This window comes from Felis catus, chromosome C1 (assembly GCF_018350175.1).
Source record: "Felis catus isolate Fca126 chromosome C1, F.catus_Fca126_mat1.0, whole genome shotgun sequence".
Classification (NCBI taxonomy): Eukaryota; Metazoa; Chordata; class Mammalia; order Carnivora; family Felidae; genus Felis; species Felis catus.
The window spans coordinates 109,264,314-109,408,492 of record NC_058375.1 but is presented as its reverse complement, the minus strand read 5'-3'; the positions used below and the strand labels follow the sequence as shown (position 1 = coordinate 109,408,492).

Below are 144,179 nucleotides of genomic sequence, written 5' to 3'. Positions count from 1 at the left end.
CTAAATAACCCAGAAAACCACCAGAAGACTAGCAGAACAGAGTCTCTGGAGCCAAGCGCAGACAAGACCCCCTACGGAAGAGGGTAGACAGGGCAGAGAGGCGGTGCATGCTCCACCGACTGGCGGGAGGGGGTGGGGGGAGGGTGGCCTGCCGGCCAAGCAGAGCCCCAGTCTGGCTTGCAAAAGAAGAGGGGCCAGACAGAGTGTGTTCCGACAGCAAGCGGGACTTAGCAACTGGGAGGTCATAAGTTAACAGCTCTGCTCAGAAAGCGGGAAGGCTAGAGGACAAAGGGAGGGAGAGTTGCTGAGCCCCGGGAGGACAGAGCTCAGTTTGGCAGGGAACAAGTTGCTCGCCAGCGCCATCTCCCTGGCCCATGCCCCAGCCAAAATCCCAAAGGGAACCAGTTCCTGCCAGGGAACTTCCTTGCTCCGCGCAAACACCCAACACTGTGCTTCTGCGGAGCCACCCTCTGGCAGCGGGTCTGAATCCCTCCCGCTGCCACAGGGCCCCTCCTGAAGTGGATCACCTAAGGAGAAACAAGCTAAGACTGCCCCTCCTGCCCCCGTGCTCCTTGCCTACCCACCCCAGCTAATACGCCAGATCCCCAGCACCACAAGCCTGGCAGTGTGCAGGTAGCCCAGACGGGCCATGCCACCCCACAGTGAATCCCGCCCTAGGAGAGGGGAAGAGAAGGCACACACCAGTCTGACTGTGGCCCCACCGTCCAACTCCAGTTATACACGACAACACAGCGGAAGTGCCCTTCAGGTCCGCACCACTCCAGGGACTACCCAAAATGACCAAGCGGAAGAATTCCCCTCAGAAGAATCTCCAGGAAATAACAACAGCTAATGAGCTGATCAAAAAGGATTTAAATAATATAACAGAAAGTGAATTTAGAATAATAGTCATAAAATTAATCACTGGGCTTGAAAACAGTATAGAGGACAGCAGAGAATCTATTGCTACAGAGATCAAGGGACTAAGGAACAGTCAGGAGGAGCTGAAGAATGCTTTAAATGAGATGCAAAACAAAATGGAAACCACGACGGCTTGGATTGAAGAGGGAGAGGAGAGAATAGGTGAACTAGAAGATAAAGTTATGGAAAAAGAGGAAGCTGAGAAAAAGAGAGATAAAAAAAATCCAGGAGTATGAGGGGAAAATTAGAGAACTAAGTGATACACTAAAAAGAAATAATAAACGCATAATTGGTATCCCAGAGGAGGAAGAGAGAGGGAAAGGTCCTGAAGGTATACTTGAAGAAGTAGTAACTGAGAACTTCCCTGAACTGGGGAAGGAAGAAGGCATTGAAATCCAAGAGGCACAGAGAACTGCCTTCAGACATAACTTGAATCGATCTTCTGCACAACATATCGTAGTGAAACTGGCGAAATACAAGGATAAAGAGAAAATTCTGAAAGCAGCAAGGGATAAACGTGCCCTAACATACATAGAGAGACCTATAAGATTCGTGACTGATCCCTCTTTTGAAACTTGGCAGACCAGAAAGGATTGGCACGAGATCTTCAATGTGTTGAACAGCAAAAATATGCAGCCGAGAATCGTTTATCCAGCAAGTCTGTCATTTAGAATAGAAGGAGAGATAAAGGTTTTCCCAAACAAACAAAAACTGAAGGAATTCGTCACCACTAAACCAGCTCTACAAGAGATCCTAAGGGGGATCCTGTGAGACAAGGTAACAGAGACATCGCTACAAGCATAAAACATACAGACATCACAATGACTCTAAACCCGTATCTTTCTATAATAACACTGAATGCAAATGGATTAAATGTGCCAACCAAAAGACACAAGGTATCAGAATGGATAAAAAAAAAAAAACAAGACCCATCGATTTGCTGTCTACAAGAGACTTATTTTAGACCTGAGGACACCTTTAGATTGAGAGTGAGGGGATGGAGAACTATTTATCATGCTACTGGAAGCCAAAAGAAAGCTGGAGTAGCCATACTTATATCAGACAAACTAGACTTTAAATTAAAGGCGGTAACAAGAGATGAAGAAGGGCATTATATAATAATTACAGGGTCTATCCATTAGAAAGAGATAACAATTATAAATGTCTATGCACCAAATACCGGAGCCCCCAAATATATAAAACAATTACACATAAAGATAAGCAACCTTATTGATAAGAATGTGGTAATTGCAGGGGACTTTAACACTCCACACACAGAAATGGATAGATCATCTAGACACACGGTCAATAAAGAAACAAGGGCCCTGAATGAGACATTGGATCAGATGGACTTGACAGATACATTTAGAACTCTACATCCCAAAGCAACAGAATATACTTTCTTCTCAAGTGCACATGGAACATTCCCCAAGATAGATCACATACTGGGTCACAAAACAGCCCTTCATAAGTACACAAGAATTGAGATCATACCATGCATACTTTCAGACCATAATGCTATGAAGCTTGAAATCAACCACAGGAAAAGTCTGGAAAACCCCCAAAGCAGGGAGGTTGAAGAACACCCTACTAACGAATGAGTGGGTCAACCAGGCAATTAGAGAAGAAATTAAAAAATATATGCAAACAAACGAAAATGAAAATACAACAATCCAAACGCTTTGGGATGCAGCGAAAGCAGTCCTGAGAGAAAAGGACATTGCAATCCAGGCCTATCTCAAAAAACAAGAAAAATCCCAAATACAAAATCTAACAGCACACCTCAAGGAAATAGAAGCAGAACAGCAAAGACAGCCTACACCCAGCAGAAGAGAAATAATAAAGATCAGAGCAGAAATAAACAATATAGAATCTAAAAAAATGGTAGAGCAGATCAACAAAACCAAGAGTTGGTTTTTTGAAAAAATAAACAAAATTGACAAACCTCTAGCCAGGCTTCTCAAAAAGAAAAGGGAGATGACCCAAATAGATAAAATCATGAATGAAAATGGAATTATTACAACCAATCCCTCAGAGATACAAACAATTATCAGGGAATACTATGAAAAATTATATGCCAACAAACCGGACAACCTGGAAGAAATGGACAAATTACTAAACACCCACACACTTCCAAAACTCAATCAGGAGGAAATAGAAAGCTTGAAGACACCCATAACCAGTAAAGAAATTGAATCGATTATCAAAAATCTCCCAGCAAATAAGAGTCCAGGACCAGATGGTTTCCCAGGGGAGTTCTTCCAGACGTTTAAAGCAGAGATAATACTTATCCTTCTCAAGCTATTCCAAGAAACAGAAAGGTAAGGAAAATTTCCAGAATCCTTCTATGAAGCCAGTATTACTTTGATTCCTAAACCAGAGACCCATTAAAAAAAGAGAACTACAGGCCAATATCCCTGATGAATATGGATGCAAAAATTCTCAATAAGATACTATCAAATCGAATTCAACAGCATATAAAAAGAAATATTCACCATGATCAAGTGGGATTCATTCCTGGGCTGCAGGACTGGTTCAAAATTCACAAATCAATCAACGTGATACATCACATTAACAAACAAAAAGAGAAGAACCATATGATCCTGGCAATCGATGCAGAAAAGACCTTTGACAAAATTCAGCACCCTTTCTTAATAAAAACCCTTGAGAAAGTCGGGATAGAAGGAACATACTTAAACATCATAAAAGCCATTTATAAAAAGCCCACAGCTAACATCATCCTCAATTGGGAAAAACTGAGAGCTTTTTCCCTGAGATCAGGAACACGACAGGGATGCCCACTCTCACCACTGTTGTTTAACATAGTGTTGGAAGTTCTAGCATCAGCAATCAGACAACAAAAGGAAATCAAAGGCATCAAAATTGGCAAAGATGAAGTCAAGCTTTCGCTTTTTGCAGATGACATGATATTATACATGGAAAATCCGATAGACTCCACCAAAAGTCTGCTAGAACTGATACAGGAATTCAGCAAAGTTGCAGGATACAAAATCAAGGTACAGAAATCAGTTGCATTCTTATACACTAACAATGAAGCAACAGAAAGACAAATAAAGAAACTGATCCCATTCACAATTGCACCAAGAAGCACAAAATACCTTGGAATAAATCTAACCAAAGATGTAAAAGATCTGTATGCTGAAAACTATAGAAAGCTTATGAAGGTAATTGAAGAAGATATAAAGAAATGGAAAAACATTCCCTTCTCATGGATTGGAAGAATAAATATTGTCAAAATGTCAATACTACCCAAAGCTATCTACACATTCAATGCAATCCCAATCAAAATTGCACCAGCATTCTTCTCAAAACTAGAACAAGCAATCCTAAAATTCATATGGAACCACAAAAGGCCCCGAATAGCCAAAGGAATTTTGAAGAAGGAGACCAAAGCAGGAGGCATCACAATCCCAGACTTTAGCCTCTTCTACAAAGCTGTCATCATCAAGACAGCATGGTATTGGCACAAAAACAGACACACAGACCAATGGAATAGAATAGAAACCCCAGAACTAGACCCACAAACGTATGGCCAACTCATCTTTGACAAAGCAGGAAAGAACATCCAATGGGAAAAAGACAGTCTCTTTAACAAATGGTGCTGGGAGAACTGGACAGCAACACGCAGAAGGTTGAAACTAGACCACTTTCTCACACCATTCACAGAAATAAACTCAAAATGGATCAAGGACCTGAATGTGAGACAGGAAACCATCCAAACCCTAGAGGAGAAAGCAGGAAAAGACCTCTCTGACCTCAGCCATAGCAATCTCTTATTCAACACATCCCCAAAGGCAAGGGAATTAAAAGCAAAAATGAACTACTGGGACCTTATGAAGATAAAAAGCTTCTGCACAGCAAAGGAAACAACCAACAAAACTAAAAGGCAACCAACGGAATGGGAAAAGATATTTGCAAATGACATATCGGACAAAGGGCTAGTATCCAAAATCTATAAAGAGCTCACCAAACTCCACACCTGAAAAACAAATAACCCAGTGAAGAAATGGGCAGAAAACATGAATAGACACTTCTCTAAAGACGACATCTGGATGGCCAACTGGCACACGAAAAGATGCTCAACATCGCTACTTATCAGGGAAATACAAATTAAAACCACACTCAGATATCACCTCACGCCAGTCAGAGTGGCCAAAATGAACAAATCGGGAGACTGTAGATGCTGGAGAGGATGTGGAGAAACGGAAACCCTCTTGCACTGTTGGTGGGAATGCAAATTGGTGCAGCCACTCTGGAAAACAGTGTGGAGGTTCCTCAAAAAATTAAAAATAGACCTACCCTATGACCCAGCAATAGCACTGCTAGGAATTTACCCAAGGGATACAGGAGTACTGATGCATGGAGGCACTTGTACCCCAATGTTTATAGCAGCATTCTCAACAATAGCCAAATATGAAAAGAGCCTAATTGTCCATCAACTGATGAATGGATAAAGAAATTGTGGTTTATATACACAGTGGAGTACTACAGGGCAATGAGAAAGAATGAAATATGGCCTTTTGTAGCAACGTGGATGGAACTGGAGAGTGTGATGCTAAGTGAAATAAGCCATACAGAGAAAGACAGATACCATATGTGTTCACTCTTATGTGAATCCTGAGAAACTTAACAGAAACTCACGGGGGAGGGGAAGGAAAAAAAACAAGAGGTTAGATTGGAAGAGAGCCAAAGCATAAGAGACTCTTAAAAACTGAGAACAAACTGAGGATTGATGGAGGTGGGAGGGAGGGGAGGGTGGTTGATGGGTATTGAAGAGGGCACCTTTTGGGATGAGCACTGGGTGTTGTACGGAAACCAATTTGACAATAAACTTCATATATTGAAAAAAAAGAAATAAACATTAAAAAATAATACATAAATAATATATAAATAAATAAATAAATAAATAAATAAATAAATAAAATATCTATGCTACCCAAAGCAATCTACACATTTAATGCAGTCCCTATCAAAATCCAACAGCTTTTTTCACAGAGCCAGAACAATTGTAAAATTTGTATGAACCCACAAGAGAACCCGATAGTCAAAGCAATTTTGAAAAAGAAAAGCGAAGTTGGAGGCATCACAATTCCAGACGTCAAGTTATATTACAAAATGGTAGTAATCAAAACAGTATGGCACTGGCACAAAAATTGCCACAGAGATTAATGGAACAGAGTAGGAAACCCAGAAATAAACCCACAACTCTATGGTCAATTAATATTTGGCAGGCAGGAAAGAATATCCAATGGGAAACAGACAGTCTCTTCAACAAATGGTGTTGGGACAACTGGTCCGTTACATGCAAAAGAATGAAACTGGACCACTTTCTTACACCATACCCAAAAATAAATTCAAAATGGATTAAAGACCTAAATGTGAGATCTGAAGCCATAAAAATCCTAGAAGAGAGCACAGAGAGTAAGATCTCTGGCATCATCAGGTAACGACATTTCTTCTAGATATGTCTCCTGAGGCAAGGGCTACAAAAGCAAAAATAAACTATTAATATTTTATCAAAATAAAAGGCTTCTTCACAGTGAATGAAACAATCAACAAAACTAAAAGGCAACCTATGGAATGTGAAAGGATATTTGTAAATTACATATCCAATAAAGGGTTAACATCTAAAATAAATAACTTACAAAATTCAACTTCCCCCCCCCAAAAAAAAATTCCAGGAAACAATATATTTTGGCAAGGATGCAGAGAAACATGAACCCTCTTAAACCATTGGTTGGAACCTAAACTGGTGCAGCCACTCCGGAAAAACACTATGGATGTTCCTCAAAAAGTAAAAATAGAACAATCCTATGATCCAGTAATTACACTACTGTTGGGATATCTACCCAAAAAAATACAAAAACACTAATTTAAGGGATTATATGCACTCCTCTGTTTATAGCAGCATTATTTACAATAGCCAAATTATGGAATCAGCCAAAGTGTCGAAAGATGGATGAATGGATAAGGAAGAAGTGGTATAAATATATACCACCATATATATAATATATGTGGAATATTATTTAGCCATAAAAAAATGAAATATTGCCATTTGCAATGACATGGATGGAGCTAGAGAGCATACTACGAAGCAAAACAAATCAGTCAGGGAAAGACATATACCATATAATTTCATTCACATATGGAATTTAAGAAACAAAACAAATGAGTGGGGAAAGAAAAAAAGAGAGAGAGAAACCAAGAAACAGATCATTAACTGCTTTTCAGAGGGGAGGTGGGTGGAGGGGGATAGGTTAAATAGGTAATGGGGATTAAGGGAAGCACTTGTGATAAGAACTGGGTGTTGTTTGGAAGTTCAAATCACTATATTGTATACCTGAAACTAATATAATATTGTAACTAAATGGATTTAAATAAAAACTAAAAACAAAACAAAGTAAAATAAAATAAAACACAACAAAATAAAAGTTAATTTAATTTAATTTAATTTAATTTAATTTAATTTAAAAAATGACAGCATCGAATACTGGAGAGAACAGAGAAACTGGATCACTTGTGTATTATTGGTGGGATCATGCAACCACTAAAAAATGTAGTTTGATGGCTTCTTAAAAAAAAAAAACTGCAAAACTACCATATAACCAAGCAATTATATTGTTGGACACATATCCCAGAGAAATGAAATGTTATATTTCCATAAAAAAGTGATGCATAAATGTTCATAGTGGCTTTATTTTTAGTAGCCAAACTCTGGAAGTAGCATAGATGTGTTTAAACATGTCAATATTCACACAAACTGTGGTACACACATTAAATGGAATACTACTCATCAATTAAAAGATACTGTAAACAGCATGGAAAAACATGGATTAATATCCAATGAACTGTGCTGAGTGAAAAAAATACCCCAAAGGATACACAATGTGTGATTTAGATTATATACTTTTGAAATGACAAGCTCTTAGAAAACAGAATAAATTAGTGATTGTCATGGCTTACGGATGGGGACAAAGGTAGGTGTGTATATAAAAATGCAAGAGGAGGGACCATTGCAGCGTAGAAAACCTTCTATCTTGACTGTGATAATGGATACACAAACATACATAGGTGGTAAAATTAAAGGACTTAATACACACATACACAAAAATACGTACACACATACACATGTACAGCAAAACTGGGAAATCTGAATATATCAGTGAATTATATCAAGGTAAATATCTTGGTTGTGATATCATACTATACTTCTGCAAAATTTTGCCTTTGGGGAAATCTAGGCATAATTTATAAGGAATCTCTCTGCATTGTTTCTTAAAACTGCAAGTGAATATGCAATTATCCTATTTTAAAAAGGCATAGTAATAGTTTTCCTTCGCGTTAATCAGTTGTTTTTTGTCACAGTGGTTCTGGTAGTGTTTGACGTATTCTGCCTTCTAGTTTTGTACGGCAATTCAGTTCAAATCAAATTTCAAAATTTTAACAAAAGAGCCCCAATAAAGCAGTATTCTTTATAGATACAGACACAATATTTCTTTAAAAAATTTAGAAAACCAGCAGCATATAAACACTTTTTTAAAAACTTCTTTTAATGTTTATTTATTTTTGAGAGACATAGAGCATGAGCAGAGGAGGGGCAGAGAGCAAAGGAGACACAGAATCTGAAGGAGGCCAAGCTCCAAGCTGTCAGCATAGAGCCCGACATGGGGCTCAAAGTCACAGAAGTGAGATCATGGCCTGAGCTGAAGTTGCATACTTAACCAACTGAGCCACCCACGTGCCCAGCAGCATGTAAACACTTTTATGTGACATGACCAAGTGGAATTTTTCCTAGGAATGCATGGCTGATTTATCATCCAAAATCAATTTAATGTTATACACAATGTAAATAAAAACAAACTTTTTAAAAAGAACCATCTCACTAGACACAGAAAAATTATGACAACATCCAAATATTTTCATTTTCATGATAAAAATCTAGAAAATAAGAAAACTTTCTCAAATTGATAAGGGGCATCTGCAAAAACCTGACACTCAGCACTATATTTAATAGTAAAATTCTGAATAAGTTGTATCTAGGATAAGGGAGAATATAAAGAGTTTTGCTTTTGACTCCTTTATTTAACATTGTACTGTGGACTTTAGCCAAGAGAAAAAACAAAAATAAAAACATTCAGATTGAAAAGGAGAAAGTAACAATATGGCTTGATATTATAGATACAACATCTATAGTAATTCAATGAAAAACATGTTAGAACTAATAAATGATTTCAGGAGGATCACAGTACAAAATCAATACATAAAAACAATGAAAACTAAAAATTAAGATATTTCGCTTTGAGATAGCATAAAAAAGAATAAAAACATGTAAGAATAAACTTCACAAAAGAGTGCCAGATTTTTTCACAGGGTTAAACTACAAAATACTGTTGAAAGATATTAAAGATCTAAATAAATGGAAAGATGTTCCATTCCCATGGATCTGAGGTTTAATATTGTTACCATAGTAGTAATCTCAAAATTGATCTACAGATTCAGCGCACACCTACTGAAATCTCATCTGCCTTTTGTTTTGTTTTGTTTTGCACATGTTAACAAACAGATCCTAAAATTCATAAGTAAATGCAAAGGACCCAGAATAGCCAAAATAATCTTGAATGGGAAGAAAAAATTACAGGACTAAAATTCATATTTCAAAGCTTACCGCAAAGCTACAGAACTCAAGACAATGCAGTACTAGCAGAGGGATAGACATACATCAGTGAAATAGGTTTGAAAGTTCAGAAGTAAACTTTCATATTTATGCTCAAATGATTAATTAAATTTATTTATTTAAATTCAAGTTAGTTAACATACAGTGTAATATTGCTTGCAGGAGTAGAATTCATCTACTTACAGTGATTCATCACTTACATGTAACACACAGTACTCATCCCAACAAGTTTCCTCCTAAATGTCCATCACCCATTTAGCACATCCCTCCACTGTACACCCCTCCACTAACTTCAGTTTGTTTTCTGTATCTGAGAGCCTCAGATGGTTCAGGGTGCCTGGGTGGCTCAGTCAGTTAAGCGTCCAACTCTTGGTTTCAGTTCAGGTCATGATCTCATGGTACATGAGTTCAAGCTCCACTTCGGGCTCTGTGCTGACAGTGTGGAACCTGCTTGGGATTCTTTCTCTCTCTCTCTCTCTCTCTCTACCTCACCCCTGCTCTCTCCCTCTCTCTCAAAATAAATAGACTTTAAAATTAAAAAAAAAAGAGTCTCTTATGGTTGCATCCCTCTCTGTTTTTATCTTATTTTCCCTTGACATTAAAATTCACTGGGAGAAAAAAAAAAACAGTCTTTTCAACAAATGATTCTGGGACAACTGGGTATTTATATGCATTCAAAGTAAAACCCTATCTCACATCATACACAAAATTTAACTCAAAACCAGACATGATGGAGAGATGGAATACTATAAAAATCTTAAGAGAAAATATACAGTAAATCTTCCTTCCCTGGATTAGACAATAGTTTGACATCACTGGTGATGACACCAAAATATATAAATGACAAGAAATTTTAAGTAAATTGTACTTCATCAAAATTTAGACTTTATGTTTCACCATCAAGAAAATGAAACAATCCAGTGAATACAAAAAAAAATCTGTTGGTAAATTATATATTTGATAAGGATCTTAGATCCAGAATATATATTTAAGTAATTCTTTAATGTCAATAATAAAAAGACAACCTGACTAAAATATGAGCAAAGTATCTAAACACTCATTTTTCTAAAAAATATATGCAAATTGTCCTTAAACACATGAAAATATGCTCAACATTATTAATTCTTAGTGAAATTCACATCAAAATCGCAATGAAATATTATTTCACATCTACTAGATGCCTTATTAAAATAGAAGACTGATCACAATTGTTGTCAAGGATGTAGAGAAATCAGAAGTCTGATACATTCTGGGGAAAATTGTATAATGGTGCAGCCCCTTGGAAAGCAGTTCGGCAGTCTTCCAAAAGTTAAATATAGATTAACTACATTACCCAGAAATTTCTCTCCTGGGTATATACTAAAGAAATTAAAACATATGTTCACACTAAAGCTTGTATGTGAATATTCATCATAGCAGTATTCACAGTAGACAAAAATTGGAAATAACTCAAATGTACATCAAATGAAGAAATGGTAAACAGTGTGGTATATCCACACAGTTAGAAATTATTTGACAATGAAAAAAATAAAATGTTCAGACATGCTATAACATGGATGAATTTTGAAAACATTATACTGAGTGAAAGAATCAAGACACAAAATATAGCATAGTACAGGGCTCCATTTATCTGAAATGCCCAGTAGGCAAATCTATGGAGTTGGAAAGTAGATTAGAGTTTGCCTAGGCTGGACATTGGATGGAGAGCAGTGACTGGTGAGGCACAGGGTTTCTTTTGGAGGGGATAAAAATGTTCCAAAATTTTATTTTGGTGATTTCACAACTCTGTGAATATAGTGTAAAAAAATCATTAACGTGAATTTTATGGTATATGGATTATATTTTATCAAATCTGTTAAAAAAAAAAACACAAAACACCTGGTCACCGTCATTATTTTCCATGAAAACAGCAGTGCTATCCAAGTCATTTACACTGCCAAATAAAAGAAATAGCTGTAATGTCCTAACATTTATGTACTATTGCTCATTTTGTTCTTGACTCAGAAAAGTCCTTCAGGCTATACCATAAAATTTACAAAGTACCCTTTGGCTATTATTTCTGTGGATAAAACTTCAGGGAACAGCTATATTGAAAAGTTTAAATTCTTCTTAAAGTCCCTGATGTCTCTTGACTCACTGTTCTGTGACCTCTGTGCACTCCCACTTTTGACAGCTTGGAGACATGAGCTGTTAAACCATCCTCCTCTGCTTGTCTCCTGGCCACTCTTGCTTCTCCTCCATGTGGGGGTCTTGCCTGATGCTTAACAAAGAGTCCTATGCTGAGGACTGCTTGGAACTATTGCCTTTTTTGGCAAGAACACTCCATGATATATTTCTGATCTAGAACCAAGAGGTATACATTTCTTTTCATGTCATATTTCTTCTTAACTATTATTGTGCCTCCTTGTAATCCTTTTATTTGCTTATCAGATTTTCTTTGTTGTTTGTTTTAGTATTAGCTCAAACTTCAATTCCTTCCTGAATACTTCAGACTGCAATGCACTCTTAATTCTCTGTATTCTAATTACATCCATTTTGTATTCCTTTTATTTAGCATGGACCACAAATTGCCTGGCACTTTGTTAGCTCTGCTGAGTATATTATGTGCCAAGCACCATCCAGCATATTTAACCATTTGAATTAATTTTTGTTTTCATTGTCACTAGGCAAACCATTCTATGAAATTTCATTATTTCTATTATTCTGTATATATTAAAATGTCCCCCAAAATCCATTACACAAAAGTTAGAGCTTGATAAATTCTAGCAAAGTACTTAAGTTATCAGTTATTTTCTCTTTTTCCCTTTTGATTGAAGTATTAAAACCTATTAAATGTGGTTAAAAAATGTTATTTACTCACTGCCACATCTCAGTGAATACCAATAATTTTTCTTTGTATGTGTTTAATTAAAAGACTTTTTTCTGAGCAGTTTTAGGTTGAACAAAAAATAAGTAGAAATTACAGAGTTTCCATATATCCTGTCATCACAAAACACAATTTCCATTATTAACATGTTTCATTAGTGTGGTACATTTGTACAATCAACAAGCCACTATAGATACATCATCATTAAGTAAAGTCCATAGTTTACATTAGGGTTCACTCTTTGTCTTGCTCATTCTATAGGATTTAACAAATGAATGATTATATGTATGCACCATTACAGTATCACACAGAATAGTTTCACTGCACTGTCACCTAATCTCCACCTATTCATCCCTCCCTCCCTCTCCCAAACCCTAGTTTTGCCTTTTCAAAAATCTCATATATTTGGAACCATGAATCAGTAAGCTATCTTTTAAATTAGCTTCTTTCACTCCTTGCATTTAAGGTTCTCCATGCCTTTCTGGCTTGATAGCTTATTTCTTTGTATCATTGAGTAATATCCCTACAGCTTGTTTATCACTTTACCTATTGAAGGGTATCTTGATTGATTCCAAGCTTTGGCAATGAATAGAGACCCTATAAACATTTGTGTTTTCTGTAGACCTTAGGGTTTTTTTGTTTTTGTTTTTCCATGTAAGTGGGCAAATTCCAGGAAGTTCAATGTCTGGATCATATGGTAAGAGTATCTTTAGGTTTCTAGAAACCTGACAAAGAGTTTTCCAAAGTGTCTATGCCATTTTGCATTCCCATCAGTAATGAATGAAAGTTACTGTTGCCCCACTGCCTTGTTGGGATTTGGACTTACGGTATTTTGGATTCTAGCCATTCTAATAAGTGTGTAGTAATATGAAATTATCATTTTAATATGTAATTTTCTGACGACATATGATGTTGAGCATCTCTCTATGTGCTTATTTGCCATGCGGTCATCTTCTTAGGTGAAGTGTCTGTCCAGATAATTCACCCATTTTGTAACTGGGCTGTCTGTTTTATTATTGAGTTTTAGGAGTTGTTTGCAAATTTGGGGTACCAGTCCTTTACCAGATATATATTTCATAAATATTTTCTCCCAGTTACTGATTTGTCTTTTCATCCTCTTAACAATCTCTTTCACAGATCAGGAGATTTTTAGTTTTATTTATTTATTTATTTATTTATTTATTTATTTATTTATTTTTAATTTTCAAGAGTTTATTTGAGGAAACATTGATTCAAATATGGCAGCACCAAACTGAAAATGGTAGAATACATCTCTAGGAGAAAGCTAGGAGAAAGAACTTCATAGAGAATCAACAAAGCAAGGAAATTATTTGTTCACACTAGCTTAAGTGGTTGACTTACTCGGAAAATAGCTCTAATGTCTTGGTAGCCTACATAAGCAAATTGAAACCTAAGCCAGGATCAATTCCTGTATGCACTTATATCTCAGGAAAAAAAAATGCAAACAGCCAACTAGTTTTTAATTTTAACTGAGAGTAATTTATCATTTTTTTTCTTTCATGGATTTGGTTTTATATCTAAAAAGTCATCACCAACCTGAAGATCACCTAGATTTTATCTCCTATGTTAGGAGTTTTATATTTGTGTGTTTAGGTATTTAGATATTTAGATCTATGATCCATGATCCATTCTGCATTTCTTTTTGTGAAAATTAAAAACTCTATGTCTATATTCTTTTTTCTTTCTTTTTCTTTTTTTTTTCCTTCATAGGAATGCACCTTTCCTTGAAAACATTTTTTTCTCCATTGAATTGCCTTTATTCCTTTGTCAAAAATCAGTTGACTATTTTTGTGTGGGTCTATTTCTGGACTCTCTTTTCTGTTCTATTTATCTATGGTCTACTCTTTGGTAAATACCACACAGTCTTGATTGTTATTGGGTATTGTCAGTCCTCTGGCTATTATCCTTCAGTATTAAGTTGGCTATACGGAGTGTTTTGCCTCTCCATAAATTTGCCCATACCCACAAAAAACTTGCTGAAATTTTGATTGAGATATCATTGAACCTATAGATCAAGATGGGAAGAATATACATCTTGACAATATGGAATCTTCCTAACCATGGACATGGACAATCTCTGCATTTACTCATGTTTTTATTTCTTTCATCAGAGCTTTGTAGTTTTCCTCATATAAAACTTCTACACATGTTGTATAGTTATACCTAAGTATGTCTCGTTTTTTTGGTGCTAACATATGGAATTGTATTTTTTAATTTTTAATTTCAAACTCCAATTATTTACTGCTGACATGTAAGAAAGCAGTTGACTTTTGCATATTAATGTGGTATTCTATAATCCTGTATAAACATTTATTAATTCCAGACAATTTTTGTTGAGTTTTTGATTTTCTACATAGACAATAATGTCATCTGGGAACAAGTAGTTTTATTTTTCTCCTTTCAATCTGTATTGAGAAGAGAAAAATATTTGTTCTCTTTTATTTCCTTTTGTTATTGTATTAGCTATGACTTCCAGTACAATGCTGAACAGGAGTGGTAAGAAGGAACATCTTTGCTTTGTTCCTAATTTTAAGTGAAAAGCATCCAGTTTCTCATCATTAAGTATAATGCTAGCTATATATATATATATATATATATATAATTTTTATTATATATTACATATATATATGATTATATATAATATATAAAATAAAGTGAAACAAGTTTTCCTATACTCCTAGTTTTCTTTTTTTTAAGTTTATTTATTTTGGAGAGATAGAGACAGAGTGTGACGGGGGGAAAGATGGACAGAGAGGGAGACACAGAATCTGAAGCAGGCTCCAGGCTCTCAACTGTCTGCACAGAGCCTGATGTGGGGCTTGAAACCATGAACTGCAAAATCATGACCTGAGCTGAAGTCAGACGCTTAACCGACTGAGCCATCCAGGCACCCTTATATTTCTAGTTTTCCAGTAAATTAATTTGGTTTTCTTTGTCAGCAAGGAAGCTACTTTCTTTTTTAATTTTTTTAATGTTTATTTTATTTTTGAGAGACAGAGCACAAGCAGGGGAGGGGCAGAGAGAAAGGGAGACACAGAATCCAAAGGAGGCTCTAGGCTCTGAGCTGTCAGTACAGAGCTGGATGAGGGGCTTGAACTCACAAACCATGAGATCATGACCTGAGTGGAAGTCAGCACTTAACCAACTGAGCCACCCAGGCGCCCCAGCAAGAAAGCTATTCTAAGAACTCTACTCTTTGTGATTCTTTGTGTATATATCAAAATGCCTCCCAAATTCCATTATTACACAGAATTTATGGCTTATTAATATTCTAGTGAATTATTTAAGTTATAAGTTTATTTTCTAGTTTTCATTTTCTTTTATTGTCCTGGATTAAAGTACTGAAAAAAGCTGTTTTATTAAATATGGTAGATGTGTTCTTTTTTTTTACTCACTGCCACATCTAAATGAATTCCAGTTATTTTTTTTGTTTGTATTTTTCTTCATCTGAAGTCTCTAAGTTAGAAAGTGTGTTCTAAAGAACACTAATACTTTGAGATGTGTAACCAAAGAGGACTGAATAAGTACCCCTGTTCTTCTTGGAAATACCTACTGTATACTAATACTAAAGGTTCTGAGAAACCTTACAAGAAAGAATCCTGAATAATTCTACCAAATATACTTGATTGTGAAACTTCGCTTTTCACTTACTCATAATCCACATATTTAGTGAACCACAAAATATACCTTGAGGAATGCTTCTAGTGGCTCTGTTCAGGTCATGAAATAAATAAGGCACACATTTTTTTTTCTTTCTCTACTAGATATGATGCTTCAGGCACATATGAAAGATCAATACATCCTGCACAGCCAATATTTTTTTCTGAATTTATTGGCTTATTTATTTCTGAGACAAAGTGAAGGTCTTTTCAGCTGTGATGTAGGTGAATAGTGAATATTGAATTTGGTAGAATCACTTTATGATCACGTTTAAAACACACTGGGTCCAGTCTACGGTCTTCATGAGAAGCAGCCATGCAGAGACACTGAACAACCATGTCACTGAAACTGATCCCTGCTCATCTCTGGTTCGCAGTGGCTTCTTCTGTAATAGGACCAGACAACTTCCAACATCATCAAGCTCTAGAACTTGATGGACATGTCTGCATCTTCATTTAGATTTGTTACACCAGTCCTGTCCCCACTTTGTGCTTCTTCAGTAGGTGTGTGCTCTAAGGCTGGAACTCCTGGCTTCCCATCATCCAGGGTAGAGTGGCAGGAAATGTCATGGGGAAACAAAAGGATCTGATTTGAAGTGTCACATCAGCTTCTTCAAAAAGATTTAAAAGGAAAACTACACATTTTTCAGGTTAACATCTTTTTTCCTTTTGACTCTATAAAAACACAAGGTCCCTTATAACCTACTACTCTCAGTGGAATTTGTATTTAGATTAAAGAATGGCTTAAGAGTTCTTTAATGCACTGAGGTTATCATTGAAGTATTTATGGCAAATTATAATATAAAGTAACAGCCTCACTCTGTGGCTGGTTAGCTTAGTTATAGGGTCATAAAATGATAAAGTATAAAATTGGAGGGGAACTTGGAGGTCATTGGCCTGACTCAAAGCAAAGCGGGAATCCTCCAAGCTTTCCTGAGGAAAATTATTCACTCTCTGTATTAACTAAACCAGTGAGGGCAGAGTCTCAGTCGCTGGGAAACTAGTTCCAATCTGGGGCAGCCCACTCTATTGCTTGCATAGCAGTGCTGCTTCCCCAAAGCCCTGACACTAACTTACAATGATGGAGCTCACTTGAAATTTCTTACTACTGGCCTTTTTGCCACAAAGGTTAGTTGGCGATTAGCTATCTCCAATAGCAACTGAATATGTACTTCAAATTCTGGACAAAGAGTCACCTGCTAACCTCAGGCACAGGCTTACTCCTAATCTGGGGCTTGTTATTTCAGCAACAATTGCCGATTTTCAACATTCTTTCATGTGCTCTACCACATTAGGCCTTCCAAAGACTCCTGAGGAAGAAGTTAGAGCATTACTGATGTTCATCAAGAGAAAAGAAGTCTCAGGGGAGTTAGGTGATGGATCCTAAACCACCAACCGGACTCCAACCGGATCCAACCGGATCCAACTGGACTCCAAATCTCAGGTCTTCATAATCTCACTGAAGGGTCTCAGTGGTGTTGCATCTACCATTGGTGTTCAAACACTAGTGTGTATTGGGTTGTCTGGAATACTTATTGTAGGTGTAGATTCCCAAAGATGCTACCTCAGTGGCTCTGGAACATGTGTTTTCCACAGTCTCTCAGTCAAGACTGTGGCTGTGTGTCTAGGTCAGGAGATTAGACTATGATCACAGACCTTTCACTTCGCATCAGCCTTTCTGGCAACAGTAGTGAGTATGAAGTACAGACCTCTATGCCTGCTATGAGGAATATATCCCACAGAACCCCTAACAGAGGTTGTTCAACAATGCTGCCTATTTGAGCTTCCCAAGTAATCTCTAAAATATCAAAATATTCCCAACCTGATTCCCATTTTACCCTACTCAGGATTGCAAGGAATATTAAGGTCTTTGTGATCCAATCAATCATTTATTCATTTAGTTATGTTTTATTACTACAAATCATGGAACTAGCTATTTTATGTTTCTATTTGTAGTACTCTGGACACTGTTAAACTCTTTTGAATAAGCCACAGCTGTAAACCATGAGCTATTTATCCTATAAATATTTATTGAGGGGCTCCCTACCATGTAGTCAACACAATGCAGGTTTAGAATACAAAATACAACAAAATAGGCATGTTTTTGCACTCTTGCAGAAACCTAATTTTAGGCTCCATTGTTTTTTTTATTTTTTTACATTTATTTATTTTTGAGAGATAGAGTGAGACAGAGCATGATCAGGGGAGGGGCAGAGAGAGAAGGAGACACAGAATCTGAAGCAGCCTCCAGGCTCTGAGCAAGCAGTCAGCACAGAGCATGATGCAGTACTTGAACCCATGAACCATGAGATCATGACCTAAGCTGAAGTCAGAGGCTCAACTGACTGAGCCACCCAGGCACCCCTAGGTTCCATTGTTTTAATTGAGATGTTATTCTTATTACAGAGAAAGCAACTGATCGCAAAGTATGTTATCTATTATTTGAGATAGAATATCTGCTAATGATTGTTTGGAGTCATCTGGCATTATAAAGTCAGACTTTGTAATAAAATGATGAAAAACAAACATGCATATGCAAAGAGACAGATGAGGTGAAACCATGTGACTGTGGGAGGTGCTGGAGGCTGACCAGACATTTGACAATAAGTGTGACACTACACTAGTGTGGCCTGAGAGCAGAGACCAGGTGTCATGGTCAGGAACAACTTCAAGAGCAGAGCACGTAACCCATGGTCTCTATGTCTAGTCTCTTAGGGGGCTAGAGCAGGGAGGATAATGAGTCATGTTAAGGATGTTTTAAGAATGGATAGATGAATGCATGGACAGACGATGGGTTAGAGTCTAATATCCATTAAAGCAGAGATTGTGAAGGATTTTGTGGGTTTTTTTATTTAGAACATCAAATTTGTCTCTTAAATGGTAAAGAAAGGGAAAAAAACAAATTATTCTGTTTAATTCTTATCATAAAAGAAACAAAGGACCCAGTAACGAATGTAAAAGTGAGACCTTATGAGAAGGAGACGGTGTTACCTTAGAACTGGAATATCCATCCCAGTTTCGTCTTGGTCTGCTATGCCCACCCACTCTCAAAGTGCCAGGAACTGCCTTCTATGAGCCCCATTTCTGGTGACAGACTAAGACCACTTACCCTGTCTCACTTCTATCTATCTGCAAAATCATATATTTATTCCATTCTCTATCTTTCCTGGATTCGGAGATCATCATTGTAAACAATACATAAATAAAATAAATACATAAACATCATAAACATGTTTTACTGAAACTTCACTCTCTTATCTTTCTCTGCATCAATCACACCCACCCCACAAAACTCCAACCCTAGTCACTTCAGTGTCTGCTGTTGTCACTTTTACAAATATGTTACTAAGCATCATTTGAGAAAAACAAAAAACTCCATACATGGTGCCCAACCTAAAATCGTGAGAACAGACCTCCTATATTTCCATAAAAAAGCCCTCTTCCCCAATGTTCTACAGAGACTTCAAATTTCTATAGCCCCCTCTTCATCTCACCTCCTCTCCCAGCAGATATCCTTCACTATAGAGACAGACTCCACTCACAGGGAGTTTTCCAAACTTCCAACACCCAACACAGATGTGTGTAAATGAGTCTCAACCTGCCCCATCTTAGGAGAAGAGGCCTCCACTGAACCCCCATCCTTTCTGTCTACCTTTAGGGACAGATTTTTTATCCTTCCTTTCCCCTCCTTCTGACTTTTTCCCATCAGCATGTTAACCTAACTCACCTTATGTTAAAAGAAAAAATCTACCTCAGTCACACATCCTTTTGGTCCTTTCCCAAACTCTTGGGATTGTTCACACTCACTGTGTGCCCTTAACTTCCTTCCAATCACCTCTGAACACAGACCATCCAGCTCAGGCTGCTTATCATCAGGGTCACACTGACTTCTTCCCTTCCAGGTCAGATGGACTCCTCTGGGCTCTATGCTAGGAGGTTTTCAGCATCAACCAGCACCACTATCCATGCCCTTCTTGATACTACACCAGCTCATTTCTCTACACACACATTCTACCTGCTTCACAGCTTCTGCATAGAACCTTGTTGCTTAATGTGAGTATTCCTGTGGGGCCTTAGGATTTTGTTTTTCTTATTATCACCTTTTCTCTGGGAGAGCTCATTTGAAGAGTAATGATGGCTTCAATTTATATAGTGATAACTCAAAAATCTACAATTTCAGTACGGATTTTTCTTGTACAGTTCAGTCATGTATATCCAACTGTTCACTGGATTCTCAACCTGGATATCCACAGGTACTTTAAATATTGATTGTAAACATGGGATAGTACTGGAATATTGTGTAGTCAATGTTAAATAAAACATTGGTTAGTTTGTGGACTCATTTTATTTCTCTGTTTAACATTTGCAAAAACAACTTTTCTGGAGTAGATTGACATATTCTGTTAAAAACTTACAGTGACCCATTTTGCTTGCACTGTTGCATCACAAAGGATGTGACCAGGGGCCATGACCTGCTGATGTGTATGTATATTTACATACGGACAAACCATTCATTAGATACAAGGTAGAAATATCAAACCAAAAACTTTGCCTTTTTTAGGTCGAATACCCAATTCCCAAAGTTAGTTACAGTGGGTCTCGTTTTTATTACAGGATATATTCGGATTGCTGTATTCTTCATTTGATGTAACAGAATGCTATTAATCTAAATATTTGTAAATAAAGTACTTATATCCATATTTTAAAAAATAATCAGCAGACTCAACATAGCATTGATCATCTCTTCTCACTGCCCACAGAACAAAACACATCAGAATACGATGCACTCCTCCTCCAGATCTCTCTCTCTCTCTCTCTCTCTCTCTCTCTCTCTCTCCAAAAGACCCTACTATCTAGCAGTTTCCCATCATCTCTGCCCCTGCCTATCCCCACATCCAAATAAATGCAACTATTATTATTATACTTCTTAATGTTCTATAGGCTTTTGAACAGTTTTCTTCATACTCATGTCCTTTTGAGAAGAGGCAAAGGGAGCAGCCTGAATATGGGCTTCTTCAAATGTGCTGATGAATATTTTGACCTGGAAAACCAATAGGAGTCATACAGTTTAGAGTTACAAGGTGCATTAGTCTATATATGCTATGCTATGCTATGCTACGTTAATAAATAAAAGCCAAAATTCAATTGGTTTAACAGATCCAATGATGGATGATTTGTGTCTCACTCAAGAAAAATCCAAGGGAGTTGGGTGGTAGTCTTATATTTTGTACCTCTGCCACCTGAAACAGGGAACCCAGGGTTCTTGGGTTCCTGGGAATCACAGAAAAGGAAGAGAGGCCTAGAGTATCATATGGGATATGGTTAAGGTCCAGACTTGGAAGTGGTTTACATCATGTAAAGCTACAACCCACTGCCCACAACAGTCCTGTGGTCACAATCAATTACAACAGAGGCTGGGAAATTAATTTGGTTGCACAACAGTCTCGATCACAGTAAGGAATATGTTTTGTTTAAAATGCCATGTTAATTAGAAAGAAGCCTAAGTTGAACAAATCCTAAGCAAAAAAAGTTTTCAGCATTAATTAAATTTGATCATCTTTAGTAAGATAAAAATGCAGTCCTGTTTCTTTGACAAAGGTTTAGAAAGAAATGAGACAGAGACTGATGAGCCTTACTTCTGCTGCAGCAATCTCTGGAATATGGTATCCGAGGGTGCTAGTCTTCTGATCATCAGGAGCTGGAAGGAGAAGCATACAGAAGCCTGATTGGCTGGGAGTTTTGACAGCTAACATGGAATTGGAAGATAATTTAACCTCTTCTGGGTTCTCCTGTGGCACTCACCACTAAAAGCTGGTGCTTAGTACAATCATGTCTAAGATCGTCCACTAATGATTGCAACCACGCTGAAGAGCAAATCTCAGGCCTCACGAAAGTCTTACAATGGGAGCAGGACTAACAGGAAAGTTCAGTGGGCAGGTGGTGCCACTGTTACCTGCTTTGTCCAGAAGTCTGATAAACCAGCCACTCTTCTTTCTGCAAGAGCTTGGGATTAAGCAATCTGTTAAACCAGGAAAGGTTATCCATTTACGTCAGAAAGAAGTTTTGATATGTTGCTTTCAGCTGGCATCTGCCAAACTTTCTCCATAACCCACCCACAATTTAGGACTGCCTCCTCCACTGATGTTCAAATCACCATCCTCTGAATTACTAAAGTGGACTCTTAATTGGATTTTCAGCTCCCCTGGTCCACTAGACCTGTTCTAGGCAGTAGAGTCACTTCCAGCCTCACCTTCAATTCGTTCTCCATACTGGAGCCAAAAGCATGGTTTGCCTAAATAAAAAATCTAAATGTCATGGTCATCTTTAAAACGCTTCCAGCTGCTCGTGCAGTATGACCTGAGTTCCATGGCTTGCATGACCAGGTCCTTCTCACCTCTCCACTTTCACCCTTCCCTCCTCTCCCCATGCTGTATATAGATTGGCATTCTTTTTTTTTAATTTTTTTAACGTTTATTCAGTTTTTTTTTTAATTTTTTTTTCAACGTTTATTTTTGGGACAGAGAGAGACAGAGCATGAACAGGGGAGGGGCAGAGAGAGAGGGAGACACAGAATCAGAAACAGGCTCCAGGCTCTGAGCCATCAGCCCAGAGCCTGACGCGGGGCTCGAACTCACGGACCGCGAGATCGTGACCTGGCTGAAGTCCGACGCTTAACCGACTGCGCCACCCAGGCGCCCCCCGTTTATTCAGTTTTTGATAGAAACACAGCATGAGTGGGAAAGGGGCAGAGAGAGGGAGACACAGAATCCGAAGCAGGCTCCAGGCTCTGAGCTGTCAGCACAGAGCCTGATGCAGGGCTCAAACTCACGGACTGTGAGATCATGACTTGAACTGAAGTCAGACGCTTAACTGACTGAGCCAGTTACAGGTGCCGCTACAGATTGGCATTCTTTACCTTCCTTGGAAGTGGCAACATTTTTCTAATTCCTGATCCTTAATATACCCTTTCCCCTCTGTCTGAAATGTTCTTCCATCCACCACCACCTAACTCTTGCCAAGCATTCAAGTCCCAGCTTAAGCCTTTCCACAGCCACCCTGCTTCTGTCCACCAAGTTGGAGAGATTAAGGTCACCTCTCGGCAACTTCCACCACCCTGCAATTGCTACTCCATGTTTATTGCCTCCTTAGACAAAACTATTTAATTCATCATTCTATAATCAGAGCATAGGACAGCAGAAGAGGTACCAAATAAGCAATTACCAAATTAAGAACTTCCACTCTACCCCTTTCCATCTGGCTAATTCCTACTTGTCATTCTGACTTCAGGTGTCACCCCACTTCTTGAAGTCTACTGTGACTCTAGTTTGGACATGGCACACAGTGATTCCCTCCATCAGGGTCTCCATCTCACTGTGGCATAATTGTCTGTCCCCACCATTTGAAGAAAGGACAGAGATGGTGCTTACTTGACACAGTATCTCCAGTTACCATTACAATCCCCAGTACAGAGTTAGCACCAGTGAGATCTACCAGATGCAAGAATGAATCCAGAATAGCTTGCTATCTAAGCTGGAATTTTGACATAGTCTGACAGGCAGACAAATAATGGTTGAGATAACTTTCATAAATTATCTTAATTAACAAGAGGTACCCAGTTTTGTTGACCTCTCTGGGAAGTATCTGCCCTCCATGTGTGCATGGAGGTGCATTGGAAAGATCTTCCAGGGAGAGACTAGGTCATTCTCTAAAACCTCTCTGGATCTGCTTCAATGGTCAGACAGGCTCTCAGGCAAAGTCCAGAGTCCTACCACTCCAACCTAACCATTATCAAGGGGCCCTTCACAGTGACTGTAAGGTCATTTTGTTTCCTGATACCCAGAGACCAAGTCAGACCCATGAGTCTTATTATAGTAATATCAGTGCAAAGTGAACAAGATCAATCCTAGTAAAACAAATAAAGTCCTTTAAAGAATATGGGTTTTGTCAGTATGTGGTCACGATGCATTCATATTTTTTTTATCAACATTCACTGAATATGTGATGAGTGCCAAGGGAGAGATTAAATGCTGCACATGCATGAACACTGCATTCCTTATAATTGTTTGAGTGGCAGATTCCTTATAATTGTTTTCAAAGATGAAGAAACTGAAGCTGGGAAGAGTTAAATAAATGGCATGGGGTGCCAGGCCCCATGTTCATGTAACACAAAGCTTATGTTCTATTCTCCAAAATCCTCTCATGGACAGGATCAGTTATTTGTCAACCATCACAAAGAAGACTGCCCACAAGAACTATTTCCCTGCCTTGGCCAGGCTCACTCTTCCTCACTTTTCCCTTCACTCATGCTTCGTGAAGCCCCAGGAGTCTCCTGGAGGAGTCTTCATGTGTGCTCATGTGTCATTCACCCCCGAAGCACCACAGCCTCCTGCCCAGAGCTGCTCTCAGTGTGCTGGGGTAAAGGTTTCTCCCTCCGTCAGCAGGGTCTGAGTCTCACTGCCTGGGGACTAATGTCTTCTGAATTTAGTCCAGACACCCTGCATTGCATAAGACCCAAATACAGTTCCACAGGGAACATGGGCAGGTGATGTCTACGTTACTGTATTTCAGTCCCATGACCTGTCTCTCCCTGTGGCACTAGAGCAGCCTCCCTGTGCCTTGACCTTTTCTTCCTTCTCCTAGAAATCCCTCAGTCATTGTGAAAATAGATTCTTATTGGTTTATCTATGTCATCCTTTTAGGATTTAGCTTGGGATATGGCTACATAAATATCTTCTTACTACACTTGAGGGTCCCAAGTATGAACATACAGAAACAGAAATAGCTGTTTGAACTAGACACTATAAAGGACAATAAACTAAACAGTTCTCCCTGGTCTGTGTGTGCTTTAACTCAGCTCCTATACCCTTCACTCTATTCCCTGAGGGGAGGGGAGGTTAAACTGTGGAAAACTCAAGCTCCAGAATCCTGTTATGGCAGTGTAGTGGTGGTGACATTCTTCCTTCTCATCCAGGAGCTCATGGGCATTCCTGTGTGATTCCCTCTGTGCCTACAGAGTGCTCTGCTATAGCACTGCTCTGGGAGACACTTATGGGGTGGCCATCTCCCATAGTCAATGAGAATGAACTTCTATCATTTATGGGTGTTTCATATGTCCCCTGTGCAGTGGACTCACCTAGGAGTATTGCTGTGACATTTCTGGTTTTATGAGAAGGCAGGCAGATAGCTCTCAGCCCTTCTTCTGAAGCCCACTTGAAGGACTGTAGCTTCTGTGCCAGCTGCTTTGGAGGGAGAATGCATGAGAACTACCTGTGGGAATGTGTGGGGCAAAATGGAGAGAATGTCCTAGGAGGAAGAGAAGAGAGAGTAACCTTGAGACCCAAGTGAAGATAAGTCTGTGGGCAAAGATATCCCAGCTGCAAGATTGAGAAAAAAAAATGCCAGGAAAGGACAGCATGGCCTGGGATCAGGGGAAGTTGTATCTGGGCTGGAGGCACCTTTGAGGGGAGAGGGATATACATCACAGCAGCTTTTCTGCTTCTGTACCTTGGTCTGGTCCTATTTTGTTATGGCTTTATCTCCACCAGCATGTAGACTGATGTGGGACAGTGTGCCTTGATAAGCTCGGCCCCTCTGCTTGCTAGGTGGTGCTGTCATGGGGATTGCTACTGGTGAGTCAGTGATGCAAATGTCTGTGTAAGGCTTGTGGCATTTGGAGACACACACACACACACACACACACACACACACACACACACACTGCATTATTTCACAGCATTGATGAGTCCCTGAAATAAATCATCTAAGTTATGTAGCTTGATTTGTGTTGGAGATCTTTAATGATTTTACAATTGCCATCCAAGAAACCCATAAAGTGGCCCTGAAGCATTTATAGTGTTTGTTTGAATATTTAATAGGAGCTTCTGGAAAACTGTTTTATCATGCACTACTTAGATTTGTAGGTGGATTGCTGTTTTATTTGGAGAATGATATACTTGCTAATCTTGCTATACAAAAAATGCTTTTATAGAGAGGTGAAGTTATGTTTCCTAGGATGTTCCAGGGTAGGGATCATTATTTAAATATTGTAGGTTGGGAATTCAAACTGATAGAAACACAATCTAGTATTAAGACCCTTCCACTCTTCCTAGCCATCAGGGTGTCTACAAAGGTTGACCCTTGGTTGATCCAGGTTGGCCCTGGAAGTGCAGGATCCTTCACATCACAGGCACTAATGAGTCAAGGGAGGTCCTCTCTTGTGAAGTGCTCTCCCTAGAGTGTGGCAAGGAGCAAGGTCAACCTGGAAAGAAATCAAAATGAGACAAGATATAGGGAGTTGGGACTGGGAAAGAAGAATCTGTGGTTTCTCTGTTACTTTGTTGCTCCATTTCTTTACAACAGAAAAGACAATTCATAGGGTCAATATCAAGATGGAGGCATAGAAGGAGAAGGCAGGAAGGCAGGCTCATGGGCCTGGCTTTTTTGGGGGAAAATTCCAAGTGTGTATTGTCTAAAATGTGCTTGTATCTAGGTTGTTATGTGTAGATTTGTGTCCTCTCATCCTCAGGAATCTGGCAGGGGTAGTGGCAGCCATGGGAAAAAATGTTGTGGAGATCTGGAGAATTCTAGCCATTTGTCTTTACTAGATCATGACTAACATTTAGTGTTCTTGGCAAGTAAAATGGTTTATACTAAGAAAGGAACTCTGAAATATCAGGGTTTGTAAAAAGACAAGAATATATCAGGTTTTGCCCATCATGTATCTGTGACACTCATGTTGTTTTTTATGTGACAGACTTTGTAGACAAATAAATGCCTGAGGAGCATGGCTGGAGTGAAGCTGCAGTGTGGTCCTGGGGCTTGTAGGGGACAGCGGTGATGCCTCTTGGCCCAACACACAAGTAAGGAAGGGCAGTGATTGTGTGGGACAGAAGTAGCCCTGAGGGAAGAATGGCTGGGAACTGGGAGAGTCCACTGGGGGCTCTGCTGGATCCTGGAGGACCCAATGTGGGTGCTCAGGATGAGTAGACAGCTTCAGGCTGAGAGCAAAGAGCCCTGACTGCCAGCAATGAAGCAGATGGCTCTTTGGAGGAATTATTATCCTGATACCTACTGGGTGGGAAATCCAGTCCTCAGATTCTTGCATAGAGATTCTTGCAGCCAGGAAGCTTCTCCTGCCCAAACAACTTTTCCTAGATGTTTTCCTAGGACACCTGCTGTTCATTATTCTGTCTTCACTCAACAGTGCCACCTGCCTATGCCATGCCAGGCATGTTCTAAACCTGGAGACACGGCAGTGACCAAGTGAGACCCAGATCCTGTCTTCACCAACTCCCCAGGCTAGGGCAAGTCACATTAGCAAGACATGAGGAATTGAGTGTACAAACATGAAATGTTAGGGGGCGTCCAGCTGGCTCAGTCGGTGGAGCATGTGACTCTTGATCTTGGGGTTTGAGTTCGAGCACCACATTGGATGGAAAGATTACTTAAAAATAAAGTATTTTTAAAAACAAGTAAACAAACATGAAATGTTAGGTCAGATTCACTCTGAAACAATGTGACAAGGTTCACAGTAGACTTTTCAGCCTTGGAGATTAAACAGTTGCTAACAAAAGCAATTTACTTAACATTCTTCTAAGAGAATAGAGACGGTGTGGGGCTGAATTTGACTGGCTTCATTTCAGAACTCATTTCAGTATTAAGAAGGGAAAGGTGATTATTCCTATCCTGTGTGTCCTAGTGACATTGGGAGGAGATGGACAGCTGTTCTATAAACTAACAAATGAATACATTTTACAGTAAAATGAGTATATACACATTACATAAATAGAATTATCTATATGTATTTTTAATCCTAATATATGGTATGATCCTTTAGAATCCAACCATGTCTAACTGATCTTTAAAACCACAATATACTGCACGACATATCATAGTGAAACTGGCAAAATACAAGGATAAAGAGAAAATTCTGAAAGCAGCAAGGGGTAAACGTGCCCTCACATATAAAGGGAGACCTATAAGACTCGTGACTGATCTCTCTTTTGAAACTTGGCAGGCCAGAAAGAATTGGCACGAGATTTTCAGGGTGCTAGACAGAAAATATATGCAGCCAAGAATCCTTTATCCAACAAGTCTGTCATTTAGAATAGAAGGAGAGATAAAGGTCTTCCCAAACAAACAAAAACTGAAGGAATTTGTCACCACTAAACCAGCCCTACAAGAGATCCTAAGGGGGACCCTGTGAGACAAAGTCCCAGAGACATCACTACAAGCATAAAACCTACAGACATCACAATGACTCTAAACGCGTATCTTTCTATAATAACACTGAAGGTAAATGGTTTAAATGTGCCAACCAAAAGACATAGGGTATCAGAATGGATAAAAAAACAAGACCCATCTATTTGCTGTCTACAAGAGACTCATTTTAGACCTGAGGACACCTTTAGATTGAGAGTGAGGGGATGGAGAAATATTTATCATGCGACTGGAAGCCAAAAGAAAGCTGGAGTAGCCATACTTATATCAGACAAACTAGACTTTCAATTAAAGACTGTAACAAGAGATGAAGAAGGACATTGTATAATAGTTACAGGGTCTATCCATCAGGAAGAGCTAACATTATAAATGTCTATGCACCGAATACCGGAGCCCCCAAATATATAAAACAATTACTCATAAACATAAGCAACCTTATTGATAAGAATGTGGTAATTGCAGGGGATTTTAACACCCCACTTACAGAAATGGAAGGATCATCTAGACACATGGTCAATAAAGAAACAAGGGCCCTGAATGAGACATTGGATCAGATGGACTTGACAGATATATTTAGAACTCTACATCCCAAAGCAACAGAATATACTTTCTTCTCAAGTGCCCATGGAACATTCTCCAAGATAGATCATATACTGGGTCACAAAACAGCCCTTCATAAGTTTACAAGGATGGAAATTATACCATGCATACTTTCAGACCACAATGCTATGAAGCTTGAAATCAACCACAGAAAAAAGTCTGGGAAACCTCCAAAAGCATGCAGGTTAAAGAACACCCTACTAACGAATGAGTGGGTCAACCAGGCAATTAGAGAAGAAATTAAAAGATATATGGAAACAAACGAAAATGAAAATACAACAATCCAAACGCTTTGGGACGCAGCGAAGGCAGTCCTGAGAGGAAAATACATTGCAATCCAGGCCTATCTCAAAAAACAAGAAAAATCCCAAATACAAAATCTAACAGCACACCTAAAGGAACTAGAAGCAGAACAGCAAAGGCAGCCTAAACCCAGCAGAAGAAGAGAAATAATAAAGACCAGAGCAGAAATAAACAATATAGAATCTAAAAAAAACTGTAGAGCAGATCAACGAAACCAAGAGTTGGTTTTTTGAAAAAATAAACAAAATTGACAAACCTCTAGCCAGGCTTCTCAAAAAGAAAAGGGAGATGACCCAAATAGATAAAATCATGAATGAAAATGGAATTATTACAACCAATCCCTCAGAGATACAAACAATTATCAGGGAATACTATGAAAAATTATATGCCAACAAACTGGACAACCTGGAAGAAATGGACAAATTCCTGAACACCCACACTCTTCCAAAACTCAATCAGGAGGAAATAGAAAGCCTGAACAGACCCATAACCAGCGAAGAAATTGAATCAGTTATCAAAAATCTCCCAACAAATAAGAGTCCAGGACCAGATGGCTTCCCAGGGGAGTTCTACCAGACATTTAAAGCAGAGATAATACCTATCCTCTCAAGCTATTCCAAGAAATAGAAAGGGAAGGAAAACTTCCAGACTCATTCTATGAAGCCAGTATTACTTTGATTCCTAAACCAGACAGAGACCCAGTAAAAAAAGAGAACTACAGGCCAATATCCCTGATGAATATGGATGCAAAAATTCTCAATAAGATACTATCAAATCGAATTCAACAGCATATAAAAAGAATTATTCTCCATGATCAAGTGGGATTCATTCCTGGGATGCAGGGCTGGTTCAACATTTGCAAATCATTCAACGTGATACATCACATTAACAAAAAAAAGAGAAGAACCATATGATCCTGTCAATCGATGCAGAAAAGGCCTTTGACAAAATCCAGCACCCTTTCTTAATAAAAACTCTTGAGAAAGTCGGGATAGAAAGAACATACTTAAAGATCATAAAAGCCATTTATGAAAAGCCCACAGCTAACATCATCCTCAATGGGGAAAAACTGAGAGCTTTTTCCCTGAGATCAGGAACACGACAGGGATGCCCACTCTCACCACTGTTGTTTAATATAGTGCTGGAAGTTCTAGCATCAGCAGTCAGACAACAAAAGGAAATCAAAGGCAGCAAAATTGGCAAAGATGAAGTCAAGCTTTCGCTTTTTGCAGATGACATGAAATTATACATGGAAAATCCGATAGACTCCACCAAAAGTCTGCTAGAACTGATACAGGAATTCAGCAAAGTTGCAGGATACAAAATCAATGTACAGAAATCAGTTGTATTCTTATACACTAACAATGAAGCAACAGAAAGACAAAGAAAGAAACTGATCCCATTCACAATTGCACCAAGAAGCATAAAATACCTTGGAATAAATCTAACCAAAGATGTAAAAGATCTGTATGCTGAAAACTATAGAAAGCTTATGAAGGAAATTGAAGAGATTTAAAGAAATGGAAAGACATTCCGTGCTCATGGATTGGAAAAATAAATATTGTCAAAATGTCAATACTACCCAAAGCTATCGACACATTCAATGCAATCCCAATCAAAATTGCACCAGCATTCTTCTCAAAACTAGAACAAGCAATCCTAAATTCATATGGAACCACAAAAGGCCCCGAATAGCCAAAGGAATTTTGAAGAAGGAGACCAAAGCAGGAGGCATCACAATCCCAGACTTTAGCCTCTACTACAAAGCTGTCATCATCAAGACAGCATGGTATTGGCACAAAAACAGACACATAGACCAATGGAATAGAAGAGAAACCCCAGAACTAGACCCACAAACGTATGGCCAACTCATCTTTGACAAAGCAGGAAAGAACATCCAATGGAAAAAAGACAGCGTCTTTAACAAATGGTGCTGGGAGAACTGGACAGCAACATGCAGAAGGTTGAAACTAGACCACTTTCTCACACCATTCACAAAAATAAACTCAAAATGGATAAAGGACCTAAATGTGAGACAGGAAACCATCAAAACCTTAGAGGAGAAAGCAGGAAAAGACCTCTCTGACCTCAGCCGTAGCAATCTCTTACTCGACACATCCCCAAAGGCAAGGGAATTAAAAGCAAAAGTGAATTACTGGCACCTTATGAAGATAAAAAGCTTCTGCACAGCAAAGGAAACAACCAACAAAACTAAAAGGCAACCAACGGAATGGGAAAAGATATTCGCAAATGACATATCGGACAAAGGGCTAGTATCCAAAATCTATAAAGAGCTCACCAAACTCCACACCCGAAAAACAAATAACCCAGTGAAGAAATGGGCAGAAAACATGAATAGACACTTCTCTAAAGAAGACATCCGGATGGCCAACAGGCACATGAAAAGATGTTCAACGTCACTCCTTATCAGGGAAATACAAATCAAAACCACACTCAGGTATCACCTCACGCAGTCAGAGTGGCCAAAATGAACAATCAGGAGACTATAGATCCTGGAGAGGATGTGGAGAAACAGGAACCCTCTTGCACTGTTGGTGGGAATGCAAATTGGTGCAGCCACTCTGGAAAGCAGTGTGGAGGTTCCTCAGAAAATTAAAAATAGACCTACCCTATGACCCAGCAATAGCACTGCTAGGAATTTATCCAAGGGATACAGGAGTACTGATGCATAGGGCCACTTGTACCCCAATGTTCATAGCAGCACTCTCAACAATAGCCAAATTATGGAAAGAGCCTAAATGTCCATCAACTGATGAATGGATAAAGAAATTGTGGTTTATATACACAATGGAGTACTACGTGGCAATGAGAAAAAATGAAATAGGGCCTTTTGTAGCAACGTGGATGGAACTGGAGAGTGTGATGCTAAGTGAAATAAGCCATACAGAGAAAGACAGATACCATATCGTTTCACTCTTATGTGGATCCTGAGAAACTTAACAGGAACCCATGGGGGAGGGGAAGGAAAAAAAAAAAGAGGTTAGAGGGGGAGAGAGCCAAAGCATAAGAGACTGTTAAAAACTGAGAACAAACTGAGGGTTGATGGGGGGTGGGAGGGAGGAGAGGGTGGGTGATGGGTATTGAAGAGGGCACCTTTTGGGATGAGCACTGGGTGTTGTATGGAAACCAATTTGTCAATAAATTTCATATGTAAAAAAAATAAATAAATATAAATAAAAATAAAAGCACAACTCTTATGAAAAAAAAATAAAAAAAAATAAAACCACAATATAGGGGTGCCTGGGTGGCTCAGTCGGTTGAGCATCTGACTCTTGGTTTCAGCTCGGGTCATGATCTCACGGTTTTGTGGGTTTGAGCCCTGCATTGGGCTCTGCGCTGACAGTGCAGAACCTGCTTGGGATTCTCTGTCTCCCTCTTTCTCTGCCCCTCCCCCACTCATACTGTCTCTCTCTCTCTTATTATTAAAATAAATAAATAAACTTAAAAAACACAATATACATGCTGTCAAAGGTCCTTTATATAGTTTTTTTTGTAAGAGATGAATATATGAATAATGTAACTCACATATGAGTAAGGCATGCATCTTCAGCTCTGGCATGTAATTAAAGCACTCCCTGTAGCATCTTAAAATCTGTGAACCCTCAGTAGCTTTCTGTCTTATCCTCCTTCTGCTTCCAACCTCTCCCTCCCAGTAAGTCCCTGGGCTGTTACATGCTTCCAAATGTTCCAAGGGCCAGGGCTGTCATACCACTCCATTCAGGGAGACTTACTGTCCAGCAGTGACCTGTGCTCTGCACACATGGGGGAAAATCCCTCAGCACTCACCATGCTACAAGGCACAGACAGTACCAGGAAACCTCTGCTGGTCAATGGAGACCACTGCCACTGGGAGAGTGGGACACTCCATTGACCCTCGTGTCCCACAATCACCACAATGCTGGAGCCTGTGCAGGCTGGAGTAGGAGCTCCAGCTCAGGTAGTGTGAAGAGGCCTTCAACACAGCTGGACCTGACGTTCACCTTTTGTGGCCACACCATCACGTAGCCTCTCCCAGTCCCAAGGGCCCCAGGAAGGACAATATCCAATCACACCTAGTTTTGATGTTCAAGTACTATTGCTCATAGTGTCACCACTCTTTAAATCACTTGGAGCCACTGCTTCTAGGAGCAGCCTATCCCTGGGACACAGATGATCATGAGCCCCTAGACCCCAGAGTCAGACTGACTGTTGGTTCTTTTTGATCCTGGACCAGCTTGGCAATCAGCTTGCCTTTTCATCTCGTTCAAACCTTGAGAATTTTATTTCAGGGTACTTGTTCATCTCCATCCACCTGGAATTCGTGATCCCAGGCCATCAGGCTCTCCCCAACAGGTGTCGGTTGCTTTGAATCTCAGGCAAAAGCGTGAGATGTCTTATCCATTCCTTTCCCTAAAGCCTTGGGCTCTGAGCATTCGTCCACCCTCCCAAGCAAGCTGACAGTTTGGCACAGGAATAGGAATAGTTTCTTAACAGAGAATAATTCAATAAGGCCCTTACTCAGTAGATTTCCCCACTATTTTAAAATTAGAATTGTTTATTTTATTTATTAATGTATTTGTCTACCACTTTCCTCAAGAATCTTTATCATATTCTTTAAAAAGGCAATGGGAATAAAAATAGTTATTTTTTCTGATTCCAGAGGCTAGGGAGGTATTGGGACTAGAACAGACATGAGGTAGTCTGACCCCCACACTCACTAGTGTATCTCATTGCACTTCTGGTAGCATAATGGATACCACCACCTGCAGCCAGTGGAGGGCAGTTCAGAGAATGGCCACCCAGCCATTCCTGTTAATTTATCTGGATGTATCAGGTGATTTTAATGCCAGTGAATATGACCAGATTTACAGCCTGGAGCCTGGAGGTGAGGACAGCAGCCTTGGGCATTTTATTGAATACCCCCTTGGCATCCATTCAGAAATCCTCAACAACTCCCAGTGGATGAGCATGACAAGAGTGTATGTGGAAGTGCTTCATAAACTGTAGAGTACTAAACAAATGTGAACGGCAGTTAACAGTAATTATTACTGATAATACCCAGGAGAGGTCAGAGCTCTCTCATCAACAGTCTGGCTTTCTGGAAAGCAGTGGATTTAAGACACACACACAGCTGCACACTTAGTCCTTTGGAGACTCTCAGGCCTGGTTCCCCAGTACCATTGTCAGTGTTTCTCAGGTATGTTATGTACACTTTCCCTTGTCAGTTTCCCAAGGATGTTCATGCTCACCCCCATCACCTTACCTGTTAACATTTGCCAGGTGCTCTCTCTGGCTGAACTTGCTTTCAGAGCTCTTTGTAGATGAACTTTCACACCTCACCAGATCCTCTGAAGTGGAGCCATTATTACCTAATCTCTGTTCTTCAGATGAAGAAACTGGAGAGGTGAAGCACTTTGTTCAACGTTAAAAGGGAGAATGCAAGTACAAGGCAAATACAAGTCCTGGCACACAGGAAGAGCAGGAGGAGCTGGACTCATGGTCAGAAGAGGAACTGTCACCTACCTGTGAGCTCTAAGGACTTTTAACCTGTCCTGACCAGGAGAAACCACTGCTTCAGTCTCCTGCCTTTTGATTTGTGCCATTTTCTACACACACACACACATACACACACACACACACACACACACACACACAGTGATATTGTGCTTTTTAATAAGAAATATATATTTAGTTTTCATCCTCTTTCTGGTTTTCCTAAAACCCTTGAAATTTCCTAAGGTTTGAGAGCAACAAAGGTGTCCTTTGTTATGTTAATAGTGACTCTTGGAACCCAACAGGGCTGGTTGCCAGGGAGCCAACCCTGTGATTAAAAGGTTGAAACTGTCAGTCCCACCCCTGACCTCAGGAGAGGAGAGTGGGGCTGAGGTTCAGTTCAGTGACCCAGAGCCAATAATTTAATCAATGGTACCTGTGTAATGAAGACTCTGTAAAACCCCAAATGGGCTGGGTTCAGAGAGCTTCTGCATTGGTGAACATGTGTTGGTGCTCAGGGAAGCAGCACCTGAACACCATGGAAGCTTGGTGCCCTTCCCCCAAACCTCACTCTATGCATCTACCATATGGCTATTCCTGAGTTATGTCCTTGTATGATCATCTGGTGATCTAGTAAAACATTCTGAGTTCTGTGAGCCTTTCTAGCAATACTTAAACCAAGGAGAGGTATGATGGGAACTTTTGCTCTGTAGTCTGTGTGTCAGAAACACAGGTAACAATGGGGGTTTATGTCTATCATCTGAATTGGGGGGAGGGCAGTCTCGTGGGACTAAGCTCTCAATCTGTGGAATCTGATGCTATCTCTGGGTAAATAGTGTCAAAACTGAGTTGAATTTTAGGAAACAAAGCTAGTATCCTGACAATTGCTGGAATGTGTGGGGAAATTCCCCCTCCAACACATTGGAATTGAGTCTAGGAACCCAAAATACACACACACACACACACACACACACACACACACACACACTACCTCAGCATTCCCTGCCCAGGCCTAAATGCCCCTCCTCTGTGCTTCCCAGACCTTCTGCTTCTCCTGCAGAGCATATAAGGATGCAATCAAGATTGTAAGACCCTGAGAACATGCGCATTCTTTCCTGTGCATTTCTGTAAATACATACTGTTATGCCCAGAATTCGTGATCCCCAAAGACCACTAGGGAGCCGAGTCCGATGCAAAAGCAAAGAGCCTTTATTCGAGCTAGCTCGAGCTCAATGCCCTACCTGCACCGATGCAGCGGTGAGATACCAGGGAAAGAGAGCGAGTTTCAAAAGGACAAAGGTTTTATTGAGGCCTGGGGGCAGTTGGTGAGGTAATGGCTATGGCCTCAGCCGATTGGCTGGGGAAGGGTCCTGGGGAAGGGTCCGAGTCCTGTTAGGCAGGTGAGGGAGGGTTTACTCAAGGGGAGGAGGTGTGGTCAAGGTGAAGGACACAGAACAAGATGGAGTCGGCTGGCATAGGCCCGCCCTTTCAATACCCCACACAAGGATCTTCTTATAGGAGATGACTGTATGATTTTTAACTTGAATTATCTGATGCTTGGGAAAAGAGTAAGGGGTATACAATTTGAATTTTGCATATTTATTCATTGATTAACCTCATGAACATTGAGTCATTGAGCACTGAATGTGTTCTATGTACACTTTCTTCTTGCAAAGTGGTGGTATTCTTTGATATGACCAGCTACAACTGGAAAAAAAAATGACAGGAAATATTTCCAAATTATTTGGTAAATATAACACTAGGAGAATTGTTCTTGGCAATATGAGTATGAAGTACATTGCTACGGAAACCAAAGGAAAGATGAAATTAATTTAGACCAATCATAGAAGGTTAGAGTCCTTCAGAGGAAAAATAAAAAGCTATATGTCATTACAATAAAATGGATTTCCCATTCTAAAGAAAATATATGTCTTCTTTTCCTTGTTCCCTCACTGTGTCCCCACTGTGCTAGAGTCAGACACTTTCACAAGAATAAACACAGATAGTGAGAAGAGCATTGATGAATGGTTGCCATTCACTCACAGCTGGGCCATGCCCTGGTTGGGACCGGCGGGGGGAGACACACAGACACAAATAAGACAGGAGGCCACAGTCTTCTTTTGACACATACTACAACTACTAATTTATTCTCCATCTTTATACTTTTGATATTTCAAAAAATAGTGTATCAACTAAAATAAGACAGTTCATAACTTTGAGATTAGCATTTTTCACTTAACATTATTCCTTGAAGTTCATTCAAGTAGTTGCATACCAATAGTTTCTTGCTTTTATGGTTGAGAAGTAGCCTATGGTGTGGATTACTGCAGTCTGTTTAACCATGTGCCCAGTGAGTCATTTCCAGGTTTGGCCTCTATGAACAGAGTCCCGATGTGTTTGTTTTTTGTTTTTGTTTTTAATCTCCTTTGAGATTTTCTATTTGACCCAAGGATTACTTAGAAAGAAGTATGCTGCTTAAATTCCATGTGTTTGAAGATGTCCTTGTTGTTTTTCTTTGATACACTTCTACTTTGTTTCAATTCTAAAACATACTTTACATGATTTCCATTCTTTTAAGTTAGTTAAGGTTTATTTTATGACTCAGGATATGTTACATTATTAATAAAACTTTGAACACTTGTGTAAAGTTTTTATGTGAAAATAAGTTTTTCTTTCTCTGGGAACAATCCCATGATGTGTAAGCACTTGAATAGAATGTAGATTCTGCTGTTGTCACTTAGAATATTCTATAAATATTAATTAGACATTTTTGTGCAATGTTGTTCTGATCTTCTCTCTGTCTGATTTTTTTCTAGTAGTTCTATACATTGCAGAGAGAGGAGTGTTTAATTCCCCAACTACAAATGTGCATTAGGTGATTTCTTCTTTCAGCTGTCAGTTTTTGCTTCATGTATTTTAGAGCCATATTGTTTTGTGTATACACATTTATTGTTCTTCTAAGCCCCTTCTCTTTCTCTGCTTTTATCTTGCTCTTTTGGCTAGAGAGAACAGAATTTTTAAAGTTGTTTGTGTACATCTTTTAGAAATCCTAACCTTCATAATTAGCCCAGGATAGACTAGAAGCAACAAATACTTTTATTTAAATATGTTTATTTCATTTTCATTAATGTTAGAAGCTAAGTAATAAAAATAACATCACATCCATAAGTAAAATGACATTACTTTGACATTTTCCTCTGCTCTCCCAGAGAAGAGGATAGTTTCCCTTTACCCAGCTGAATCAGGGGTTTAGGAATGCCTGGGAGGCAGAGAAATGGGTGTTCTAACTCCTTGGCTAGAGACTTGCTGAAAAGCAAGGAACCGTTGTTTGCATTTGTCTTTTGTGAGGATGTTTTGTGGATATTGCAGGTCAAGAATGATGCTGTAGGCAGGGTTGAGAAACAGTAGTTAACTGTTACCAAGCAAATTTAGGATGTTATCTCTAGGATTTATGCTTTGACCAGGTAGTGCCTATGTTTGAGTTGGTGCCACTTCACTCTGTCATCCCCACATGGTGACCTATGAATTTCCTGTGTCCTCAGACTGCATGCTCACTGCAGAGAGAGAGCCAACTGCATACATACATGCACCCAGGCACCATGCAGGGTCCACTACATATGTTGCAGCCTGCTGAATGGAAGTTTCTACTGAAACAGTGTAAAATAAGAGATGCAATCATTCCAAAGGAGCTGCCAGGACATGTGCAGGATTTGTAAAGAAAGCTGGTTACATGTGTCTTGAAACCACTCACCCAAAGTTGGAACATAAAATGTTAGCTGGTTGAGAATTAGAAGGAAATTTGGTAGGGCATATATTTGGAGGGAGCTCCTGGAGCCTGTGAGTCTTGTTCTCCAAACAAATGAAGAAGCTCAAAAGAGAGAATCAGGTCTTGTTTGACCCTGTCCAATAGAATCAAATGGTAGCAAATTTTCAAAAAAAAAAAAAACAAAAAACAAAAAAAAAGCAACCCACAACACTTGAGACCCACCTTTGTATTAGTAGGAGATGAGGATGAAGAAACAGACAAATGAAAAACAGTTGATGAACATGGATTGTGCAGCTCATATGAGTCAAAGAAATCACAGGTGAGAGACCTGTTAAGCTGAGGGTTCAAGAGAGGGAATTAGTTTAAATATCTTCTGAGCCCAGAACAGAAGGCCAATCTACATCATGAAAATTATGAAAGAACTTTCTTGCCTCCTTTAGCTGTCTCCCAGTTCCTCTTTCTTAGAAAGATGGTAAAGGAGAGAGTGGACAGACATAGATCAGGCCACACCTCACCTTAGGAAGGCAGGATGACCACGTACTTCTGGTCCCTATGAGAGAATTGAGAAAAAGTCTTATTTTTAAATGTACTCAGAAGCTTGGATTAATACCTGAGATTATAAAATTTTAATTACTGAATTACAGTGTTGGATAATTTAGAGTGACCATAAGAAATCTCATTAACAGGGGCACCTGGGTGGCTCACTCAATTAAGTATCTGGCTCTTGATCTTGGCTCAGGTCATGATCTCATATTTTCATGAGTTTGAGTCCCATGTTTGAATCCCTGCTTGGGATGCTCTTCCCCCCCCCCCCCCCCAACTCACTCTCTCTCTCTCTCTCTCTCTCTCTCAAAATAAATAAACATTAAAAAAAATTGAAAATATCAGAGCGCCTCGGTGGCTCAGTTGGTTAAGCATCCAACTTCGGCTCAGGTCATGTATTCATGGTTTGTGATTTCAAGCCCTGTGTGGGGCTCTCGCTGACCACTCAGAGCCTGGAGCCTGCTTCGGATTCTGTGTCTCATTCTTTCTCTGCCCCTCCCCCACTCTTTCTCACTCTGTCTCTCAAAAATAAATAAATGTAAAAAAATTAAGAAAGCTCATTAACAAATAATGACAGGAAAATCTTTGTCTCCACAGAAGTGGAGGAGATAGCAGTGGACAAGATAGCTACATTGCATAAATATATACAGGAAGTAGAAGACAAAAATCATAATACTTTCTGATTACAACTAAAAGGTTTTGTTAAGCCCTGCATGTTCTGTCATTTACTGAGAGCCTTCCATGTGCTAGGTATCATATTGGGAGCTTTAGGAATGAAATGCCAATCTTCCTCAGAACTCTTGTCAATGTCATTGTCCCCTCTTCATACAGGAGTCAACAAGATCCAAGATATGTAATTTGTCTAAGATAATGCAGGTACGAAGTGACAAATGATAGACTCAAGTTTGTTTGGCTCCAAAGAACTGCCAGTCAGTTCTTTAACAAGTAACTATTGGACATTTCCTATTTACCATTTTAGGTACTGAGGAAATCATGATAAGCAGAATCGCACATCATCCATCTTCTTATGTAGCCCGTAGATTAGTGGGTAAGTGAGACATGAATAAAATAGAAATACTAAAGACAGGGTTCCTGGGTGGCTAAGTCAGTTAAGCATCCAATTTGATTTAGGCTCAGGTCATGATCTCACCATCGTGAGATCAAGTGCCTTGTGGGGCTCCATGCTGGGCATGGAAACTGCTTAAGATTCTCTCTCTCTCCTTCTCTCTCTCTGCCCCTCCCCTGCTCATGTGCACCTGCTTGTTCTCTCCAAAAAGTAAATAAATAAATAAATAAATAAATACCTAACTTAAAAAAAAAACTACTCAAGTGAGATAAGTGCTTGAAAGAAAATGAAGGTGGTTCTAGGTAAAGAAGAGGTCTGACTTTACAGACCTTATTGGGAGGATGAGAAGATAACTGGGTGGGAGAAGGAAAGGAAGGGAGAGCATTCCAGACAGTGGGAACAACACACACACACAATTCCTAGGAAGGGAGGAAACTCGGAACCTTGAATACCAGGGACTGGAGTCAAAAGAAGGTCCAGGAGGCTGGGGATTAGCAAAGGCGGGGAAGAGCGGCCTTGTGAAAGGAAGCTGGAGAGTCTATGCAGGGTCCATGCATGAGGCTTCTCCATGGCAAGGAGTTTAGTCTTTGTTTTAAAAGCCTGCCAGTGCTTTCTTCCCATTTTGCAACTGAGACCTTAAGTCTAGCAGCTCACTGGATTCTTTTCCAGGCAGGTGTGAGGTCCACATTGGGGAGTCAATACATCATACAAAGAGCAGAGGCTCTGAAAGGTGCCAGACAGACCTGGTTCTGCCATTTGTTACCCATGAGACTTTGGGCATGTTGAGTTACCTCTTGACCTTCAGTTCCCTCACTTTAATATGGGAGCAATAATAGTGACTACTTCATAAGGTCATAATGAGGAATGAATTAGATTATGTAAAGCAAGTTACACCCAATCATCCCAGCCTGTAAATGTCCAATAGACGTTAGCTATGGTCCCTGCATTGTGCTCAAGGAGACCTGTAGGGACTCTCTTCTCTTCTGGCTTCTAGGAAACTAGTGAATGATTCTTTTAAACCACTGGTTTAAAAATTAAGTGGCACAAAAATTAAATTTTGGGATAGGAAGCACCCTTTTTGACTTAATAACCAAAGAATAAATTTCTGACCACACATCTACCTCTATTCTCATTAGAAAAAGTACAAACTTCCCTCTAGGGCATTCTGTCCTGCCACCCCATAGTGGCACTGGGAAATAAGAAAATAAAATCAATTTTATTAAGAATATACAGGGCTGCCAAATCAGAGAAAGGATGAGAACACATCAAATATTCCCTCACTCAGCATAAAAACCCAGGCACATCTGTGTCAAGAAGTGGTTGGGAGTAGATCAAGGAAGGAAATGACATATTAACAAAAGGTAGAGAGCAGTAGTATTTTGTCACTCTGATATCAGTAAACACGAGGAAATGTGTGAAGCTCTTTCAAAGAAATTCTGAATTTTAGAATTAAGACCAAGAGAGTAAACTGAATTTGGGAGAACCAAGTTAGGGAGAACATAAGAAGGAGATTTATGGGTATAATTACATTCTTTTCCATCCATCTAGATTAACTAATATTGCTAAAACTTGCATTGATAAAATAGCTGTTGTGTTCTAGGACCTGTGCTTTATGCTTTACACTTCAGGATATGACAGAAAAACAGATTTTGTAGATCATGGAAATATCTCATTCTTCATCTAAATTTTCACCAACGCTTAGGAAAATGACACTGAAGTGATCTTTAAATTTTCTGAACATTAATTTCTCATGTACATCAGTAATAATACTTACTAATAGGGTTATTGTTGAGAGAAATTAAATGGCCATCAAGTCAGATTCCAATATTATTGGATTGCAAACCCAATATGTGTAGTTTGGCCTGGGCTGGCTGCTATGAGCATTACTTAAAATAGAGCTAAGCACAGATTGTGAGGATGATACCCAGGGCTTGGCAGAGCACCTGTCTTCAGCATGGCCATACCACCATCACTATGTTATCCATACCAACCTGGAGTGTCTGGATGACCCCTCTCTTTTTCACATTGAGTACTGTGATGATTCCTCTATGACAAACACATTGCATTGGAGCACGGGCTCAAGACATTTTTATCAAAGAAATGCAATCAACCATATGAAATTTCAGAGCCATGAGTCAATTTCTAGTCATGGCAACTGGAGATGACCTTAGACATTGATGCAACAGAAAAGTACACAGTGTTAGCAGAAAGGGCAACCCACGTGTAGTGTAGGTGGTCAGTGGAAAGCCAATGGTTGCAGTTATATTAGCAGAGGTGTGCATGCAGTTTAAGAAACTGCTCATAGACTTCCACTTCTAGTCAGATGAACAGAGACCGAATTTATCCCCTGCCTAAAGAAAGCTAAAAATAACAGTAAAAGTAGACAAATTATAAAACAGTAGTCTTCAAGATACTACATATCTGGCAATAAAACCTGAAACATATAGTAGATGCATATTTAACTTTCTAAGAAACCACTAAACTGTTTTCCAAAATCGCTGTACCACTTTCTTTCTTTTCTAATTTATTTTTTCTTACATTTCCAGCAGTATATTTGAATTCTAGTTCCTCTCTATGCTCACTAGCATTTGTTATAGTCAGGCTTATAACTTAAACATGCTAATGGGTCTCTGGTGACATCTAATTATGGTTTTAATTTGAATTTCCTTGATATATTTTGCTTTTGGTCTCAATACAAAAAAAAAATTACCCAAAACAGGGCACAATTTTTTTTTCTCCTTTGTTATCTTCTGAAAGTTTCACAGTGTAGGTCTTATGTTAGATCTGTGATCCACTTTGAGTTAAATTTTGTGCATCATGTGAAGTATGGATTTTGTTACTATATTGTTGGGTCCTATTTGATAAAACTTTGGAGTTTTAACTATATGAAAGAGTTCAGTTTGTAGCATTCTTGTTTTCAAGGCAGAAATTTTTGTTATAATAGAAAAGTCTATTTTCTTCATTCAGTTTCCTTTTTTTAAATTTTATTTATGATTTTCTTAAATTACAGCTGACGTACAATACTATATTCGTTTCAGATATATAACAGAAGTATTCAACATTTATATACATAAGAAAGTGATCACCAAGATAAATCTAGCTACTGTGTGTCACAATACAAAGTTGTTGCAATAGTATTAACTATACCCCCCATATTGTGCATTGCATCCCCATGTCTTATTTATTTTATTACTGGAAGTTTGTACCTTTCAGTACTCTTCCCTTATTTCACCTATACCCCCACCACCTTCTCCTCTTGTAGCTACCAGATTATTCTCTGTATATATGAGTCTGTTTCTGTTTTGTTTGTTTTCTTTTTTAGATTACACATATAAATGAAATTACATGGTATTTGTCTTTCTCTTACTTATTTCATTTGACATATTACCTTCTAGGTCCATCCATATCATCATAAATGGCAAGATCATTTTTAATGGTTGAGTAATATCCCATTGTTCACATACCACATCTTCTTCATTCACCTATGAATGGGCAGTTGGGTTGTTTTCATATCACAGCTGTTGTAAATACTAGTTCAATGAACATAAGTGTGTATGTACCACTTTGAATTAGTGTTTTCATTTTCTTTGGATAAATATCCAAAAGCAGAATTGCTGGATCATACGATGGTTCCATTTTTAAATTTTCTGATGAGTACTGATGTTGAGCATCTTCTCATGTGTCTATTGGCCCTGTTTGGAGAAATATCTATTCAGGTCCTCTGCTCATTTTTAATTGGATTTTTTTTAATATTGACTTGTGTGAGTTCCTTATAGATTTTGGATGTTAACCACTTATTGGATATATATTTTGCAAATCTTCTCTCCCATTCAGTAGATTGCCTTTTCATTTTGTTGATGGTTTGCTTTGTTGTGCAAAAGCTTTTTAGCTTGATATAGCCTCATTTGTGTTTGTTTGTTTGTTTGTTTGTTTTGTTTTGTTTGTTTGTTTTGCTTTGCTTTGCTTTGCTTTGCTTTTCTTGCCTTCACCTGAGAGGACAGATCCAAAATAATATTGCTAACACTGATGTCTAAGAACTTACTACCTCTGTTTTTTTTTTTCCCCAGGAGTTTTATGGTTTCTAGTGTTACATGGAAGTCCATACTCCATTTTTGAGTGTATTTTTGTACATGGAGTAATGAAGTGGTACAGTTTCATTCCTTAGCATATAGTTGTCCAATGCATCCAGTTTCTTGAGAATAATAGCTTAATTCTAAGATAAAACCATTTGTCAATACAGGAAAAATGTAGTTTCTCACGTTATTGAAATTTCTATTTTAATTTTTTTTCCAGAGTGAGGGAAGGAAAGCCAACTGTGGTTTACCATGGTTGACTATAGATAGAATGTTTAAATTTGTAAATAAAAATTAATGCAAATGCAAGCTCTGAAATATGTTAGCACAATGGAGCAGGGTGTGTTAGGGTAAGGCAGTCAGTCTTTTTGGTGGAAACCACAGCAGGAAATCTAGATTACCTATCTCCAGCACTTCCATTTACAAAACAAGTGCCTAGCAATAAGTGATTGGTATTGATACAATTATGATCTGCTTAGAGTATCATGGATATTGCATTCTAGGTGGAGAAGCAGGATAAACAGAAAATGGAGAATGAAATGAGCAACTTGACTGCAAATGAGACTTCCATCTACAGTATTAAAAAGGGAGGAGCTGGGAGACACCAGAAGAATGAATCCAACAAAGGAGCAATAAACACATAAATCAAAATTAAAACTAGGAAATGGTGAATGCCATCTTTTGATGTGAAAGAGAAACTTTTGAGTTGTATTTTCTTGCTATGAATGCTATCTATGGGGATGAAATGTTGACAGTCTCTACTCTGCAGAAGGTAACCATCTTGGAGAATAGCATTCTCAGATCACATTCCAGAGGATACTTGATGTAGCAGAAAGAGGAGTATGTGGAGTCAGTATCTTACTTGCCAGTGACATTGGCAAACCACTTCACCACTATGAACTTGTCTTCTCATCTGAACACTGAAAACAATTCTCTTTTCCCTCTAGAGAGAAGCATACAGCAAGACTTCAGAATGGGTACCATTACCTTTGTCTATAGAGCTGAGTGACTACCATGTGCACCCACCCCACCTTATCAGTCTGCATGCCCCTCCAAGACCCTGTGCAGGAGCAGCTCCAGGTGCTCTCACTCATCTTGTCAGTCCTACCATGGTGTAAGCTCTGGACGAGGGGAGACTTTGGCTACCCACCCACACGCCCTCCCTCCCTGGTCCACACTCAAGAGCTGGCACCTCTGAAGACACTGGAGAGAGAGCCCCATTAGCTCTCAACTGAATGCTGCCAATTATTTTATGAACACCTTAGAAACCAAAATCTGGCAGAAAGACAATATATATATTTTTATAGATCTTTACCCTGGAAATAAACAAATTAACCTTCCTTCCTTGGAAATAGCATGAGAAATGTCTTTGCTTTAGTGGAAACTTTGTCATAGCAGTCTTGGCTTTTCACCATCAGCAGATGTTTTATAAGCTAAGGCCTCAGACAGAGATGAATTGATGATTTTTTTTCTTACTTCAAAGCCTCACAAAAGATAGTTTGCCTGAGAATTCATTAGAAGAACAGGATTTGTCAATGTTTCTATGGTTTTATTATTTAATGACAAACCGTTTAAAGCCACAGGTAATTGTTTTTTATGTTTCATTGACTGCCTTTGATTACCATGCTAATTATATTGTAAACAGACTCCAAGATTCTCAGAAAGTTATGACTTTAATGTTATTTCAAGGTAAAAGACCTGTTCAGAGATCATCAGAGCAGGACTCACTCCATTCTTCTGAGGATGAAAAAGCAGAATGAGACTTTCAGGGAAGCCCTGAAAACTAATTTCAGTTTCACATATATTATGGTGCATGCTTGCAACACTAGGAGCCAGGGAGATTCCAACTATAGAGGTCCAAAACAGACAGGAGTGTGTTCACATGTGTGAGTTGGTGTGACAGGGGCAGGTGCCAGGTCTTTGGAGACTCCTCTGAAGGCTGTGAGTCAATCTAATCCCACCTTGGAAGACTTAAAGTAGAGTCTATGCTGCTGCCACCTCACAAGGACTCCCCTGGGCTCCCATAGCACTTCCAAGGTCCCACAAATGAGGCATAACTGGCTTCTAATTGGAAAAAAAAAACATGCTTCATTATTGTGATATCACAAGGACCAACAAGCCAGAAAATAAAAGAAAAACCCTGACCTCTTATTCTTTCTCTCAGGTTTGGGGGCAGGGTTTATGTTCCATTGCCACTGACTCTCTGCTTTATGATTTCATGTAACGGTTTCTTCCAATATTTACCTCTTGTTTCTTCTTTTCTGACTCATTTCAGCAAGGACAAGGAACAGAAATAGGCTGTGCTCAAAGGTATACAGTGGCCCCCACATTTTTGTACACAAGTCCCGTAAAAACCAAGATCGTGTGCATGCAGAAGAGCATCTTTGTCCATGGCCGGATGCTTATAATGTAATAAGGTTCAGCTTTTCCCTTTCTACATGATGTCACCCATACTTGTACCACAGGTCAACCTAGGGACTGTATAGAGCTCACCCCCTTTGTCTTTCTTTTGATCCTTGGTAGAATAGAGAGAGTCTGGGCTTGCTTTTCCTTTGATCCTTGGTGGAGTATAGAGGATCTGAGCCTTGAGAATCTGGGGCAGGGACAGGAAAGATCCCAAAGATCAGTGCTCTCCTCCCATGGTGAGTAACTGTGGCTAAGCTAAGGTTGCCTCACCAAGCGCCAACCTCCCTAATTGTCTGCATTGAGGTATGATCACATCACTGGTTCTTAATGATGCAATGCCAGTGGAAATCCTGTGAATCATTCTCAGGCTGTGGTCGTTAAATACTGGGTGAAAGATTCTCCATCTCATCTGCTTTCCTCATCCAGCAGCTGGATGGTGCCAAAAGAACTGAAGCTACAAAATGGCAAGTCTTCAGAGGAAGCAGCCTGTGTTGCTGAGCTGAGTGACTGCCTGGGGCAGGGGCTGTCTGTCTAGGTGCATGTTGAATTTTGCATGAGTGAGAAAGCAACTTTATAATATTAATTACAGAAGTGTGTAAGCTGTCAGTTATGATAGCTGTGAAAGTAAAGCCAGTGACTAGAATACATGGTCAGACTGTTCTGAATTGAAATATGGTCTCTTCCATGTTACCTGTGATCCTGGGAAACTACTTACACCTATGAGCCTATACAACAATACATATTGTATTGTATACAATATTTACATATTGTATATAACAATACATATTTTTGAACATAATATATAAGTAGACAAAGAAGACACATTAGTTAAACTTAGCTAAGAAAGGTAGTTGGCTCACAAAATCTAAAGATAGATCAACAAGGAAGCCATGAAAAGAGCAGGGAGGGCTTTCCACTGGGAAATGAGAGCCCCAAGGTCTCAATGCAGGGCTAACATCACTACATTCCAGTTCTGCCTCTTGTCTTTGCTGTCTGTGGATACCATCCTAATTTTCATTCACTAGCGATCACTTTTCCCCAAATGGCCAAAATTGTAAAAACACGTATACTAACAACACCTAGGTTATATCTCACAATCTTCACTTCAGGAAAAGATGTATCTAGCTTTCAGGTTTTCAAGTCCAAAGTGCCAACACAGGGATCTGTGGTCAGGTGTTTGTGTTTGTAGAAACTGGCTATAGCAGGTGGTATTGGGAGGCAGGTGGGGCAACATAGGACAGGCTGTATCATAAAAGGTCAGCTTTTGTGGAAGCCAGGTGCATAGGAAAAGAGCTAAGCCATGAGTGGTGTCCACATGTAATACCAATCCTACAGAGTTAGTAGCAGGACAAGCGAATGGACACAGGTGTGACCATGGGATCTCCCTCAGCTCTGAAATAATAACTCCAGCCACAGCTTTTCAAATGCCTAATGAACCTCACTACAATCTGAAGTTGATTTTTGGTAAATCCAACCAGATGGCCTTCCTGGTGTCTCTGCACTTGGGAGAGGCCCCACCAATAAATACCAAAGCTGAAAACTAGATGCAAGTGTACCTCTACTATCTCTGGTTACAGTCCCCAGTTTTCTTATTCTTTAGATAGTAAATATTCATAAAAACCCCCGGGGTGTCCCCCACATGCCCAGCAGTGAGCCACCTTTGGGCTCCGTTTAGCTATTTTCCTCCTTGGAATGCCCATCTGCACTTCTCCTCATCTCTCTCTCATTCCCTCCTCTACAATCAGCTCAGCACAAAGTCTCCAGGAAGCCCCTCAACACCCCCAGGCTGTGTGGAGGCTCACCCAGTTCACAACCCCTTATGTTTTAATTGCACACATCTATCTGCTTCTCCCACTGGACCATGCCTCCTGAAAGTCTGTGTGGACTGTCTTCTCATGTCTGTATTTTACGACTGACATCTAGCACAGTACCTGGCATGTGGCTGATGCTCTAACATCTGTTAAGCTGAATTAATTACTACAGAAAGAAAATATAATTCATCTAAAGCATCTGCTTTGGTACCTCCTTTAAATGCCTCCTATCAGCAATCCTGGTCAAGATATTCTTTGTAGCTCAGTCAGAGTGACCCTCCCCACACAGCCCCTTATGTCCCCTGCACCCAGAGGGAGCTCACCCTCTGGAGCCTGAGGCACTTTGTAACTCTGTGGTTTTCACTGGTTTCTCTGGAACACACCTGGCCTGAGCACATCCACACAGTACAGCGTAGGGACTGGGAACAGATGCCAACCAGACCTGATTTTCACTGGGGGAACTGAAAGTAACTTCTTTACACAAAAATAAATCTTAAACTATGCTGTATTAAAACATAGTGTAATAGTAAAAAGCATGGATCTAGGGAAATTTTATCAGAAACCTTTCCCTTTTCTACTGAGTAACTTTGAGGGAGTCACTGGCCCACACTGATGGCAGCTGTCATGTCTGTCAGATGAGGTTAAGAAGAAGATCTAGGGAGCTGTTCAGATTAAGTGTGATCATGACTAGGGAAGCAGCACCAGGGCCACAGCAAAGCACAGAGCTGCTACTTGTCATCATTATTGCCCCAAAATGATTTCTCCTAGTTAATAAGTAGTATTAGTTAATGTTCCATAGTAGATGAATAAATACTGTGTTAATTTTATAATATTTTATAACATGGAATTATAAAGAGTGATAGTAATAGCTAACACTTAGCCAGGTCCGTTCTAAACACTCCTCATAAATTAAATAGCTTAATCCTTGTAACAATCCTAGAAGTAGGCTACTAGTTACTCATATCAAGGATAAGAAACTGATGCCTACAGAAGTTAAGTGATGTGCCCAAGGTCACCCAGCTTTGAGAGGTAAAGGTGGAATTCAAACCAAACCATGCAACTCCTGTCTCTGTGTTCCTTGGTGTGGTATGGACTAAATATTTGTATGTCCCCAAAAATTCATTTGATGAATCCGTAACTCCCAGTATGGCTGTATTTAGGCATAGAACTATAAGGAATAATTAAGATTAAATGAGGCCATAAGAGTGAGGTCTTAATCTGATAGTGCCTTATAAGAAGAGACATCAGAGAACCTGTCCTGTTTCTGTCCACCACTTAAGGATACAGTGAAAAGGAAGCCATCTGCAAGCCAAGAACAGAGGCTTCGCCAGAAGCTGTCAGCACCTTGATCTTGGACTGCCTAGCCTCTAGAACTGACAGATTTCTTTTGTTTAAGTCACTCAGTCTATGGTATTTTGTTATAGCAGACCACGCTAATACAAAGTGGAATACCAAGAGTTATGTCTCTCATAAGCAAAAATAGCAATTATATCACTGATAATTAGCAACAACTTATATCATTAAAAAATAATTATATCTAAAGAAAAGGGGCAAAGCTTCATGTCCAGGAAGAGAAGCAGCATCATAAAGAGGGTGATGGATCTATGGCAATAACGTCAGGTGGTTAGAGGGAGCTTGGAATCTGAGCAGAAGGGAACCCTAACCACCAGTTCATCCCACCATGTGCCTGTCACTCTGGTGACAGCTGGGTCTGACATGAAGCAGAAGGCACAAACTCCCACCATGGAGTTAGAAGGAAACTGAAAGGATGTATGTGTTCTGCAGCATTATGCTCCTTGGCAATGTGGACATTGGGTGGCTTTGATGATCCAGATTTGGTGACAGTACTCTGGACTTCTGTCTGCTCTTCTCTTCTCATATAGGATGCAAAGAAATGGGCATCTGGACATTGGGCATCACTGCACTTGTGAGGATTTGTCCTTTATACTCCATATGATTCTGTTCATTTGTACCTGCTTTTAAAAGGCATAGTGCCATCTTTTATCCTTTGATCTACAAATAGAGCAAAATTTATATTCCTGTTATATAGACTAAAGAGATATACTTCTTTTTCTCCACTTAACAGAAAGTCTGTGCATCCAATGTTAAGAATGTAATGAAAACATGACATCACCTCACACGTCCCTGGAACACATGTCCAGCCTTGCCTTACAGAAGCAGGCAGAGTTCCAGAATGGGGTCACTGGAGTGTTATGGGAAGGAATGGAACTTCAGAGTGGGCATGCTCTGCCCAACCTTCTCCAGCTTTTATTGGCTGTGTGACATTAGGCAAATCATCTAGTTTTCCAAATCTCAGTCTTTTCAATTCTACAATAGAGCTAAAATCACCTACCTTGTGTGTTGCTATAATAATTAAATAATTGAAAATGTGTCACAGGGTTAGCCCATGTGGAGAACTCCACACCCCACAAATGCTTCCAAGAACTACTGGTTTAAGGATCAGCCTTGCACATTTCCTCAGTGTCTGTACCTGGAGGAAGTGGAGGTTTCACGAGGCCATTGACATATGTGCACTTTCAGATGACCACCTGAGGCTGTGAGGGGGCCACCCATCAAGGAGGAACTGCTTCTTCAGCATGAATGGAGACTCTGGTATATGGTAACAAGGTGGGTTCAGTCACTTGAGTGCAGAAGGAAGCACTGTCCTGGCTGCCCCACAGCCGTGAATGATGGAAACATTCTCATTCCACCACACAAGTGGCAGAGTCTATTCTTAACCAGTTCTGCAGTTAACTCTGTTAGCTTTCCCTTGAGGCAATCATTCTTGATTTTTTTTCCCTCTTAGCCACCCATTGCAGGTGACTCAGACACCTGGAGGCAGAGTATGAGGTGGATGGGGTGGGATGTGTGAGGACAGAGGACTGGCAGCCCAAGGTCATACCTGCTGCTCTCAGAATGCCTTCTCTGGGCTTTGGGTCCAGGGACAAACTGTATTTTAAAAATATTTCTCTTAGGCCACAATCAGTTATCATACTTCTGAGTGCACAGACATGAGCCAACTCACATCATGTCGCAAACCACTTTAGCCACCCACATGAATATGGTTGGCATGAACAGGCTAAGCCGTCCAGAGACCCCAGAACTTGCAGTGAAGACTGCAATGTCATACTGTGGTTTTGCCCTGTTTTCTAATTTTTAGTTAGAAAAAAAGTGATAAGTGGCAGAAGGTATAGAAGGGAGGTTTGATATCTATCTCAGAGAAATGAACTTTTTAAAAATTTGAGTATAGTTGACACATAGTGTTTGTTGCATTAGCTTCAGGTGTCTAACTTAGCAATTTCACACATTTATACATTATGTTATATTCACCACAAGTATAGCTACCATATGTCACATTACATCACTACTACAATATCATTGACTGTATTCCTTATGCAATGCCTTTTAGTCCCATGACTTATTCATTCCATAAATGGTGGCCTGTAACTCCTACTTCCCTTCACACATTTTATCCAACCCCCTTCCCTCTGGCCACCATCAGTTTGTTCCCTGTATTTCTAGGTCTGATTCTGCTTTTCATTTGTTTGTGAATTTGTGGGATTTTTGTTGTGGTGGTGGTGGTGATAGTGGTGGTGGTTTTAGATTCCACTTATTAGTAGAATCATATGGTATTTGTCTTTCTCTTACTGACTTATTCCACTTAGCCTAATACTCCTTAAGTCTGTCCATGTTGTCTCAAATGGCATGATTTTTTCAATACTAAAATTTTGTAAACCTCCCAGTACGGGGTCCATTTACAGAGAAGCAAAGAAAAGGATAAGTGTTCCCCAATAATGCTCACAGCTTCCTAGCTTGCACGACCAGACTTCTAGAGACAGGCCTAAGCCTGTCCTTTCTGGCTTAGAATTCCCCTAGGGTATGCTGTGCAGAGCCCAACAGGGTGCTGGTTGCCAAGATGTGCTGGGCACCGCCTGGCACAGAGAGTTGGCTGTCTGCAGAGGTGCAGCCTAAGCACAGAAAGGGACAGCTCTAAGTGTTGGTTTGGGACAGAGAGAAAGGGGTGTGGAGCCCAGAGCTCTGACCAACTGAGAGAGCTCAGAAAGGTCTGAGCTGGACATGTCCCTCTCATCCTCCCTGACAAAGAATCTGAAAGTATTTTATAAACTGTGAAGCTTTCATTAAAGGAAAGGGATCTTTGACATGACCCAAAAGGGACCTAGTCTAAGATATAATTGTGGGGAATATATTTTCATTATTAATTAATTAATTAATTTCTTTATATGTATTTATCAGGCCATGTTATATGCTTTGTCATGTCTTATATTAGAAACAAAGATAAGATGAGAGGTCAGATTTAGCTCCCATGTAGAGTCTAGTAAGGGAGATAAAAGCAAAAACAAAGAATTGTGATATGATTGAATTTTACAGACACTTTTCTTTTTTTAATTTTTTAAATGTTTTATTTATTTTTAATACAGATAGAGACAGAGCACGAGTAGGGAACGGACAGAGAGAGAGAGGGAGACACAGAATCCAAAGCAGGTTCCAGGCTCTGAGCTGTCAGCTCAGAGCCCAATGCGAGGCTCAAACCCACAAATTGTGAGATCATGACCTGAGCCGAAGTTGGACTCAACCAGCTGAGCCACCCAGGTGCCCCCAGACACTTTTCATCACCACTGACAAGTTTTGCACCAGGCTCTTGACTACAAACATGAGGAGGGCCTCGTGGCTACTTCCTTAGCACAGCCTGGCCATATTCTGGATATTATAATGAGAGTGAGTCCTGAGGACTCTCAGAACTTGGGAAGGCATACTGGGAAGGGGGCCATGGGCTGAGCCTTCCAAGGGAGCTGACATCTTTGCCATATCTTAAGAGAGGAAAGGAAAGTTATAAAGTGGCTATATGGCACAGAAGGGCATTTCTGACAGAAAGACCAGCTGTTCAAAGGTGCAGAAGCAGGAATAAGGCATGCTGAGAAACTTGCCTGGCTCCCAGTACATCTGTGATGAGCTGGGTGGATTAACCCTACCATATCCTTATCATATCCTGGAGTCATTGATTCATGGACTTACCTGACCTATCTCTGTGGGTGGGGCCTCAGGGTGGTAGAATTTCTTCTAAAACAGGTGGTAGAGAAGGTTCAGGAGAGAAGATAGAGCCAGGCTTCCCACCACCTATCCTGCTGTCTCTCCTGTTCTGTGGCGCATCCAGGTGAGCACATCTGCACCTGTACTAGTCGATGAGCCTCAGTATGGAGGGACATATCCTATTCATCTTAGAATCCTGGCTTTGTCGGGGCACCTGGGTGGCTTGGTCGGTTAAGCGTCTGACTTCGGCTCAGGTCATGATCTCACGGTCCGTGAGTTCAAGCCCCGCGTCGGGCTTTGTGCTGACAGCTCAGAGCCTGGAGCCTGTTTCAGATTCTGTGTCTCCCTCGCTCTCTGCCCTTCCGCTGTTCATGCTCTGTCTCTCTCTGTCTCAAAAATAAATAAACGTTAAAAAAATTGAAAAAAAAAAGAATCCTGGCTTTGTCAAAACGTCTGCCTCAGATTCTGAGCTTTCTAAAAGTTTGTTGACTGTGAATCGAAAACTGGACAACTTTCCATTCTTCCTGAGGAACAAACCCTTAAACAGGTATTAAGTCACTTTAAGGGAACAAAATAAACTTCTAGAATAAAAGCCCCTCATGCAAATAAAGCTGGTATGGGGAAAGGCTGTCTGGAAATTAGACTCTGAACATTCAGAAGAGAATTGCTTCTATCAGATCTGGCTCATATTATCAAGGGTCCTTGCTCTATCGACACTTGTTTGTTGAAAAGTTAAACACTACAGAAAATGAAGCAAGATATTCCAAGTTTTCAGGCAGTTGAAGTCATTATTCAGAGTCATCAAGTGGCTGACATTTCATAGATGTGGAATTAAACAGATGTGATTTGCAGACCCACTACAAGTTTCAGTAATGAAATGTAACTTTAAATATTATAGTCCCCAGAAAGATCTCACCATTTCCACATAGGCTAAATTTGATAAAAGCATCCTAGATGTCTCAATTTTTATCTACCTGAGAGACAAGATTTCCTTTGACATATCTAAAGGAATTCAGTTAGCACCATTTGCTTCTTGGCTGCCCTCTTGTGAATTCCAACAGTGGGCTTCATTATGAGTTGTGTTTCAGATTGGCCAGATTGTCTTTTAGATGTGGATGTGTTTTAGACACATGAGACTATTGTAATGTGTCTAGAGGAAATAAAACAAGAAATTAAATTTAACTACATTTCTACAGTCTTACTGCAGTATAGGACTCAAGGGGAAGTGGAGGCAGGGGTCATTCTTGGCTTCCTAGCCTGTCACATCTCTAGTCCTTCAGACTATGACAGTTATAAAGTGGACAGATGGCAGAGAAGGGCATTTCTGACAGAAACGGGTTCAGTCCCAAGAAGCCTGGGTTCTGGTTGAATTTCAATGGCCATCAATCACTTTGGAGTACATAGTACTCCAAAGTGCAATCACTTTGCAGTACATAGTCCTCTATTCCAGACTATATTTGGAGCATTATGTCTGGAGAAGCACTGTGGTCTGGGGGTACTAATTTAGATTTGAGGTCTAGCAGGTTTAAGTTTCTGCTCTTAGTAATTGTGGCTGAATAAATGGCCTCCTAGTATCTGCATGTTTGGTCATATAACTTTATACTTTCCACACTCTCTGATTATGGAATTGGCATGTGACTTGCTTTAACAAAAGGATTAATAACAAGGCTGACACAAAGATAGTCTTTACAAAACACTTATGTATTTCACTTCTTTCTCATTTCTCTGTCATTGTTTTTAAGCAAGTGAGCAAACAAACAAAAACAACAACAAAATCCCACCCAGGCTGGCCTTCTGAAGGGAGATGTGAGACATATTCATGTGAGAAGCCAAAGGAGACGCCAGTTGTACCAGTTGAGGCTACTCTAGACCAGCCTGCAGCCAACTGACCCAAAGAAATGGGAGAAAGCCCAGCCAAGAGCACCAGAGCTGCAAATGAATGCCCAACCTGCAACTGAATGCACACACAAGAGACCAGAAAAACCACTCGGCTAACTTGGGAAACTTGTGAGAGGCTTATTATTTTAAGCCTCTGCGTTTTGAGGCTTAGTTTTGAGGTTAGTTTTTTTCATATATAAACTAAAAGACAATGATACAATAGCTCTGATAATTTGAACAAATCATATGATATCTCTGAGTTTCTAGACACAGATACTCACACACGAGCCCATCTCTTTGCATTGTTATAAGTGCTAAGAAAATATACCTGGTATTGAGTAAGTCTTCAACAAATAAAAGTCACCCCACCTGGCACCCTGCAATTGCCTACTCATATTACTGTTTCTTATCCTTTCCTTTGCAAAATAATTGTCTATTTGCTATTTGATAAAATTCAACTGTACTAAAGTGTTCTTCAGAAGATTCTGCCCCACATCTATTTCTGTTTTTTTTTTCAACGTTTATTTATTTTTGGGACAGAGAGAGACAGAGCATGAACAGGGGAGGGGCAGAGAGAGAGGGAGACACAGAATCGGAAACAGGCTCCAGGCTTTGAGCCATCAGCCCAGAGCCTGACGCGGGGCTCGAACTCACGGACCGCGAGATCGTGACCTGGCTGAAGTCGGACGCTTAACCGACTGCACCACCCAGGCGCCCCTCTATTTCTGTTTTATTTCCTCTATTTCTACAGTTGTGAACTTTGCTCAGACAGTATTGATTACTGAAGGAGAGATGATGAGACTGACTAATATGCATCTGAGCATGCATGGCACAGTTCTGGATGCTTTCCCCTCATGATCTCACTTAACCCATTCTTCTCAATAGGTATAATCATGTCCTTTTGTAGGTGAATATACTGAAACTTGCTAAGATTAAGAAGTCTGTCATCAATATTACACAACTTGTGCCTAAACTGGGGTTTGAGCTTATAATTATCTGACATTCAAACTGATGCTTTCCTGCTTTTTCCAATAACTGCTTAAGATTAGGTGGACTGGACCAGGTTAAAACACTGAGGAAGATGGTAGATAAAGTTTTAGTCAGGAGTCAGGACAATAAACTGAAGTATTAAGCAATTAAGTGAACAATTCTCAAAATGTCAGAACTTACTGCTTGGATATAATATGCCAAGGGGTTAGGTTGGGGCATGTATACAATTGATAAGTCAAGTGCTTGAATGTTACCTTATATTCTGGGGGAAATTGTTCACTGAGAAGACATGGGAAATAAATGGAAAAGGACCTGTGTCTTCTGGCTTGGTTAATGGAGATCCCAAAGGGAGAGTTTGGGGGCCCCTGGGTGGCTCAGTTGGTTAAGCATCTGATTGTTGATTTGGCTCAGATCATGATCTCATGGCTTCTGAGATCGAGCCCTGTGTCAGTCTCTGTGTTGACAGCACAGAGCCTGGTTGGTATTTCTCTCTCCCTCTCTGTCTCTCTCTCTGTCTCTCCCTCTCTTTTTTTCTCTCTCAAAAAAAAATAAATGAATGAATAAATGAATAAATAAATAAATAAACTTTAAAAAATAGACAAAAAAAGGAGAGTTTAGTAGACAAGTTTAAAATGTGATAGTAGATCAGGGTTTGAACTCATGTTCTTATCCATTCTAATAAAGAACAAAATGCATAGAACTTTCTCTTGTAAATAAAATCACAAATTCCTCTAATATGAAACTATTTGAATTAGAGTAGATATAAAAGCAGCCAAATTTCTTTTTTTTAATTTTTTTTTCAACGTTTATTTATTTTTGGGACAGAGAGAGACAGAGCATGAACGGGGGAGGGGCAGAGAGAAAGGGAGACACGGAATCGGAAACAGGCTCCAGGCTCTGAGCCATCAGCCCAGAGCCCGACGCGGGGCTCGAACTCACGGACCGCGAGATCGTGACCTGGCTGAAGTCAGACGCTTAACCGACTGCGCCACCCAGGCGCCCCAAAGCAGCCAAATTTCTTAAGAACTATTGACAACTATTAACTTTTTCCCCGTTTTTAAAACCTTTATTTTTAATTTTGAAGTGGTATAGTTTTATAGGAAAGTAAATTATTACAGAAAGATCTTATTCATATTTTACCAGTTATATGCCTGTGTGTGTGTGTGTCTCAATGTAATTTTATCACACGTGTAGTTTTGCATAATTGGCACAAACATAAACATCCTGAAATGTCAAACCATGACAATACTCTCTCATTCACCCCCTATAGCCACATCCCTACCAGCTCTATCCCTAACCCCTGACATCACTACTGTGTTTTTCAGATCTACAACTATGCTATTCCATGAATATACACTATAAGAAATCCTGAAATACATCTTATCTTGATTTTTCCCACATAACATAACTTCTATGAGGTTTATTCCTATGGTTGTGTGTATTGATGATTTATTCCTTTTTATTGATGCATAGTATTTCATTGTACAGATGAAACAGTTTGTTTAATTGTTCATCCATTAAGGGACGTTTAGGGAGTTTCCAGTTTGGGGGATATTTACAAACAAAGCTACTACAAATTTTGGTTTACAAGTTTCTGCCTGGAAATCAATTTTCATTTTTTTTTTAGACTTTATTTCCAAGAAGGAAATCGCTGGGTTGTATGAAAAGTTCATTTTTACTTTCTAAAGGAACTGTCAAGATATTTTCCAGAATGGTTGTACTATTTTCCCTCCCCACCAGCAATGAATGGGAAGCTCCAGTGTCTCTGCCACCTCACCAGTATTTACATGTATAGTATCTCTCATTGTAGCTTTAATTTGCACTTACTAAGAGCTAACAATATTGAACATCATTCCATTTGTTTATACGACATTTATGTAGTATAATTTCTTCAGTGAATTATCTGTGCATTTCTTTGTCCATTTTCTTTTAAATAATATTTATTTTTATTTTTGAGGTGGGTAGGGGCATAGAGAGAGAGAGAGAAATCCCAAGCAGCCTCGGTACTGCCAGCACACAGCCCTACACAGGGCTCCATCTCACAAACCATGAAATCATGACCTGAGCTGAAATCAAGAGTTGGACACTTAACCAACTAAGCCACCCAGGCATCCCACCATTTTCTTCTCAATTACTTGTATTTTACTGGTGAGTTCTGAGAGTTTTTTGCATATTATAGATATGAGTCCTTTGTTAAATACATAACTGGACAATATTTTCTGAGTCTATAATTTGTATTTTCAAACTCTTAACAGTCTTTCACAGAGCAAAAGTTTTTAGTTTTGATGAAGTTTAATTTATGAATTTTTCATTTTATGTATAATGCAATTGGTTTTGAGTTTAATAATATTTTATCTCATGTTTTATTCTAAAAGATTTATAGTTTCATATTTTATATTTAAGAATGGTGATCCATTTTGAGTTATTTTCATATTAGGCATGAGGTTTAGGTCGGGAATCAGGTGTTTTTTGTTTTTTGGGTTTTTTTGCTTATGAATATCCAATTGTTTCAGCATCATTTATTGAAAAAGCTGTTCCTCCTCAATCGGGTTGCTTTTGCTCCTTTGTTGAAAATTAATGGAGCATATTTGTACAGACTTATTTCTATTGATTCGTGTCTGTCCTTCTGCCAATACCACAATGTCTTGATTACTGTGGCTATAGAGCAAGTTTCAACATTGGGAAGAATGATTTCTTTCACTGAATACTTTTCAGTCTTGTTCTGGCTATTCTAGAATGGGTCCTTTTCCTGTCAATTTTACCACACTTTTGTCTACATCTACAAAAACCTTGTTGAAATTTTAATAGGAATGTTGTTAAACCTACATATCAATTTAGGGCGAATTGACTTCTTTACTATGTTTAGTCTTCCAATACTGGTACGCTACTTTTCATAAAGCATTTAGGTATGCTCTGAGTTTTTCCATTAGCGTTTCATAATTTGCATTGTATATGTCCTGTACATGTTTTGTCATATTTATACCTATGTATTTAATTGTTTCAGTAATATTGCATGTTTATATGTGCTTCCACTTGTTCATTGTTAGCACATAGACATATAATTATGTGGGTTTATCTTATATCTTATGATCTCACTTAACTCACTTGTTAGTTCTATGAGTTTTTGTTGTTATTATTGTAAATGTCTTAGTATCTTCTAGGTAGTCATGCAGTTTGCAAATAGAAATAGTTTTATTTCTTCTTTTCGGTTTTGCATGCTCTTAATTTTTCATGCCTAACCACAGTGAAGAAAACTCTTAGAAAATTGTTTAATGTGTGTGGTGACAAAGGATTCTTCCTGATACCAGAGGTAAAGCATTCAGTCTTTTACTATTATGATGTTATCTGTAGACTTCTACAAATACTCTGAGTTCGAGGAATGTCACTTCATTCCTAATATAATTAGAGTTTTTATTGTGACTGAGTTTGAATTTTTCAAAATATTTTTTTTCTGTATCAGTTGATAAAATCATGATTTTTCATCTGGAGTTTATTCATATAATGAATTGCACTGATTGATTTTTTTTTAATTTTGAACCAGCCTTGTATATATGGAATATATCCCACTTGTTAGAAGACTATATAAGCATTGCTAGATTGTAAAAACTGTATTGAGGATTTTGCATCCATGTTTATGAGAGATATTGGGAGCATGCATGTGCGTGTGCATGCAGGGTGTGCAGGCACATACTGTTTGGTTTTGATAACAGGGTAATCCTCACCTCACAAAACCAGTTGGGAAAGATTCCCTTTTCTTCTTTTTCCTAGAACAGATTGTGTAAAATGTTAATTCTTTTTCAAATATTTTGTAAAATTCTACAGTGAAATCATTTGGACCTGAAGAAATGGGAAAAGGGATTTTAATTACAGATTAAATTTATTTGATGGTTATAGGTCTAGTCAGATTATCTTTTCATCTTGACTGAATTTAGGTAATTTGTGCAGTTTTTTTAATGAATTGGTCTGTTTCTTCTAACTTGTCAAATTCGAGTTTAAATTTGCTCATAGTATTCCTTACTACCCTTTTAAAGATTTTTTTAAGCTTATTTATTACATGAAAGAGAGAGACAGTGCAGGTGGTGGAGGGGCAGAGAGAGAAGGAGAGAGAGAGAATCCCAAGCAAGCTCTGCGCTGAGAGCGCAGAGTCTGACACGGGGCTCAAACTCACGAAACCGTGAGATCATGACCTGAGCTGAAACCAAGAGTCAGAGGCTTAACAGACTGAGCCACCCAGGTGCCCCTTACCCTTTTAATGGCAGGATCTGTTATGGTATACCAGGTTTTATTTTGATATTGGTGATTTTTGTCTCCATTTTTATCCTTGTAAGTATTGTTATTGTTTTATATATTTTTTAATTTTAGACAAAATTTTGCCTCATTGATTTTTCCTGTTGTTTTCCTGTTGTCAATTGCATTCATTTCTTTTTTTTTTATTATTTCCTTCCTCTTCTTTTGGGTGTATTTAGTTCTAATCTTGAGACAGAAGCTTACATTGTTGCTTTGTGGCTCTATTAATGTTGATTCAAACTTGATGGTTCAATGTTATTCAGTCCTTCCATATCCTTGCTGTTGTTCTCCCTAGAAGTTCTATAATTACTGACAGTGGAGTATTGAAGTCCCCAATTGTGGATGGAGATTTGCTTATGTCTCCTTTCAAAACTATAGTGTTTGTATCATAAATATTGAATCTCTGTTGTTGGTACATATGCATTTAGCATTATATGTCATTGGTGAATTAATCTGTTTTATTATGATGTTTCATCCTTTTATCTGAACTCTTTTATCTGAAATCTTCTTTAATTGATATAAGTACAGCCACACTTACTTTTTATAGTTAATATTTGCATTATATATCTTTTTTCACCCTTTTGTTTTCAAACTATCTATGACATGGGTGTCTGAGTCTTGAATTTCTCATATGCAGTGTATATTTAGTTCATGTTTTTTAATCCGATCTCTTTAAACTTTTTCAGACCATTACATTTGAGGTAATTATTGATATGTTAAACATACATCTGCCATTTTATTACTTTTGCTTAATCTTTCTGTTGCTCATACCTCTGTTTTCTTCCTTGCTTCTGTTACTTGAACATTTTATGAAATTTATTTTTATTTATTTTCAATGATTTTGAGCACGGTGTTTTATAGAGTTTTTAATGTTTACCTTAGATATTGCCATATACAAATTTAAAATACCAAAACCTACCAGTGCCCATGTTTTATCACTACGTGTGAAGTGTCGAAACTTTATTTACATTAGGTTCCCTTATATCACCACTTATTAAGTATAATTGCCTTAAGTCTTTTCTCTACATTGAGCACTGCATCAGATGATGTTACAATTTTTGTTTCAAACTTAAAATATCACTAAGGAAATCATAAACAGAAAATCTATTATGTTTACTTCTACTTTTACACATTTAATTATTCTATTTTTCTTCATGAATTTTCCAAGATGTTTCTTTTGTTTTGTTTTTTGGGGGGAAATCTTCCTTCAGTTATTCTTTAAGGATCAGTCAGTTATCAACAAGTTCTCTTGGCTTTTCTTCATCTGAGAATTTCCTCATTTCTCTTAAATCTTGAAGGAAATTTTTGTTGATATAGGACTTGGAATTTATAGTTCTTTCTTATAAGCACTTTAAAAATGTTATGTCACTTCTTCTGGCCACCATGGTTTAAGAGGAGAAATTTTCCATCATTTAAATTGTTTTCACCTATAAGAAAAGCAGTTGCTTTTAGAATATTTTTTCTTTGTCCCCAGTTTACAAAAATTTAAACATGGCATGATTTTTTTAGTTTATCTTGAAATCCTCTCAGCATATTAGATCTGTGGGTGTATGTCTAATGCCGTGTTTGGGGATTTTTAAGTGATTATTTGATTAAATGCTTTTTTCAGCCATGAATTTGTACTCCTTCAACTCTGATGATACAAATTTTAGATATTATTATTATTAAGTTATTTCACATGTTATCAAGGCTCTGTTCAATTTTTCTTCATTGATTTTCTCTCTATGGTTGATTAAGTAAATATTATTGATCTATCTTCAAGTTTACTGCTTCTATTATCTGTTACCTTGACTGTAGTATCTTGTCCAACCAGCATGGTTTTTTAAATTTTAGTTTAATTTTCAGTTTTATGATTTCCATTTGGTTCTTTTATATATTTGCTGAGTTTTTCCATCTGTTTCAAGAGATTTTCTACTTGATTATTGAAGTTTATTTATGATGGCATCTTTAAAATCCTTGTCAGACAAAGGGCTAGTATCCAAAATCTATAAAGAGCTCACCAAACTCCACACCCGAAAAACAAATAACCCAGTGAAGAAATGGGCAGAAAACATGAATAGACACTTCTCTAAAGAAGACATCCAGATGGCCAACAGGCACATGAAAAGATGCTCAACATCACTCCTTATCAGGGAAATACAAATCAAAACCACACTCAGATATCACCTCACACCAGTCAGAGTGGCCGAAATGAACAAATCAGGAAACTATAGATGCTGGAGAGGATGGGGAGAAATGGGAACCCTCTTGCACTGTTGATGGGAATTCAAACTGGTGCAGCCACTCTGGAAAGCAGTGTGGAGGTTCCTCAAAAAATTAAAAATAGACCTACCCTATGACCCAGCAGTAGCACTGTTAAGAATTTATTCAAGGGATACAGGAGTACTGATGCATAGGGACACTTGTACCCCAATGTTTATAGCAGTACTCTCAACAATAGTCAAATTATGGAAAGAGCCTAAATGTCCATCAACTGATGAATGGATGAAGAAATTGTGGTTTATATACACAATGGAGTACTACGTGACAATGAGAAAGAATGAAATATGGCCCTTTGTAGCAACGTGGATGGAACTGGAGAGTGTGATGGTAAGTGAAATAAGCCATACAGAGAAAGACAGATACCATATGTGTTCACTCTTATATGGATCCTGAGAAACTTAACAGAAACCCATGGGGGAGGGGAAGGGAAAAAAAAGAGGTTAGAGTGGGAGAGAGCCAAATCATAAGAGACTCTTAAAAACTGAAGACAAACTGAGGGTTGATGGGAGGTGGGAGGGAGGGAAGGGTGGGTGATGGGTATTGAGGAGGTCACCTTTTGGGATGAGCACTGGGTGTTGTATGGAAACCAATTTGACAATAAATTTCATATATTGGAAAAAAAGAAGAAAATGAATAAATAAAAAGTTTTCAAGTAAAAAAAATAAATAAAATCCTTGTCAGATAATTTCAACATCTGGTTCTTTTTGGGACTAGCACCATTTGATTATCTTTTCTCATTCCACTTGTGGTTTACCAGTTCTTTCTATGACATGTTATTATTTTATTGTGCTCTCTACATTTTGTTTATTATATTATATATTATTATATGGGTCCTATTTAAATCTTCAAGTTTAGTAGATAATTGTCCAATTTGTTTCTCTCTGCTTTATTCTTCAACTGTGACTGGTTCTCCCCCTCATTCCCTGCTAACGCCATCTGCAGTGGTGGAAGGCACATCTCTGGGCATTCAACAGTCCCTACAACATTCTGGGCAAAGGAAGGGCAGAAGCCACCGGGTATGAGTTGTCTTATGCCCCTGAGTGTAAGGCTTCTTTGATGCTGTCACTTTGGATAGATTGGTCCTTCTGCCAGTAAACTGGTTGTGTGGTATTGACTGGGATGACCAGGGCTTGGCTGATGCTGGTGTGGATTTGACACTTGAGTCTAAGTTGTGGAATGAAGGGAGATGGTGAGACTAGTTCATACCACCCACTGGAACTCCCTTTGTGAAACAGGAGTGGGATTCCGCACTTGGTCCTGCTTGGGCTTCTCTTTTCCCAATCCTGTGGACATGGAGAGAAGGCTTTTCATTTGTCTTTTCTTGGGGGTAGGGGAGGATGTTGGCTTTCAAGCCTGCATGATGCCCAATTCAAGAGCACATGGGAGATAAAAATGAAGCACAGGTAACTCACAAAGCACTGGTACTCAAGCCCTAAAGTCCCTAACCTTTTACTTTCTTCTCTCTAGTCTTCAGAACTATCTCATTGTTTGTTATATAACTTGCAAGGAATTTAGTTGTATTTGTAGGGAAGTATAGACAAGACCACCCATCAGAAAAAGTAAATCGGTACCATCTTGTTCTGGAACTGGGCAGGAATGTCTTTTGCCTTTTATAAAGTTGAATAAAATATGACCTAGTGTGGGGAAATGAGTGGCAATCCTATTTAATCACTGGACTCAAATGCAAAGCATATGTATTCTCCATTTCTTGAGAAAAGGCAAGAGGAAGGCTACCTATCTATAATAATGACCAAAATATTTCTCCAACATTTCCTTGCAACGTCTGGAATTATAAAATAATTTTTCCCTTGAACTGATATCTGGGTCTCTTAAGTTATCTTTCTTAATGGTGAAAGATGTTTGCAAACTTTAGTCATTAACATTTTGGTGAAATTAGTTTATTTGGCCATGACAGTCACTTCCAGTTAGAGTCTATGAGGTTGAATGAAAAGAGAAAGGCTAATACTTCATGGGGCCCCACACTGTGGATCCCTGGAAGACAAAAAGGCAAAAGACAGCTGTAAGAACCAGAAAGGGTGGCTTGGGGGAGGGAAGGGTGTTGGAAGAAGACAACTGAGTCTGATGCTACAAAGTCTCAGGTTCAATTGCTTAAGGTAGTACAAAGGACTGTCCCCATTCACCCAGAGAATACCTCACTTACCACTCTCTCTACCTAGCCCAGCTTTACCTTCTTGGTGATTCTGTTATTTGGTAATTGAGTTGGTTTAGGTGTCTGTGCTGTTTCCCCATTGGCATATAATCCCTATGTGTATAGTGTCCTTTTCTGTCTACTGTACCCTTGGCACCAAGAAATTTGCCTCAAACACAGAAGCTGAGCTCAATGCCAACTCCAGGAAAATCAACACTCAACTATCATGGGACAGCATCCAGGTTCAGTTAAAACTGTGAAAATGTGGGGGAAAGATGAATAATTACTCAATGAAGTGGGGCTGAGCACAAGGGCCTAACTGTTGCAAGAGGGGGAACAAGCCTGGGGACAGTGAGAAGCGCACCGTCCATCCCAGCATTTCCATCAGCACTAGCCCTGAGGCTGAGAGGAGTACTTGAAGATGGAGTAAGGGTCTGGGGGTTGTCTGGATCTATTTATTAAGGAATTAGGTCATCTTTGATAACCTAGACAACATCAGTTAGGTAAGATATGAGAATAAACATCAGCATGTCTAAAATAAGAGTGCTAGACACTGAAGTAGACTTCCATTACTGATGAATTCTCAGTTATTAATATTAGCATTTCACAAGTGAGACATCTATATTTTGGAGGAAGCTTCCCCAAGATCACACCATCTCTGTGTTGGCATGAAGATTTTGAACCAGCTCACCCTGACTACAAAGTGGAGTCTCTGAACTACATGTTCCCACTCTCCTACTGTTCACACCTCAGAGCATATGGTCAAGGAAGATGTAGAGCAATAAAATTAAATATATTTAAAAGTATTGGAAGGGATGACTGAAGAGCAGGAAAGGGCAGTGTTTATTAAACAGGAATATTTGAATAAAAGCTAAATAATTCTGGGGCACCTGGGTGGTGCAGTCGGTTAAGCATCTGACTTCAGCCAGGTCACAATCTCGTGGTCCGTGAGTTCGAGCCCCGCATCAGGCTCTGGGCTGATGGCTCGGAGCCTGGAGCCTGTTTCCGATTCTGTGTCTCCCTCTCTCTCTGTACCTCCCCCATTCATGATCTGTCTCTCTCTGTCCCAAAAATAAATTAAAAACGTTGAAAAAAAAAGCTAAATAATTTTGAATTATTTGATTTTTAAAATTCAAGCGCACATATATTTTCATTGAATTAAAAAGATAACAGTGGGATTAAGTATAGTAGTACTAGAAAGATTTGAAGACACTGGCCAGAATTCAGTGCAGAGTAGTAAGACAGAAAACATTAAAAATAATTCATGTTCAGTGTGCCTGGGTGGCTCAGTCAATTAAGCATCTGACTCTTGATTTTGGCTCAGGTCTTGATCTCACCATTGTGAGTTTGAGCCCCATACCAGGCTCCACACTGTGTGAAACCTGCTTAAGATTCTCTCTCTCTCTCTCTCTCTCTCTCTCCCCTTCTCCCTCTGCCCCTCCCCACTTGTGCTCTTTCTCAAAAAAAAAAAAAATGATGTTAATCCAGAGATGAACTTGTAATGAGCTTGGAAATCATCACTACCATCCTTACCAGAAAAAAAGCTAGGTAAACTTGAACCCATCAGAAAACTGAGGTCACAAGGCAAACAACCACCCTGAACTCTGGAGAGACAGACACATCCAGAGATTTCCAGCACCCAAGAGTTGCTTACCTGGAGTTGTTTACATGGTTTAAGCCTCTGAAGTCACAAACCTGTAGAAATAAATGGTCATTTTGAGAACTTACTGGAGGTTGAATGTGGACTAATTGAATGGGAAACTCCAGGGAAGCTTCTGTATTAGGGGCTCTCACACCTCCATGACTCTTTCTTTTATAAGGTTCTTATGATAAGGATCTGTGAAAAATACACTGGAAGGGGAATGGAAATATTAATTGTCAAACATACCCACAACCTTCTTCTTCCCCTTAGTCTCCAGGGGGAATGACTTTACCAGGGCACAATTCTGAAGCCCTATCCAATCTAGGAATGGTATTCTTCCTGAGTCCAATTTCCTTTGGCCTCCCTATCTCACATAAGAAGAAATAAAACAAAGTCAGCTGGGCACAGGCATGATGCAGTCAAGGAAAGGAATCAGAGGGAAGGGGAAGTGGGAGAAAGTTGTGTCAAGACTACTGCCTGAGAAAAAGCCACTGAATTACTGAGGCTTCATCAAAAGATTCTAAAATGCTCCCATACCCAAACCCTTTCCCCACACCAATTCTCCAAAATTACAGTGGATTACATTGGAAAGAGCTACAAGACAATTTTTCTTTGAGGGGTAGTTTATAGGGAAGCCTCAAACCAAGATGAAAGATAAAAATTTGAAGACACTAGCACTGACAACTACAACAAGAATTAAATACATCTCACCTCCTAGAAATAACAGCAGAGGGAGCCTGGGTTGCTCAGTCAGTTAAGTGTCTGATTCTTAGTTTTGGCTCAAGTCATGATCTTCTGGGATCAATCCCTGCATTTGGCTCTGTGCTGATAGCACGAAGACTGTTTGGGGTTCTCTGACTCTCCCGGTCTCTGAACCTCTCCTGCTCTCTCTCGCTCTCTCAAAATAAATAAAATTAAAAAAAAATAGCACGAATTCTCACACTAAAGACCTGCTATCTCAGCACCAGTTACCCACTAAAACATGTCTGCTTGCAACAAAAAAAATCACAAAGCATGCAAAAACATAAGAACAAACGGTTTTTGACAAAGAGACAAAGAAAGTATAAAAGCCATATTCATATGGAACACAGATGTTGAAATTAGCAGGAAGGGAATGTAAAAGAATTAACATGTTAAGGACTCTAATGCATAAAGTACAAAACTTGCAAAATCAGATATGAATTGTCACCAGAGAAACGGAAACTATAAAAATTATCAAAAGAAAATCATTGGCCTCAAAATCACAGAAAAAAATAATGAAGAATACCTTTTACAGGCTCATCAGCAGGCTCAGCACAAAGAATCAGTAATTTTTAAGAAAAGTTAATAGCAACTTTCCAACCTAAATGCAATGACAAAAAATTTTTTTAAATATAATAGCTCTAAGAGATCCAAAAAGTCAGGGAAGTTATTAAAAAGTGTAACGTTCATGCAATTGAAATACCAGATAGAGAAGAGAGAGGATGCCATAAGAAATATTTTAAATAACAGTGACTAAGAATTTTCCAAAATTAATGACAGGCCAAAAAACATGGAGCTCAGAGAACACTAACAACACAGAGAGAATTTTGAGTGAAACTGAAAAAAAAAAAAACTTACACAGAAATGAGGACAAAAATTATAATAGACTTCTCATAAGGAACCACATAAACAAGAAAAGAGTGGAGTTGTAAAATATTAAGGAGTGCACTTGCTGTGATGAGCATTGGGTGTTGTATGGAGGTGTTGAATCACTATATTGTACACCTGAAACTAATATTATGCTGTGTATTAACTAACTGGAATTTAAATAAAAACTTTCAAATAAAATAAATAAATAAAATAAAATGCAAGGGGAAAATGTCATCCTAGAATTCTATATCCAGTGAAATTATATTTCAAAAGTGAAGGAGAGATATGAGAATCACCTGGGGAGTTAGGGACATGAAAATGTATGGGGGTCTCACCCATATCAATTAAATTGGAATTTTCTTTTCCCGTCTTATTCCCAGAGCTCCCTTTACAAACTCTCTTTAAAAATTAACATTAGGGAGAGGAGGGAAGATGGCAGCTTAGGAGGACACTGGGCTCACCGCGCGTCCTGCTGATCACTTAGATTCCACCTACACCTGCCTAAATAACGCAGAAAACCGCCAAAGGATTAGCAGAACGGAGTCTCCGGAGCCAAGCGCAGACGAGAGGCCCACGGAAGAGGGTAGGAAGGGCGGCGAGGTGGTGCACGCTCCACGGACTGGTGGGAGGGAGCTGGGACAGAGGGGCAGCTCACCGGCCAAGCAGAGCCCCCGAGTCTGGCTTGCAAAAGTGGAGGGGCCTGACAGACTGTGTTCCGACAGCAAGCGCGACTTAGCGTCTGGGAGGTCATAAGTTAACAGCTCTGCTCGGAAAGCGGGAAGGCTGGAGGACAAAGGGAGGGAGAGCTGCTGAGCCCCCAGACGACAGAGCTCAGTTTGGTGGGGAACAAAGGCGCTTGCCAGCACCATCTCCCCCGCCCATCCCCCAGCCAAAATCCCAAAGAGAACCAGTTCCTGCCAGGGAACTTGCTCAATCCGCACAAACACCCAACTCTGCACTTCTGCGGAGCCAAACCTCAGGCAGCGAATCTGACTCACTCCCGCTGCCACAGGGCCCCTCCTGAAGTGGATCACCTAAGGAGAAGCGAGCTAAGCCTGCCCCTCCTGCCCCCGTGCACCTTGCCTACCCACCCCAGCTAATATGCCAGATCCCCAGCATCACAAGCCTGGCAGTGTGCAAGTAGCCCAGAAAGGCCACGCCACCCCACAGTGGAGAGGCCCCTAGGAGAGGGGAAGAGAAGGCACACACCAGTCTGACTGTGGCCCCAGCGGTGGGCTGGGAGCAGACATCAGGTCTGACTGCGGCTCCGCCCACCAACTCCAGTTATACACCACAGCACAGGGGAAGTGCCCTGCAGGTCCTCACCACACCAGGGACTATCCAAAATGACCAAGCTGAAGAATTCCCCTCAGAAGAATCTCCAGGAAATAACAACAGCTAATGAGCTGATCAAAAAGGATTTAAATAATATAACAGAAAGTGAATTTAGAATAATAGTCATAAAATTAATCGCTGGGCTTGAAAACAGTATACAGGACAGCAAAGAATCTCTTGCTACAGAGATCAAGGGACTAAGGAGCAGTCACGAGGAGCTGAAAAACGCTTTAAACGAAATGCATAACAAAATGGAAACCACCACGGCTCGGATTGAAGAGGCAGAGGAGAGAATAGGTGAACTAGAAGATAAAGTTATGGAAAAAGAGGAAGCTGAGAAAAAGAGAGATAAAAAAATCCAGGAGTATGAGGGGAAAATTAGAGAACTAAGTGATACACTAAAAAGAAATAATATACGCATAATTGGTATCCCAGAGGAGGAAGAGAGAGGGAAAGGTGCTGAAGGGGTACTTGAAGAAGTAATAGCTGAGAACTTCCCTGAACTGGGGAAGGAAAAAGGCATTGAAATCCAAGAGGCACAGAGAACTCCCTTCAGACGTAACTTGAATCAATCTTCTGCACGACATATCATAGTGAAACTGGCAAAATACAAGGATAAAGAGAAAATTCTGAAAGCAGCAAGGGCTAAACATGCCCTCACATATAAAGGGAGACCTATAAGACTTGTGACTGATCTCTCTTTTGAAACTTGGCAGGCCAGAAAGAATTGGCACGAGATTTTCAGGGTGCTAGACAGAAAAAATATGCAGCCAAGAATCCTTTATCCAGCAAGTCTGTCATTTAGAATAGAAGGAGAGATAAAGGTCTTCCCAAACAAACAAAAACTGAAGGAATTTGTCACCACTAAACCAGCCCTACAAGAGATTCTAAGGGGGACCCTGTGAGACAAAGTCCCAGAGACATCACTACAAGCATAAAACATACAGACATCACAATGACTCTAAACCCATATCTTTCTATAATAACACTGAATGTAAATGGATTAAATGTGCCAACCAAAAGACATAGGGTATCAGAATGGATAAAAAAACAAGACCCATCTATTTGCTGTCTACAAGAGACTCATTTTAGACCTGAAGACACCTTTAGATTGAGAGTGAGGAGATGGAGAACTATTTATCATGCTACTGGAAGCCAAAAGAAAGCTGGAGTAGCCATACTTATATCAGACAAACTAGACTTTAAATTAAAGGCTGTAACAAGAGATGAAGAAGGGCATTATATAATTGTTACAGGGTCTATCCATCAGGAAGAGCTAACAATTATAAATGTCTATGTGCCGAATACCAGAGCCCCCAAATATATAAAACAATTACTCATAAACATAAGCAAACTTATTGATAAGAATGTGGTAATTGCAGGGGACTTTAACACCCCACTTACAAAAATGGATAGATCATCTAGACACAGGATCAATAAAGAAACAAGGGCCCTGAATGAGACATTGGATCAGATGGACTTGACAGATATATTTAGAACTCTGCATCCCAAAGCAACAGAATATACTTTCTTCTCGAGTGCACATGGAACATTCTCCAAGATAGATCATATACTGGGTCACAAAACAGCCCTTCATAAGTTTACAAGAATTGAAATTATACCATGCATACTTTCAGACCACAATGCTATGAAGCTTGAAATCAACCACAGAAAAAAGTCTGGGAAACCTCCAAAAGCATGCAGGTTAAAGAAAACCCTACTAACGAATGAGTGGGTCAACCAGGCAATTAGAGAAGAAATTTAAAAATATATGCAAACAAACGAAAATGAAAATACAGCAATCAAATGCTTTGGGATGCAGCGAAGGCAGTCCTGAGAGGAAAATACATTGCAATCCAGGCCTATCTCAAGAAACAAGAAAAATCCCAAATGCAAAATCTAACAGCACACCTAAAGGAATTAGAAGCAGAACAGCAAAGGCAGCCTAAACCCAGCAGAAGAAGAGAAATAATAAAGACCAGAGCAGAAATAAACAATATAGAATCTAAAAAAACTGTAGAGCAGATCAACGAAACCAAGAGTTGGTTTTTTGAAAAAATAAACAAAATTGACAAACCTCTAGCCAGGCTTCTCAAAAAGAAAAGGGAGATGACCCAAATAGATAAAATCATGAATGCAAATGGAATTATTACAACCAACCCCTCAGAGATGCAAACAATTATCAGGGAATACTATGAAAAATTATATGCCAACAAACTGGACAACCTGGAAGAAATGGACAAATTCCTGAACACCCACACTCTTCCAAAACTCAACCAGGAGGAAATAGAAAGCTCGAACAGACCCATAACCAGAGAAGAAATTGAATCGGTTATCAAAAATCTCCCAACAAACAAGAGTCCAGGACCAGATGGCTTCCCAGGGGAGTTCTACCAGACGTTTAAAGCAGAGATAATACCTATCCTTCTCAAGCTATTCCAAGAAATAGAAAGGTAGGAAAACTTCCAGACTCATTCTATGAAGCCAGTATTACTTTGATTCCTAAACCAGACAGAGACCCAGTAAAAAAGGAGAACTTCAGGCCAATATCCCTGATGAATATGGATGCAAAAATTCTCAATAAGATACTAGCAAATCGAATTCAACAGCATATAAAAAGAACTGTTCACCATGATCAAGTGGATTCATTCCTGGGATGCAGGGCTGGTTCAACATTCGCAAATCAATCAAGGTGATACATCACATTAACAAAAAAAAAAAAAGAGAAGAACCATATGATCCTGTCAATCGATGCAGAAAAAGCATTTGACAAAATCCATCATCCTTTCTTAATAAAAACCCTTGAGAAAGTCGGGATAGAAGGAACATACTTAAAGATCATAAAAGCCATTTATGAAAAGCCCACAGCTAACATCATCCTCAACGGGGAAAAACTGAGAGCTTTCTCCCTGAGATCAGGAACACGACAGTGATGCCCACTCTCACCGCTGTTGTTTAACATAGTGCTGGAAGTGCTAGCATCAGCAATCAGACAACAAAAGGAAATCAAAGGCATCAAAATTGGCAAAGATGAAGTCAAGCTTTCACTTTTTGCAGATGACATGACACTGTACATGGAAAATCCGATAGACTCCACCAAAAGTCTGCTAGAACTGATACAGGAATTCAGCAAAGTTGCAGGATACAAAATCAATGTACAGAAATCAGTTGCATTCTTATACACTAACAATGAAGCAACAGAAAGACAAATAAAGAAACTGATCCCATTCACAATTGCACCAAGAAGCATAAAATACCTAGGAATAAATCTAACCAAAGATGTAAAGGATCTGTATGCTGAAAACTATAGAAAGCTTATGAAGGTCATTGAAGAAGATTTAAAGAAATGGAAAGACATTCTCTGCTCATGGATTGGAAGAATAAATATTGTCAAAATGTCAATACTACCCAAAGCTATCTACACATTCAATGCAATCCCAATCAAAATTGCACCAGCATTCTTCTCGAAACTAGAACAAGCAATCCTAAAATTCATATGGAACCACAAAAGGCCCCGAATAGCCAAAGGAATTTTGAAGAAGGAGACCAAAGCAGGAGGCATCACAATCCCAGACTTTAGCCTCTACTACAAAGCTGTCATCATCAAGACAGCATGGTATTGGCACGAAAACAGACACATAGACCAATGGAATAGAATAGAAACCCCAGAACTAGACCCACAAACATATGGCCAACTCATCTTTGACAAAGCAGGAAAGAACATCCAATGGAAAAAAGACAGCCTCTTTAACAAATGGTGCTGGGAGAACTGGACAGCAACATGCAGAAGGTTGAAACTAGACCACTTTCTCACACCATTCACAAAAATAAACTCAAAATGGATAAAGGACCTAAATGTGAGACAGGAAACCATCAAAACCCTAGAGGAGAAAGCAGGAAAAGACCTCTCTGACCTCAGCCGTAGCAATCTCTTACTCGACATATCCCCAAAGGCAAGGGAATTAAAAGCAAAAGTGAATTACTGGCACCTTATGAAGATAAAAAGCTTCTGCACAGCAAAGGAAACAACCAACAAAACTAAAAGGCAACCAACGGAATGGGAAAAGATATTCGCAAATGACATATCGGACAAAGGGCTAGTATCCAAAATCTATAAAGAGCTCACCAAACTCCACACCCGAAAAACAAATAACCCAGTGAAGAAATGGGCAGAAAACATGAATAGACACTTCTCTAAAGAAGACATCCGGATGGCCAACAGGCACATGAAAAGATGTTCAGCGTCGCTCCTTATCAAGGAAATACAAATCAAAACCACACTCAGGTATCACCTCACGCCAGTCAGAGTGGCCAAAATGAACAAATCGGGAGACTATGGATGCTGGAGAGGATGTGGAGAAACAGGAACCCTCTTGCACTGTTGGTGGGAATGCAAATTGGTGCAGCCACTCTGGAAAGCAGTGTGGAGGTTCCTCAGAAAATTAAAAATAGACCTACCCTATGACCCAGCAATAGCACTGCTAGGAATTTATCCAAGGGATACAGGAGTACTGATGCATAGGGCCACTTGTACCCCAATGTTCATAGCAGCACTCTCAACAATAGCCAAATTATGGAAAGAGCCTAAATGTCCATCAACTGATGAATGGGTAAAGAAATTGTGGTTTATATACACAATGGAGTACTACGTGGCAATGAGAAAAAATGAAATATGGCCTTTTGTAGCAACGTGGATGGAACTGGAGAGTGTGATGCTAAGTGAAATAAGCCATACAGAGAAAGACAGATACCATATGGTTTCACTCTTAAGTGGATCCTGAGAAACTTAACAGGAACCCATGGGGGAGGGGAAGGAAAAAAAAAAAAGAGGTTAGAGTGGGAGAGAGCCAAAGCATAAGAGACTGTTAAAAACTGAGAACAAACTGAGGGTTGATGGGGGGTGGGTGGGAGGAGAGGGTTGGTGATGGGTATTGGAGAGGGCACCTTTTGGGATGAGCACTGGGTGTTGTATGGAAACCAATTTGACAATAAATTTCATATATAAAATAAATAAATAAATAAATAAATAAATAATAAAAAAAACAAAAGTGAAGGAGAAATATTTTCTTAGCAAATTATAACTGAAAAAAAAATCGTAGACAGCAAATGTTCTCTGGGGGAAAAAAATGTTAAAATAATCTTTTCAAGCAAAAGAAAAAAATAACACAGACCAGAAATTTGGATCTACATAAAGCGAAGATGAGCATCAGTGAAGGAATAAAGGTAAAATAAAATAATTTATTGTTTGTATTCTTAATTGATCTGAAAGATAATTCAATGCTTAAAATAATAATAATAATAATGGATGATTATAGTATATAAATAAGTGAATTCAATGACAGCAACATTCCAAGAGATGGGTGGGGGAAATTATAAATATAAGGTGACTAGAGTAAATGTTAAGTAGTATAGTACTATTTGAGGGTAGATTTATATTAGTTAAAAATGTATAAAGTAAGCTGTAAAACAATCACTATTTTTAAGTATAAGTAATATGATGAGAAGAGATAAAGTAGAGTCATATAAAATGCTCAATTAAAACAAAAGGCAGAAAATGAGAGGAAAAAAGAAACAAAGAAAAAATGCAATAGACAGAAAGTAGTTGCAAGATGGAAGATATTAGTCTAGTTATATCAATAATCATTTAAAATGTGAATTACCTAAGCACACCAAGTAAAACATAGAGATTGTCAGAGTGGGTTAAAACAACAGCAATAACAACACCAATTATATGTTGACTCTAAGAATCCCATTTTAAACATAAGGACACAGGTTAAAAATAAAGAGATAAAGTAACATATGCCCTGTTAGCACTAATCAAGAGAAAGCTGCCATAGCTATATTAATCCAAGAGAAAGTGGACTGCAGAACAATGAGGCTTAGTAGAGTTAAAGGAAGGACATTATTTAATTATAAAGGGGTCAATTCTCTAAGAACAAAAAGCAATCCTAAATCTGTGAGCATCTAACAATAACAAAAAAACAAGTATAAAATTTTTGAACAATCACTGATTAGAAGTGAAAGGAGAAAAAATAAATCGACTGTAATAGTTAATGATTTCAACATGCTTCTGTCAATAATTTATAGGTTAAGCAGGCAGGAAAAAAAATGTGTAGCTGAATAGCACTGTGAATCAAGTTAATCTAGTGGACACATACAGAATAGTCCATACATCTGTAGAAAAATACATATTCTTGTCAAGCTAATATGAAACATTTATGGCCATATTCTGGACCATAAAAACACACACAAATTTAAAGTAATAGAAATAATAAAAAGTATGTTCTTAGATGAAATGGAAAAAAAAATAGAAATCAATAGCAGAAAGATAGCTGGAAATTTCCCCAGTGCTTGGAGATTATACAACACATCTCAAACATTAAATAGCAAAAATTTTTTTTTTAATTCAAGAGAAATTAAAAATTTTGAATGAAATAAAATGAAAATGCAACTTATCAAAGTGGGGAAACAGCTAAAGCAATATTTAGAGTAAACTTTGTACAATTAAGTGCATATATTTTTTAAAAAGAAAAATCTAAGGCTAAGGTTTGGCTCAGTAGGTTAAGAATCCAACCCTTTATTTTGGCTCAGGTCATGATCTCATGGTTCCTGGGATTGGGCCCCACATCGGGTTCTGCATTGACAGTGCAGAGCCTGCTTGGGATTCTCACTTTGCCCCCATCTAAATGAATGAATGAATGAATGAATGAATAAATAAATAAATAAATAAATATTTAAAAAGAGAAAGATCTAACATAAACTACCTGAGCTTCTACCTTAAGAAATTAGAGAAAAAATAAACAAAATAAGCTGAAACACTCAGAAGAATGTAAATAATAAAAATTAGAAGGAATTCAATATAGTTGAAAACAGAAAAACAGAAAACCAACAGGATCAAAAGCTAGGTCTTTAAACGATAAATTAAAAAATCGTCCTATCCATCTAACCAAAAGAGAAATACACTTGAAGTATAAGTTGACGGTATCAGAAATGAAAGTGATCCAACTACTGCTGATCCGTGGACCTAAAAAAATAATAATAAAAATAAAAAAGATAAATGAATACTGTGAACAACTTTATGCCTCCAAAGTTGACAACTTAGATGAAATGAATCAATTCTAGAAAGAATGAAATGAGAAAAACCCACTCCGGGAGAGAGAAATAACTTGAATAACACCATACCTACTAAAGAAATGGAATTAATAATTAAAAGCTTACAAGGCCCATAGAGTTCCTTTGAGGAATGCTACCAGATATTAGAAGGAAAATTAATATCAATTCTCCAAAGTTTTTTTTTTTTTTTGCATAATAGAAGGAGGAGGAACACACTCCAATTCAATTTTTTGAAAATGGAATTTATATAAAAACAAAGCAGCTAAACAAATTAAAACTATGATATTAAGAAAATACTAGTAAACCAAATCCAGTGAGATACAAAAATAATAATACATCATGACCAAATATGGTTCATTCCAGGAATATAACCTATTTAACACTTGAACATCAAAAAACAGTCTAATACATTACATTAGCAGACTGAATAAGAAATGAACATATTATTCTATTAATAGATGCAGGAAAGTCTTCAACATAATTCAACATGCATTCATCATCATCATCATCATCATCATACACTCTCAAAACCTTAGGATTAGGAAGGCTCTTCCTGCAATCTCTATCAAAATAACACCAGCAGGCCTAAGCAGGGAAGATGATGGCGTAGGAGGACGCTGGGCTCACCACATCCTGCTGATGACTTAGATTCCACCCACATCTGCCTAAATAACCCAAAAAACTGCCAGAAGACTACAAGAATGGACTCTCTGGAGCCAAGCATAGACAAGAGGCCCACAGAAGAGGTAGGAAGGGCAGAGACGCGGTGCTCACTACAAGGACTGGCAGAAAGGAGCTGGGATGGTGAAGGGGCTGCCCACCTGGCAAGGCAGAGGCCCTGAATCTGACTTGCAAAAGCAGAGGGGCTGGAGGGAATGAGTTCTGACAGCCAGCAGAACTTAACTTGGAATGTTATAAGTCAACAGCACTGCTGAGAGAGCAGGAGGGCTAGAGAGCAACAGGAGGGAGAGTTGTTGAGTCCCAGAGGAGAGAGCTCAGCTCCGCAGGGAACAAAGGTGCTGGGAAGCGCCATCTCCCTTGCCCATCCCCCAGCCAAAATCCCAAAGGGAACCAGTTCCCATCACGGAACTTGCTTGCACCACACAAACACCCAAGCTGTGCTTCTGTGGATCCATCCCTCTGACAGGTCTGCCTTCCTCCCAGTACCGCAGGGCCCCTCCCGCAAAGTCAAACCGAGTTGAGGCTGCCCCTCTTGCCACTGTACACCTTGCGGATCCACCCTGCTTAATACACCAGATCCCATAGAAGCAGCACCACAATCCTGGCAGTGTGCAAGTAGCCCAGACAGGGGCCACACCACTCCACAGTGAGTCCTGCCCCTGGGAAAGGGGAAGATAAGGTACACACCAGTCTGACTGTGGCCACAGCGGTGGGATGGGGGCAGACATCAGGTCTGACTGCGGCCCAACCACCAACACATGTTACTCCAGAGAGCACAGGGGAAGTGCCCTGCAGTTCCACGCCACTCCATGGACTATCCAAAATGATGAAATGGAAGAATTCTCCTCAAAACAAATTCCAGGAAGTAGCGACAGCTAACAAACTGATCAAAAATGATTTAGGCAATATAACAGAAAATGAATTTAAAATAATAGTCATAAAATTAATCGCTGGGCTTGAAAAAAGTATGCAGGACAGCAGAAAATCTATTGCTACATAGATCAATGGACTAAGAAACAGTCAGGAGGAGCTAAAAATGCTACAAATGAGCTGCAAAATAAAATGGAGGCCATCACAGCTCGGATTGAAGAGGCAGAGGAGAGAATAGGTGAATTAGAAGATAAAATTATGGAAAAAGAAGAAGCTGAGAAAAAGAGAGATAAAAAAAAAATCCAGGAGTATGAGGGGAGAATTAGAGAACTAAGTGATGAGATGAAATGCAATAGTATCCATATAATAGGGATTCCAGAGGAGAGAGAGAGAGAGAAAGGGTCTGAAGGTGTACTTGAACAAATCATAGCTGAAAACTTCCCTGATCAGGGGAAGGAAAAAAGCATTGAAATCCAAGAGGTACACAGAACTCCCTTCAGACATAACTTGAATTCATCTTCTGCACAACATATCATAGTGAAACTTGCAAAATACAAGGATAAAGAGAAAATTCTGAAAGCAGATAGGGATAAACATGCTCTAACATATAAAGGGAGACTGATAAGACTCGTGAGGGATCTATATACCGAAACTTAGCAGGCCACAAAGGAATGGCAGGAAATTTTCAATGTGATGAACAGAAAAAATATGCAGCCAAGAATCCTTTATCCAGCAAGCCTGTCATTTAGAATAGAAGGAGAGATAAAGGTCTTCCCAAACAAGCAAAAATGGAAGGAATTCATCACCATTAAACCAGCCTTACCAGAGATCCTAAGAGGGATCCTGTGAGACAAAGTACCAGAGATATCACTACAAGCATGAAACCTACAGACATCACAATGACTCTAAACCCATATCTTTCTACAATAACACTGAATGTAAATGGAATAATTGTTCCAACCAAAAGACATAGGGTATCAGAATGGATAAAAAAAAAACAAGACCCATCTATTTACTGTCTACAAGACACTCATTTTAGACCTGAGGACACCTTCAGATTGAGTGAGGGGATGGAGAACTATCTACCATGCTACTATAAGTCAAAAGAAAGCTGGAGTAGTCATAATTATATCAGACAAACTAGTCTTTCAATTAAAGGCTGTAACAAGAGATAAAGAAGGACATTATATAACAATCACAGGGTCTATCCATCAGGAAGAGGTAACAATTATAAATGTCTATGCACCAAATATGGGAACCCCCATATATATAAAACAATCACAAACATAAGCAACCTGATTGATGAGAATATGGTAATTTCAGGGGACTTTACTACTCCACTTACAAAAATGGATAGATCATCTAGACACAGGATCAATAAAGAAACAAGGGCCCTGAATGATACATTGGATCAGATGGACTTGACAGATATATTTAGAACTCTGCATCCCAAAGCAACAGAATATACTTTCTTCTCGAGTGCACATGGAACATTCTCCAAGATAGATCACATACTGGGTTACAAACAGCCCTACAAATGTATACAAGAATTGAGATCATACCATGCATGCTTTCAGACCACAATGCGATGAAGCTTGAAATCAAACACAGGAAAAAGTCTGGAAAAACTCCAAAAGCACGGAGGTTAAAGAACACCCTACTAAAGAATGAATGGGTCAATCAGGCAATTAGAGAAGAAATTAAATAATATATGGAAACAAATGAAGATGAAAATACAACAATCCAAACGCTTTGGGATGCAGTGAAGGCAGTCCTGAGAGGAAAATACACTGCAATCCAGGCCTATCTCAAGAAACAAGAAAAATCCCCAATACAAAATCTAACAGCACACCTAAAGGAAATAGAAGCAGAACAGCAAAGGCAGCCTAAACCCAGCAGAAGAAGAGAAATAATAAAGACCAGAGCAGAAATAAACAATATAGAATCTAAAAAAACTGTAGAGCAGATCAACGAAACCAAGAGTTGGTTTTTTGAAAAAATAAACAAAATTGACAAACCTCTAGCCAGGCTTCTCAAAAAGAAAAGGGAGATGACGCAAATAGAGAACATCATGAATGAAAATGGAATTATTACAACCAATCCCTCAGAGATACAAGCAATTATCAGGGAATACTATGAAAAATTATATGCCAACAAACTGGACAACCTGGAAGAAATGGACAAATTCCTAAACACCCACACACTTCCAAAACTCAATCAGGAGGAAATAGAAAGCTTGAACAGACCCATAACCAGCGAAGAAATTGAATCAGTCATCAAAAATCTCCCAACAAATAAGAGTCCAGGACCAGATGGCTTCCCAGGGGAGTTCTACCAGACGTTTAAAGCAGAGATAATACCTATCCTTCTCAAGCTATTCCAGAAAATAGAAAGGGAAGGAAAATTCCAGACTTATTCTATGAAGCCAGTATTACTTGGATTCCTAAAACAGACAAAGACCCAGTAAAAAAAAGGAGAACTACAGGCCAATATCCCTGATGAATATGGATGCAAAAATTCTCAATAACATACTAGTAAATCAAATTCAACAGCATATAAAAAGAATTATTCACCATGATCAACTGGGATTCATTCCTGGGATGCAGGGCTGGTTCAACATTCGAAAATCAATCAATGTGATACACCACGTTAATAAAAGAAAAGATAAGAACCATATGATCCTGTCAATCGATGCAGAAAAAGCATTTGACAAAATTCAGAATCATTTCATAATAAAAACCCTCGAGAAGGTCGGGACAGAAGGAACAGACTTAAAGATCATAAAAGCCATTTATGAAAAGCCCACAGCTTATATCATCCTCAATGGGGAAAAACTGAGAGCTTTCTCCCTGAGATTAGGAACATGACAGGGATGCCCACTCTCACTGCTGTTGTTTAACATAGTGTTGGAAGTGCTAGCATCGGCAATCAGACAACAAAAGGAAATCAAAGGCATCAAAATTGGCAAAGATGAAGTCAAGCTTTCGCTTTTTGCAGATGACATGATATTATACATGGAAAACCCAATAGCTCCACCAAAAGTCTGCTAGAACTGATACAGGAATTCAGCAAAGTCGCAGGATACAAATCAATGTACAGAAATCAGTTGCATTCTTATACACTAACAATGAAGCAACAGAAAGACAAATAAAGAAACTGATCCCATTCACAATTGCACCAAGAAGCATAAAATACCTAGGAATAAACCTGACCAAACTGTAAAAGATCTGTATGGTGAAAACTATAGAAAGCTTATGAGGGAAATTAAAGAAGATATAGAAAAATGGAAAACATTCCATGCTCATGGTTTGGAAGAATAAATATTGTTAAAATGTCATTGCTTCCCAGAGCTAGCTACACATTCAATGCAATCCCAATCAAAATTGCACCAGCATTCTTCTCAAAGCTAGAACAAGGAATCCTAAAATTCATATGGAACCACAAAAGGCCCCGAATAGCCAAAGTAATTTTGAAAAAGAGGACCAAAGCAGGAGGCATCACAATACCAGACTCTAACCTTTACTACAAAGCTGTCATCATCAAGACAGCATGGTATTGGCACAAAAACAGACACATAGACCAATGGAATAGTATGGCAACCCCAGAACTAGACCCACAAAAGTATGGCCAAGTAATCTTTGACAAAGCAGGAAAGAACATCCAATGGAAAAAAGACAGTCTCTTTAACAAATGGTGCTGGGAGAACTGGACAGCAACATGCAGAAGGATGAAACTAGACCACTTTCTTACACCATACACAAAAACAAACTAAAAATGGATAAAGGACCTGAATGTGAGACAGGAAACCATCAAAACCCTAGAAGAGAAAGCAGGAAAAAAAACCTCTCTGACCTCAGTCTCAGCAATTTCTTACTTGACACATCCCCAAAGGCAAAGGAATTAAAAGCAAAAATGAAATATTGGGACCTCATGAAGATAAAAAGTTTCTGCACAGCAAAGGAAACAATCAACAAAACTAAAACGCAGCCAAAAGAATGGGAAAAGATATTTGCAAATGACATATCAGACAAAGGGTTAGTATCCAAAATCTATAAAGAGCTCACCAAACTCCACACCCGATAAACAAATAACCCAGTGAAGAAATGCGCAGAAAACATGAATAGACACTTCTCTAATGAAGACATCCAGATGACCAACAGGCACATGAAAAGATGCTCAACATCGCTCCTCATCAGGGAAATAGAAATCAAAACCACACTCAGATATCACCTCTCGCCAGTCAGAGTGGCCAAAATGAACAAATCGGGAGACTATGGATACTGGAGAGGATGTAGATAAATGAGAACCCTCTTGTACTGTTGGTGGGAATGCAAACTGGTGCAGCCGCTCTGGAAAACAGTGTGGAGGTTCCTCAAAAAATTAAAAATAGACCTACCCTATGACCCAGCAATAGCACTGCTAGGAATTTACCCAAGGGATACAGTAGTGCTGATGCATAGGGGCACTTGTACTCCAATGTTTATAGCAGCACTTTCAACAATTGCCAAATTATGGAAAGAGCCTAAATGTCCATCAATTGATGAATGGATGAAGAAATTGTGGTTTATATACACAATGGAGTACTATGTGGCAATGAGAAAGAATGAAATATGGCCTCTTGTAGCAACGTGGATGGAACTGGAGATTGTTATGCTAAGTGAAAGAAGTCATACAGAGAAAGATACCATAGGTTTTCACTCTTATGTGGATCCTGAGAAACTTAACAGAAGTCCTTGGGGCAGGGGAAGAAAAAAAAAAAGAAGCTAGAGTGAGAGAGAGCCAAAGCGTGAGAGACTCTTAAAACCTGAGAACAAACTGAGGGTTGATGGGGGGTGGGAGGGCGGGGAGGGTGGGTGATGGGTATTGAGGAGGACACCTTTTTTGTTGAGCCCTGGGTGTGTATGGAAACCAATTTGACAATAAATTTCAAATCATATTGAAAAAAATATAAGTAGGAACAGAAATAATAAAAAAAATAATAACCCCAGCATTCTTCAAAGAGCTAGAACAAACAATCCTAAAATTAGTATGGAACCAGAAAAGACACAGAATAGCCAAAGCAAACTTGAAAAAGAAACCAAAGCAGAAGGCATCACAATCCCAGACTTCAAGCTGTATTACAAAGCTGTAATCATCAGGACAGTATGGTACTGGCACAAAAACAGACACACAGATCAATGGAACACAATAGAGAACCCAGAAATGGATCCACAAATGTATGAGCAACTAATCTTTGACAAAGCAAGTGGTGCTAGGAAAACACACTGGACAGCGACATGCAGAAGAATGAACATGGACCACTTTCTTATACCATACACAAAAACAAACTCAAAATGGATGAAAGACCTCAATGTAAGACAAGAAGCCATCAAAATCCTCGAGGAGAAAGCAGGCAAAAACCTCTTTGATTTTGGTCGCAGCAACTTCTTACTCAACACGTCTCTTGAGGCAAGGGAAGCAAAAGCAAAACATGAACTATTGGGACCTCATAAAAACAAAAAGCTGCTGCACAGCAAAGGAAACAATCAGCAAAACTAAAAGGAAACTGATGGAATGGGAGAAGATATTTGCAAATGGCATAGCAGATAAAGGGTTAGTATCCCAAAAATATAAAGAACTTATCAAACCTAACACCCCAAAAACAAATAACCAGGGAAGAAAAGGGCAGAAAACATGAATAGACACTTTTCCAAATAAGTCTTCCAGATAGCTAACAGACAAATGAAAAAAATGCCCAACAACGCTCATCATCAGGGAAATACAAATCAAAACCATAATGAGATACCACCTCACACCTGTCAGAATGGCTAAAATTAACAACTCAGGCAACAACAGATGTGGACAAAGAGGAACCCTCTTGCACTGTTGGTGGGAATGCAAATTGGTGCAGCCACTCTGGAAAACAGTGTGGAGGTTCCTCAGAAAATTAAAAATAGACCTACCCTATGACCCAGCAATAGCACTGCTAGGAATCTACCCAGGGGATAAAGGAGTGCTGATGCATAGGGGCACTTGTACTCCAATGTTTATAGCAGCACTCTCAACAATAGCCAAATTATGGAAAGAGCCTAAATGTCCATCAACTGATGAATGGATAAAGAAATTGTGGTTTATATACACAATGGAATATTACGTGGCAATGAGAAAGAATGAAATATGGCCTTTTGTAGCAACGTGGATGGAACTGGAAAGTGTTATGCTAAGTGAAAGAAGTCATACAGAGAAAGACAGATACTATATGTTTTCATTCTTATGTGGATCCTAAGTAACTTAACAGAATACCATGGGGGAGGGGAAAAAAAGAAGTTAGATAGGGAGGGAGCCAAAACATAAGAGACCCTTAAGAACTGAGAACAAACTGAGGGTTGATGGGGGGCGGAAGGAGGGGAGACTGGGTGATGGGTATTGAGGAGGGCACCTGTTGGGATGAGCACTGGGTGTTGTATGGAAACCAATTTGACAATAAATTTCATATGTAAATATTTAAAAAAATAATATAAAAACATAGACACCAAAAATAAATAAATAAATACATACATACATACATACATACATAATAAACAAACAACAAAATAAAACATATAGCTAACATCATACTTAAAAATGAGCAACTGAACAATTTTCTAAATAAGACAATGAAAAGACAGCAATGTCCTCTGTCACCACACCAATTCAACATTGTCTTAGAAGTCCTGTACAGGTAATAAGCCAAGAAAAAGAAATAAGGGGAGAACAGTTTGAAAAGGATGAAACAAATCAGCAATTTTTTTTCCTGATGACATTATCGTCCATGTAGAAAACCACAGGGAATCTACAAAAAACTCCCAAAAGTAATAAGTAAGTATAGAAAAATTGTAGGATACAAGGTCAATGTACAAAATGTAATAGCTTTCCCATATACCAGTATTAAACTATTGGAATTTGAAATTTAGGAAACAGTATCTTTTACAATAGTCCCAAGAAAGAAAGAAAGCAAAGAGAGAAAGAGAACAAAGAAAGAAAGAAAGAAAGAAAGAAAGAAAGAAGAAAAAAGGGGAGAGAGAGAGGGATGGAGGGAGGAATGGAGAAAGGAAAAGAGACTGATATGTAAATCTAGCAAAATATACATGGAATCTATAAAGAAAACTAGAAATACCAATAAAATAAGCCTACACCTGAAATCTTATGCAAAAAGAAAAGCAAAATGGATTATAGACCTAAAGGTAAAGTGCGAAAGTATAAAATGTCTTGAATAAAACCTGGGGAAAATCTATGTGACTTTGGGTTTGGTAATAAGCTTTTTAGATAAAACTCTTAAGAGCATGATCCATGAAATAATAAATAGGTAGGCTATACTTTATTAAAATTAAAACCTAATGCTCTGCAAAAAAAAAAAATGATGCTAAAGAAAGACAAGTAACTCCTCAGAGAAAATACTTAAAATCCACATATCTGCATAGTATCTGTATGATACCATACAATACAATAGTGTATGATTCTGCATGATACCTTGAGGGTAAATACATGACAATATATGTTTGCCAAAGCCCATAGAACTTACAACACAGAAAATGCACCTTATTGTATACAAATATTTAAAATTAATTTAGGAGGTTGGGGTGTCCCAGGACAGAATACAGACACTGGCTAGAGAATCTAATTGTATTACAAATCTATGATACATTCTCACTGAAGGGAGTTTTAGAAAAAGTGTTGACCTAAGTAACTTAGGAATAAGTGGCCATTATAATATCAAAGGTAAAAAGAACAGTACATAAAGCACCCTACTCTAACTGGCAAAGTTGATTCCCCCTGAGCTACAGGTTAAAAATTCTGAAACTTCTACCACATTGTAGTGAAACCTCTAACCATATTGTGGTTTATGATAAGAAACATTATGATAAATATTTGGTCTTTGTGCCCATTTTTGGAATCAACCATGTGATTAGAGGGTTGGAACAGTTAGTCCCATGCTTGACTTCCCAGGACCTCCCAGCAGGGGGGAGGAGTTGGAGATTAAGTTCATTCACCAATGACCAATGATTTAATCAACATACACAGGTAATGAAGCCTTCATATAAACCAAAAGGACAATGTTCATAGAGCTTCTGGGTTGGTGAACATGTGGAGATTCTGAGAGTGGTGCCAGGAGAGGACATGGAAGCTACATGCCTTTCCACATACCTTGCTCTATGCATCTCTCCCATTTGTATGTTTCTGAGTCATATTCTTTTATAATAAACCAGCCACCTACCAATTATAATGTTTCTCTGAGTTCTGTAGGGCGCTCTAACAATTTAATCAAACGCAAGGAGGGGTTTGTTGGCACCTCCAATCTAGAGCTGTTGGGGTCCAGCTGTGACAACCTGGACTTGCATTTGGTGTCTGAAGTCAAACAGATGATCGTCGTGTAGGACTAAGCCCTTAACCTGAGGGATATGAGGCTATCTCTGGGTAGATAGTTGAATTATATGATACCTAGCTGGTGTCTAAAGCGTTGGAAGCACACAGACACTGAAAATTGAGAACAGAACCATTTTACCATGTGTACTAAAATCAAAGTAAATGAGTAACAGAGGTGAGAGCTGGTTTTCTCACTGTTGATGTGAAGGTTACAAATAAGCAATGAGCTAAAGTAATCAGTGCGGTACTTGACTGGAGTTGAATATATCAGTGTCACCTTATATTTAGCTTGTTTTGGTTCATATGTGTGAAACTCAAATATTTATAGATATATGTAGATACATGAAACAGCATATGCACATATATTCCCTTGCTTTGTCAGCTGAGAGTACCTAGAAGCAACCACACTGCATAAGTATGAGCACATTAAGTGTCCAGATATTTATTGTACTATTCTCTATTATAAGAAAATAGGACTCTTCAGATAAATGACTGATTTTAGGGCTGAAGCAGGGAATATGCAAAATATGCCTGAAACAACTTGTAGTGCCACAAGTTAAGAAAGTACTCAAAAAATGTAAATTCACATTGATGGGTATGTCAAAGGGGCACCAGGAGTCAATTGAAAGAACTACCAATGGCCAAAGTTGAAATATTTGAGTATCTTAATAAATAATGTACTATAAGATTTTAGCCCAAAGTATAAAATAAATATCCATGAGTCCATACCCATATAAATAAGTTATTGAATAAATATGGAGGAGTGACCAATACCCTGTGCAGAAAATTTCTGAAAAATTGTATGTAGCTCTTTCTCCTCAAGTATGCAGAGTATCATTCTCTCCCTTTTAAATCTAGGCTGTGAATGGGATCAGTTTCTTTCTTTGTCTTTCTGTTGCTTCATTGTTAGTGTATAAGAATGCAACTGATTTCTGTACATTGATTTTGTATCCTGCAACTTTGCTGAATTCATGTATCAGTTCTAGCAGACTTTTGGTGGAGTCTATCGGATTTTCCATGTATAATATCATGATATCTGCAAAAAGCGAAAGCTTGACTTCATCTTTGCCAATTTTGATGCCTTTGATTTCCTTTTGTTGTCTGATTGCTGATGCTAGAACTTCCAGCACTATGTTAAACAGCAGCGGTGAGAGTGGGCATCCTTGTCGTGTTCCTGATCTCAGGGAAAAAGCTCTCAGTTTTTCCCCGTTGAGGATGATGTTAGCTGTGGGCTTTTCATAAATGGTTTTTATGATCTTTAAGTATGTTCCTTCTATCCCGACTTTCTCAAGGATTTTTATTAAGAAAGGGTGCTGGATTTTGTCAAAGACCTTTTCTGCATCGATTGACAGGATCATATGGTTCTTCTCTTTTTGTTTGTTAATGTGATGTATCACGTTGATTGATTTGCAAATGTTGAACCAGCCCTGCATCCCAGGAATGAATCCCACTTGATCATGGTGAATAATTCTTTTTATATGCCATTGAATTCAATTTGCTAGTATCTTATTGAGAATTTTTGCATCCATATTCATAAGGGATATTGGCCTGTAGTTCTCTTTTTTTACTGGGTCTCTGTCTGGTTTAGGAATCAAAGTAATACTGGCTACATAGAATGAGTCTGGAAGTTTTCCTACCTTTCTATTTCTTGGAATAGCTTGAGAAGGATAGGTATTATCTCTGCTTTAAACGTCTGGTAGAACTCCCCTGGGAAGCCATCTGATCCTGGACTCTGTTCCTCAGAAAATTAAAAATAGACCTACCCTATGACCCAGCAATAGCACTGCTAGGAATTTATCCAAGGGATACAGGAGTACTGATGCATAGGGCCACTTGTACCCCAATGTTCATAGCAGCACTCTCAACAATAGCCAAATTATGGAAAGAGCCTAAATGTCCATCAACTGATGAATGGATAAAGAAATTGTGGTTTATATGCACAATGGAATATTACGTGGCAATGAGAAAAAATGAAATATGGCCTTTTGTAGCAATGTGGATGGAACTGGAGAGTGTGATGCTAAGTGAAATAAGCCATACAGAGAAAGACAGATACCATATGGTTTCACTCTTATGTGGATCCTGAGAAACTTAACAGGAACCCATGGGGGAGGGGGAGGAAAAAAGAAAAAAAAAGAGGTTAGAGTGGGAGAGAGCCAAAGCATAAGAGACTGTTAAAAACTGAGAACAAACTGAGGGTTGATGGGGGGTGGGAGGGAGGAGAGGGTGGGTGATGGGTATTGAGGAGGGCACCTTTTGGGATGAGCACTGGGTGTTGTATGGAAACCAATTTGTCAATAAATTTCATATATTAAAAAATATATATTATAAAATACCTGAAAAAAAAATAAAAAATAAAAAAAAATAAATCTAGGCTGTGAATAGTGGACTCCTAATAAAGACTCCAGTATGCAAAAAGGGAGGAAACAGTAAGTTTAGAGTGAAAAAACCTAGCAAACACCTTTTCAGCCCAGTGGTCAAGGTTAACACCAGCAGTGATAAGTCATGTTGACAGGACAGACATTTGATATGATGTAACATAATTCTGTGCTCTTTCTCTGCAAAACTTGTAACTTTAGTCCAACTATGGCAAAAGCATCAAATTCCTATCAAGGGCATTCTATAATGTGTCCTACCTGTACTCGTTGGGAATATGGATAGGAAACATTTTGACAATTCAGTTAATGTGCCTGATATAACAGACATAAGTAAAGCCCAAGAAGTCAGAAAAACAGAAGGAAAGGAACCCCAAAGACAGAAAATAGACCCCAAATAAGAAAAAAAATTAAAGGTATCTTCATACAGGGAAGATAGTTTAATAGTCATTTCATTATTTTATTCAAACATCTAATTTATGGAGGGCACCTTTTGGGATGAGCACTGGGTGTTGCATGGAAACCAATTTGACAATAAATTCCATATATTGGAAAAAAACCAAACATCTATTTGTGAAGGATCATTCTGTGCAGACGTATTCTGTACTATAGAAACGGCACAAGGAAAGCACACAGATACCTCTGCTTTCAAATTTTTGGCACACTGGATAGGAAGACAGATCATCACATCATCAAGTCTATGTGGTAGATCCACTGATGATAAGTACTATGGAGAAGAAGTAAGCAGGGAAGAGGAAATCATGTTGTTTTAAATCGAGTCTGCAGGGAACAAACTGAAAACTAATACCTGAACAAGGAAGGATAGACAGGAGGATCATCAGGGACAACATATTGGGGTGGGAGTGTGCTTTCAGTCTTTGAGGAGCAGTCTGGAGGCTTGAAAAGCAGTCTGCAAACCCACGGGTACCACTGTGACTGCTGTAGGGTATGTGAGGGGCCCCTATCTGTTTAAAATACATTCAGCTTTAAATAAAAGGGCTGGACTGCATCAGAGATGGTGAATATGTAACATTCTCCCCACCCCACCACCCCAGACATTGCTAATTAATCACATTTCCTTTTCCAGATGTGCCCTCAAAATCCCATTGGCATCAAGTGCTGAAATCCACTGTCACCTATTGATCAGGGATGACAGAGTTCCTTTTGAAAATATGATGGCTTTACTGAAGGAAGACATAGATCTGTCATCCAGGAGTGCTTTGGGAAAACTGGGACACAGGAATAGGGGCTGAATTAGAACAGGGTAAGCGAGGAGGAAATCTGAGCATCATGTGTAGCAGATGCTTAGATGAGCAGCTGTGAGAGGTAGTGCAGCACACCCAAGACAGGCCTTCCCCACAGAACACTCTGAAGATGCAGAAGGTTCTGAGAAATTAAGTGGTGGATGTCCCCTCCTCCAAATGTCTGTAAGCTCCAGGGCTACAGACACCCATTTAGCCTCCCACATTGCCATGTCTTCCTTCTGTTTTACCCTCCTTGCATTTTCTTTAATGTAGTAAGTAACTACAGATTTATTGCAAGGCACCACTTTTATTGAAGGAAAAAATGTGCCCTTCTTTATTTGCATTATGGGCACTGATAAAATATAATAATTATATCAAATGGTGTCTTGAATGAGTCAGATTTATAATTTCTCCCACTTTGACTTGGTTCAAGAATTAGAGAGATTCAAAATATTGTTGGCAGTATAAAATGGCAACTTAATTGGTGGTTAAATAAAACTCAGCACCAGATATTAAAAGGCTTTCCTATTGATGTTAAATTGCTCCTTCCCAGGGAGGATGAACAGGTATTATTTTATGCCTAGAGGAAAAATAAGTTCCCTTCGTTGCATAGCACAAAGCAACAGCCTTTATATGCATATTTAAAGCAAAATTAAGTAAAAAGTGCTAATTATGTAAAGGGCTAATGGAAATGGCCTAGGTTGGCAGGGCTAGTTCAAATGTAGGGTCCAAAAGACACTGTAAATTCATCTATGACTCATTCCTCCTGTCTTGGTCTAAGGATCACCAAAGGACTTTGGATATTAAACTACCTATGACTTGTACCATGTGACCTGCATAATAAATGTCTCTGATTGCTACTGGTCAGCACAGGGTGAGGGAGAGATGAATCATTTATTTAATACATATATATGACTGCTTTCTGTGTGCTATCAGTACACTAGGTGCTAAACACAGCATGGAAAATATAAAAGACTTGGTACCTGTCTTTGTAGATTTTAGAGTCTAGGACAGGCCACCTAGAAGAAACCTGTCTCTAAGATTCAGACCACAAGCATAATCAATCATCTACCAGAAGATACAAAACGGTGATCATTGGACAGACTCTGGCCTCAAGTCATGAGGTATTTTTTGGGTGTTCCCTGGCTTTATTTTAAGTTGAATTTAAGTGCCAGGAATAGAAATCAGTATTTTTAAATGACAACTGTATTCATAAGCCAAAAATTCATCCTTTTAAAGTGTACATTTTAATGTGTTTTAGGATGAAGAGTTGTGCAACCATCACCACTATTTAATGGTTAAGATAGTGCAAAGGCTCATCACCCTTTGAGGTAATGGAAATTCTGAACCCATTAGCAAATATCCTCTAAATCCCTCTCTCTCTAGCCCAGGAAAACCACTAATCTACTTTTTGTTCTTTATGGATTTGTTTACTGTGTACAATTCATGTAAACAAATTCATACAATATGTGTTCTTTTATGACCGGCTTCTTTCACCTGTATTTTCAAGGTTCATCCATGTTGTAGCATGTATTCCTTTTCCTTGCCAGATAATATTTCATTGCATGTATAATATTGTGATTTCTAATAAGAAACAGGTCTTTGTGCCCATTTCAGGCACAGAGCTCCTAAAATCCTTGGACTTTCCTAAACTGGGAGAGCAATAAATATGTCTTTTGTTATGTTAGTGAGTGGACTTTTGGAAAGCATCTCAGGATGGCTACTGGGAGAACGAACCACAAAATTGTAGGCTTCGAACTTTGAGTCTCACCTCCCTGACCTCCAGGTAGTAAAGTGGGGCCAGAGAATGAGTGGGGCTGAAGTGGGGACAGAGACTGAGTTAAACTGCCAATGATTCCATCAATAATGCCTATGTAATGAAGCCTCCATTAACAGGAGTGCTGGTGCATAGGGGCACTTGTACCCCAATGTTTATAGCAGCACTTTCAACAATAGCCAAATTATGGAAAGAGCCTAAATGCCCATCAACTGATGAATGGATGAAGAAGTTGTGGTTTATATACATAATGGAATACTACTTGGCAATGAGAAAGAATGAAATAGGGCCTTTTTGTAGCAACATGGATGGAACTGGAGAGTGTTATGCTAAGTGAAATAAGTCATACAGAGAAAGACAGATACCATATGTTTTCATTCTTATGTGGACCCTGAGAAACTTAACAGAAGACCATGGGGGAGGGGAAGGAAAAACAAAGTTAGAGAGGGATGGAGGGAAACCATAAGAGATTCTTAAAAACAGAATAAACTGAGGGTTGATGGGGGGTGGGAGGGAAGGGAAAGTGGGTGATGGGTATTGAGGAGGGCATCTGTTGGGATGAGCCCTGGGTGTTGTATGGAAACCAATTTGACAATAAATTTCATTAAAAAATATAAAAATAATTAAAAAAATTTAAAGGACTGGTCAGTGAACATGTGAGCATTTAGGGAGAATAGTGCACACGAGGGAGCATGGGAGGTTTGTACCCTTTCCATATGTCTTTCTGTGTGCATCTCTTCCATTTGGCTGTTTCTCAGTTACATCCTTTTAAAATAAACTTATAATCTAGTAAGTAAAATTTTTCTATGAGTTCACTGAGCTGCTTTAGCAAATTAATTGAATCCAAGGAGGGGGGGTGGTCACTGAAACTTCCAATCTATAGCAACTTGGTCAAAAGCACAGGTGACCACCTGGAATTGTAATTGGCATCTTTGTGATTGGAGACTTAACCTGTGGGATCTTCTGTTATCTCTAAAGTGTCTGAATTGAGTTGAGTGGTAGGACACCCAGGTGGTGCAGGAGCATTGCTTTCTGGCATGGAGAATCAATACTTTTACTCTTAGTACAGATATGCCACATGTTATTTATCCATTGATCAGTGGGTGGACTTTTTTTTCCTTTGGGGCTATAATAATGTTGCTATAAATATTTGTGTAGAAGATTTTTTGTGGAAATATGCTTTTATTTCCCTTGGGTATATATCTAGGAATTGAGCTGTGGGGTCATACAGTAACCCAATCTTTAACATTTTGAGGAGCTACCAAACTGTTTTCCAAAATAAATGCACCATTTTAAATTCCCCAAAGCAACACATGGGGGTTCCAATTTCTCCATTTCCTTTTCAAAATTTGTCATGATCTGCTTTTTTAATTTTAACCATCCTACCACATGTGACTGGAATCTCATTGTGGCTTTGATTTGCATTTCTCTAACAACTAATTATGATTATCATCTTTTCCTATGCTTATTGGCCTTTTGTATACCTAGTTTGGAGAAAGGCATATTCAAATATTTGCCCACTTTTAAAATTGTATATTTTAAGCAAAATTAAATAAAAAGTGCTCATTATATAAAGGGCCAACAGAAGTGGTCTACACTTGGTGGTAATAACTTAAATCTAGGGAGCTGAAATCCCTGTAAACTCACCCATGACTCATTCATCTTGCCTTGATCTGAGCTGTGCCAGATTCGCTTGAGGCCTTTAGTTTTTGAGCACTCTCTGCCTTCTACTCCATGGCTTATCTTCCTTCCTTCATAGAAAGTGTCTTGATTTGCTACTAATGTTTAGTAGCAAATTATCATAGAATTATATTTCAGAAGTCTTTTATTAGGTATGATTTGTTGATATTTTCCCCCATTCTCTTTTTAATCTTTTCAAACCCTTGATGGTGTCCATTGTAACATAAAAGTTTTCAGTTTTGTTGAAGTCTCATTTTTAATTTTCTTTGTTGCCTTTGCTTTGGTGCTATATCTAATTTTAAGTGCCCAACCCAAGGTTATGAATATTGAATCCTATATGTTACTCTAAGAGTTTTATAGTTTAAGCTCTTAACTTCAGTCTATAATAAATTTGTGTGTGTCTTTTTAAGAGGCATGAGGTAGGGCTTCAAGAGTACTGAGGAAATTAGTCATAGGTACCCACTGAGCCCTTTATGCTCACTGCTTTCCTGTTGATTCAAAAGGTTGTTGGTAGGTGCCTCTTAAATATTTAATCTCATAGCTTTTAAGTTATGACTTCTTTGACTATTTGAGCATTTTCTTATCTGGACTGAATCTTACTTGGTTTGAGGCCTCAGGTAGATAAAATTTTGTTTTAAGGGGAAAAGAAGAAAGTGGGCTCCTCTGAGTCCAAAGAGTCTTGGCCTTCTCCATCTAGGACTCTGGATAACTGTGTGTATAAAACATAAGGCCCCAGAAATGTGCTTGTTTGAACAAGGGGGCTAACCTTACCAAAAATATCTTGAATTTCGATGGCCACAGTGAGGAAATTTTAGCATACATAAACTTAACCATTTATGAGGTACCTAGAGTAAAGAGAGGCCTGAAATTCCCCCAGACAAGATGCATATTTTATCTGTATGCAGAAGTTTCTAAGACTAAATGAATCAAAATTTGCCTCTTTAAGGCTTTAATACTGACAAGAATATTATTTGTCCCAGATGAAACCTGATAATAAAATATTTGAAAGGATTCTTTTTCTCTAAAAGGAGCTCCATGCTTAGGAGTCTATCCACCAAGAAGACCTAACAATTGTAAACATTTATGCGCCAAATGTGGAGCACCCAAATATATAAATCAATTAATCATAAATATAAAGAAACTCATTGATAGTAATAACATAATAGTAGGAGACTTCAACACCCCACTTACAGCAATGGACAGATCATCTAATCAAAAGATCAACAAGGAAACAATGGCTCTGAATGACACACTGGACCAGATAGACTTACCAGATATATTCAGGACATTTCATCCTAAAGCAGCAGAATATGCATTCTTCTCCAGTACACATGGAACATTCTCCAGAATAGACCATATACTGTGACACAAATCATCCCTAAGTAAGTACAAAAAGAACGAGATCATACTGCACATATTTTCAGACCACAACACTATGAAACTCAAAATCAACCACAAGAAAAAATTTAGAAAGGTAACGAATACTTGGAGACTGAAGAACATCCTACTAAAGAATGAATGGGCTAACCAAGCAGTTAAAGAGGAAATTAAAAGTATATGGAAGAAATTAAAATGATAACACCACAACCCAAAACCTCTGGGACACAGCAAAGACTTTCATAAGAGGAAAGTATATAGCAATCCAGGCCTTCCTAAAGAAGGAAGAAAGATCTCAGATACACAACCTAAACTTACACCTTAAGGAGCTGGAAAAATAACAGCAAATGAAACCCAAAACCAGCAGAAGACAGGAAATAATAAATATTGGATCAGAAATTAATGCTATTGAAACAAAACAAAACAAAACAAAAAAACAGTAGAACAGATCAATGAAACCAGAAGCTGGTCTTTGAAAGAATTAACAAATTTATAAACCACTAGCCATTTTGATCAAGAAGAAAAAGGAAAGGACCCAAATAAATAAAATCAAGAATGAAAGAGGAGAAATCACAACCAACACAGCAGAAATAAAAACACTAATAAGAGAATATTATGAGAAATTATATGTCAATAAAATGGGCAATCTGGAAGAAATGGACAAATTCCTAGAAACATATACACTACCAAAACTGAAATATCAGGAAGAAATAGAAAATTTGAACAGACCCATAACCAGTAAGGAAATCGAATTAGTAATCAAAAATCTGCCAAAAGACAAGAATCCAGGGCCAGATGGCTTTCCAGGGGAATTCCACCAAACATTTAGGGAAGAGTTAACACCTATTCTCTTGAAAATGTTCCAAAAAATAGAAATGGAAGGAAAACTTCCAAACTCATTATATGAAGCCAGCATTACCTTGATTCCAAAACCAGACATAGACCCCACTAAAAAGGTGAACTATAGACCAATTTCCCTGATGAACTTGGATACAAAACCTCAACAAGATATTAGCCAACCGGATCCAACAATACCTTAAAAAAATTATTCACCATGACCAAGTGGGATTTATACTTGGGATGCAGGCCTCGTTCAATATCCACAAAACAATTAATGTGATTCATCACATCAATAAAAGAAAGGACAAGAACCATATGATCTTGCCAATAGATGCAGAGAAAGCATTGGACAAAATACAGCATCCTTTCTTGATAAAAACCCTCAAGAAAGTAGGGATAGTAGGAGCATACCTCGAGATGATAAAAGCCATATATGAGCAATCCAACGCTAATATCATCCTCAATGAGGAAAAACTGAGAACTTTCCCCTTAAGGTCAGGAACAAGACAGGGATGTCCACTCTCACCACTGTTATTCAACATAGTATTGGAAGTCTTAGCCTCTGCAATCAGACAACACAAAGAAATAAAAGGCATCCAAATCAGCCAGGAGGAGGTCAAACTTTCCCTCTTTGCAGATGACATGATACTTTATATGGAAAGCCCAAAAGATTGCACAAAAAAACTGCTGGAACTGATTCATGAATTCAGCAAAGTTGCAGGATATAAAATCAATGCACAGAAATTGGTTGCATTCCTATACACCAACAATGAAGCAACAGAAAGAGAAATAAAGGAATTGATCCCATTTACAGTTGCACCAAAAACTATAAAATACCTAGGAATAAATCTAACCAAAGAGATGAAAAATCTATACACTGAAAACTATAGAAAGTTTACAAAAGAAATTGAAGAAGACACAAAAAAATGGAAAAAGATCCCATGCTCCTGGATAGGAAGAACAAATATTGTTAAAATCTCAATACTACCCAAAGCAATCTACATATTCAACGCAAACCCTATCAAAGTAACACCAGCATTCTTCACACAGCTAGAACAAATAATCCTAAAATTTGTATGGAACCAGAAAAGACACCAAATAGCCAAAATGATTTTGAAAAAGAAAACCAAAGCAAGAGGCATCACAATTTCAGGCTTCAAGCTATACTACAAAGCTGTAATCATCAAGACAGTATGGTACTGGCACAAGAACAGACACTCAGATCAATGGAACACAATAGAAATCCAGAAATGTACCCACAAACGTATGGCCAACTAATCTTTGACAAAGCAGGAAAGAATATCCAATGGCATAAAGACAGTCTTCAGCAAGTGGTGCTGGGAAAACTGGACGATGACATGCAGGAGAATGAACATGGACCACTTTCTTACACCATACACAAAAATAAACTCAAAATGGATAAAAGACCTCAATGTAAGACAGGAAGTCATCAAAAGCCTTGAGGAGAAAGCAGGCAAAAACCTCTTTGATTTGGTCGCAGCAACTTCTTACTCAACACATCTCTGGAGGCAAGGGAAACAAAAGCAAAAATGAACTACTGGGACCTCATCAAAATAAAATCTTCTGCACAGCAAAGGAAACAATCAGCAAAACTAAAAGGCAACCGACAGAATGGGAGAAGATATTTGCAAACGACATATCAGATAAAGGGTTAGTATCCAAAATCTACAAAGAACTTACCAAACTCAACACCCAAAAAAACAAATAATCCAGTGAAGAAATGGGCAAAAGACATGAATAGACACTTCTCCAAAGAAGACATCCAGATGGCCAACCGACACATGAAAAAATGCTCAACATCACTCGTCATCAGGGAAATACAAATCAAAACCACAATGAGATGCAGCCTTACACCTGTCAGAATGGCTAACATTAACAATTCAGGCAACAACGGATGTTGGCGAGGATAAGAAAGAGGATCTCTTTTGCATTGTTGGTGGCAATGCAAACTGGTGCAGCCACTCTGGAAAACAGTGTGGAGGTTCCTCAAAAAACTAAAAATAAAACTACCCTATGACCCAGAAATTACACCAGTAGACATTTATCCACGGGATACAGGTGTGCTGTTTTGAAGGGACACATGCACCCCCATGTTTATAGTAGCACTATCAGCAGTAGCCAAAGTATGGAAAGAGCCCAAATGACCATCAATGGATGAATGGTTAAATAAAATGTGGTATACACACACACACACACACACACACACACACACACACAATGTAGTATTACTCAGAAATCAAAAAGAATGAAATCTTGCCATTTGCAACTATGTGATGGAACTGGAGGGTATTATGCTAAGTAAAATTAGTCAGTCAGAGACAGACAAAAATCATATGACTTCACTCATATGAGGACTCTAAGTGACAAAACAGATAAACATAAGGGAAGGAAAATAAAAGTAATACAAAAACAGGGAGGAGGACAAAACAAAAGAGACTCATAAATATGGAGAACAAACTGAGGGTTACTGGAGGGGATTGTGGGAGGGGGAGTGGGCTAAATGGGTAAGGGGCACTAAGGAATCTACTCCTGAAATCATTGTTGCACAATTTGGGTACAAATTTTTAAAAATAAAAAATAAAATAAAATAAATAAAAAATAAAAGGAGCTCCAGTTCAAAAACTGGACAAATTAGAGACTAATATTCAAAATCTGATAGTAAAAATTTTATGTTCTTTCCTAGGATAAAATGGAAGTATGTACCCAAGGGTAAAGAAACCTTTGTAAAATCTTTATGAAATAATTTCTTATAGCATTCCAAAACCACATAGCTCTAAATCTATAACATCATAATTGTTTGATTTCCACCTTAGTTGGAAATCTCCCTGATATGTAAAAAAAAAAAAATAGCAGATAATTTAGTTGGGCAGGTGGGTCATCCCCTTGATATCATTTAGAATGCAACCTATTTGAGGAAGTAAAAACAACAGTTCTTGTCTTACAAATCAAGTTTTTACAAAAACAAAAATAGGTCTCTAGAAGGAATTCGAAGCCCACCTACTCCTTTCACCAATCCCAATGGAATAAAATGTCATTCACTGGCTGCCATTCCCAGGGAAGTATTCTTAATCCATCTTCCCATTGCATCTTGATAGCAGAATACCCAAGAAAAACACAACATAAACAATGGATGGAAAAATGTTTTACATTTAACATTAACATTAAAAAAATGTCTTCTATAGCAGTTATTGGTCCCTGTTGGCCAGTAGTCTTTCTCAACAGCCAAAACAGTTCAAGTGACCTGCCACATCCCTTTCTTCCTTCAGTGGAGAAACCCATCCTCTCCTAATGGAGGGCAGATATAACAGTGGGTTGCTCAGATGCCACATGATGCATATATTTTAAAAAGAAACAAAGGAGTTGGGGCACCTGGGTGGTTCAGTGGATTGAGCATCCAACTTTGGTTCAGGTCATGATTTCAGGGATCATGAGTTCAAACCCCTCATCATGCTCTCTGCTGTCAGCACAGAGCCTGCTTTGCATCCTTTGCCCCCTCTCTCTCTGTCCCTCCCCCACTCCCCGCTCACTTTCCCTCTCAAAAATAAATTAAAAAACAAACTAACAAAAAGAAACAAAGGATACTCTGAGAGTTAAACAAGGTAAGATAAGGTGTCACAAGGTGAAAATGCTGGCACAGGTCGAGTGGGCTCTATCTTGACTGGTAGGAAAGTATTCTGGACCCAATGCCCATTCTTGTGTGGCTAAGTGGGGATTGTGGGACTGCATACATGAAACTATCCTTCCAACAATTTCCAAATAAGATAGAATTCTAATATATTGTTTGCTAAACATAGGTTTATCTACTTTTACCTTCTTATTACAGAGAAGCTAGAATGTTTGGGTTTATTAATAAACATGTTTTGTGCCACATTGAAATTTTTCCTATGAGAAAGGACATATTTCCAGGAATTATGAAATGTAGTCACAAATTTGCCAATCTACTGAATGCTGCTGTAACAGACAGTCTACAATTGCTTACTTAGTTTTCACTAGAAATTAAGTTCTCTAAGGGTTAAGAATCCTAATCATTATATGGAATTAAAACTACTAGCAATAAGAGAAATAACTTTGTATGCAGGGGATAAAGGATTTTTTTGGTAGGAAAATGTATGAAATATGAAAATACATTTCTGAAGGAAAAGAGTGATTTTGTCCAAAGCAGAATTATTAGTTATTCAGAATGAGAAAGAAGAAAAAAAAACTAAATGGATGTAGAAAATAGAGAGGCAGAAACTCTTAAGTGGTCAAGTTGGCTAAAATATAATGAATTTATAAAGTTTTTTTTAATGAGCTTTAATATCAATAGTATGCCTATGCAAAATTAAAATGTAATTCTCTTTTACTTGTTAAAAGGAAAACATTTTCTTGGACTATCGTTCTGCTCTTGGTAAGAGATTATGAAAAGTTTTCCTTTACCCTTTGGGTAATTTGTGTTTTATCAAAATAATTTTCTTTGCTTCATGTTGTCAATATCACGTCTTTTATTACTTAGGAGAAGATTCAGTTCTTTCTCAAGGTTTTTTACAAAACGGTAACTTTCTGTATTTGCCTTAGAAGTCTTTGTCATTTTGATTTACTAGATAAACAACAATATTCAAACCTTTTGAATTTTTTTCACAAACTTTCCATAATTAAATTCTAAATGACTTTTTGACCTTGAGGCAACTTTGGGAATTACCAAAGGGTCCCTGGAACATCTCAAAATAATTTTCTCTCACTTTATAAAAGAGAGATGTTAACCTGACTAGATTTATTTGGTATGTTAAAATACACAAGAAAAATTGTCAAATAAGAAGTGATCCTAAACATTCTTTAGGATATATTTGTATGGATATATGTTATTTATATAAGTATTCCAGAAATTGTATGAAATTTTTAGAAATCTTATATGTCTGGGTGCAATGTTATCAGTCATCATTGTAGTTGTCTTAAAACGTATGCCACAGAAATGAGGGCACTTCCTTGTAATTTCATCATATTCTAACCAGATACTGTTTTACTCTGATGTTTTTACACAAGTGCTTCCTCTAAAAAGATTCCTGGAAAGGATTTTGACAAGTACAGATTTCTTATATCTTTAAGATCATACTACTGAGCAAGGTAACATTTTTTTCAGAACTCTAATACATAGGTTCGTAACACTGCTAACTGAATATCAAATATTAATCAAGAATTAATTACATGGGACTAAACTAACTGATGACTATCATAATTTTTTTTGAAAGAGAGTGTGTGAGCAGGAGAGGGACAGAGGGGGACTGAGAGAGAGAGAGAGAGAGAGAGAGAGAGAGAGTCTTAAACAGGCTCCAAGTCCAGCACAAAGCCCAACACAAGGCTTGAACTCATGAACCATGAGATCATGACCTGAGCCAAAATCAAAAGTTGGAAGCTTAACTGACTAAGCCACCCAGGTGCCTCTATGATTATAATTTTTATGGCTGCTTGAAACATTGCTGGTTCTTCAATGTTTTGTTTTCCATATTTAAATAACCACTTTTCTCTTTTGTTTTAGGCTCCTCATAACTTATAGCAATTTGGTAAATTATTCTCTTATAAATAAAAAGTGGATATTTTTACTCACTCTCTGATCCCTACAGTATTCAAAACTCTTATTAAACATTTCTAGTGTTTCATGATGATATATTAATTTTTGTAAGTTCAGTAAGAATCCATTGTAACAAGACACAAGTGAGCAAGTCCTTGAATTGGCTTCTTAGCCCAAAGAGGCTTTTAAAACTCTCACCTGATACTCTTTATTACCTGACAATTTTAAGAAACCAAGATGGATTTTATGGGGTCAATAAAACCCTTTAACTATCACCAAACTTTAACTGCAATATCGTATTTGAGAATACTGTTGACTCTCTAACAACATAGGGGTTAAGGGCACTCCCACTCCCACACAATTGAAACTCCATGTGTAACTTTTGGGTCCCCCCAAAACATAACTACTGATGGACTAGAAAGCCTTACCAATAACTTAAACAGTCAATTAACACATATTTTGTGTCTGTATATATATATGAAAATGTTATTAAGAAAATCATAAGGAAGAAAAATACATTTACAGTACTATACTGTATTTATTTTAAAAACCTGAACATAAGTGAACCTGTACAGTTCAGACAGTGTTGTTCAAGGGCCAACTGTATGCATGAAATCATTATTCTCATTGCACTTAGGTAAATAAGCATAGTTTAACAAGACTAGGCTTATTTTGCAAACAAGTGTGCCTTACTGTGATTGCCTTTTTTGGAAATTGGGAATAATTAAAGACAGAAAACTTAAGTTTTAGTATAAAACCGTAAAACACCCTTGTGGACATGAGATTCCAGTCCTATTCACTGTCTTTGAGGTTTTGCTATTTACCTATAACATTGACTGGATCCTAAATTTTTCATATTTCCTCCAATATCTGGCTACAACTCTCCAAATTAACATTTTCAATTTTCTTCCAGCTTTTTGATTTGGAATCACTAAGAACAAAAATGCCCATTTTCCAGTAGCCCTGCAAGCTGAAGCTGAATTATCTAATATGAACTTCATAGACATCATCCCAATAGTTCATGTACGGACAACCTTTGTGCCTGCTGCCATGTGAACCACCCAGAAGGTTCACCAGTACACTTACTGACATCACCAGAAACATTCAAATTACAGAAGATGCTTCAAGCCTAATGTCTAGGAGCCCAACATCTGAAATTGTTGGCTCATTTTCCTGTGGGCTCAGAAACTGATTTTTAGTCTGCTCCAACTATTACCTTTGTTTTTCTTTTGTTTCCATAGCAATGCTTCTTAATAAATATATGCTTGCCCACACCGTATAGGCCTCACTTTGGGAGCCCACCTGCAACACCACTTCCTGAAATGAAAAACAACTGTTTAATGAATTGACCTGTTATCAAGAGTAAAAAACTGATTCAATGAGATGAAGCAATCTACAAATTCAACTTCTAAACTATAAAATTTTTTAAAGAAATTTCAAAGGCAGGGAATAAAGGGTAACAAATATGTCATCCCAAAATATGCCTTTTTAGCATAAGGATTGTTTAGAGCTGATAAGTTGGTTTTAGAAAGTGGAATTTAAATTACTTGTTGGCTATTCAAGGAGAATTCTGTGCCATAGCAATTACTTCCTGCTGTATCTAGATCAACACATTTGGTATTATAAACACTGAAATACAAAAATTACTTGTCACTTGACTAAAACAGGTTAATACTTTGTCACATACACTCTTGGATTTATTTGGTACCAATTGATTTGGTTCACGGGGGCTCTGGCTAAGAAATATACTTCAATCTCTTGATATCCTCCTCTTGAGAGTCATCACTTTATTCCCCCTAGTGCACTGGGTTTTCTCATGAGTCTTAAATTTCTGTGTGTAGCCAGCAGCACTATATCAGATCGTCTCACTGTGCTTGGAGAAACAGAAACAAAATAAACAATGAAATGAACAGCAGAAACAATCCTTCCACGAACATGACATCATACAAATGAATTTTATGACAAGAGCAATTTAACCTAATGATGCCTGAGAGTGGTGCTAATACCAAATTTTTGGTCAATCTGTTATGTATGAAAGGATGATCAAAAGGGATAAATTGTTAAAGTAATTAAATGAGGAGGCCAGTAGACCAGGTGGTACTAATGCCCTGGTAGCTCATATAAACAAAACCTAAGCTAGAATCAATGCACTGCAATCTAAGAAAATGAAATCTAAGTATAACCAAGTACAAACAGCCAACCAGGCTTTCCCCAAAAAGGAAATTGTTTAAACTATAAATAATCAAATAATTTCTGGCTTTGCTTCCACATGAATGTATGCTCAAATAAACTCTTTAAAATTATAATATACTTCAGTTTATCTTGCAACACTCTAATCTCTATTTCTTTCCTTCTAATTGCCTTGAGTTTACTTTGCTTGTTTTTTTCTAATTTCTTTAAGTGGAAGGTTGGGTTATTGATTTTAGGTCTCTCCTTTTTAACATAGATTCTTACAGCTATCAGTGTCTATCTGAGTTCTCCTTTTGTTGCATTCTGTAAGTTTTGGTATAGTATGTTCCAGTTCTCATCTACGTTGAAGTGTTTTCTAATCACTTTTGTGATTTCTTCTTTGATCAATTGTTTATTTAAGACAATGTTGTTTTGTTAATGTACCAAATTCTCCTTTTATTGCTTTCTAACTTTATTCCATTGTAGTTATTTTACATTTATTGAGTCTTATTTTACTGCCTAGGATTTGGTCTATTCTAGAAAATTTTTCATGTAAACTTGAGAAGAATACATATTCTAATCATTTGGTGTAGTGTTATAGAGTGGTCTTTTAATGTCCAGTTGCTGTCAAAGCCCTCAGTTTCTTTGCTGATAATCTTTCTAGTTTGTCTATCAATAATCAAAAGTGTGTTATTGAAGTCTCCAACTATTATTGTTGAATGATCTACTTCTGTCTTAAATTCTGTCTGTTTCTGCTACATATATTTTGATTCTCTGTTGTTAAATATGCAATACATACATATTTTCAATAATTATATCTTCTTGATACATTGACCCTTTATCTTTATTATATTTTTTGTCTTAAATATTTTTTATCTTAAAATTTATTTTGACATATTAGCACAGTGAATTTAAGTCATGTTTGGTTGTTGTTGAGATGGTATATCCGTCTCCATCCTTTTACTTCCAACATATTTATGTCTTTGAAGCTAAAGTGTGTCTCTTATACACAGTGTATACTTTAACAGGTTTCTATCCATTTTGCCATTTCATGTTTTTTTTTTTTAATTTTTTTTTTCAACGTTTATTTATTTTTGGGACAGAGAGAGACAGAGCACGAATGGGGGAGGGGCAGAGAGAGAGGGAGACACAGAATCGGAAACAGGCTCCAGGCTCTGAGCCATCAGCCCAGAGCCTGACGCGGGGCTCGAACTCACGGACCGCGAGATCGTGACCTGGCTGAAGTCGGACGCTTAACCGACTGCGCCACCCAGGCGCCCCGCCATTTCATGTTTTTTAATTGGAGAATTAAACCCATCTTTATTTAATGAGATTACTGATAAGGTAGGATTTACATCTGGTACTTTGTTATTTATTTTCTATATGTAATGTACTTTTTGTTACTCTACCTCCATTGTAATCATCTTTGGTGTTAAATATGTGTTGTCTATTGTACCATTTTTATTCTTTTTGTTTTTGTTTTTTCCTATGCATTTTTGAATAATTTTTTATTGGTTGCCCTGAGGATTCTAATTAATATCTTAATTTATAACAATCTAATTTAGATTAGTATCAACTTAATTTCAGTAGTATACAATAATTTTGCATAGATAGATAGACAGATCCTACTTCCCCCTTTATTCTGGTATTGTCGCAAAAATATCACTTTATTCATTGTGTGTTCATCAATATAAATCAGTAATTATTGCTTTGTGTAGTTAACTTTTAAATCATCTGATTTAAAAATGCAAAAATGTGCATTAATACCATCTATCATATTTACCTATGCAGTTACTTTCACTGGGATTCTTCATTTCTTTAATGTGTATTGTATCTTTTTACTTGAGCCTGAGTGACTCCCTTTATTATTTCTCATGCAGAACTATTATTGTACTTTCAAGTCCAGAATTTCCATTACATAATTCTGATGCATTTATTGATATTCTCTATTTGGAAAGACATAATTCCCACACTTTCCCTTAGTGACTTGAACATATTTAAAATAACTAATTTAAAGTCCAATAAGAACAATGACTGGACTTCTTCTGAGACAATTTCCATTCTTTGTTGTTTTTTTTTTTTCCTGGCTCTAGGTCTTATGGTGTGTCTCATAATCTTTAATGTTAAATACTGTATTTTTGTTTTTTTTTATTTTAGAGAAAGAAAGAGTTCACATGCACAATGCACATGAGTTGGGGAGGGGCAGAAGAAGAGAGAAAGAGAGAACCCCAAGCAGGTTCCATGCTCAGTGAAGAGCCCTACCCAGGGCTCAATCCCATGACCCTGGGATCATGACCTGAACTGATGTCAAGAGTTGGCCACTCAACTGATTGAGCCACCCAGGTGCCTCAGAATACTGTACATTTTAATTCAGCAATCCCAGAAATAAAATTCTGCCCTCTCCCTAGGTTTGTTGTTGCTTCTGCCCAGTTCAGCTGTGATTTGCTTATTTAGTGACTTTTCAGAACTAATTCTTTAAAGTCTGTACTTTTTTCCCCCGACATGTGGCCTTTGCAGTCTGTTCTTAGCTTTGTGCTTATCCAGTGACTGAACAGAGATCTCCTTGAGTCCACAGAACCAATAAATATCCCAGTTTTTGCCTAGGGGTTCTGTGTGCACATTCAACAGTCAGCTGAGCAATTTATACCTCCACTTTAGCTTTCACTTCCTGATGGTGTGGAGTCTCAAGCTCAGCTAGAAACACTGGTTTATGACATTCTTATGTCTTCCCTGAGTTTGAATGTAGCCCCACCCATGTGTGTGACCTAACAGAATCTCAGAATATGTCAGACCTTTCAAAGAACCTATGAATAGCTCATTCCTCAACTCTCTATAAAACTTTTTAGTCTATTGCTCTCCCTAACTCTTATTGCCTCTGGCAGCTGCCAAATTAAAAGGCTTACCTGTAATTTCCTTCAACAGAAGCCCCCAGGAAGATAGCTGTTCACACTGGGTGACATTTGAGCCACTTTCTGAAATCAGGTCTTTGTTGAAGCAATCACACATGTCAAATAATGACAATTCTGTAAGAATGAGGTTTTGAAACAGTTACACCATTCCAGCAGCATCTGTGACGCTTCCATAGAAATGTGTGCTATTATTTTTGAAGAGTATCACTGAGCTAGAGAACAGGAGATGGGACTAAGTCACATTAAAACACCACTAAGTTTGCTGTTATTACAGATAGTTGTTTTTCTTAAGTAAACATTCCTGGGAAGCTGTAGGTAAATTTCAGACCTCTGCATAAGTTGATTCTGACAATTTTTGAAACTTAAAAATGTCTTTTATAGAGTGGTAATATAGTGCCACTATTTTCACTGGCATGATTATATTTGTTTGGAATGGATTTTTAAATATTCAATAAATCTGCTGTTAACATGAGTTTGTGTCCTCATTTTATTTTTAGGGAATTTTCCTTGGTTTTGTATTATAGGAAAACACATTGTATTTCATTAGTTTGAAAGTATTATTCCATTTTCTTTTGGATTCCTTTATTTTTGTTGAGAAGTCAACTGACAATCCAATTATTTCTCTTTTGAAGATAATATGCATCCTTAGTAGCTTTTAATATTTTCCATTTTATTTTGCTTTTAATAGCTTATATTTAATTTATTCTGCTTTGGTGTATGGAACTTTGAATTTTTGAACCTGTATACCATTTATTAGTTTTGAAAATGTTCTCAGTCATAGTCTTTGAATTTTCTTTCTTCCTCGTTCACATTTGCTTCTTCTGGTAGAACTTCTCTTATCCTTTACCTAAACATTGAATATCCTAGGTTCTCACTTCCTCTTTTGTGTTTTGCATGTATTTTTAATATTAATTCTTTATTCTACATATTTTATTGTGACATAAGTTTTAGTTAAGAAGGTCCCACTTCTGTTTAAAATATGGAAAAAAGAAAGGCAATGCCACCTTGATCCTTACAACTCTCCTATCATCCAGTGGGTGATAAAGTTGCATAACCTATAAAATCATAACACTTTTTAACTCACAAGAGGGCTGAAAACACAAGGCAATCAGGTGAACTGGATTTTAAGGAAATTCAAAGCCTTTCCAAGAATAGACAGGATGCATGAACTCTTTCATTTTGGGCAAAGCAAACTAGGAAAAAGTAGCTGCCATAAAAATTAGAAAAAAATGCAGTTAAAAATTTTAACATTTTAAAAGTTTAGCTATGTATTAACATATTAGTTGAAACAATTAGAATATCAGACACTTGCAAGGTTTTTCTCATTGACTTTCCACTAGACTCACAAAGATTCACAAGTAAGAGAGATATGAAACACTGACTGCTTCCCTGGACTCTTCCCTTGCAAAGCAAAAACCTTAGGTTAGGTTACCGAGGAAGAGACAGAAAAATCTCCTGCCCCTAAGTCCTAGGCAAAGATACACTCTTTCTGATGTAAGGGTGTCAATGAAGACTTCTGTCCTTGGAGAAGGACAAGGAAAACTTAGTCAAACTGCTACAAACCAAGGACATCTAAAAATCAGATTTTAAAAAAAAGAAACATTACATAGAAATAAACAAAGATGAGAATTGCATTATAATTACAATTAATGGATATTGCCAGGTCTCTTGAACTAGGTAGCTGAAATTTCAGAATTGGCAAATTGGTGTGACCAATTTTTCTTTTATTATAAATGCCTAAGACTCAGGAAATGGACATTCATCTGTCAGAAGTTTCCAAGTAATTTGCAAAGGATGTTATTTAATTCTGAAGGACATATAATTCAATTATGCTGTACCAGTTTTAAACAATCAAAGGAACAGTCCAGAAAAGAGGGATAATTGGAATTGATTTTTCTCTTCCTCAAAGCAGACCATTAGGAATAATTTCATCATGCCTTAAGTCACTCTTTGGGATGTCATAACAAGAATCCCAAGGCACTCTTCATGCAGACTTTCATTGAGTTCTTTCTTTCACTTAATCACCAACCTCTTAATGTGCCCTCACTACCCAAGCCCTTCTACTCTGCCCTGCAGATTATCAGTTCTCATTAGCGAAATCCTCTATATAGTAAATCTCTTTGAAAATTCCCTTCACAGTCTTGTTCTAAACAAACCCTAGCTTTCCCCTGAGGACTTGCTCCTCTATTGGTGGGTTCTGTTCCTTTCCCCATGTCATGCACATTAAGCATAAACGTGCAGCTGGTTTTCCTTCTTCCACATTGCTATTTCCAGCGCACTCTTTCTTCCTCCTCTCTGAAACTTCATAGGCCCTTTGAAGTCAATGCCGTTAGTTCATATCTCAATTCTTTTCCTTTCTATCTACCTTTCTTCCCTCACTATCCTTTATTGAGGCTTACTCACAGTTTTGCTATCTGCTTTCTGCCTTTCTCTAAAAGTTAATCCACCTAAAACTCTGGCTTTCAAACATATCTCAAATCTGACTGCTTCTCTTAGTGGCATCCTCATGTAAAGCATCCTCACCTTTCTCATCCTGACAAACAAAATAACTTCCTCCCTAGTATCTGTAAGTCCACTCTTGCCCTTATGCAGTCCATTCTGCCAAATAAGTTAGAACAAGGCTCTTAAAATGTAAATATGTCACATAAGTGATTTCTCATCACACTTTGAATGAAACATAGAAGCTTAGCATGGTCTGTAAGCCCTACATTTAGTGACCTCTTTTCCATTAACTTCCCCAAACTCAGCAGTTACAAGGCCTGCTGATCTTGCTGTTCCCCAAACATATAAAGCACATTTCTGTCCAGAATTCTTCCATTTTCCTCCAAACTGTGTGGCAGGTACAAATGGTGCTCAGAAATTCTCAATCTTTAGCACAGATTAAGAGCCATCCCGGCAATATTGATTCAGAGAAACCTTGAACCTCCAGGTGTGAAGCACTTTAGACTCAAACTCTGAGTTGAGTGCTGAGGATGAAAGTGTCAAATTACTGCATAGGGGCGCCTGGGTGGCGCAGTCGGTTAAGCGTCCGACTTCAGCCAGGTCACGATCTCGCGGTCCGTGAGTTTGGTCACGATCTCGCGGTCCGTGAGTTCGAGCCCCGCGTCGGCTGATGGCTCAGAGCCTGGAGCCTGTTACGGATTCTGTGTCTCCCTCTCTCTCTGCCCCTCGCCCGTTCATGCTCTGTCTCTCTCTGTCCCAAAAATAAATAAACGTTGAAAAAAAAATTAAAAAAAAAAAGAAACACATGCATGTATTTGAAGTAACTGTATGTCCTTTCTTTTTACTTGATATGTTTTTGTTGTTTATGAAAAACTTTTTTTTATTTTTCAGTGATGCAGTACACAATATTTGAATTGGTCAGAGGAAGAATTTTTATTTTATTTTAAGTGACCTTAAGGGGTGCCTGGGTGGCTCATTCAGTTAAGTGCCTGACTCTTGATTTCAGCTAAGGTCATGATCTCACAGTTCATGAGTTCAAGCCCCAAGTGGGGCCCTGACAACAGAGCGGAGCCTGCTTGGGAGTCTCTCTCTGCTCCTCCGCTGCTCTCATTCTCCCTCTGTCTCTTTGTCTCTCAAAAATAAATAAACAAACAAACAAATAAACTTAGAGCCAAAGCATAAGAGGCTCTTAAAAACTAAGAACAAACTGAAGGTTGATGGGGGGTGGGAGGGAGGGGAGGGGAGGTGATGGGCATTGAAGAGGGCATATTTTGGGATGAGCACTGGGTGTTGTATGGAATCTAATTTGACAATAAATTTCATATAATAAAAAAAGAGAAATCTTTCTCAACATTTGCATCAAGGTTCACAAAAATTAAATTATATTAAAAATTAAATTATACCAAAAATAGTAATGTAAAATTACTTTAACTTTTGATTGTTTTGCTATTTAGCATTATTTATTTGAGATTTATTTATTTATATTTATTTTTATTTTAGTTCAGAGAAGTTATTGTTCGTGTCTCTCTTTCACTTGCTCTATCTGTCTTCTGGAATTCCCAATGCACCCATTTCAGGAGTGAAAATCTTTCTACTTCTTTTTATCACTCATATATTCCCTCTGTCTATCTCTTTCATCTGAGCTGCAGGAGAATCCCTTTAAGTAATTATATAGTTTGCTTTTCCTTAGTTTCCAATGTGCTGTTCATTTCAGTAATCATGCCACTCTTTTTTTTTAACATCTAATAACTCCTTGAGATTGCTGCTTTTCATAACTTTCTACTGCTGCCCACCAATTCTCCATCTTTCCTGCAGCTTTCAAAAATACGATTAGAGTTTGGGCATTTATTGTGGAAGCAGTTTGCTCTCTCTTTTTACTGTTCATTTCTTCTTCCTGGGGTAAGTTTATCTGACAGGAAAATGTTTATTTTAAATGCTCACACTGTGCTGTTCTAAGAGAATTGTAGTTTTCCTAGGTTCTGTGATCTTGCTCTTTGCAAACATTCACATGCTTCATTCATACTGAGAGTTAAAGATGAGCTATCAGAGATTTTGTAGGTCAGTGTTCAATTTTTCATGGCTACCGACTGTGATATAGAATTTGGTCTTTTATATTTGTTGAGTCATTTTAGCGGGAAATTGACAGAGGAAAGTGTTTAAACATTATCACTTAGGATATCATCTTGATCCTGAAGAATCTCAGGTTTATTTCTTTTAAATATTACCTTAGAGGTAAGTCTGTGTTGGCTCACCTCTTATGTAGTGGTACTAGTAAAAACTATAGTGTCTTAAATGTTGTTTTAAGAAAACAAAAACAAGAAATGTTGTGGTTTTTATGTGGATGTTTAAATATAAACACTATATTCCGAAGGCACCTATAAGAACTACTGTCTACTCCTACAAGATGCTCATTTATATGGAGACTAGAGCCATCCACCATCACCCATGCTTCGGATGAGCCTGGGGCACAGATTGCTCTGAAGCTACCAAAGGCCTTCTACTGCTTTTTTTATATGAAATTTGCTCATGCCTGCTTATTCTGCCAGTTCCATAATGGTCAAAACTTCTATATCTGAAAGACCTTACCCAGAAAACCTACTCATTGCTTCTGTGCAATATCTATAAATATTCTCAATGTAATCTCCAGAATTTTACCAGACTTCCCTCCATCTGCCTGTATCCACTTCATTTCCCTCATGTGGTTATTTTTCCTTAGCTTCTCTCCTATGCTCATGCTTCAAAAGGAAGGCATACCACTGTTACTTTCCCCATGAGCTTTCCTGGCATCTATGTGTTATTCATTTGTTACAACTTCAGGCCCATGAGGCTTGGCTCAGGGCCCATCCCAAGCCCCAGCACACCTTTCAGGCCCCACTGTGCTGACCCACCCTCCCATACCAGATAAGGGAGAGGCTTTAAAGAGCTGCCTCCAATTTGACCCTGTTTGGTTCTAAAGGCTTTTAAGGTGCTCCTTAGGCTCATGGCAGGCTGATACCCAGGCTGTGCTGGCTTTCTAAATACTCCATGTGAGTCTCACTGCTCTCAAACTCATCACTGGTGAGCTTTAGCAGTTCTCTTACACTGCTTTTATATTATTGTGCCACCATGTCATACATATTCACTTTTGTCTCTACAGTCAGAATGCAAGTCCATTGAGGTTATTTTTTCCTTTTCCTTCCTTCCTTCCTTCCTTCCTTCCTTCCTTCCTTCCTCCTTCTTTCCTCAAATTTGTAAAAGAGATTACAATGATGGGTTTAAATGTATTCTATGTGCTCCTTTCTATGATACCTGGCAAGATATTCAATCTTGTCCAGTCTCAGATTCCTTTGCTGTGAAATGGTGATAATATTGATCCAGAAGGATTGAGTAACAGCTAGAAATAATGCTTATAAGGGGTGCCTGGGTGGCTCAGTCAGTTAAGTGTCCAACTTCATCTCACGTCATAATCTTACAGCTTGTGAGTTCAAGTCCCACGTTGGGCTCTGTGCTGACACCTCAGACACTGAAGCTTGCTTTGGAACCTGTGTCTCACTCTTTCTGCCTCTCCCCCACTTGCACTGTCTCTCAAAAACAAACAAAATTTTTAAAAAAGCAATAATTCTTGTGCTTATAAAATGTCACATCTATTCAGGAACTATTTTATTAATAACTTGTTTTGGCAAATAGGAGATACTCTCTGTACTCATGTTGAGCAAACAAATTAGCCCCATTACACAAGAGTAATGTCTCCAGTTAAAAGATGTGCACCTCATAACTGGTCATTTCCACTTTCTCCCCTAATTATTTTGTTACATAGAATTCTACTCAAAGTCATATGTCTCCCATATGCTTTTCAAATTCCAAAATTATTTTTATGATTTAGTTCCAAAATCCCTCTTTCCCCAAGTAAAAAGTAAAATCCTCTGTCACTGAAAGCCAAGGATTCAGAAAACTTCTTGGAGAGGACCAACTGGACTGTATAACGTTTTAACAAATACTGCCAATCTTGTCTCTGAGACACTGTGGCCCAAATGAGACGCTCCATCTCTTCTCCCCATTGTGGTCCACACTCCTGAGGACCATTCTAGACTCCCAGGTCCCCAACCATCCCTGTTCTTTCCTGGCCCCATCCCTCAGTGTCCCTTCTGACCACAGTCCCAGGCCCCACAATTCCTTCCATCTAGAATTCCAGCCTCCCTGTGCCACCCAGTCAGTGCCAATCAGCTAGCAGCTGTAAGAGCAGGTTTGTCTTCAAAGATCTCACCAACTAGCACAACTCAGGAATCACAACGCAATGTGATATGCAACCTTACAAATATGTGATGTGAACATGCATATTTTCTCTGGGGACAAGAGTTAAGCAAGGCTTGGAGGAGGATAATGAGAACAGAGGCAGGCCTGGCCTGGACACAAAGCACCGCTTCACCACATGCTGTTGTGTGTTCCCTTATGTGCCTTCATTTATGAAATGGGACAGTAATATCTCCTCCCTCCTTTTGTTGTAACGGTGGCATTTGTAGGTCACTTTGTACTTTATCCCACAAAGGTTAGCCATTTAACTCTAATAAGTATGCATTAAATCCCTGAAAACTCATTGAGGATGATCTAACTTATTCATTCATATAGTTGCCTTTTTCAGACACCTACCTTCTGCTGTTGGAATGGAATAGAGTAACTAATAGGACACATCCCCTGTCTTTATTCTAACAGGTGAGATAAATGAGATGAAAACACACTTCCCACCAGGAGATTATGGCAGAACTATGATTAGGTAATCAATGTCAAAGAAGAAGTAATTGTGAACTAAAGTGCCCTGTCCTTCCACATCATCACTTACAAGAGTTGGGACAAGCAGATTTCTAATCCAGTTCTAAGGAGAGGACCAGCATTCCTGCATCAACTGTGTATCCTCTAGTCTAAGGAAAAGTTCTGCTTCCCAGGCCTGAGATACAAATCCAAGGTTTTAAGCAACAATAAATTATAATGCAAAACTTAGCTACCCTCTGTGCCTGAACCTGACTATGAGCCAGGTCTAGGAATACAATTGATAAAAAGCTAATCATCCCTCTCTTCTTCTTTATTCCCTCAGAACTGGAGAAGCTCACTTCTGGGGCCTGATTTATAGATCTGGGAACAGTTTGCTGGATCTCCTTAGTCTGCTCAGCAGCACACCTGGCACTGAAGCATGTAGGAACTGTGTTTGTATTACATACACTTTTTTTTTTAAAAAACAATGGATAATTGTCATCAGAGTAGATGAAACCCTGGCTTTGTGTCCTACATTCTCAACGTTTATTTATTTTTGGGACAGAGAGAGACAGAGCATGAACGGGGAAGGGGCAGAGAGAGAGGGAGACACAGAATCGGAAACAGGCTCCAGGCTCTGAGCCATCAGCCCAGAGCCTGATGTGGGGCTCGAACTCACGGACCGCGAGATCGTGACCTGGCTGAAGTCGGTCGCTCAACCGACTGTGCCACCCAGGCGCCCCTTACATACACTTTTTAATGCCTACAGAATGCCATCTAACTCAGCCCTAAGTTAAATTTGGGATTAGAAGATGAGGAAATGACAACTGCAAAGAGAATGCTCCAACTTTCCTGGCCACAATGGGCACATTTTCATATTTCCCTTTGTTGTTAAAGCTCTGATCAATGAATGGCTTTTGAATATTTTTTAGGATTTCCCTATGAAGGAAAAACAAATTTCCAAAATAAAACACAGCTTAAATTTGAACCCAAATCAAAAGGAATATTTAAACATCAATGAAACATGCTATGTGGTAGAGAAAATAGGAAAACCAGAGCTTGACCTTCCCTTGGGATCTCATAGCCTGGGGAATGCAAGGTAAGAGAAGTCAAAGCCAGAATTCAATGATAGGGCCATGTCAAGTGAGTCAGGGAGAGCTTCCTGCAGGGGCCAAGGGCTGAGAAGTGTTGAAGAATGGATAACAATGGTGTGTGCAAGGGAAAGACAGAGCTGAGATGGGAGGGAGATCTTCCTTTGGACCCACAGAAGTAGAAAGGGTATAGCTTGCTATGAATGACCACTGATCAGTGAGCAGAGGGGCTAGAGAGGAGGTTGAAGAGTTTAACAGGGTCTGTGCTGCTGGGAGCTCAGGTACCAAAATAAGGTTTGAGGCCTGCTGTCAGTTTTCAGGTATCACATGCTAGGAAATGGCATTTTACCACCTGGAAGATGCAGAGAATAAATTTGAGAGTAATGAAACCAAAATTATCTTCTAGCACTGTAGGGCCAAGACCCAGGTTTTGTCTTCACACAAAAACATCCCAGGAACAGGACAACCTGCGCGGCAGAGGGCCAGTTCCCCAGACTTTTTCTCTGCACAAAGCCGTCCTGAGAATTGAGCTGTATTACCATACTGCTGTGTTGAATTCTCTCTGTGGCTACAGGCCCCGTCCACCATCTGCTTCCAGGACTCAGCTGGCCCCTCCATTCTGCCTCCCAGGTGAGAGTTCTCCCTTTCAGCCCTGTGGTTAGTCCTTGGTCTGTGCTTGTCCTTGCTGCTTAGCAGCTGATTTACATTGTCACCTCACTGCCAACCAGCTGGTGACATCACTCACAGCGGCCGCCAGCCCCGGAGGGAAGCCAATCTCCTCTGGAATCAAATTCTGTCCAGACATATGCACCAAGAAGGCTGGCACTTTCCACTTGATTGATGCATGCAGAGTTTCCTGTTAGTGGATCTGATGGAATGAGGCTTTGCTCTAGTCTGCTTTCATTCCCATGGTTTCAAACTCCTGTGTTCATCAGACTGATCCTACTTTTATTTCTTCCTAGCTTCTTTCCTTGTCTTTACCTCCTAGACACTGAGGCAGTAGCTCACAAGATGAAAGCCATACTTTCTGGAGCTATGAGCTTTCCAGTATGGTTTAGAGTGAAAAGGTGGTACACACATGTGGACCTATGACAGCCCAACTGAAGGCAAGTGCGATGCACATGTGCCTAATGGCCAGTGCACTGCCTGTGTGTGTCACCCCACATGCAATGTTTTCCTCACATGACAGGTTATGGATAGTTTGTGGTGCTTTTTACTTTAGAGTACATAATGGTCAGTACTGCTGAGTGGTGTCTGCTGACAGGTACTATGTGATGCTCATGTGTGGAGCCCAGCCAGCCAGAGGACCAGCTTCCTGGAACGGTGTGTTCAGAGTAGAATTAGTACTATCATGAGGAACTCTGTTTACATACATGCAAATGAAAATGTGTTAGAGCTGTGATCCTGATGACATGGCTATAACTCATGATGGTCACTGTCATAATTATAGTCTGTTCCAGGTTTTGTGTCCCTGTTGAAGAAATAAATCCATAAATGCTTTGCTCATTTTTGTATCTCTTATAAGATGGTGATTGGCAGAACTCAGTGAAGACCTCTGCCCTGACCCACCTTTTATTTCCAAATTCCAATTTTAAGTGTGAAAACTACTGACTATATTCACCAGGAGAGTGCAAGCAGTGCCATCTGTCAGAGTCCTGTTTGATCATAGCTTAAGGACACAAGAGACCTTTGTCACAAGTATCCTGCTAGGTTGTATATTTATGTGCCACGGAAAGATGCCTCAGACATTAGTGGAACATCTGTTGGACTCTGTGTACTCAGAAATTGCAAAAATAACATGAGAGACAGAAGAAGTTGAGAGCTACATTGGCAGGGTCTCTTGTTAAATTGCACAAACCTTGGGGCGCCTGGGTAGCTCAGTCAGTTAAGTGTCCAACTCTTGATCTCAGCTCAGGTCTTTATCTAAGGATTCTGAGTTCAAGCCCCATGTTGGGCATGGAACCTTATTTTAAAAAATTGCATAAACCTTGCAATGCATCAGACTTTCAAAGAAAGTCTTCTTCAAGTGAATATTCAAATCACCATGGCTACTGGTGACTCTCGGGGATTTTAAATAGATCACTAAAAAATGGTGAACACTTTTGATCCCCCAAAGGCATCAAAAAGATTTGCTACACATGATCTCAACAGAATATTAAAGGATACAAACTGGTTCATTTAGAATCAACAATATTCTGCAACATAAGAAAATAAATCAAGATGTGTTCTCTGGTTAAATGAGTACCCAATATTACCATCTTCACTTCCATTTATTTGGCAAAGAAGATATTGCCTCCATGATTGCAGGACATTTTCTCTACTGGTGGGAGCATCACTAATGCCATCACAAGACATGTTCCAAACCAATGCATCTCCCATGCTGGTGTGGTTCACTTGGCACTGAGTACTCTGTGTGCTTTATTATAGCCTTAGAGTTGTTAAAATTATAGGAAATTGGGATCATTTGTTAATTTCTTCACTCCCAAGCAGGAATTTTGTTACTGGCTTTGAAGTGGAGAGTTTATAAATTGGCTCCAGTACATGGCCCAAACACCCAATGCCTCAGTGACCTGCCCAACATGTAGTGGGATTGACAGTAGAAATAGCTCAAAGAAGCTATTTTCTCAAGCTTCTGCCTGTTGGGCCTAGCAGAGATACCCACCCAGACTACACATTAAGATCACCTAAAGAGCGTTTTAAAAAATACATATATTGATAGGAGCACGTAGGTGGCTCTGTCGGTTAAGCATCCGACTTCAGCTCAGGTCATGATTTCACAGTCTGTGAGTTTGAGTCCTACATCAGGCTCTGTGCTGACAGCTCAGAAGCTGGAGCTGCTTCAGATTCTCTGTCTCCCTCTCTCTCTGCCCCTTCCCTGCTCATGCTCTGCCTCACTTTCTCTCTCAAAAATAAATAAACTTTAAAAAAAAACACACAGATGTTGGGCCCATAGGCCATGAATTTGATACAACTGGGCTGGAGTTGGTTCAGACATTTAGCTTTTCTAAGAATCCACCAAGAAGTGAATCCAGTGCAGCTGCGGTTAAGAATGACTGGCAGAAGAAGTCTCCCCACTTTTCCTTTTCTTGAATAAGCAGTATTTTTTTAGGTAAAGAATATTTTCAAAACAAAAGTGACATTTGCAACCTTTGAGTAAGAAATTTCACAAATATTTTCCAGTCAAATTACCCCAACTCTCAGTTGCTAACCTCTTCTACTCTCTGTTTGAACCTCTTCTTCAATGCTGGTGGCAGTGTCTGGTGGTACGTGGCTGACTTGGGTAGACAGTGACCTGACTACCCAAGTACTGGGGCTGCCAAACATGAGCAGATGAATAATATCCCTCTCTTTGATTTTTACTCTTCTCAACAGCTGACCTGCTTTGCCAATGTCAACATGTTCCTTACCAGCAGAATTTAAAGTCACACATATCCAGTTAGGGCCAAGTTGGAAGAGTGCTTTATTCAGCTGGTTTCATTCTAGGATCTATAGCCCTTCTGATCTAGGCAGAAAGCCTCCAGATGGCCCAGACATACTCCCTGTGATTCCATTCAGGGTGTTAGGCCACAGACCAAAGCAAGTGTTCTTTTGCTAACTATTGTTCCCACTTGTATGAGAGCTCATAGATATAGCTAGACCAGGAGAAAAATGAGTGTTTGGGGACCTATGCCTCTGGAAAAATATGGTTGTTATCACAAACCATCTGCAGAACAGGACCAAACGAAAGGTGGGGCACAGGAGCAGCCCACCCCATGTAAAGGCAATAGGCAGCACATTGTCAATAGAGGACTTTAAAAATGATAAAACTTACTCAAATTTGATCTATTTTCTATTATCACCAGTCTAAAGAATGTCACTAATAACATGTTTTTCCTCTGGAAAATCTTATGTTGGTCTAGGCTTTAAACAATTGCTATGGTTCATGTTGAGTTCATGAGTTATATTATTAAAATTATGTAATTATATTATTGAAATAATATAAACATTAGCCTAATATTAGCACATTTTCATTACTTATGTTTAAGTAAAGATTGTATTCCACGTGGAAGTTGATTCAGAGACCTCCCCTTATACAGTATACCCCAACACACACCAACTCAACCAACTCAGCTCTTCATGTTTATTCAATCATAAAATGGGAACCATTCAAAACTTTATCAAAATTTCATCTCCTTGGGTGCAGTTTGAAACTCCATCCCTGAAAGTACTCATATTCTTGTATTTAAACAATATATTCAAAGTCATCAGTGGTAGCATAAAGGCAAACACATGAAACTAGTCATTTCGACTCTAATTCTGTGTGACCCCATTGAGTTTTCACTTTTGTTAAAACTTTAAAATAGTGACAGTAGAGATTACAATATATTTTGTTGGTAAGTGCAAAATTTATTTCATAAATGAAATACTTTTATTGAATTTAATAATATATTTAAAATTGAATCTACCCAAGAAAACAGTATCCCTGGATATGACAGGATCATTAATGACAGTAATTTAGTTGAGCAAGGAAGGAAAGAAATGGTGTATTTTGTGTGGTAACTGTGCTGGATGTTCCCATGCAGACCAGTGTTGACAAGCAGCAGTTCACCTTTGCCATCAGTCCTTGGGGTTGCTGAGGTCCAGCCCCAGACCTGCTTCATGCCCCACAGAGCTTTGAGGACTCATGTACACTTTCAGGGTGTTTCTTCATCAGCAAAGTAAAGCTTGAGGAGAAGAGCATCTTTCATAATTGAGATCAAATGTTCATTCTGAAGCATATGGTGCATTCACTACTTTGAGGTACTTGCCACACAGTTAGAAAGATGAGACATGCATCACGTGAAAAGTTAACTACAGAAGATGCCAGCACAAAATAAATCACAAAGCAGAAAAACTGTAGACAAGGAGTAAATGGAAGCAGTAATTCCTGCTCTTAGAGCCTGGAAGGTTCTGGAGAGGCATTCCTAAACACAAGGGGTCTTGGGGAAGCTTCTGGAAGAGCTTCACTTAGTTATATTTAATTTATAAACCAAGTCTCATTTTACTAAATTAATGCAGTCTTTTTTGGGCCAGGACCTTCAAGCCCCAGAGATACCACTGACATAGTGCAAGGATGGAAAACGTTCCTGGGGGCAGCCACAGACAGCTCTTTGCACTCAGCCCTCAGGTGTCCATGATCATAGTGCATTCTGCTTCTCTCCCATCAGGTGAACAGGTTGTAACCCCCATCTTCCCAGACACCAGCACATTTCTCCCAACAGAACAGAAATCATGTGTATGTTTCCCCATTAGCCTGGAACTTCATTTTTCAAGGTTCATTCCCACTTCTTCTTCCCGGGATCCAGGACTACCACCCAGCCTGTGTTCAGGCAGAGCAGTAGGAAGTGGCTGGACAGCATTTGGCAGTGCAGACATCTTTAGGATGGCCAAGAATGAGCATATGTGCTCAGACATGTCTTGAATCTTCACACCAGAAAGCTGATTTTATTTTTTTCTTCTCCTACACTGGAGAAACCAGCTTTCTGCATATTCAGATTTACAATGTTGCTGCCAGTCAGGCCATGTGTAGCTGTCCTCACTGTAATTCTTCTGGTTTATTTATAAGGTTTCTTTCTGCATTCTTGCTTCTCCAGATTTTTTATTCCCCTAGGGGCAAAGGGAAACCAGGCTGCCCCACATTTATTGCAGCTTAGTGTTCTCTGAAATGCAATTAAAATGTTAAGGAAGATGGACAATCAATATTTAATAATCTACACAAAAACATCCCTTTCCTAATGGACTGGTGTGGGTTGCAATACTGGCAGTGAACCCAAGGCTGTATCTACAAAATGTCAAAGCACCTGCTTGCAAAGTGAATAATTTCTAACTCATTGTCAATCTCGTCTACCAGATCTGATCTTGGCCCTCCTCCCCATAACCCATAAGTGGTTAACAGGACAATTTGTTCTGACATTGTGGAAGGCAGAACCACAAAACTGGAGACCCAGATGCAAAACCAGGGTGAATAGTGCCTGACAGAGTCTTTCTGTGACTCCCTTTCACACTGTCTCCAAGAGGAGAGCTACAAAACATCACCATTCTCTTGCCTTAAAAACATGTTATCCTTGGAGGAAATGACACATACCATTGCTGAGAACACACATTACCACTCCAGCTTTCTCTGTATCCCAGACTTGGCCCCAGAATCCTTTCCATGAACCCCCAGCTGTCCATGACCACCTAGCAGCAGAACTTGAAGGAAAAAGGATTTGCTGTCAGGGGTTCAGTGCTTCTCTTATGTCATTTTTCACTCTGGAAGCCCAAAGAATAGCAAAGTTTATTATTGTTTAAATGTGGCAAATGGGCACAGAGAGTTGCCTAATAGCTTGTCATGCTCTGCAGCTAGTAAGGAGCAGAGTGAGTTTGTAGTCACTGTCTACAAAGCCCCAGGCTCCTTCCACTGACCCACATGCTGCTCACTCACCATGCATCAAATGAACATTAGCTGTGCTCCCGACACCATGTGAGACATCAGGCCATCAATAAAACAGAGCAGCCCTTCCTTTAAGAGCCCTCACACTGTGGGGATGTTACCTCTGCTCATAATGAGTGAGACACTCCTCCTGCTTTGGGGGATAAGATAAGGCTGATAGCAGCATTTGCAACCTAAGCAAGGATGTTGCAAGCCTGGCATACCCTCTGAGGTGAGGCAGAGAGTGATGCCTGTAGGACCTCAACTGGTCACACCCCTGTGGCCTGGGGTGACTGAGGTGGACACACATGGACATGGAAATTGGTGCCTGAGGAGGTTTTCCATAGGAGACTAAGACAGGCAAAGAGGTAAAGCTAAGAGGCACCTGCAAGTGAGGTTAGAGGACAGGGAAAGGGCATAGAGACAGGCTTTGTGTCAGGAAGTGAGAAACTTCATGGTTGTGGAGTGGGCAGTCTGTGGTGAGAGCTCTGTGCCAGCACTTCTAGGGCTACCAACCATGTGAGAAGAGCAGAAGATAGGGGCCAGCGATGTTAGGGATGCACATGCATAAATGGAGTAGAGCAGGCATACCTACCCCAAAACCTGTGGTCCCTACCCAGCCCTGCAAGAAAAGGACCTGAGGGCAGGTCCTGGGAATCCAGACTGGACTGACACCATGCTGCGCATGTGAGAAGTGGGAAGCTGAGAAGATCGGCTTCATAGTTTAGACAAAGGATAGCTGAATATTTTTAATAAAGAAGATTAAATGACATGGTCAAAATTGGGTCTTATGAAGGTTGGTCTCACATTGGTGTGAGGCATGAAGGGTTTGAGTGAGGTGGCAATTGGGAGATGATCCTACACCCAGGTAGAATGACAGTCTGGATGGAACAAGGAGGAGAATAGATGAAGGAATAGGTGTGGGGGACTCTGAGAGGGGCTTACTCCTGACTGGTGGCTGGAATAAGAAGAGTCAAAGGGAATTTGAGTTCCAGGTGCCCAGGTTACAAGGCATGGGCCAGGAGGCTAGGAATGGGTACTGGAAGAACGATGCTGGACTTCATCAGTGTGTAGCTGTCTCCATTAGTACACTACTCCAGCAGTGTACCAGAAGTGATGCTATTTTCTCAAGAGCACTAATGGAACTAAATGGAACTAAATAAACCAGGTTATTTTGAGCATATAAAGCCCAGAGTATCTGCTCAGAAACCATTTCAATGGGAGAACTGAGTTTCTGGAAGACACAAAATCAGCATTTTGGCATAGACTAAGACCTAGCAGGCAAGACACTGGCCAGACCTTAACGCTCTCTGAAAGCAGTGGATGGAAGCAGACATGCTGCCTGTAACACTGGACTTCTTTGCATCCCCCACCTTATCTTCACTGCATCATGAGATTCTGTGGCTCACCTGAATGTGGAACGCAGGCAAGGGAATGGAGCTGTCACGCAGTTCTGCCACTGCCCATATTGTGGTCCACTCTGGTGCTCGGTACCCTCTCTGAAAGCAGGAGGTCAAATAAGATTGTCTCTGAGGCCTTTTCCATGAATCTTTGAGTATTTCTGAATACCCTGTTGGGGTCATACTCACAAGTAGTAAAATATTTCCATGAACACCTGAAGACTTGCTGAGGAAATTATCAAATACCCAGGTGAGACAGGAAGATTGCAGCTATGGGCTTTCTCTCTCAGAAAATAAGACGTGGACTTTTAGCCAGGCACATCCATATTCGAATCTGGTCTATCACTTGCTTCTTGTGAGCCCTGAGTAAGGCTGTTATAGAATAAATCAGTGTATAATGAGCAATACACTGAATTCTTCATATAATAAATGCTACAAGGCTCAACATGGGGTGATACAGTCCACGAAGGTGTTTTGGAGGAGGTGGGGTTTGAAGTCCTGTGAGTGTATACATAGGAATAGGCATGATTGGGTAATGACAAGTAGAAAGGCTCTGGGAGAGAATAACCAATGGCCTGCCCAGACATAGGGGCAGTGTGATTTACAGAAATGGAAGACATGATCGTGAGATCAAGTTAGACTCAGGACAGAATAAGATGGACCAAGAGGGCTCCCTTGACAAGTTACATCCATCTCTGACTGAGACAAATGCATCTTACTGGTGTCCCAATCCCACAACTTTCTAAGAGGTCAAATAAGTCCACCTTTCATCATATCTTGTTTTTCCTCTTCTGAGTATACACCATGGGGCCAGAGCCACTGGGACATGTCAATTTTGCTTAGCTAAAAGGAATTTTTTTTTTTATTAATACAGGCATGTGGTGGAAAAAACTCCTACAAAATTTTATGTTTAAACACAAGATGTCAGAAAACATTTTTTGATGTGACTCCCTTGGGCTCTTTCAGAGGCTTGCCTCCTACCTCCTCAACCAGGAGAAAAGCTGGTCTCTTGGCTTTTTGTTCTCTCCTTTCACCTATATCTTGGCCCTGAGACTCCAAGATAGTCAAAGAGGCAGGAGATACATAATGAGTGAGTGGTGGTATCTTGTGGCTTTGCCTCTGTCCTTGATATGGAGCCCACAAAGTCCAGGCAGCCATCAGGTCCTCTCTCTGCACCCAGACGTGGGTCTTCCATACCCCACCATCTGTCAACACTAAGGCACTGTGCCCAGCATCTTTATGCTCTCCTGCAATAATGCTCTGACTGACCTTGCTGTCTCACACTGGAGTCCCAGCCAATGGCCAGCACACCACACCCTGTTCCCATTTATGCTCAGTTCCAAATTGGTAGCATGCACCCCAAACATAAGCTTGTTGAACAAAGAAGCACACAACTGAGCCAAGAGTAGATTTGTATCTCCCAAAGCCAAGTCATCTTCTGGAGGTGTGGAACCCTTCGAGAAGCCCCAATTTTGTCCAATGATTCATCAAAAGTTCTAGAAAAGAAATATGTTTGCCTGATAATGAACTTATTCTAAATACCTTACTCTGAACAGAAAAAGGTAAAATATATTTTCCTATGTGAAAACATGGCTTTCTGTTAATTGTGCTCTTATTCCCTTAAGAAAGAATATGAACTCCATGTGGCAGTTTCTCTTCTTTTAAGAGAGGCAATTTCTCATATTGCCCTGACAAGCAGGGCATATGTTCTGAAGAGTATAGGGATTATAATACCAAACAAATTCTTATAATCCACATCAGCAGTGCACTCAGAGGGCTTTGTTGACAAGTTTTTTAACAATGTGTCCCCAACTCCAGATCCAGCAGTAATTTGAAGGATAAGCACAGTCCCCAGTACATATGCAATTCATCTTTTATTTTTTAATTATTATTATTTTAACTAGAAATATTTCTTATTATGATAAACCAGGCTAAAGGCATCAAGGTCCCAGCTAAACTGAGTTTCTTGTTTTGACTCTCACAAGCAAGGCTTCCCAATGTCCTGGTGTAACCTGTGTGGGTGTATACCAGACCCTAGAGGGAACTAACCCTCCTCAGTTACTGAGACATTGAGCAGGTGGGATTTCCTTTAGGAAAGCCAGGAAACTGGTGCATGTTCCTCTTTCTTCTAGACAGCTCTCCACCACTGCCTGAGCAACCAACAACTGGGGATGGTGTAAAGACTAGTAGTCAGAGAAACTGGCCTCAAATCAAGCCAGCAGCAGTCTGAAGGTGAGCATGATTTACAGTCTCAGAGGGCCCTGATTATTCCACAGAGCATCTCTGCATGGTTATAGGGATAAGGGCTCCAAACCTAACCCCCATCCTGGCTTCCCACCACACACAGACATACATAGACTTTCTCGCTCTCTCTCCCTCCATCTCACCTCTCTCTCTTCTGTCTTTCTGTGTATCACTCTCTGTCTCTCTCTCTCTCTGTCTCTCTCTCTCTCTCTCTGTCTCTGTCTTTTTGTCTCTCTCTTTCTCTCTCTCTCTTTCTTTCACACTTTCTCTATACATTGCTACTCCAACCAGAACACATTTTTCCTCAACTGTTCTACCTCAGGCTGGAATTTAAGAAAGGTTATCACACCTCAAAATACTTGATTGCCATTGGCTTAATGACTAAAGAATTAACTTTGGACACAAACTTGTTTGGTGTGGGCTTGCATACATCAAGCAACCTCTCAGAATCTCATTTCTCTTAGCCATAAAATAAAGCAAACTCTGGATATTTTGCAGTTTTGTGACAAATGAGAGAGAAAAAAAGGGTTTTTTTCCCATAGTACCTGGCACTAAGAAAATAATAAGCAAATATTAGTTATTTTCTTAAGTACTAATATTATGTGGAGCTTGCACTCATCTATTCACTCATTCATCCAAAAACTATTCATTGAGTGCCTTCCTTGGGCCAAGAACTGTTTTTATTCAATGTTATTACCTATAATAAATTATACCTATATTACAAATACTGGTAAACATATTGAAGCATTTATATCTTTACCCTCAAAAGTCAATGCATGTACAAATAGCAAATCATTATGTTGTATACATGCAACTAACATAATGTGTCATTATACCTCAAAAAAAAAAAAAAGAATCAATTCGGCAATACTACCAATAATTCATGTCTCTGTAGGTCTATAGTATGTTTCTGTGCACCCCATGCCTGTTCACTTGTACCTCAGCACACCCTTCCTGGGTTTGGTACACTGTAGAAATGGGATGCAGACTCTGAAGGAGTGCACGGTTTGACTGTGAAAATAGGATTATAACAAATGGAGAGGGGAAATGCTATAGGACAAGCAGACACTGAGCAAGTGAGAGAGGGTTTCCCAAAAAAGGTAAAATTTGAGTTGAGTTCTACTATGTCATTGGTTGATACACATTTCTTGAGTGAGTCCATGAACATCCAGCACTTCTCTTACCTCCCACCATCCCGATTTCTCCTGAAAAAAAAAAAAAAAAAAAAAAACCTTTATCGTATCAGTCCATTCCATTCACCACAGTGGTTGGCCTTAGGTGGGCACACATCCCTATCAAGGCCAGTGAGAATGACATCTGGACCTTATGCTGCATTCCTGGGAAATAGAGGCCTTCTCTTTCTTCTGGATGTGCATTAAGGAGACACTTCCTGACCCATCAAAGAGACTGATCCAGACCTAACAAAGCCTTGACCTTGGACTCCAGTTATTCCAGCAAATGGAATCAATCCAATTTGAGTGTGATTTTCTGAAAGAAGAACTTTGAAAGACAAAGACATAGAGTGTATTTTAAGAAACACTTCCCATCACTCCTCAGGGAAAAACTGGTTCAAGCCCTTAGCCAGATATCTCTAAGGGAAGAATCTGTCCAGATTTGTCTGGATCTTTTCTCCTCTTGTATCACCAGTTCTGCTGGTGCCCACAGCTCCACACTGAGTTTTAATTTCCATTTTACATAGTTCTAGTAAGTTATATAAATATATTTTTTCTGGCGTCCTGTCATAAATTTTATCTAAATTTAGAGTAATTCTCAAGTATATACCTGTGTTTCCAACATTTGACTTCTTCCCAGACCCTTGCAGAGATAAAACTGACTTGTGTCAATCATCTGCCACATCCAGGGAAACATCCTCATAACTGGGTGTTTGTTGTTCATGGAGGGCTCAGCCCTTACTCATCCTAGTATTTACTATCCCAAGTCTTCCTACTTGTGCATACAAGTTTTGTCTTTCAGGGTGGCAAGCAAGTATTTACCCTGATCACATTTTACATTTAAGGAAGATCCTTTGTGGGTCTGAGCTAAAAATCCACTTTATGGTGGAAAGAAGAGTTACATGATACTTCTTGTGCAACATGTGTTGCACTATTAAATGTCCTTCTTGTCCTGGTAACTTTGGGCTTCATGTTTAATCTTCCTCATTTGCTCTCACATGGACTATATTGCTTATATCCTTACCTTTATCTGGAATGCTCTCTAGCCCAGCCCTTCCTCAACATTCTCTGGGTCCTCATCTTTCAGGGATGAGATAACACTCTTTCTCCTCTGTTGAGTCTTTTCCACCCATAATTCTGAAGTAATGACCATGACTTGATATCTGATAACATTGGTGCCTCCACCTGCCTTGTTTGTGTGTTTCTCCTGCACTAAGTTTTGAGATCTGCTGAGAAACATTGACTGACTTGGTCTCCTGGGACAATGTTGGTTGTTAACAAATGTGTGCTAAAATAAATTTAATTGAACTGAACTTGAAGTAATCTAGAAACTGGCAGTAGGAAAATAATTTAGCAAATTAACATCTCCTAGACAGGTACAGTCCTAGGGTTTATAGTGGGAGGCCAACATTTAATTATTTGGTGCATACTTTCAGATTGAGCTGTTCACAAGCTTCATGGGCACTGTTCATGGCCTGAGCGGTATTAATAATTCAGATACTACATTTGGAGAGGATCATGTGGTGCTAGAGCTGGAGTAAAAAGCAAAATGACTCAAGTCAAGACAGGTGGGAGGAAGAAAATGGTACAACACAGCTCTAATTTTGACTGCTATTAAAAAATCTCCAGCTTTCAATCTTATATGCAGAGCATGTCAGACTCACAAATGAACCAAGGGAGATTTCTTCAATAGCAACCAAGGAAAGGATACAATTTATATTGAGGATTCAAAGAAAAGCATGAAAAAGTTACAATCCTTGATAAATAATTTGAAGAATTTTTAAAATATTTGGGACAGCAATTTTGAAGTGTCACTGGGTATGTTCATCCCTGAAGTGGTTTCCCTAAGGCTTTTGTGTGCTCTTGGTACAGAGAGAGCAGCATTTCTGTGAAATGCTGCAGTCATAATGAAGGCAGGGTGCCTTGGGAAAAGAGAGCAGTTTACATGCAGAAGTGGAGGATAAGGACAGGAAATGGATTGCACTAGCTTTTCAGATCAACAAATATTTACTATAGCCGCCAAACCTAGGTGCATGCTGCTAAGCTGGGAACTAGGAAAATAACCAGACCCAAAGCTCTTCCTCTCTCTTCCCCAAAAGCTCACTGTGGGAAGCAAAAAACAAGACAGGAATGTATGAAAAAATAAATAGTGATATAGTACCTACAGGACACTGATGAACATGGAAAGATAGAGAAAGCTATTCCCTATCTGAACAGTTTACAGTATCCTTGGAAAATAGTTCACAAAGTCACATAAAATTACACAATAAAAACTTGCTAATGACAAAGGACAGTAAAGAAAGGCATAGTTTGTGTACTACACGCAATGGTCACTAGAAGAGATTAGATAATGGAAGAAGTGCTTTAGATCATAGCAATAGAAAAACTTTGTTGAAGACATAGGATCTGAGCTAGAGAGTGAAGAGCAGTTGTAGACACAGAACAGGAAAGAAGTCTGGAGGAAGTGTCAGGCTTTAGGAGAAAGAGTACATGATGACAGGTTGGAACCTGAATCTAGCACTAACCAGCACAAGATATTCTTTTTCCCTTCACAGTCTCCATTTCCCCACCTTTAAAATAGAATATTAGAGGCTCACTATTAGAAAATCCAGTTTAACATTCTATGAATAGGTGATTGAAGAGTTGAGGTTTATAAGGAGTATGGGAAAATTGCACAGAACTAAATGAAGACACATGAAAGAAAGAGGAGTAATCCTATTTGGCCATAGAACTAACATGAACTAATTGTGTTCAAATATCTAGCATAGTGCCAAGGATTCTTGTTGATATATCAAAAACTTTTTTTTGAAAGAACCAGCCAACAAAAAATTAAAATTTTAAATACAGATTTTGGCTAAATTGTATTTCTTCAGTGTTCAACTCAAGATTCTGACATTTTTCCTACCCAGAATAATTTCTGAGCTAGGCTCGTGGCAGGGATGGCAGGAGATATAATCACCATAATGATTCTGGAGTAAGCATGCCAGAAGTTCATCATTTTATTCATTTATGACTATTTCAACCTTTTAAAAATATTTATTTTTAAGAGAGAGAGACAGAGTGTGAGCAGGGGAGGAGCAGAGAGAGAGAGGGAGACACAGAGTCTGAAGCAGGCTCCAGGCTCCGAGCTGTCAGCACAGAGCCCGATGCAGGGCTCGAACTCGCTAATGGTGAGATCATGACCTGAGCCAAAGTCGGAGGCTTAACCAACTGGGCTACTCAGGCGCCCCTATTTCAACCTTTAAACAATGTTTAAATATAACTTGCAAATATTAAAATTGAATTAAAAGATAGGAAAATATATATCATGAAAAATATAAACTGAAAGAAAATGGTTTAACAAAATAGGTTTTAAGGCAAAAGGCAATTGTCATTGAGAAAAAGTGAACTTGAAAATGATATTTTTAATCTAAATCACTAGAAAAATATAGAAATCCAGGAGCCTGTAGGTAACAAAATAGTTTTTGAAATGTATAAAGGTAAAGCTGACAGAATTACAAGGAAAAATTGAAGAATCTAAATATATAGATGTGAATATTGAACTCACCTCTCAAAATCTGAGAAATCAGTTGTATAAAAAAATTAGTAGGGGCACCTGGGTGGCTCAGTCAGCTAAGCATCCAACTCTCAGTTTCAGCTCAGGTCATGATCTCATGATTTCATTAGTTTGAGCCCCACATCAGGCTCTGTGCTGACAGTACAGAGCCTGCTTGGGATTCTCTCTCTCTCTCTCTCTCTGCCCTTCCCCCATTCATGCTGTCTCTGTCTCTCTCAAAATAAATAAATAATCCTAAAATTTTTTTTAATCAGTAAAAATATTGAACAATATGATGAGTGATGTAATAGACATACAGACTTCTGCAAACAGTAATTAAAACTATGCAACCTTTTTAAAAACAGATTACATACAAAGCAAGGACAAACTGATGTAAAATTATTTACATAATATTTTTTTCCTGATTATAACATATAAAATTAAAAGTAAATAACAAAGAGGAAGCAAACATACCCTTCATATTTCTTTGGATATATAAAAAGGGCACATTGAATCAGTTTATTGCTTAAAGAAATCTTAATGGAAATTATAAATTATGAAGAACTCAATATATTTCATTACACACATTTCACACAAACACATACATACGCATAGAGTTCATAAACAAAATATCAACAAGCAAAATCTAAGTATGAGGTTAGTTGTATATATTAGAAAAGATGAAAGATCATGCAGACTTGCACCTCAAGAGATTAGAAGAACGAAAGTCAAAACTTAAACTGTGCAAAAATGGAACAAATTGAACTGGGTAAAAAAATATCAAGTAGGAAATGAAGAAACAATAATGGAAATTATGAAAAACAAAGTTTATGATATAAAAATTAATAACTGAGAGACTAGAAATAAAGAGAAAGAATAAATGGACAATACTAGGAATAAACTAGAGTCTAAAATTATAAATATAAACAGATTTTTAAATTATAAGATATATGAATTATTTTGTATGTTAATTTGAAAACTATAAAATGGATAATTCATCAAAAAACTTATAAAAATAGAAATAACTAAACAGATTTTTGACATCGAAAGAAATTGTAACAACTAATCAGTAGTCTTTTTTAATGTTTTTTTATTTTTGAGAAAAAGACAGTGTGTGTGAGCAGGGGAGAGACAGAGAGAAGGGGACAGAGGATCCAAAATGCACTGAGAGCAGTGACCTTGATGTGAGGCTCACACCCACAAACTGTGAGATCACAACCTGACCCAATGTCTGATGCACAACTGACTGAACCACCCAGTCACCCCAGTTAATCAGTAGTCTTAAATTTACCTAACAAATATTAACAATATCAGGCTTAGGCATTTTTAGAAGAAAATTATTCCAAACATTCAAGAAATACCTACCCAAAAATACTACTACAGAACTTATATTTCCAACTGAGATAGAGTAAAAGAGACTGAATTTATGTTTACAGCTGATACAACCATTAACTGGGCCAAATATATAAAACCTTGGTCTTCAAAACACTATAACAAAAGGCAAGGATCTTGGAAAGATGAAAAATAAATAAGATAAACCCTATAATGGTTCCAATTTACTACACTGAGTTTACAGGTCATGACATAAAAGGGAGAACTCTAGAGGATTCCCTGAGACTTCCCAAGTTGACAAGATGGGGAATATGGAAAGACTAATGTAAATAGATTGTGATCCCCATCTTGGAAAGGAGAGAGCTTCTCAATAAGAGAACCCCAGGGAATAGCAGAGGGTCCTCAACATGTACCAATAAAGTATTGATCAGTACATATGCATGAGAAAACTATCTGGGGCTGGAAAAAAATCAAAGGACTAGAAGCAAGTATCCACAAAAATCATTGAACCAAGAATGAAACCGGTTTCCAACAACCAGGCTGCAAATATCCAGGATGCATGGATCTTTGGTTAGAATTCTCAGAAGAGTACTGTCTCAGTAGTGAGTAATGATCAACCCCAGACTAAACGCTGCCCTGGATTGACCTAAAACATATTAAAAGAAAGACTTGAAAAAATAAAGCTTTCTCAAATTGTGTAACTGAATCCCTAAACACAGCTCAATAGGACTAAAGAATGCAAAAATATTCAGGAACTAACAACATGAAATTCTCAATATTTACTATCTAATCAAAACACTAGATGAGGAAAAAAAATCAATCAGGTGAATTTAACCTAGAACTGACAAAGATATTAGCTTACAAGAACATACAAGCAGCTATTATAATTGCATCAAAACAATATGATATCTAGGAATAAACCTAACCAAAGAGGTGAAGGACCTATACTCTGAAAACAATGAAACACTGATGAAAGAAATTGAAGATGACCCAAAAAAAGGGGAAAAAAAACCATTTTTGTGCTCATGGACTGGAAGGACAAATATTGTTAAATTGTATATGCTGGCCAAAATAATATACAAATTGAATGCAATCCCTATCAAAATACGAACAGTGTTTTCCACAGAGCTAGAACAAACTGTCCTAAAATTTGTATGGAACCACGGAAGACCTAAAATAGCCAAAGCAGCCTTGAAAAAGAAAAGCAAAGAGTGAGGCATCACAAATCCAGATATATTACAAAGTTGCAGTCATCAAGACAGTATGGTACTGGCACAAAATAGACACATAGATCAGTGGAACAGAATAGAAAACCCAAAAATGAATTCACAATTATATGGTCAATTAATCTTTGACAAAGTAAGAAAGAACATCTAATGGACAGGTTGGGGAGCGGGATTTCTTCAACAAATGGTGTTGGGAAAAGTGGACAATAACATGCAGAGGAATGAAACTGGACCACTTGCTTACACCAGACACAAAATTAAATTCAAAATGGATGAAAAATTAAATGTGAGACATAAAAGTATAAAAATCCTAGAAGAGAACACTGGCAGTAACTTATTTCATATAAGTCATAGCAACTTCTTTCTAGATATGTCCCCTGAGACAAGGGAAATAAAAGCAAAAATGAACTATTGGACTACATTAAAATAAAAAGCTGCACAGTGAAGGAAATAAAAACTAAACAATCAACAAAACGGAAAGGTAACCTACAGAATGAAAGAAGGTTAAAAATATAGCTACCTTATAATCCAGAAATTGTGCTATCAGTTATTTACCCAAAGAATACAAAAGTACTAATTTAAAGGGATATGTGCGCCCCAATGTTTATAGCAGCATTTCCCTATAGCCAAATCATAGAAACAGACCAAATATCCATCAATTGAGGAATGTATAAAGAAGAAGTGATACACACACACACACACACACACACACACACACACAGACACACACACACTGGAATATTACTCAGACATCAAAAAGAATGAAATATTGCCATTTGCAATGACATGGATGGAGCTAGAGAGTATTAAGCTAAGCTAAATAAGTCAGAGAAAGACAAATACCATATTATTTCACTCACATGTGGAATTTAAGAAACAAAATAAATCAGCAAAGGGAAAAAGAGAGGGGGAAAACCAACACTCTTATAGAGAACAAACTGATGGTTTTACTAGAGGGGATATGAGTGGGGGGATGAGTTAAAGAGATGATAGGGATTAAGGAGTGCACTTGACATGATGAGCACTGGTTGTTGTATGTAAGAGTTAAATAACTATATTGTATACCTGAAATTGTTACACTTTATGTTAACTGGTTTTTAAATAAAAACTTTAAAAAAAGTTATTATAACTGGGCTGAATCTGTTCAAAAAATAATTTGAAACAGAAAATGTGGTAAAGACCAAAATTAAACTTTTTTAAATATTTTTTTCAACGTTTATTTATTTTTGGGACAGAGAGAGACAGAACATGAACAGGGGAGGGGCAGAGAGAGAGGGAGACATGGTCAAAACTGGGTCTTATGAAGGTTGGTCTCACATTGGTGTGAGGCATGAAGGGTTTGAGTGAGGTGGCAATTGGTAGTATTGACATTTTAACAATATTTATTCTTCCAATCCATGAGCAGGGAATGTCTTTCCATTTCTTTTTTTTTTTATTTCTCCTTTAGAATTTTATTTTTATTTTTTTTATATATGAAATTTATTGACAAATTGGTTTCCATACAACACCCAGTGCTCATCCCAAAAGGTGCCCTCCTCAATACCCATCACCCACCAAAATTAAACTTTTGAGAGGAAGTCTACACCATTGCAGATGAAAAATACACTGGATGCTCCAATTTCAGATTTGATATGGAAAGAACTTTGCATTTGTCACTCCCATCATTACAACAAGAAAAAAAAAAGTGGAACAAACTGAAAATCAGTGAATTTGCTCGGATCTATAGGAGAACCAATATCATAGAGGAAACCAAGAACCTAAAATCTGAAGAGACAGGTGAATGGGGAGGTTTAGAGATGAAATCAGCATACACTGCTAGAGTCATAAACTTGTAGAAACACTTAAATCAATTTTTTTGACAAATCTCTGTATGCTGAGTGTGGAATAACATGAAGGTGTAAAACTTCTGGGATCCATAGCCTTAAGGAGAAGGGCCCACACTTTCATAGGTTTTATGTCTGGGAACTTCATCAAGTTATCATTGTGAAGTGCCAAAGTCACTTTTGCTTCTAGCAGTGGGAAGGAAAATTCAATCATTTGGATATATTCCAGTACATTCTTTATAACAAAGCCTTAATCTTTATCAGAAAGACTTTATTTAATCCTTATTTCATACAGGGGGAAGAGTATATAACTTGAGCCCCTTCTTGCCTTCATGTCTAACATAATGGAGGAATGGAAAAACAACTAAGAAACACTTATGTACACATCAACCCATAAACACAGGATCACTAAAAGATGGAGATTCAATCATAAGATTATAGAACACTTTCCCACTCCCAATTTTTTAACACCAAATTAACAAATTTCCCTTATAGGAACATTGGCTGACAAAAAGTGCCTCAGATTCTATTTAAGAAAGAATTCTTAGGGAAACTGAAAGGCAACAAGAAAGACAAAAACAATGACATTAGAATAATTTAAAGCCCCTGGCCCTATAACTACAGCAAACATTAAGAACAGCCCAACTCCTAGTCAGATTGACATCAAACCTCATAGTAAAGACCTGTTTACCTCAAAACCTTTTATCCTATAAGTCATGTCTGACCTTCAACAAAAGTTATAGGCATTCTAAAATTTAAATAACAAAAATCATAGCCTAAAGAAACAAAGCAAGCTCCAGAATCAGACTCAGATATGACACAGATTTGGGAATGATCAGACTGGAAATTTAAAATAATTATGATAAGATATGGACCATAATTTTTGAAAAGCGACTATGTAAGAACAGATAGATAATGTAAGCAGAGAGATTAAAAAAATACTCTAATAAGGAATAAAAAGGAAAAATCAGGATTCAAAAACACTAACAATACTGAAGAATGTCTTTATAGTGCTCATTAATAGATTGGATAGTGCCAAATAAAGAATCAGTGTGTTTGAACAGATGTCAATATATCAATAGAAACTTCCTGAACTGAAGTTCAAAGAGAGAGAAGAAAGGAGGAGGAGGAGGAGGAGGTGGAGGAGGAGGAAGAGGAAGAGAAGAAAGAGAATAGAATAATCAAGGACTATGAGACAATGTTAAAAGGTGTAATATATGTATAATTGTGCTACAAGAGATTAAAAAGAAGATAAAGGAGAGGTAGTGCCTGATATAAAAGGGCCAAGAACTGTGCTAAATTATAGCAGACACCAAACCACAGGTCTAGAAGCTGAGGGAATACCAAGCAGGATAAATACTAAAAAATCTACACCTAAGCATATCATACTCTAACTTCAAATAGATCATTATGGATGAGGGAGTACATGAAGATCCTTACCTATAGAGAATAAGAGTCAAGAATTAAAGTGAACTTGTCATTAAAAATCATGAACATAGAGATAAAAGATATATATTTAAAATATTTTTTTTAAAAAAACAAGAATTTGGGGCACCTGGGTGGCTCAGTCAGTTAAGCTTCTGATTTTGGCTCAGGTCATGATTTCATGGTTTGTGGGTTTGAGCTCCATGTCAGACTCTGTGCTAATAGCTCAGAGCCTGGAACCTGCTTTGGATTCTATGTCTCCCTCTCTCTCTTCCCCTCCCCTGCTTGTGCTCTCTCTCTCTCTTTCTTTCTCAAAAATAGATAGACATTAAAAAAAATTAAAAAAAAAAACAAAATTCTACATACAGAAAAATTATTCTTCAAAAATGAAGGAGAAATTTAAAAATGTTCTCAAAGAAACAAAACTTAGGGAATTTATAACTAGAAAATTGGCCCTGAAAAAAAGTTAAAATAAGTTCTTCATGGGAAGAAAAATTACATAGGTCAGAACCTCACATCCACATAAAGAAAGAAAAAGCATCAAAGAACAAATAAGTAAAGACAAAATAAAATATTTTATTTTTTATACTTAAGAGAGAACTGTCTCTTTGAAGTAATAAGAAGAACAATGTATTATGTGATTATCATATGTATTAGGTTCCTAATGAGGTTACACAAACTGTGGCTTAAAACAATAGTAATTTATTCTCTCACATTCTTGGAATCTAAAAGCCCAAAATAAAGGTGTTGGCATGGTCATGCTCCCTCTGAAACCTGTAGGAAATCTGTTTCTCTTCTTAGCTTTTGATGGATAACCAGAATCTTTGGTGCTCCTTTGCTTGCAGCTGCAGCAATACAGCCCCTGCCTCTGTCATCACATGGCATTCTTCCTGTATGCCTCTATCTTCACAAGATCATATTCTTATAAGGACACCAGTCATATTGGATTTAGAACCTCCCCTAAGCCAGTATGATCTCATCTTAAGCAATTAAATCTGCAATGACCCTATTTCAAAATAAGATCATATGGTGAGGTACCGGGGGTTAGGACTTCAACATATCTTTTTAAGGGAGACATAATTCAAGTTAAGCATTGCATACAGATAAACCAAATAATAGTAAAGATGTAAAGGACAGAAGGGGATAATTGCAAATAATTTGTTTTAAGGTACCTACACTAACCATAAAACAGTATGGTATTATAGAAAGTAGACTTAGCTTAACTCTATATATATGTATTATAAATTCTAAGGCAACCACTAAAACAATGTTTAAAATAAATATAATTTGTATGTTAAGATAAAAGAGAAAAAGGAATCATATAAAACCCTGGATTAAATCCAGACAGGACAGAAAAAGTAGTTACAAATACAGTAAATATTAATCCAAACTACATCAACAAATACTTCAAATAGGAATAGTCTAAATACATAAATTGAAAGACAGAAATTGAAAGTCAGAGAAAATTTTAAAAAACTGTTCAGTCTACCAAAAATCTAATTTAAATATAAAGACACAGACTGTTTAAAATTAAGAGTGAAGAAATATATACCCCACTAACACTAATAAAAGAAAGCTGAAGAAGATACATTAATTTAACACAGACTTAAAAAAAAAAGATAAGACAGACTTCAGAGCAAGGAACATTATTAGCTTTTAAATGGAACATTACATGATAAAGGGATTAGTCCTCCAAGAAAATCTTGTAACCATTACCATGTATATACTTAAAAACAGAGTGTCAAAATGTGTGAGAAAACATTGATAGAACTGCAAGCAGACAGAGACATATTCACTACTGCAGGTGGAAATTTCAACACCCCTCTTTCAGTGATTGATAGCTCGAACAAGCAGAAAATCAGTAAACGTATACTTGGCCTTCAAATTGTCAATCAGTTGGGGGACATCTGGGTGGTTCAGTCAGTTAAGCGTCTGACTTCAGCTCAGGTCAGACTTTATGATTCGTGGCTTCAAGCCCCACATCAGGCTCTGTGCTGACAGCTCAGAGCCTGAAGCCTGCTTTGGATTCTGTGTTTCCTTCTCTCTCTGTTCCCCCCTCATTCTCTCTCTCTCTCTCTCTCTCTCTCTCTCACTCTCTTTCTCTCTCTCTCTCAAAAATAAAGATTAAAAAATAAATAAAAAATTGTCAATCAGCTGAATCTAATTGAAATGTATAAACTATCCTATTCAACAATAGAAAGCATGTTATTCTCAAGCTCATATTAAACTTGTGCCAAGATAGACCACATTAGTGTCATAAAATACAGCATAGCTACATTAAAAGTCTAACTACATTTTATTGATGTTTAACTGCTGCTAACATCTTGCAAGCTCACCCCTCTTTCTTCCTCATCTGCATCACATCTAGGAAGACTGATAAGAAATCCCAGGTGATCCCTCTGGTGCCAGTGGGAGTTTTAAAATGTGAAACCCTTCCATCATGAGAACATTTACCATAGCTTTAGCTGAGCAAACTCCAAATCGAATAAACACACACACACACACACACACACACACACACAATCTATGTCAAGACATATCATAATTAAAATTCTGGAAACTGAAGAATTGTAAAAATCATGAGAGAAGTCATAATTAAATAACCTTCTATTAGGTAACACTAATTTGGATGAGAAATTTTTTTTTTATCTGAGACCATGGAGGACAGAATGAAGTGATATGACATTTCTCAAATGCTTATAACAAAGAACTGCTTACTCTGAATTCTATATTCTCAAAAATACCTTTCAGGAATTGAGGCGAAAGAATCAAGATCTCCAATTGATAGCATAATTTTCCATCTTATTAATCTAAAAATTGAGGAGCAAACTAAGCTAGAGGTAACCAGAAGGAAGGAAAGAATAGAGTAGAAATAAAACAGAAGTAAAAAAAAAAAACAGTAGAAAGAAACAACAAAATAAAAACTAATTCTTTAAAAAACAAAAAAAATTTGATAAGCCATGAGTGTTTAAAGAAAAAGAGATACACAAATTACTAGTATCAGAAATAAAGGAGGGACTATTACCAATCTTATAGAAATAAATAATTTTTACATAAATTATAAGGGAATACTATGAACAATTGTATTAAGACAACTTAGACAAGTGAAATAAAAGAGATTTCTAGAAAAACACACACTGCCAAAAAAAGATTCAGGGGTACAAAGAAAATCTAAATAGGTAGATAACAAACATACATTGAATTAGTAGCAAAAATTTTCCCACAAGGAAAAACCCAAGACAAGTTGACCTCACTGGAGAATTCTAACAAACATTTGAAGCACATAAACGAGATGACAACCACACTTATCTTGAGAAGTACTGAGAAATGTATAGAATTGTTGAGTCATCATGTTGCACACTGGAAATGAATATAACGCTGTATATTAATCATATTTAAATTTAAAAATAAACAAATAAATAAATGCAATAAATTATTAAAGAATAAAAAAAAAATAACACCAATCCTTCACAAACTCTTCCAAAGATGAAAGAAAAGGAAGTATTTCCTAATGCAGTTTATGATGTCAGTATTACCCTGATAGCAAAACAAGTCACAGATATCACTAAGAAAATACAGCTATAAACCATAGTCCTTATGAATATGGATAAAAAAACTTTTAAAAGAATATTATCAAGTCAAATGTAGCAACATATTAAAAAAATTGATACACCTTAACCAATTAGGATTAATTCTAGTAATTCAAGTTTAGTATAACATACAAAAACCAATCAATGTTATATACTATATTAATATAATAAAGAAAAATAACACATGATAATCAAAGAAAAATGATTTGACAAAACCCAGGATCCTTTCATAATGAAAATACTAAAAAAGCACAAGTAGAAGGGACCTTTCTCAACCTGAAAAAGAGCATCTATGAAGAAAACACAACTAATATCATATGTAATGATTAAGGACTGAAAACTCGTTCTAACTTCAAGAAAAAGTAAATGATACTCCGGCCACATCTATTTAACATTATATGGGAGATATACTAGTCAGGCTTATTGAACAAGAAAATAAAATAAAAGTTATTAAGAATGTAAATATAGGGGCGCCTGGGTGGCGCAGTCGGTTAAGCGTCCGACTTCAGCCAGGTCACGATCTCGCAGTCCGGGAGTTCGAGCCCCGCGTCGGGCTCTGGGCTGACGGCTCGGAGCCTGGAGCCTGTTTCCGATTCTGTGTCTCCCTCTCTCTCTGCCCCTCCCCCGTTCATGCTCTGTCTCTCTCTGTCCCAAAAACAAATAAAAACGTTGAAAAAAAAAATTTAAAAAAAAAAAAAGAATGTAAATATAGAAAAAGTGAAGCTATCTGTATTTACAATGACATGAGATTATAGAGAAAATCCTTGAGAGTATCCCCAAAGTATAAAGCTAAAAAGTAAATTTAATGAAATTACAAGACCAATATACAAAATCATTTTCATTTCCATGCACCAGCAATAAAAGAATCCAAAACTTAAATTAGGAAAAATATATTTCATGCACAATACATTTCAAAAAATATAATTAGGCACAGATTCAAAACAAAGGCAAAATTTGTGCACCAAAAACCTGCAAAACATTGCTGAATTAAATTAACCAAGTCCAAAAAGGGAGGAGAAAAAAGCAAAGATTTCCTATGCGATGGGCTAAAAGACTTAATATTGTTAAGATGATAATATTTCTCAAATTGGTCAAGATCTACCACAATAGTTAACAAAATTTCAATTACTGTTTTCACAAATTTGGCAAGCTTATCCTAAAATTCATATTAGATTGCAAGGGAATAACCAAATAGCTAGGGAAAAGCAAGGAAAAAACCATAGTAACATGACCGTCTTGAAAAAGGAAAACTAAGTTGGAGGAATCACACTTCACAAATTCAAAACCTACTATAAAGCCACCATAATACAGAAAATACAGTGCTGGCATGAGGATGGAAATGTAGATTAATGTAGAGTTATCAAGGACCCACAAACAAATCTATTCATCTATTATCAATTGATACTGATAAGCATGTAAAAACTACTCAAAGGAAAGAACAGTTTTTTCCTTAAGTAAAGATGGTACAGCTGCATATCCACATGCTAAAGAATAAATTTAGACTTCAGCCTAACATAATATACAAAAACTAACTCAAGACATAACAAAGACCTATATATAAAATTTGAAACTGTAAAACTGTTCATATAAAAGAAAGCATAAATCTTTGTAATCTTGATGTATGTAGCAGTTTCTTAGTACAATAAATGTTCAGTTAACCAAAAAATAGATAAATAGGGTTCATTAATACTGAAAAAGTATGCATCTAAAATATTTCAAAATAATGATACAACACATGATATAGAAGAAACTATAAGCAAATTATTTATTTGGAAAGGGTTTAGTGTAAGAATATATAATATATCTTACAAAGCAATAATAAACACACACAAAAATTAAATATATATCTATTCATAATGGAAGAATACATTATGCAAATATTAATAAAAATAAAGAGAGGCCATATTAAAATTAAAATTATGTAAAATAGATTTCAAGGGAAAATACTAGAAACAAAATTTATTAAAATACTAGAAAATAATGTAAGTTGGATAAATCCTATATAACCTACTACATAAATGTAGAGATATACTATGTCCATGGATTGGAAAATCAACTTACTATATATAGATGTCAATTATCACCAAGTTAACCTGTAGATTTAACAAATTCCCATGAAATCTCACAAAATTTTTTGTAGACACACACATGTTTATTATATATGTATACCAAAAAAATCAAAGGATCTATGATAGCTAAAACATTAAAAAAAAATAAAGTTGGAGGAATTTCCAAACCCAATGTTAAAACTTTCTATTTGACAACAGTAATAAAGATAGCATGGCATTGATGGAGAGATATACATATAGATTAATGGACCAGAATCAAATAACAGGAATAGACTGACACAAATATACCCAAATTACTTTTTATAGCAGTTCAAACAGAGTTCAATGATGGAAGAATAGCATTTTCAGAAAATGGTTCTGGAAAAATTGGATATACAAGGTAGGAGGTAGGAGGCAGGAAAACATGTGCTTAAATGTAATACATGAAACTATAATTCTTTTAGAAAGAGAAAAAAAGAAGTCTTTGGGACCTATAGCTGTCTAAAGTTATTAAATTTGACACTAAAAGAAAAATCGTTAAATTGAATTTATTCAAAATTAAAAACATTTGGTCTGTAAATTGACTTGTAATGATAATAAAAAGATAAGCTACAGACTGAGAGAAAATATTTTCAATCATATATCCTAGAAAAGGTCTTGTATCCAAAAATATAAAGAATTTTTAAAACTGAATGGTAAAGAAATCCAAAAGATTAGAAAATGAGCAAAGACAGAATGGGACATCTCACTAAAGAGGATATACAGATAGCTAATAAGCACATGAAAAGATGTTCAGCATCAGCCCTCTGGTTTGCCAAAAGTGAAATGCAAATTAAAACCATAATGAGATATGTCTTCATACCAATCACAATGGCTTTAAAAAATGAGAGTACCAAATGCTAGTGAGGATGCAGAGAAATTGGACCACTCATACATTGCTGGAAGAAATGCCAAATAGTACAGAAACCTCAGGAAAATGTTCAGTAGTGTTTTTTTAAAAAAGCTAAACATGTACGTGTCATGTAACTTTCTCCTTGGCATTTATCCCAGAAAGGTGAAAACATATTCACACAAAAACCTGTGCATGGATATTCACAATAGTATTATTCATAGTAACCAAAAATTGTTGACAATTCAAATGTTCTTCAAGGGGTAGATGGTTAAACAAATTGTGTTACATTTATACCATGGTAAACTATTTAGCAATAAAATTTAAAAAGGAATGAACCATTTATACACACAACTACATGGATGAACCTCAAAGAAATTCTGCTGAGGAAGAATAACCAATCTCAAAATGTCACACACTGTTATGACTCCACTTATATAACAATCCCAGAATGACAAAATTATGGAGACAGTGAACAGAGTAGTGGTTGTCACAGTTTAGGAATGGGGATTATTTGGGCTGGTGAGTCTATAAAGAGGTAACAGGAAGAAGCTGCTTAGTTATGTAACTGCCAGGTTTCCTGAATATGGTGGTGGTTTCACGGTTTTTGTGGCTACTGCCCAGGGGATACCCCTTGATCACCTGACCCTGGAGTCCAGGGATGTTTGCATTCTTTTATCCTATAGGACTGTAACAATTCAAGAAATAGTTTGTGGGTAACACAGGACTGTAACCAATGGAGAAAGAGTTCTTCAATGGCTACCAACACAGGGCAGGGCAAAAAGCAACAGACCCAGCAGCCCAGTCTTACTGTGAAAAAGACCTGTTAGCTTATCCTCATAGCTGCAGTCTTAAATCTTCTAACTAAACACATGGATCTAAGTTCTGACTATAATCCTTTCCAGGGACCTCAGAAGTCAGGCACTGTCTTTATTCCTTCCTTCCACCACATTCCAGAGCACTAGTATCTCCCATAGGAGTACTTTTACATGTGCCTGTTTTTATTTCTGTCTTGTGGCCTAGTTTTCTGTGGCTGCTGCCCGGGAGACACGCCTTGAACACCTGACTCTGGAGACCAAAACTGCTTGTGTTCTTGTGTCCCATGAGGCTGTAACAATTGGAGAGACAGTTGTTGGCCAGTTATACTCTGAAAGCATTGTGCAGACAGCAGACTAAAACACATATCCTGTCTTTCTTTGAAAGAGGCTTATTTGCCTGTTCTGGAGCATTGACCTGACAAGTAGGATCTCACTACTGGGATACACTATGGGAATGGAAACAAATGGATGCAATCTTTGTACTCACCCCATGCCTTTGGTATCTGCTAGAAAGAAAATTGTACCTGTGTATGGTGCCCTAATTTTGGTTACTACCACCTATGGGACCCCTCTAGAATGTCTGCCTCTGGCAGTCAATGTGACTTATATTTGTGGTCCCACAGGACTATATGTATTTGTACTATTTTAAAGCTGCTGCCTGAGCATCTGGTTTCCAGTCAGACTTAATACTGGTGCTGAGATCTTCACCTTTTGGACACTGACAGTTCTTGGCACATCCTCAATTACTAGAAGTAACGAAAAAAATGGGTTGCTTGGACAATCACAAAGGTTTGAGAGACAACCAAGAGCTAGAGCAAAATTGGACAATAAGGTTCATCTCCTACATAGATCAATCCTTCAAGACTGGGAGAGGTTCCTGTATTATATAACACATAGAAATATACACAAAGAGTCAAGCAAAATAAGGAAATAGGGGAATATATTCCAAAGAAAGAACAAAATAAACCCTAAGGGGGAAAAAATCTTAATAACACAGAGATAAGTGATTTATCTGATAAGCAGTTCAAAATAATGGTAATAAAAATGTTCACAAAAGTAGGGAGAAGAATGAATGAACACAGTGAGAACTTCAACGAAGGGACAGAACATATAAGAAAGTACCAAATAGAAGCCACAGAGTTAAAGGATAAAATAACTGAACTTAAAAATACACTAGAGGGATACACGGACAAAAAAGAAAAAAAAAACTAAAATATGACATCAAAAATGTAAAACATAAGGAGGGAGCAAAAATGTAAAGTTTTAGAATGTAAGCATAAATTGTTATCAACTTAAAATAGACTGTTAAATATGTTGTTATAAGTAAGCCCCATGGTATCCACATGCAAAAACATACAGTA

General features: G+C 38.3%; 2 long non-coding RNA genes across 3 annotated transcripts; both read right to left on the bottom strand.

Moving 5' to 3' along the window:
• Positions 1-16,206: 16,206 nt before the first annotated feature.
• On the bottom strand, positions 16,207-34,894 carry LOC109503130. 2 transcript variants are annotated; one of them, XR_006583058.1, is made up of 4 exons: positions 34,548-34,894; positions 21,799-21,860; positions 21,128-21,203; positions 16,207-16,694 (listed from the first exon to the last, which is right to left on the bottom strand). It is a non-coding gene; the product is annotated as an uncharacterized LOC109503130 (long non-coding RNA). The 2 variants fall into 2 exon arrangements; XR_002162027.3 differs by lacking the exon at positions 16,207-16,694 and having other exon boundaries at positions 20,489-21,203.
• Positions 34,895-64,215: 29,321 nt separating this feature from the next.
• LOC111561828 lies at positions 64,216-115,850 on the bottom strand. The gene is made up of 3 exons (XR_002744734.2): positions 115,426-115,850; positions 66,712-66,752; positions 64,216-64,900 (listed from the first exon to the last, which is right to left on the bottom strand). It is a non-coding gene; the product is annotated as an uncharacterized LOC111561828 (long non-coding RNA).
• Between the last annotated feature and the right edge of the window lie 28,329 nt (positions 115,851-144,179).